The 105,585-nt window shown below is 40.0% G+C and overlaps 1 protein-coding gene across 5 annotated transcripts; it reads right to left on the reverse strand.

Moving 5' to 3' along the window:
* Positions 1–7,032: 7,032 nt before the first annotated feature.
* On the reverse strand, positions 7,033–84,645 carry DSE (dermatan sulfate epimerase). Of its 5 annotated transcripts, none has more exons than XM_028117072.2 (6): positions 84,469–84,645; positions 56,602–57,070; positions 19,166–19,419; positions 15,353–15,592; positions 11,763–11,970; positions 7,033–9,706 (listed from the first exon to the last, which is right to left on the reverse strand). In XM_028117072.2, the coding sequence occupies exons 2-6, from the start codon at positions 57,015–57,017 to the stop codon at positions 7,948–7,950; spliced, it is 2,877 nt and encodes a 958-aa protein (XP_027972873.1). In that variant the 5' UTR covers positions 57,018–57,070; positions 84,469–84,645; the 3' UTR covers positions 7,033–7,947. The 5 variants fall into 5 exon arrangements, with proteins under 5 accessions (XP_027972873.1, XP_087880007.1, XP_027972875.1 ...); XM_088023881.1 differs by lacking the exon at positions 84,469–84,645 and adding an exon at positions 60,407–60,478; XM_028117074.2 differs by lacking the exons at positions 56,602–57,070; positions 84,469–84,645 and adding an exon at positions 46,372–47,478.
* Between the last annotated feature and the right edge of the window lie 20,940 nt (positions 84,646–105,585).

A 105,585-nucleotide genomic window follows, 5' to 3' on the forward strand; every position in this document is an offset into this window, starting at 1 on the left:
GGGCTGAAAAGTGAAAAGCAGAGAAGACTGACAAGATGTTCCTTTCACAGAGAAAAGTAGTTCCTGTTATTATACTTTCTTTGAAAGAAAAGGAAGGTGCCTAAACCACTGGGAACTTCTTTTGTTCAGAAAATAATTCCTAAATACATACTAAAATCACTTCTCATTGTTTAATTTGGAAAATGCAAGCTAACTGAAATGTTTTTAGAAGCTCTTACCTTAAGAAAATCCCCCTTAAATCAAAGCCTCAAAGCCCCATCCCAAATCATTAACATTTCCTTTGGGACCCCCCCACTAAAATCATATGATCCTTCCACAACAAAGATTGCCCTATAACTAACTTCTGGAGGCAGCAGAAGGAGCAAGGAGCACCTTTACTTTTCCCATTTAGAAGGTACTTCAACTGCCTGAGTTAATCAAGATACCCATACCATTGGCACTAATTTTTTTTAATTAAATTAAAAAACTAAGGGGAAAAAGGGGGTGTCCCCTCTACCACACTGTCTACCTTTTAGTCTTGTTTTCCACCACCCTCCATTATATACCCTCTACTCCAGCCACAACAATCTATGTGGAGTCCCTGAAACAGGCAGGCTGAAAATAAAAATGGCAGGAAGACTTGGACAATTTCCAAAGTTTATTAAGGGACAGTCAGGGGGATTGGGGCTGCGGCGTGGCAAGCACCTGTGCTCTTCTACAGTAAATGAGATTCGGAGTCACATACATCCTGAGGGCCCCTTTTGATCTATATACTTCCTTTTGATCTATATACTTTTGATCTATATACTTCCACAAAATATACATCCCTTTGGTCACATGTTTGGCCTGTAAGCCGGGCCTTAAACATTCTCTCTCTAGATTTAGTTTTGGATCTGATTATCTCCTACCTATGGAAGGAGACAGACTATGGAAATAGCTTCCTATCTCTTCTCCATTGGGTCCATCCTCTATGTTGAAGCTGAAGTTGTTTTTTTAAAATGCAAATCTGGGGGCTCCTGGGTGGCTCAGTTGGTTAAGCATCTGCCTTTGGCTCAGGTCACGATCTCAGGGCCCTGGGATCGAGTCCCGCATCGGGCTCCCTGCTCAGTAGGGAGCCTGCTTCTCCCTCTCCTTCTGCTGCTCCCCCAGCTTGTGCTCTCTCACTCTCTCTCTGTCAAATAAGTAAATTTTAAGGAATAAAATAAGTAAAATGCAAATCTGATTATTTAAAAAGAAAATCCTTTAGTGGCTCTGCACTGCCTGCAGTGATTTCCAACTAGAGGGAAACCTCCCTCTAGAGTGAATGTATGGGAAATGGGGGGCATATCAACATCACCTCAAGGATTTTTCAAAACCTCACACACACACACAGGTGTGCAACATCATCACCTCCCCTCTTTCAAGTCCTTTTAGCCATCCCATCGACATACCCCACCTGGTGAAAATCACTGCCATGTTGGCTCAGCGAAGTGCTTTGCTTGTCTCCCTGTTATGCTGAAGCATGAAAAAGGCTGAGGAGCCCTCACTGCAGAATAAAGTCCAAATTCCTTAACATGTCATACAAAGTCCCCTTTAATATTCTCCTGGCTTTCCATTCCAGTCTCATCTTCAACTACTCCCCACTTCATGCCCTCTGAGCCAACCACACCAATCTGGGTGCATTCTTGAACGAGACTTGGTTTTTCATACTTCTGTTTCTTCCTGCCGTTCCATTTACCCAGAATACATGTCTCCCCTTACACAGCTAGGGATTTTCCATTTAACCTTTAAGAAGGCACCAACAACTATATCTTCAGCCAGAGCCCGTTCCTGGATTCTAGGACCAGTCGGGTGTTTAGAAAATATACAAGCTCCTGGACTCACCTCCCCCTACTTATTCCTCCTAATGCTGGCCACATCTCAGTTATCTGTAACTCCATTCTTGCGGCTGACTTCTCACCTCGAAATCCAAGTCTTTGCTACAACCTACGAGGGCATGTACCATCAGACCTCGCTTCCCACCATCCTCCCCTCTCCCGCTCTGCTCCAGCCACACTGGCCTCCGGATTCCTGAAACACACCAAACACATACTGAAAAAAGATGGATGAATGGTACCTAAAGAGGAGGCTGAAATCCAAGCCAGCAAGAGAATAGGGTTGGCATCAACAGAAACAAGCCGGTTTGCTCTACGGAACTGCAACAAGGCTCAGGAATTGGCGGCGGGGCGGCACACAGCTGGAAGTGGAAAGTGGGCTAACGGCAGGCAGAGCATTCTTGGACCCCAGCAGGAGATGAGGCTTTGACTCCCTGGAGAGACTGAGAAGAGGGACTCTGGACTAAAGACAGCACTGCTGAGAGTGGATGCTGTACTTAATCAGAGGATGAGGGAGACCTCTAGCTCCCTTCCTCTGCGACTCTGAGAACATGTGCAGTTAGGCCTTTTAAGTACCTCCCTCTGCAGCCTCCCTCCACTGACGTCACCAGGGAAGAGAATGAAGACTTTCTCCGTTACAATTGCTCTGTCCAGGAGAAAACGCAGTAACATTTGGGAAGTCATGGAGCCATGGCTTCACAATTCTGAGGAAAAGGTATCTCCAACCTACATTTGTTGGTTAAGTGATGGATCAAGTGAAAGAAGAAACAGTTTTCCCAGACATGCAAAGGGGTAAGATATTTACTGCTCATTCGTTCTTTCTCAGAAATCTCAGGGAGGGGGCGCCTGGGTGGCTCAGTCAGTTGGGCGTCTGCCTTCGGCTCAGGTCATGATCTCAGGGTCCTGGGATCAAGTCCTGCATCCAGCTCTCTGCTCAGCGGGGAGCCAGCTTCTCCCTCTCCCTCTGCCTGCCACTCCCCTGCTTGTTCTCTCTCTCTCTCTGTGTAGAAAGAAAGAAAGAAAGAAAGAGAAAGAAATGAAAGAAATTTTAGGGAGGATATGCTCCACCAAAATGAGATATCAATGAAGAAAAAGGAAGCATGGGGTTCAAGAAACAAGATTTAGCCAGCAAAAGGCATAGAAAATCCTCAGAATGTTGGAGAAAGGAAATCTGAGGGCTGGCCCCAAGAACAAAAAGAACCGCCTGATTACATAGTGGTGATTGAACAGAGTTAGCAGATTCCCACGCATAGGGGTGCCTGGGTGGCTCAGTCGTTAAGCGTCTGCCTTTGGCTCAGGTCATGATCCCAGGGTCCTGGGATCGAGTCCCACATCGGGCTCCCTGCTCAGTGGGGAGTCTGCTTCTCCCTCTCCCACTCCCCCTGCTTGTGTTCCCTCTCTTACTATCTCTCTGTCAATTAAATGAATAAAATCTTTTAAAAAAAAAAGATTCCCACGCATATTGGAAAAGTTTGGGGATACAATGAAATTGCTTGACAACCAAGCAAATGAACAAAAGAAATAGTCATTAGCTTTGGGGAAACCAAAGTTCTGCACGAAAGGAGGTAAGACAGTACTCTACACGGCTAACCCACGAGTCCTGTTTATCACAGTTATAGCATGTAAATACCAAATACTGACGTAACCAAAACTATGGTAGCTGTGTGTAGGAAGGTTAGGGGTAAATGAAACAGGTGTGAAGGGAGGGGAAATGGACAAGAGGGCTAAATGCTCTTCTTCCCTGGTAGGAAGTTTTAGACCTTACCATAAACAAGGACATCATGGACATAAGAGCTAAGGCAATCAAAAATTGGTTACTTCTGGAAAGCACGAATCTAGAGTGAGAAAGGAGCGGGCAGGAAATGTTTAAAAATACAAGACTTTTTTTAAAAAAAGATTTTATTTATTTATTTGACAGAGAGAGACAGCGAGAGAGGGAACATAGCAGGGGGAGTGAGAGAGGGAAAAGCAGGCCTCCTGCTGAGCAGGAGGTCAGACAAGGGGCTGGATCCCAGGACCCTGGAATCATGACTTGAGCCGAAGGCAGACGCTTAACTGAGCCACCCAGGTGCCCCCAAAATATAAGCCTTTTAGTACTATTTTTTCGATCATGTATGTTTATAATTTAGGGAAAAAATCCAAAACCAAAAAGGACTCCCTAAACAAAGAGAGGGAAACTATACAGCCAAGAGCAAGAAAGTCCTCATGCAACTTGGACCTTAATAGAATGACAAAAAATTAAATATTTAGACTATGTAGTGGATTGCATGATTTCTCAGTCATTTCCTGAGGAATGTCAGTAGCTGATTGGCGTTATAGCATAAAGCAGATATCTAGCCGAAACACTGCTGGGGAAGTATGTTATCTTTGCCAGTGAGCTAAATAAGCTGCAGAAACTGACCTCTTCTCAACATGGACCTAGAGACCGGAGAATCTCGCCGAGGGGCCTTGCCAACAGAAATGAAATGAGGGGCGCCTGGGTGGCTCAGTCGTTAAGCGTCTGCCTTCGGCTCAGGTCATGATCCCAGGGTCCTGGGATCGAGCCCCGCATTGGGCTCCCTGCTCGGCGGGAAGCCTCCTTCTCCCTCTCCCACTCCCCCTGCTTGTGTTCCCTCTCTCGCTGTCTCTCTCTCTGTCAAAAAATAAATTAAAAAAAAAATCTTAAAAAAAAAAAGAAATGAAATGAAACGAAATGAGCACAGGAATAAGCACGGACAGGAAGTGGGAGAGAGGAAAGTCCCCCCTTGCTGGAGCCTGTTTCCCCCCTTGCAGATTTTGGAAACTCCATCAGATCATCTCAAGTTCCTTTTTTAGCACTAAAGTTCAAGTTAGACCTTCACACGCACCACCCTAACCCCTTTTATTTACTGAATTAATAATCTATGGCATAGGGCGCTGGGTGGCTCAGCTGGTTGAGCATCTGCCTTCGGCTCAGGTCATGATCCCAGGGTCCTGGGATCGAGCCCCACAACGGGCTCCCTGCTGAGCAGGGAGCCTGCTTCTCCCTCTCCCTCTGCCCCTCCCCCTGCTTATTCTTTCTCTCTCTCTCAAATAAATAAAATCTTAAAAAAAAAAATCTATGGCATAGATGACCATATGTCCCAGTGTTTCCAGAACAGTCTTGGTTTATTTCTGTTGTTTGCTCCACCTTCAACTCTTAAAAGGGCCTAGTTTAGATGATAAATTATATGGCCCTTCTACCCATGATCATATCCATTTTAATCTTGTTTTATATTTCTAAGGAAAAACACAAATTTACTTTTTAACTTACAAATACAACATTTCACAACTTGCTTTCTCTGAAAAATTTGCGGCAAAATCTTGAACTCCTTTGTGGGTGGTTTATGAACCATCAACAATTTTTTTAAAACAGTAAATCATAATGTAAATTTTTCTTTTAAAAATCATTCAGTGGGCATAACATTCTAATAAAACTATTAAACTTAGAATATTTGCTACTTCTTTAAAATCATGACTAAAATATTTGTGGAAGAATTAATATCCTAGGCGATACAACAAATTTTAATTATTAAAACAGTCCCAGAATAAGGTCTTCCACCTGACTTTATCCACAGTTCTAACAATGATCTCAAAAGAGTGTTCACAGCAGATGATATGTCTCATCCATCATCATGGCTGGTTATAAGCTGATCAGTTACCAGCCAGGGAATACGCCCCTTCCACTGCACAGACAAGCTCTGTATGCTAATAACTCCCAAATTTTCTTTAAGGCTAGAACTAAGAGTCCTGCCAATCCCCTGAACAACAGCTTACGTATTATTCAGTGAACTTGAAACACTCCTTTCTTAGGCAGCAGTGCTGAAACAGATTCCATAATTGATTACGCAGTTTACAAGGGAGACTTAACATTGCTCGGTTTTCTGGGAGATACAAAGAGTTCCTTAGTTTTATTCAAATATGCACTAGCCCTGATATAAAACATGTCTCGTCATAAAGAGCTGTGATTCCTTTCAGCATTTTTTTTTTTTACTTAACCACTTAAGTCACTGCCTGTGGAAATTTCTTTTTAAGTGAAATATGAGGTCCAATTAGAAGGAAAAAAACCTATTTAATCAATTTTGTTTCAAAGATGCATGATTACCATATTTTTAAAAATTACTTAAAGAACGAACTAATGTCTTCAACTGGAGCACGCTATGATGACTAATTTACCATCTGCCCTGACCTAATGAAAACAAAAGGAAAGTTGGATTTGGCACTCGCCTGCACTTTTTATCCGTATTAGATAGTAGGCCTTGAGTTTTTGGATCTGAGATCAGGTTCGCTTGGTAGCCTCAGAGCAATTTTCCCTTTTCTTCAAAATTTGCTTTTGATCATTTCAGACAATTCATCCCTCGGAATGAGAAAGAGAAGAGAGGAATGTTGAATGAGGTTAAGTAAATGGAGAATCTGTCACATAAAGCAAGTTTAAATCCCAGTAACAGCATCCATGCAGGACAAACGGAAGCATTATTCTTTTGAAAACACTATTCTTTTAAACAGTGTGTAATGACATCCTCCCTAGAGACGTCCTCCATGAAAGAAGAAAAACTACTTCCTCAGAAGTCATCTTCTAGGTGCCAAGTGTAATGAGTGAAGTCAAAACTTGTGTTTTCTTTATGTAAGAAGGTTCAGAATTAGAACTGCAAAAAGGTGTTTCTCCATATCCCTGTTTTCTGTTCCACACTGGTATTTCCATGAGCGGAAAGGACAAGGAAAAAGAAAAGATTGCCATTATGACTTCAGACCTACAGATCAGTGAATGCGTCCTTACTGTAAACTCTGAGCCAAGTAGATTTTCTGTTTTCAAGGAAGAAATCTGCAAGACTCATCTATGTAGAATGTAAGGTAATTACTCTTAAGTTCCCTGTAAATAGATCACTTTCTTAGGCTGAAATCTAACCTGTGCGACATGTTCCCAGCACTCTCTGCTCCTGTTGTCACTAGAGAACTTGACAGTAACTATGGCGATTTTATGTTTTTAATTACTTAAATATTAGAAGTTGGGTTTTGTTTTTAATGTTTTAAAATATGTCTAGGTCACAAAAAGATAAATAAGGAGAGAAATTACTTCTTTTGATTCAAATACTACTTTATAAATTTAATTAATGCATGTCCAAATAAAGACTTCTCTTCAAAGATTTCAAAGTTGTTGCATACGTGTTTAATGTAATGGAACAAAGAAGGAAGACACTATAGATAAATCATAATTATAATGTTTATTTAGCAAAATAAACTTGAAGTTTTCTATTAAAAAACATAAGAATCATACCCAAATTTTAGTTTCCCCATCTTCTTTGGTATTGAAATCAACATTTGGGATATAAAGTATTTTATTTTGAAGTTGAGCCACTGGGTCTACAACAGTTTTCCATATAAAGAAAAGAGAAAATTAAGTTACTTGTAATTGTCTTATTGATTGAACAACCAATGGAGGCATTATGTGTGTGCAGAGACCAACATCGTCAAGGAAATACTCATTCACTGATACGTGTTTTTCTACTGAAAACATATTTTAAATTTTTAATGATCGTCTGCCATCATTTTCTTGTGCTGTCTGAACAGGAATCCAATATGGAGATCCTGCTTTCATTTAACTAATGAACTACTCTCCAAGGAAGTTAACACCACCATACCAGGACTTAATAATACTTATTTTTCAACATGACTATATGAAAAAAAATTTTCTGATTTTTCTCAGAATCACGTACTTCAGTCTTTTCCATAAAATAGTATCTGGAAATTGCTAATAGCATTAAATTAATATTAATAAAACCCAAATCTATCTAAATCTTTTTCTTAAAACCAGACTTGCTGTTTCTTCTAAGGGTAATATTATATGGACTGCTAAATTAGCCAAGCCAAATACTTCCAGAAACACCACGGGACAACCAAGCCACTCTTATTCCTCTGATAAATCTTTGCCTTTCCAATTCTGATTTCTCCATATCCCTGCCTTCTTGTGTGAAAATATGTTCCCCTTAATTTGTTAAAAGGAATCTTAGATAAAAAGACCAATAACAAACTGGGGCAAGTTTTGTTTTTGGTTTTTGTGGGGTTTTTTTGCATAGACTCTTGTGACCACAAAACGATCAAACAATGGATAGCTTTAATGCTAACACTGTGATTGGGAACAAGAAGAGTACAACCACAATAAAATACAGCTATCTACTAGAAGGACTGCATAAAGACATCTTTGGCCATGCAGGCTCTGGGCCCTCTGGAAATAAGTCAGTTGCATTGCCAACATGACAAAGAAAATAGCAATGTTCAGGATCAGGAACAGTCTGGTATAGGAGGACGACAGTGACGGGGCCCGGCTGCGAGTTGTTGTCATCATCCGGGCCTGTCCAAACCGGCCTTTCAGGGAGCCACCGTTTTTGTGTTTCTCATACGTCACATCTGCAAAATCTAAAAGGTCTTTCATTTCTTCATCTTCATCGATGGGCAGTTCTTTCTGTGCCAAAATCTGAGCCTTCTGTCGAATCTTTTTTTCATTGACTTCGATCTGTGCAAAAATATCGGGGACGGCGTCCACAAATTTATAGCGTTTGCCTACCCTCCGGTTTCTCTTTGACTTGCTTTGCTGTTGCTGCTGCTGTGATATGGCAAAAATCCTATCGATGGCCTCCTCCGTCTGCCTCTTGTCTGAAAATCTCAGCAGGCGCTCGGCGGTCTTCCTAAAGCTAGCTGTGTTCCGGACCCGGGACAGGATCTGCTTCTCCAGCTGCTGGAACACTGGCTTGAAACGCTGCAGGTTCTGGTCCACCACAGCGGCGTAGTCCTTCACCTCCGGCACCGAGGTGCTCTTGATGGCCGAGCTCCGGTCGAACAGGATCCTCCGCCGATCGGCAATGACCTGTGCAAAGGCTGGCTGCGCCGTGTTCTCTCCGCTCCAAAGGTAAGCGGCGTAGGCATGCTGGCTGGTGGCGATGAACACGCCCAGCTGCTGCGAGTCTCCGTGGATGCTGAAGCTCTGGACGTCGACAGACGGCCCTATGAAGAGGTAAGCTGTCCTGGTGATGGGGCTCCGCAGGTGCACAGTGACGTTCACGTAGTTCGTCCCGTTGTAGGGGTAGCCCCGAGGGTACGTCGCGGAAGCAAAGGTTGCTTTCTCACTGTAGCCGGTATCGTCCATCCAGTACATTTTGTAGAGACCGTCCCGCTGCCGGATGAAAGCCCCGTGGACCCCATCTACCACTGTTTCCTCGAAGGGAACGTCCACGTTGTGGAAGAAGCTTGCTGCGCTCTCCAGCGGGCTCTCCTCTCCCAGGTGGATCTGGTCCACGAGGAGCAGCAGCTGGGGGTGCAGGAGGATCAGATTCCTCTGAACGTTCTTGAGATCCAGCCGGGGGTTATAAGCTCCCACCCCTTCTCCTCGGATGAAAACCACTCCGTTTTTCTCCTCTGCTGCAACCACTCTCCCCTGACAGCTGGCTGCCAGGTCCTGCTTGTACTTAGACCATTTTGAAGAGCAGTCTTCCGTGACCTGACCCTCCCAGGGAGAAAAGCAGCTCTTGGACACAGCTGGCGAGAACATCAAAACGTTGTTGAAGAAGGTGTACTTTGGCCCATAGAGAGCCTCCGTAATGAAAGGCACACCATTGGGAGCAAAAGTAAATGAGTTTTGATCAGGATGTTCATGCCCTGCATTAAAATTCCTCCATCCTTTGATCCACTCTTTGTATTTGTTTCTGTGCACAATGTCATATATTGCACGGCCCCCGAGTTTTCCCGACTTGAAGGAAAGAAAAGATCTATTGATTTCTGCGGGCAGTGCACTTCCGTAAGTCACAACACCCCAGTCTTCAAAATAATGCAACGTGGGGGTGCCAAAATCTGGGGGAGGAACAGATTTCAAGCTGGCGTCATACCTGAAAGGATGAATTGTTCAAAATTAAATGGTTTTCTGGTGGAAGTTAAAATAACCCATCGGAACTGTGATGGGTTCTTTGTAATGTGGCTGCAGGAACCAGCACACATACTACCCAGAGTGCCGGCAGTGTGTTCCGGAGGAGGGGCACTTCTGGAAACACCCATGGATGAGTTTGCACAGGGGAACACCCTTAGTGAAGGGGAGACGAGTCTATCTTCATAACCTGTGATCCTTGGGTTTGAGCCTGCTTATCGCTACATGGACCTTCTTCATTGAATGATTTCAGAGCTGCCCTCCGAACCACCGGGGCTCACAGAATTACATTTGCAAACTTCTGGTCCAGGGGCTCCTATTCTAGAGAACCCCATGTTAGGATCTAGATTTCTTAACAAGCCTCCAGTTGTAAACAAGTATTGTTCTGCGACAACCAATATTATTGAAAGTTTGTTAGAGTACTTTTCACCCTCTAAAAAAATAAATTTAGTAAGAGTCAAACTTCACGTATTAGATAAAATTTACTGCCAATATCATATCTAAGAATATAAGTGGATGAAATTCAAGAAACTATTAATACTGGAATATTTATAACTGTGGCTACCACTGCCTACCAAGAGCCATGGGTTTTGTTTTGCTCTGCAGATGATATCATGGATTTTGGACAAAAAATGGCCTCTCATTTTCATTTATGACAAATGTTTATTATCAAATCGGTACAATAATTAACATTAAACTTCCACAGTGATTAGGAACACAGGTTTCTGAATCAGAGAGGGCCCCCGAAGTAATCATAAACATGATTATTTGCTTTTGATGATCTGAGATAACATTTCTGACAGGTTTAGATGATTTCCTGCTCAAGGGAAGTAAAGCAGGCCTATACTATTAGCTCTCTAAAACGAATCGATCACCTATGGTTAATCTTACTGGTGTTTGATTTTGGCTGTTTCGTCTGTTCTAGAGTTTCAGGCCATCAGAAACTGTGTCTCTACTTAGGTCTAGTTAATAATGTTGGCTTAATTACTGTGACTTAACAAATCCAGACACAAGATGAATTGGCCATACTTCTCTGATTTTGGTCTGCATATTCCTATAAGTGGCAGATTTTGAACCGAGTTAGACTTAGCATCAATCTGACTCCTACAGTCAGCTTTATAGAACCATCCTGGTTGTTTATTTAGGATAAGTGAAATCACTACTAAATAATTACTTCACACCCCTAAAACAGGAATGGTTACATATTAATATATCTACTTCATCTGTGACAACAGTTTTTTAAAATGCTGGTTAAATTACCACCAGTTATAACTTTATTAATATATTTTTCCCCTCTTACTTGTTTAAACTAAAAAAAAAAAAAATAATGAAGAGAAGAAAATCAAACCACAGAAGCTTATTTTGGAATTGAATACCCATTTCAATAGCTTGAAAAGACATCAAGGATTAATGATCAACCAGTTCCCTGTAATTTTTATTTTAATTTATTGGATGCCAACAATATTCTTGGCAGTACTTTAAAAAGGAGACCTGGCTTCTCTTTCTGGGCTTAAAAGATTAAGGCAGAAAAAATTACATGGTTCTTTTATTATCAAAGTGAAACTGTCAAATACTGTCAAACACTTCTAAACAGTTTTGGAAATTCAGTAACAGCTTTGCTATTAGAAGATTATAATGCTCCATTTACTAAAACAAAACATTTTCCTACCTTTCTTTCTTTCTTTGCTGTGATTGTCACAGTAACCCAGTCTAAATTTTGTGGTTTTCTCTTTATATGATTTCAAAAATGATATAAATCAAAACATGCCCATCTACTTAACAGTGTGAGCCCAGGACATCTCTAACACAAGAAAACCAAAAACTGCCAGCAGTAATGAGATCTTCCATGGAAGGAAATGTTTCTAGCAGAGCCTCCAACGCTGCAACAGGAACCGAAGCTGAGCTGGCATATGGAGAAGGGGTTACAAAGTGCTTTCTGTAGTTTTTCTGTTTAAATGCAGAAATCTAGCACACTTAGCCCTGGGTACAATTCCTTTTAAAGGCAGCCCAACATGTCCTACCAGAGAAATTCCGTGTGAAGAGTACACCAGCGCTGCCCTTTGGACGGTGTCCCCGGACCTTCAGTCACCCGGTTCCTCCTGATCTGGTCAGCGAGCCAGTTACCACTGCCGTTACGCATGACAAATTTATCCAGGAACACTAATTGGCTTTCTGGACCATAAAACCAGTTGTAATTTGAGTCTGCAATAGCCACGGTTCTTTGAAACCCTGGGGAAAGAAGTTTGACAGAATGAAGATACATTTAAAACGGCATGCTCCTATAAAGACCTAAACAACGATTTCCAATCCTGGTTGCAAATTAGAATCGATTGTGTACCCTGGATTAAAAAAAACCAAAAGCACGATGTCCACGCTTCACCCCAGACCAGTTAATGAGACCTCTGAAGGTCTTCCACAAGTGTGCAAGTTTGTATTTGTTATGTGGCAACCTATCACTGGTAATGGAAGTGCCACACTTCTTAATGCTCTTGAACACTGCCCACCTGCCGCATTTCCCAGCGCCCATGTTAGGTGTCATCCTATCTACAGAGACACACAGGCTCTCCTCCGGAACACGGGGAGCTCCCGAACTTGGACTGAGCACTAGATCTCTTACCAACTCGTCCCATATTCTACACCAACAGGAAGACATAAGGTGCTGCAATTTGGCATAATAAAGTGGAACTTCTAAGGCTTAAGGGAGACACTGCATTTCTATAGGAAGAAAATTTTTTTTTAAGATTTTATTTGTTTGACACAGAGCAAGCACAAGCAGGGGGAGCGGCAGGCAGAGGGGGAGGGAGAAGCAGGCTTCCCGCTGAGCAGAGAGCCCGATGCCGATGCCAGGGCTAGATCCCAGGACCCTGGGATCATGACCTGAGCTGAAGGCAGCTGTTTAACCGACTGAGCCACCCAGGCGCCCCCAAAACAGGAAGAAAACGTAATTCCCACAGAAGATCCTGCTAATACGTACTGCTGGAAGTTAAAGAGAGAAAATGCAAAGAGCATACTGGAATAGGTCAGCAGAACAAAAGCAGGTAAGACTGGATATGCTCCAGGTGTTCTTGAAAAAGAATGGGAGACAACTCTGAGCCAGACAGGAATAATCATTACTAGAACAGCCATTGTGGAGGGGGGGGAAAAAAAAGGTTGTCAAGAACAGATTGACTTTTAACACATAATCCCTTCTAAAATGATATCATGACCATATTTACATAATTTACAGCTAATGTTTTTGCTTCTACCAGTTTAGTAAATGCTATTCCAAGTAAATCTTATGATAAAATGTGATTTCCTGAATCTTCTATTAATCTGCGAATTCCCTGAAAGCTGATGTGTTTTATTTCTCTTTGAATACCCTGCCTGGTAGAGTGCCTGGCACATAGATGTTCAATAATGGTTTGCTGGATTAATTGACATAAATGCATGACTCCTCCTCTTAGAGATGTTCATCCTGTCTTTCCCAGTTTAGGATGCAGTCACAGACACAGCTCACAGCAGTGATGTGGCTGTCTGTTAGATCTCAGATCAAATTACAAAGCACTGAGTCCTCGTCAAGGTCCCTGGCCTCAGATGGCCTTTGTTTATCAAGGTAACTAAAAACAGGCCTCTCCTGCATATCTAAGAATAAGCAATAAAACAATAGGGTTCTGAAAGTTAATTCTCAACTAAACTTTTAGAATCTTATCATTCTTTTGCTCTGCTGTATTTTTTGGATAGCTAATCAAATAATGGAGATTCTATTCAGTCCATGTGTACACAACCAGAGCAAAAAGATTTAAAGACCGGATTCTTTACTGTAGGTCCAGAATCACCATCTAAAAATGACATTTCACTGGGGGAAAAAAATGCCCATCCTTTTTTTCCCCCAAGTTTTTATTTAAATTCTAGTTAACCTACAGTGCAATACTGATTTCAGGAGAATTCAGTGATTCATCACTTACATACAACACTCAGTGCTCATCACAGCAAGTGCCCTCCTTCATACCCATCACCTATCCCGCCCATCCCCCACCTCCCTCCCTCCATCAACCCTCAGTTTGTTCTCTATCTTTAAGAGTCTTTTATGGCTTGTTTCCCTCTCTTTTTTCTTCTCCTCCCCCCCCCACCCATATGTTCATTTGTTTTTGTTCTTTAAATTCCACATATGAGTGTAATATATGATATTTGTCTTTCTCTGACTTATTTCGCTTAGCATAATACGCTCTAGCTCCATCCATGTCGTTGCAAGTGGCAAGATTTCATTCTTTTGGATGGCTGAATAGTATTCCATTGTATATATAAACCACATCTTCTTTATCTGTTCATCAGTCAATGGACTTTGGGCTCTTTCCATACTTCGGCTATTGTTGATAATGCTGCTATAAACATCAGTATGCGTGCGCCCCTTAGAATCTGTATTTTTGTATCCTTTGGGTAACTACCTAGTAGTGCAGTTGCTGGGTCGTAGGGTAGCTCTCTTTTTAACTTTTTGAGGAACCTTCATACTGACCTCCAGAGTGGCTGCACCAGTTTGCATTCCTACCAACAGTACAAGAGGGTTCCCCTTTCTCTACATTCTTGCCAACACCTGTTGTTTCTTGTGTTGTTAATTTTAGCCATTCTGACAGGTATGAGGTGATATCTCATACTTTTGTGTTTTGTATTGTATTTTGTATTGAGTTATGTTTTCATGTGTCTATTAGCCATCTGAATGTCTTCTTTGGAAAAATGCCTATTCATTTCTTCTCCCCCATTTCTTAAGTGGATTATTTGTTTTTTGGGTGTTAAAAAAATCCCCATCCTGATGAAAATCTACCTCCTAAACTTTTTCTAACATCTTAGTCCTGTTTGGAAACAAGGAGAGTAATAAGGCTGTCCTAGAAATGAAAGTGTTCTTAAATCATATACATCTTTTTTTAGAGCTAGTTCTCTTAGAAGACCGAACTACATGGCAACAAGGAATTAGAAGTTTTGTAGCAATTCATTTTTTTTATCTTTCATATTTTACACTCTTTATTTCAGTAAACTATTCAAAGAAAATACTAAAGCTCCAGCATATATGTATGTATGTCTTTCATTTTGAATATCTATATAGTTTGGAAATAAAAACTAAAAAACAAAAGAGGACCAATTTGAGATTGCACGTAAAGGAAAATTAACATGTAACCAAAAATGTTTATATTCTGTTAAGATTTGTGAAAAGGAAATGTTATTTTTGCAGATGAATTAGAAACATATAAAGTTTTTTGTTTTGTGAGCTATTTCAAATATACAAAAAATAAACAGAATAATATTTTGAAAATTAAAAAAAAGATTCATGAAAAGGAATTTGCATACATACCCAAGTTTTACATCTACTAAAATAAAAGTACTTTGGGGGCTACAAATTATATTTGATCCATTATGCTCCAAGCTTTACAGTACATAAATCACAAATCCTCACAATAACTTCCCAAACGTTCTGGTTATATGCAACTCTTGAATTCTTCTTTGATTTTTTATTAAAAAAAAATCCCCTTAATTTCAATATGACTTGAACCCCACATTTCTTTTCCTAGTCTAGCCCATTTTCATAATCAGAAAAAACGATCATAGTTAATGTTTTCCCATTTCTGATTCCTCATTATACCTGGTAGGATGGTTCTATACATAAATGCAAAGTGTTGTTTAAGCCATGGGTGACCAAAGTGGTTGATGTCAAAGTGCCTCTGAACAAGAAACATATACTGGAAGAGGGACCTAGTGGTATAGCTTCCGTAGGCAACTCCTTCGTAGAGGGAACCGTCTGTCACCTCTCGGAGCAAGACCAGAGACTTCTCCATGATGGTCAGAACTTGTTTGGTCCATAGGTAGGCTTCTTGAAGATACCCTGAAGAATGAAAACACATAGAAACACTGACTAGGGCTATAATGAAGCATAAACAAAATTATGACCAAATAAAATCCCCTGAGTTATCTGACTACAGGTCAAATAGCATTCTGTAAAACTCTCACTTTACCAACACTATAAATAACATTCTGCTAATTCAGGTTTGTGTTGGGTCCATGATGTAAGTTACAAAGTTCTCGAATACAAGTCATTTATTAATTAAGTGAAGATAAACCGTGAAATGAGCATCAGTTTCCAATCTTTAATACATGTGAAACCGCATCACACCAAAATTACAAACTGCACATAACTTTAGGCTACAAGAAAAGATCTGTGTATTAAGACTTTAAATTCAATTTCTAAAAACTACTACTTGAAAATATTTTTAAAGCTCTTATCTTCATAAAACTTGCACCATTATTTCATATGATTTTTAATAAGCTGCTAATACTATAAAGGCTAAGCAGATAGTCTTCAATTTGTTCTGTCATTAAAAGACAATCTCTCATCCTTTATGTGCTTTTTGATGCCATAGGATTTCAAAAGGCAACACAGCGGGTCAGAAACACCACTGGAGTGACAATCTAATGGTGAAAAATATCAACTAGGAGTCCTGAATCTACCAAAAATGAGCTAAAATTTTGTTCAAGCACTTCAACCTGTCACATTTTTCTACTTCTGCGACTGAAAATTAAAGGCCTTAAAATTTTTATGAAATACTTTTGACTCAAAAATCCTAGCTTCCTATAATTCTTGCAAGACTAGCATTTAGGTAACAATCACAACTCACATTTCTAAAACATTTGTAATTTACACAGCACTGAACACAATCTTCCTTAATCCTTTTACCAATTCAATTAGGCATTATTACTCCAAAATTACAGAAAAGCTTGATTGTTCAAGACTTCTGACACATGACTAAAAATGAACAGAACTTTGATCTGAACCTAGGTCTTTAGATTTCAGTTTTGTTTTGTTTGCTTATATATTTAAAACATACAACCAGTGAGGATGAAAGTAAGCTCGTTGCCTCCTGATGTGGATAGAGTCTTGTTACTTCGCTCCTGCAGATGTGTGTGATCACCAGTGCTGAACACTACCATGGCCTACCACGTGTGCTGGGTGTGAGGGCTTCCAGGGGCCCTGGGACAAGATCCCAGCCTAAATCCAAGGTGCCAGGCTCTGTAAGACCTCACTCCCATCTCCTGAGGACACAGAGGTGACTGGATTATACCCTGTCTCCTCCTGTCCAGCTGTCCACCTGCCAGGCCAGTCTTTTGGAGAGTTTTTAGCTTCCATTCTGTAATCATTAGGGTTTCAAGTTCTAGTCATCTTCCTCTTTTTCTTCTCTGTATCCTCCATCTCTAACCAGACTCCAACGTGATACTTAAAATCAGGCCTGCTACTTACTGCTCCCTGATATCACATGACCTGGTTTTCCCTTCTTTTTTTCCCTACAACAATCCTGTTCGGGAGCTATGAGGCAAAGTCTGCCTTCCTAAACTTCAAATCTGTCAATACGAGGCACTGATACTGGTATTTTATTTAAGTTTTAGTTAACATACAGTGCAATCTTCGTTTCAGAAGTTGATACTGTTATTGATGCTATGCCCATACACCTTGTCTGGAATGTTCTTCATTATTTTCACTTATCCAGATCCTATCTATATTTCAAAGTTCTATGAACCTTTTCACACTGTTCTCCTGAATTCAAACTTAATACTCTCGATCGAGGTTTAACCATAGCTTCATGACCCCTCTTACTCCATTCTCTGGTGCTATGGTAACTACTGCATATTCATTTAAACATTTCCCATGTCTTCCTTCCAACTGATTTGTAAACGGCTAATGTGTGATCCTGTGGTCCCTGTGTACCGAGCCTTAGACAGAGTTAGCAGAACAGAGAGAACATTCTAATTCTCCCACTTCCGATGGGAACTACTGGTACACTAAGCTAGCCTAGTATCTGTGAGGCTGGTCTGGAGAACATGGGATTGTCGAAACAGCCTGTGAGGTGGCTCCTAAAGGTGGTGAGTGTGCCAAGAAAGCCAGGATGGTAAGCCTGATTATTAACTGAGATGCGCAGGGCCAGAGATTTCACCTCTTCTTCTGTCCACTGCCGACATGGGGGTTCTGGAACAGTATCTCCCTGAGCAACCCATTACTGTAATCAGAAAATAAATGCACACACAAATGCCTGCAAGAGGAGAACTACACGTTTTGGTCCAAACTGAACTGGTATTTTCGATGCCTGCAAGTATCTGGAGCAATCTTATCTCCCACGAAGAATGAAGAAATAAGCTCTATTCCTGCTACTAAAGAACTAAACATTTATGGAAAGAAATAAGACTCTACTAGGCTAAAATCCAAGGCCCCGGGCTGAGACCTAGCTTGTCTTGGGTTCCTTCCACCATTTCACGAGGATGTCTTTTCACAGGCCTTGGGATTTATTTATCAATAGTTTGAAGATTTGCATTTTGATCTTTTATTTAAAAAAAAATTTTTTTTTTTGCATTTTGATCTTTAAAATCTCATTTTTTTTCGGAGAGTAGGGGGCAAAGGGAGCCAAGATGAAACCTGGCCTCTTAAAGCCTTCCTTAAATTACTCTGAATCTCTATTCTAAGAGAGGCAACAAAATATAGTGGAAAGAGAATGAACTTTGAGTTTGGCCAGAACTGGATCCAAATCCCAGCTACATTATATGGCTGATGTGACAAATAAAATAGGGACAAGGATTAACACATGCCATATGCTCAGTTAATATTAGTTTCTTTTCCTCTAAGACTAATTAAAAGTGATAGCTGGTTGATAAGACAAGGGAGAAAGCTAGACTTGAGGAAATCTGATGGTGGATAATCTACAAAATGCATACTAATTCTTGTGGGGAAGTGATCAAGAGTTCTATTAGCTTTGCCAGCTCCAAGTATATGTTTAATATCGTAATAATTCACTGTGATCTTAGGGCTGCTTTTCTTAAATACAGTCTAATTTAATCATGTATAGACTTTCACAGGTGTTGTAATTAAGTCAGAATTACAAGAACAGAGAAAATGTAGTATCAGTAATTATGTAATACATTAAGGGAAAGTAGCTATGTGATTCACAAAAGTCACTTCCAAATATGACCTAAATCATCTAGATTGGTTTGAAGTCCTTAGAGAAAAAAAACAGAATATTGTAATGATAGACATCCGTGTGCAAAGAACATTCATTTCAAATAATAAACCACCCGTTTAGCTTTTAAAAACTCCATTTACCCAGGATGGCTGTCTTTACTGTCAAAATTCTCTGAGGAAATGAATATCCGCCACTGATGGAGTGCTGTAAGCATATGGCTTGGGACAATCAAAAGCCTTACTTAAATAACCTGCAGGCTAATATAAGTAACAGCAATGAGGAAGTGATGTCTCTCAACTGTCTAAGAGATGCCCTGAGGTATTACTTCATCTCATGAGCTCAGTTAGGATCTAAGTATGAACATGTATTAAGGCTAGGTATAAAAATGCTCTGCTCACAAGGCAACTATGACTGATGCTGGCTTCGGCGTTCCCTCGGCTGTGTCCACAACGCACCTTGATTCATCAGAACCAGGCTTCCTGTGAGCAAGGCCATGCAGTTGGTGGGCTGATGATTGTGCAGGTACTGAAATCCCCATCCTCTCCTGTAGGAAGTTTCATACATATATCCCGAGACATTGGCAATCACTTCAAGAAACTTCTCCTGTTGTGTCTTGCTCAAGTAGTTGTACAAGAAGTCGTAGGCAGTGGCAAAACCAACCAGGGAGTGAGCAAGCGGGACTTCATCCCAAGGAGCATCTTTCACCAGCCTGCAGAGGAAAATCAACCATGTGAATGAGTGCAACAGTCCCACAGCGTTCACCACACTTTTCGAGTGTCTGTTTCTCAGAAGGAAAGGGCACAACTGAAGATACAATCCAAGAAGCTGAATGCCTCAGAATTAGCTGCCTTCCACATTAGACACAAGCATAAAATTTGTCTCATGGGGAAATTACAGAATGAATGCTTTTCTCTCATTGAGAGTTTTTCCTTTTGACTTTTTACTCTTGATGAGAGGTAGAAGACTATGTTCAAATAGATCTAAAGCATATAACATGTAATGGCAGGGCGAGATTCTCAGGAGCATCCATCTAACTGGTACTCACCCTCCCCTTTTTACACATAGTAAGAGGGTCTCAGTTCTGTTCTTATGGCTGCCTTGGCAAACCAGTGGAACACATATATCCCACCTCACCTTATTTCCCACAGGCTGGTCAAGGTGCAGGTATCCTCGTCTAGAGTTTATGACCTCTCAATCTGGACAGACCCACTTGGTCAAGGGCATGATGAGGAAGGTGGCTAAAAATCTGGTGTGAGTGAAATGAGCTGATTCTAACTCAGATTTCTACATCTTGTTCTTTCTCATAAGATGAACTGCACTGCCTTTAAGGTCCTTTGAGTATCTTTCAGACAAGTGTAAAAGCTGACCTGTGAAGTATGAAACCATTTTCTAGGAAGCCAAGTTTCTGCTTGGCTGGCTACATTATTCTGCAAATGGTTTAACAGTGTGTGGCCTGCGTTATACAGGAAGCTTAGAAAGGATCTTTCACAATCACAATTCTATGGAACTATCCAGAAAACCCTCCCCATGTGCTGGAGAGATATTTGAGTAATCTCTAGGACAGGGACTCCAGTGAAAAGTGTGCTGTACAGATGGGGGGTATAAGAAAACACAATTAGGGATTAAATGAAAGCTTAGTATTTCTATGCCATGAACCTCTTGACCTCTGGGCAATCTGGTGAAGCCTCAGCCTCTTTCTCAATGCTTTAAAATTCATAAGATAGAATACGAAGGGTTATAAAGAAATCTGTTACTTTGACATGTAGCTATCAATACAGATTTTTTAAAAAAAAAATTGTGATCTCTATCCTTTATTACAGCACTAAAAAACGAGATTTAATAGCAGAGATAGTAACCACTATAATTTATAAGTAGTGATGAGCATAAACAATAGTATCTATTAACTATAATGGGATATGAAAATATCTGTGATACCTACCTATGACAAGGTTACAAGTTCTCCCAACATCACTATAGGGGTCACCTATGTTCATGATTTGGAAGAAAGGCTAAATTTCACTTAGAGTCAATGAAAATTAAGATGCAGTGTTTCTCCCATAAAACACCATAGATCCCAGGACAAGAGCACTCAAAAATGTTCTGAGAGACTACCTCCTCTAGATTATATTATTCTTTTAGGAGTTTTATAGGAAAGATGTGATCTTAGTGATGCCTTCTGTGGTCACTCTGCAGAATTTCAATATTACTCTCCAACTGACCGTATCTCATTTCCCTTTCTTTTTTGTCCTCTTAGTGTTTATGTGTGTATATGTATATGTATAGGCATGCTCTACTAGATTTTAAGTTCTGCAAGTGCACAGTTTTATTCTTTCCTCTATTTTATTCACTGTTGGATCCCTAATCCTACAACAGTGTCTGACACATAGTAGATGTTTAGTAAACATTTCTGGAAAGCAAGAAAAAAAATGAAGGAACAGGCCTATAAAACTAGGCCACACTATTAACAGTGAATATATGATCATCATGAACTCAGGAATTTGGAGGCATCTCTTGATACTTAATAATAATTCCAGTGTTTGGTTAGCTGTGGTGATATGGCCTGGTGCTAAAATAACTAAGGTTAATGAGTTTTTAGACTATCTGGTCACAAAGCCACCCTGCCAGTCAGCTTGCTAGTGTGGACTGGCTGGAAACAGACTAAGAAGAGTGTGAATTCATTCCCCACTTCTAGGGAAAAAAACAACTTCTCCTGCAAGCTCACTGCAGGGAATTAGGAACACAGTCTTCAGTGACTCCTGGTGGTTGGTGAGCCAAGCAGAGAATCTGAGTCATCTGCTTCCCAGCCTGTGTCTTTGTGCCATGTCACGATGCATCTATAAATGACGCATGTCCACCTAACCATGGCAGAGCTGACATCAATGAACTGCTACCATCTGCCCAACTCTGACACATCTGATTAACCCGTTAACTTGTTGCTTTTTTTAACAGTGAACTTATTTTTATAGATCAAAGAACATTTATTATAATTCTCATCCTTCGGGAAGTATTACTATGCAACTTCTGTGAAAACGCCAAGCTCCCCCAGTTTCCAATCCAATAAAATGCTAGTACACCAATTTAAAAAAAAAAAAGCTTATACCATCAGGCTCATCTCTGTATCATTATGAAATCTGACCTGTAATAATTACATTTCTAAAAGGTTATCTAAATCCTTTACCAATCCAATTGGACCCGGCCGTAGATATGGTCATGGAAACCAAAGGAAATTTGCTTCTAGCTCATGGATGGCAGCAAAGAAACTATCTGATTCAATGTGATCCTGACTACTGGTTAATAAATCTACTGGAAAAGCTGGTTGAGTGGGTTAATCATTAAAAAAAAGATACATATATTAATTTATGAATTTTATTTCAGCTTAAAATACCTATATGTATACACATTCACCAGTCTTTTGAAGTTGAACTAAAAGCCTTTTCTTTAAAAGTGGGTCTACAGATCAGTCATTGTTCTTTCCTGCAAAGAACACACATAACACATCATCACAATTTCAAGCCTTAGTTTCTCTAAAAGATACGAATTAAAGATACTTGTGAAGGAATGTAGAATCCTTCCAGATTTTTATGTTTTCCCCTAAACTTTTACAAATCTCATCCACACTAAATTATGATAGCAATCTTTTACAGTAAGTCATTCTAAAGCATTTAAGTTAGTTTTAGAAACCTACATTCTTTTTCTTTTTGAACTCACACTCTATTTACATATTATTAAAATTGTATAATTACACGTATTAATGAAATTGGCATAAACTTGTTTGAGAACAAATACAACTGATATTTGCAAAGCACATTATTCTACTACTGGGAACAGAGATGAATGGACATAGCAGAGGGCAGTCAACTGGCCTCAACATTGAGCATTCTATGGGAGTTGCTGCCAGATTACACAAGCAAGGGAGGTGAATTTCACTGGCAAGTCAGTTAAGAGGAGGGTTAGGTACATTTTTACTGTAGTCCTATTTTTACAACCTATACCTTCTCCCCTTAAGAGCCATTCTTAAAGTAAGGTCCATGGACCCCCAGGGTCTCTGAGATTCTCTGAAGGAATCCTCAAGTAAAAATTATTTTCCTAATAATATAAAGATGTTATATGTTGACAGTTGCACTGATGATGCCAAAGCACTAACAGGTTAAAAATGCTGGCACCTTAAGCAAGAATCCAGGCAGGGCACCAACTCTAGCAATCCTTGCATGATTCTGCATGCGGCCATGCACTCTAAGTTACACACACACACACACACACACACACACACACACACACACAGCCAGTTTCACTTAAGGATAGCCTCAGTAAAGTGGTAAAATGATAATTTTATAAAATCTCAACCCTCTGAGGGCGCCTGGGTGGCTCAGTTTTAAGCGTCTGCCTTCGGCTCAGGTCATGATCCCAGGGTCCTGGGATTGAGTCCCACATCGGGCTCCATGCTCAGCAGGGAGTCTGCTTCTCCCTGTCCCTCTGCTTGTGCTCTGTCAAATAAATAAATAAAATCTTTAAAAAAAAAAAATCTCAACCCTTTGAGTAGGTCTCTCTTCCATATTCTGTGTGATGAAATGGGAAGTATGTATAAAAAAGCACAGTGGATGCCAAAGTGTAGGAACTGCCACGATGAAAAGAAATTGTGCATTAAGAGCTGAACTAGCTTTTTTTTTCATGAAACATCATTTTTATATGCGAGAATGCTGAACTGACAAATTCTAGTTATTTAGAACTACATATTTAAGTGGAAGTTTTCTTGAAAATGAACAAGGAAGCCTGCCAGTTTAAAGAAAATCGAAAGACTTTGTTGCCCATGACAAAATTTGAGCTTTTCCAAGAGAAAATAAAAATTTTAGAAAACTTGTATCTGCTGCCATGTGTTTAAGAGTTTACCAATACTTACAAATTTTTCTGGTGAGGTCAGTGATAACAAATGTGATTTATTTTTATATTGTATTATTAAATATGTCAACACTTGGAAAACTCGAATAACTCAGCAAACAAACATTCAAAATAAAAAAGGCAAGATATTACAAAACCATACATAGATAAAAGATCCACTGTAAGTGCAAAATATACCAATGGATTTTTCTACCAATTGAAAGATAACATGGTTTCAGATTCCATAGTGAAACTAAATTTTATGATCCAGAGTCCATATAAAATTAACTTTTATGAAACTACCACTTGTCAAGTTCTAGTATAATATTAGATATTAATATAAATATATTAAATAATAAATAAATATTAATATTAATATTAAACAGTATCCAAGGGCACCTGGGTGGCTCAGTCGGTTGAGCGTCTGCCTTCGGCTCAGGTCATGACCCCAGGGCCCTGGGATTGAGCCCCCTGTTGGGCTCCCTGCTCAGTGGGGAGTCTGCTTCTCCCTCTGCCCCTCCTCTCCCCTCTGCTCCGCTCATGTTCTCTCTCAAATAAATACATAAAATCTTAAAAAAAAAAAAGAGTATCCACAATTATCTGAAAAGATTCTTAAAGCATTCCTTAGAATATCAGAATAGATCCTTAGAATCTAGTATTCTTCACATACTGATGTGAAGTAGCTGTATTTTCTTCATATAAGTCGACCAAAACACCACACTGCAACAGACCGAATATAGCAGAGAGGCAAAATGTAAAACAATGACCTCCTCCACACTAAGTACTTTGTTTTAAAAAATAGTTATTTCTTCCTAAAAACATGTTATTTAATATTACTATGAAATGGACTTTTCACCCTAAAGGGAAAAAAAAAAAAGGAAATGGACTTTTCCAATGAACACATACATATTTTAAATATTCCTGGCTTTAATTTTTAATAGGTAAATATTGATATTTAAATATTGATACAGTCCAGAGAAAGCCTTTTGATGTCTTCATTAATTTTTAAAAATGTAAAAGAGTTCTGACTCCAAAAAGTTTAAAAACTGCTGCCTATAATACTTTCAAAGATGAGTTTAAATGAATTTATGTGACACAGAATGATGTGAGCATGAAAACAAACTATTAATTGCCTAAGTTGAGGGCTATGGTGGTGGGGAAAGGCAGAGAGCTTATCAAGATGTGCTGCTTCCATGAATCGTGCTGTCAAAGGAAGAAAAGAGGCATAAAAATCTTTCCAAAATGTAATGACTTCATTGATTCAAATTTTTATGCCAGTTTTATATGAACAGACTGCCTCCATTATCATAAATGCCTTTTGAACTATCTATTATGTATAGAGTGCAACAGGCAATCTAAGTATTACTAAAAACTGGACAGCTTACTTGATTAAAAAAACTAATAAAAAGAAGTCTAATAATAATGTTGGCATCTATTTTTATTTGTATAGATTTAAAATGATCAAATGATTATTTAATTTTTTTCATATAGTTTTAATAGATATGTAGTCTTTAGAAAATAATCATCTGTGAAAAGATTAACATTTAGGATTACAAGAATCACAGAATACTCTTTACATAATCTTGTTTAACTTTTTATATATTAATTTCATTTACACAAATACTGTTAAAGTAAATATGTGGAGTAACAGAAGTTTGGTATTTAAAATCTAAGAGGGGTCTAGAAATCACCGATATTTATTTAAATGAATCAATAGTATACAAAAAATAAATACTAGAAACAATGGGGCAACTTGTAACGTCCTTTATAATGTTATTAATGGTTATTACTCCTGTTTCCTAGCACTTTTTACAGCCTAACAATTTTATGTCAGGCTTTTCCATATGTGACTATATTGTGAAGATCATGATGTGATGATCCATGGTATAGGCAAATTTATGTACTTTTATATTTAAATGAGGCTCTACTGTTTGTTTAACCTTTACAAAAAGCAGAACTCAAAACAATCCTTTTTCTCATTTTGAGACAACATAGTTTTATAAGCCCATAACATATTTACTCAGTAAATTCATAAAGCAGAAGATTCACGTTAAAAAATCTGGTTTATTTGAGACGACAGATATTTATATCAATACAAATGTAAGAGAAAATGAAAGAAGGCTAGAGCAGGGCAACTTCACTTTTGCCAGCTTCACTGCAACTGTGTCTACGTAAATAAGCCACACGTCTGCCTACAGGGTGCACTTGGTCACATGACTCAAATATGCCAAAATAAGGTCACTTCTATCGTAAAATGTAAATTAGTCTATCCATTCTAAAAGTGTCAGGAAGACAGTAATCTGATAGAAAGTCATTCGATTTTCAACCAAATGTCTTTGTGTGTTTGGAAAGAACTTCCAATAGTTAGGAGAGTTCTGTATTACTACTGTTTTTAAAAACATGACTAATGGCAGTTGTGATTCATCTTTTTCCCCTCTGTAAGTTAAACGTGAAAATTAACCATGAATGTTAAATGTCAGTAATATGGTAAATTTTGTAAGTCATTCCCGTAAAATTTATCCAAAGGAAGTGGATTGCTAAGCTGTGTGGCCTCGCCTGTGAAGCACATTGGGGCCTCAACTATGATTTGCCAAGAGCAGAGTAAGCCTGGAATTCAGAGAGACTTGATGCAGGGACCTCTGAGTGGGTGGCCAGGTATCCAAGGGGCATATTCAGCTCAATTCTGTCCTGGTTTGGTGTCCATATTCCAAATGTTTGATCAGGTGGCTAAGGGTGGCATTTGCATCATCAAGCAAAATTCACTATTTATAGCTGGGAGGAAAGAGAGAAGTTGTACTTCATATTAAGTAAGCACATAGTATGTGCCAAGCCCTTTATATACTTTATTTCATCTAATCTTCAAAACTCATATTATTACATGCCCATTTTATAAATTGTAAAACTGGTATTTAAAAAGGAAAATTCCATGTTTAAGATCACAAAGTTAAATTAAATGGTGAAGCCAACAATGGAATCCAAGACTATCTGAATCTAGAATTGTTTTTTACTTCTTGGTGAGGGAAAGCACAGTGCTTTCAAAGAAAGTCACCAAGTTTGCAATAGGAACCCATCCAGAAGAAATTGCTAGAGTTAGCAGACCTACCAAGAGCCAGGCAGAAATACAATCCGGGGTTCCAAGCCCTGACACATCCACGACACCAAGAGAGATAAAGGCAAGAAATGTGAGAAAAGAGGCAGATATTAGAAGAGATATCATGACTCCGTGTTTATATGGTTGCTCAAGACCCATTCAAGGAACATGAGATAACAATCATACAGAATGCATGGAACAACTCTTCCTCTCCCCACCGATGTCTGCTCAGCCTGGGGCTCCTAATGTACTGCTCCAAGTATAGTTGGTGCAGGGGCTAGTGGGCCTGAACTTGCATACTCAGAACCATCAGCTCCTTAAGCTGGACAGGGCTACAATTAACAGAAATGGACAATGAGCTTTCTTTTTTCAACATCTACTTTATTCCCTACTTGGTAAAAGTAGTGCTGGGAGGATAAGAGTATGATAGATTGGAAACTGACTGTATATTAAGAAATCAGGGCACCTGCGTGGCGTAGTCAGTTAAGGTCTGACTCTTGGTTTCGGCTCAGGTCGTGATCTCAGGGTCATGAGATTGAGCCCCCACATCAGGCTCTGTACTCAGAGCTTAAGATTCTCTCTCCCTCTCCCCCTACCTCCCATGCTTTTGCTTGTTCTCTCTCCAAAATAAATAAATCTTAAAAAAAAAAAAATCTTCAGGAAAAATAAATTATCAGCCCTAAAATATAAAAACACTTTCTCCCACTATCCATATTTCTATATTCATTAAATTACTAGATTCAGGATAGCAGAATACTATCACTTAATTTCATTTGAAAGCTTAGAATTCAATATCCCAAGTATTAAATTCTAAAATACAAAAATTTAGGTCAGGTTGGTTCCACTCAAGCACAATACTGAGGAATCAATTATGCAAAGGCAGAAACTAAAGAGAATATTCTTTTTTACTTAAAAAAGGTATTCTAAATAATGTGTAGAGAAAATGAATTAATTTGAATGGCAAAATATACCAAGCTAATGTGAATAAAATGTAGAGTAGTAGTGTTGTTAAATGGGAAAAGGCACTGCTATGTCATTATTCCAATGTGTAATTCACTGACACAAAGTCTTAACCAAATATCCAAGTATGCCATCCAAGCATAATATATTTAAATAGAATCAAACAGCATTTATAATTGTAATCCCTTTTCACTGACCAGTGGGCTAGTGTCCAGCCTGAAAAGAAGGAGAAACATGATAGGCAAGATGATTCAAATTTGGTAACAAGACCTCTGTGTCATTGCAATGACAGAGCTCAGAGGATTAGGGTTAGTCCTTACCTATCAAAATCTAGTGACAAATTATCAGAGAACCCATTATAATGGGAAAATCCTGAAACCTACAAAGAATAGGAGAGAATAACACAGATTTGCCCATATTGTTTACAAAGCTAAATCAAATGATTTTTGCCCATTTAAAAAAGTACCTTGGTATTTTTTAAGTTTAACATACTTTACATTTAGATGTGTACAATGTAAAATATGTTTCAAAGATTTTAGTAGGACACCTTATTGCTGTCATCGCTTTAGTCAAAGACTATGCAAGCATCCACCAACCATGTAAGAAACAATACCTGCGGGAAAAAAAGAAGAAACAACGCCTGGAAATAGTCCATTTGATTGTAAGAAAAAAATTAAGCATTAAAGAATAGCCAGGGAAGTCAGTTAAAAAGAACAATGATGGAGGGTGATTAGCTCTGCCAGAGAAGAAAACACGCTGTAAAATTTCACCAGTCAAAACCGAGTGGACTGACATATGAAGAGACAAACACACTAATGAAGCAAAAGAGAAAAAGGTGTAAAACACATGGAAATTTGGTACTGTGATAAAGGCAGCATCCAAAATAAACAGGGAAAAAGAAGTAACTTTAAACAAGTTATACTGGAACAACTGGATAGTCATTTGAAAAAAGATAAAGTTGAATCCACACCTCACAGAATACAACAAAATAAACTCTAAATAAATTAGGCATCTCAATGTAAAATATGAAATCATAGTACTATTAGAAGAAAACATGAATTCCTTTGTGACCTGGAGAAGTGAAAGACTTTCCAGCTATGATTCAAAAACAAACAATAGAAAAATAAAGTGATCATTTTGGACATAGAAAAATTTTAAAACAACTTTTGCATAAGAGGAAAAAAACACCAGAATCAAACACAAATAACAAATTGGTAAAAAATATTTGCATCATATATTCTGAATACAGTTACCCAAACATACAAAATGCTCTTAAAAGTTAAGGAAAAGATCAAAATCTCATTAGGAAAATGAACAAAAGACAAAGAAGACAGTTAACAAAAAAGAAAGGTAAATATCTCCCCTCCCAAATTCTCATCTCCACTTATAATAAAAGAAATGTAAATTAAATCAACAACAAGGTAACACCCAGATTAGTAAAACTATCAAAGTACGACAAACACTCTAGTAAAAGCTGTAGAGAAATAGGGACCCTCTTAAAATGCTGTTAGGGGTGCAAAATAGTACAATTCCCATAGGGTATAAAGTTTGGCAATAATTTAACACAATTTTATAAACATTTTATCTTTTGACCTGGTTATATCACTTACAGAAATTTACCCCAAAGATACACCTCCACAAATACAAAAGCACATATGCATAAGGTTGTTTATCATGGAATTATCTGTAATATTTGTAATATGATTCTGACATGGCACATTGTGAACTATGTAAATGTTTCAAATATTTAAAATTAAATATGTCAGAAATAAATACTGAAATGAAATGAATGTTTGGGATTTGATTCAAAATAAAATGAAGAAATAGGGCAAATGCTCCCAAAAAAGAACAAGATAAATCTCTAGGAAACAATCTTAATGAAATGAAAATGAACGATTACCTGACAGAGAGTTTAAAATAATCATCCTAAAGATGCTTGCCAAAGTCAGGAGAGCAATGTATGGAAAAAGTAAGCATTTCAACAAAAAGGGAGAAAATATTAAAAAGTACTAAATGGAAATCATAGAGCTAAAGAATATAACAATACAACTGGAAAATTCAAAGAGGGATTCATCAGCAGACTACATCAAGTGAAAAGAAGGACCAGTAAACTTAAAGACAGGGCAGTGGAATTCATCCAATCAGAGGAACAAAAAGAAAAAAGGATAAAAAAATAATAAAGATAGCTTAAGGGACTTATAGGGCAGTATCAAGAGAACCTATATAAACATTATAGGGGTCTCAGAAAGAAAAGAAAGAGAAAGGGCCAGAAGTTTATTCGAAGAAATAATGGCTAAAGTGGGGAGAAATAAACAGACATCCAGATACAGGTAGCCCAAAGAGTTACAAAAAGATGAATCTAAAGAGACTCACAAGATACATTTAAATTGTCCAAAATTAAAGAATCTCAAAAGTGGCAAAACAAAAGTGATTTGTTAACATACAAAGGAAACCTCATAAGACTATGGGCAGATTTCTCCACAGAAACATTTCAGGCCAGAAGGGAATGGGATGATATATTCAAAGTGTTGTAATAAAAAACTTCCAATCAAGAATACGCTACCCAGCAAAGTTGTCCTTCAGAAATGAAGGCGAGATAAAGAGTCTTCCAGACAAACAAAAGCTGGAGTTTGTCACCACTAACCAGACTTACGGGAAGTGTTAAAGGAACTTCTTCAAGCTGAAATGAAAGGATGCTAACTAGTAACATGTATAACTCACAGGTTAAAAAAATATATATACTTAAATTCAGAATACTCTAATATTGTAATGGTGGTAAGTAAATCACTTATAACTTTAGTATAAATTTTAAAAGAATATTAAAAATAACTATAATAATTTGTTAATGGATACACAATATTAAAAAACGTAAATTGTGACACTGAAAACATAAAATGTTGTGGAAAGGAGTGTAAAAATGTAGAGTTTTTATATGTGTTGCAAGTAAAGTTATCAACTTAAAACAGTCTGTTAAAACTATAAGATGTAAGCCTTATCCTGACCACAAAGCAGAAAACCTATAGCAGATAACCAAAGGAGAAAGGAATCACCAGAAAATCATTGAATCAGTAAGAGAGCAAGAGAGGAAGAAAGGAACAAAAGAACTAAAAAACAGCCAAAAAACAATTAACAACTAAGTCCATATCTATCAATAAAAAGTTTAAATTATAAATGGATTAAATTCTCCAATCAAAAAAACAGAGAAGCTAAATGGATTAAAAAAAAAGACCCATCTGTATGCTGCCTATAAGAGACTCACTTCAGCTTTAAGGACATATAGACTGAAAGTGAAGTTATGGGACAAGATATTCCATGCAAATGGAAAGCAAAAGAGAGGAGTAGCTATACTTAAATCACATAAAATAAACTTTACGCCAAATGGTAACAAGAGGCAAAGAAGGTCATTACATAATGATAAAGGGGTCAATTTATCAAGGGGATATAACATCTGTAAATATTTATGCACCCAAAATAGGAACACCTAAATATAAAAAGCAAATATTAACAGTTCTGAAGGAAGAAATAGAGCAATACAATAATAGTAGGAAGTTTCAATACCCCACTTTCAATAATGAATAAATCATCCAGACAAAAAAATCAATAAGGAAAATTGTACTTACACTACACATTAGACCAAAACAAAAACAAAAACTACACATTAGACCAGATATACATAAAGACATGTATACACATAGACCATATATATAGAAAACATTTCATCCAACAGTAGCAGAATACACACTCTTCTCAAGGCATGTGGAACATTCTCCAGCATAGATCATATGTTAAGTATAAAACAACTCTTAATAAATTTAAGAAAACTAAAATCGTAGTAAGCATATTTTCCAACCACAATGGTATGAAACTAGAAATCAATTATATGAAAACTCACAAATATGTGAACATTAAACAATATGCTCCTAAGTAACCAGTGAGTCAAAGATGAAACAAAAGGGAAATCAAAAACTATCTTGAGACAAATGAAAATGGAAACACAATATACGCAGCAAAAACTATTCTAAGAGGGAAGTTCATAAGAATAAAAGCCTACACTAAGAAAAAAGAAAGATCCCCAATAAACAAGCTAACTTCACATCTCAAGGAACTAGAAAAAGAACAAATTAAGCCCAAAGTTAGTAAAAGGAAGGAAATAATGAAAATGAGGTAGGAATAAATAAAACAGACTAAAAAGACAATAGAAAAGATCAATGAAACTAAGATAAAGCAATAAATGTGATAAATTCACATCAATAAAATGAAGGATAAAAATAATATGATCACCTCAACAGATGCAGAAAAAGCATTTGACAAAGTTCAACATCCTTTCATCATAAAAACTCAGCAAACTGGGTATAGAAGGAACATACCTCAACATAATAAGAGCCATATATGACAAGCTCACAGCTAACATCATACTCAACAGGAAAAGCAAAAAGCTTTTCCTCTAAGATCAGATACAAAAGAAGGATGCTCTCACCATTTTTATTCAGCACGATACCAGAAGTACTGGCCAGAGCAATTAAGCAAAAAAAAAAAAAGAAAGCGTATCCAAATCAGAAAGGAGGAAGTAAAACTGCCTCTACTTAAATATAACATGATATTATAAATAGAAAACCCTAAAGACTCCACCAACAAAACAAAACAAAACAAAACACCAAAAACTGTTAGAACTCATAAATGAATTCAGTAAAGCTGCAGGATACAAAGTCAATATACAAAAATTAGTTGTGGGGTGTCTGGGTGGCTCAGATGGTTAAGCATCTGCCTTTAGCTCAGGTCATGATCTCCAGGTCCTGGGATAGAGCGCCGCATCGGGCTCCCAGCTCAGCAGGGAGTCTGCTTCTCCCTCTCCCTCTGCCTCTCCCCCTGCTTGTGCTCTCTCTGTCTCTCTCTCAAATGAAGAAATAAAATAAAAAATAAAAATTAGTTGTGTTTCTATATACAACAATGAACTATCAGAAAGAGAAATTAAGAAAAAATTCCATTTATAATAGCATAAAAATACTTATGAATAAATTTAATCAAAGGAGTAAGTGATCTTGACACTGAAAATTATAAAACACTGATGAAAGAAATTGAAGAACATAAATACAAATGGGGAGATATCCCATGCTCATGAACTGAAAGAACTAATTTTTGGGTTTTTTTTAAGTTAGAAACCAAACCCTGCTTCACAAGGCTGAGTGGCCATCAGTGGCTTCTCCGCGGAGATATGAGGTACCAGCCAGTGAACCTTCCTCACCTTCTCCCCATTCCCACCATCCCTCCAGCCCTCCAGATACCCATCTCTGCAATTCAACCACTTCAAAAATACTTTGAGGAAGGGATCAGGGCTCAGGCTGGCTGGCCAGCCGGCCGGACAGTTTCCATGAGGTAGCTAACACCAGTGCTCCTGGGCAGGGGATAGTGGAGAGAGGCGAGTCATGGGCTCCCAGCAGCCAGAAGTGAGTCACCGGCTGACTGGGAGGTAGGGGAAGCAGAGTCCGGAAGTCTGCCCAGAGTACTTCATCAGAGCTAACATCTGGGTGGAGAGGCTGGGCTCTTTGCTGGTGTCCTCACTGTCCATACTACCCAAAGCCATCCATGGGTTCAATGCAATCCCTATCAAAATTCCAAAGGCCTTTCTCACAGAAAGAGAAAAAAAATATTAAAATTCATATGGAACCACAAAAGACTCTGAAAAGCCAAAGTAATCTTGAGAAAAGAAGAACAAAGCTGGAGGCGTCACACTTGCTGACAGCAAACAATATTACAAAGCCACAGTAATCAAACAGTATAGCACTGGCATAAGAACAGACATGTAAATCAATGAAGAACAGAGAGCCCAGAAATAAATTCATGCATATATGGCAAATTAATTTCTGACAGAAGAGCCAAGAATATACGATGGGAAAAGGATAGTGTCTTCATAAATGGTGTTGAGAAAATTGGATAGCCTCATGAGAAAGAACGAAACTGGACCACTATCTTATACTATACACAAAAATAACTAAAAATGGACCAAACTTGAACATAAGAACAAAACCATAAAACTTCTAGAAAAAAACACAGCAAAAAAACTCCTTGATTCTGGTCTTGGGAAGGATTTTTGGATCTGACCCCAAAAGCACAGGAAAGTAGGACATCAAAACTAAAATGCTTCAGCACGGGGAGGGAGGTAGTAAAGGAAACCATCAGCAAAATGAAAAGGCATCCTATGGAATTCAAGAAAATATTTGCAAAACATTTATCTGATAATGGGTTAGTATCCAAAATATACAAGGAACTCACACAACTCAATAGCAAAACAAACAAAAACAGAACAAAAAAACAATTAAAAAAATGGGCAAGGAACTGAACGTTTTTCCAAAATAATATATACATTTTTCCAAATAATATATATAACAAGTAAATAAAAAGGTACTCAAATCATTAATCACCAGGGAAATACAAATCAAAACCACAATGAGATGATCACCTCAAACCTATTAGAATGGGTAGTATCAAAAAGACAAGAGAAAAATACTGGTGAAGATGTAGAAAAAAGGGAACTCTCATACACTGTTGGTGGGAACATAACAGACACTGGAAACAGTGCTGGAACAGACACTATGGAAAATGGAATGGAGTTTCCTCAAAAAATTAAAAACAGAAATACCCAAGATCTACCAATCCCACTTCTGGATATACATGCCAAGGAAACGAAATCAGTATCTTGAAGAGATAATCTGTACTCCCATGTTCCCTGTAGCATTATTTACAATACCCAAGTGTGGAAACACCCCGAGTCTGTTAACAAATGAATGGATAAAGAAAATGTCACACACATGTGCATACACACACACACACAGAATATTATTCAGCCATAAAAGAGAAGGAAATCCTATTATTTGTGACAAGATGGATGAACCTGGAAGATATTAAGCTAAGTGAAATAATTCACACAGCAAAAGACAAATACTGCACAGTATATGTAAAATCTTTTTTAAAAAGTCAAACTCATAGAAACAGAGAGAATGACTGTTGCCAGGGTCTGTGGAGTAGGTGAAACAGGGAGAGGCTGAGGAACAGGTACAAACTTTCAGCTTTAAGATGAATAAGGTCTGATAATCTAAAATGTAACATAGTGACTATGGTTGATACAACCATGTCGCATAACTGAAATTTGCTAAGAGTGTAGAACTCAAGTGTTCTCATCTTAAAACGGTAAATATGTGAGGTGATGGGTGTGTTAATTAACGATGATGGGTATTCTTCCACAATGTATATGTATGTCAAATCATCATGTTATACACCTTAAATACATTACAATTTTACTTGTCAATTATACCTAAATAAAAGATGAAAAAAATGAGCGTGAAATAAAGCTTTAAGATAAATTAAAAGCTGAGAAACTTTGTTACCAGCAAACTTGTGCTACATGAAATGCAAAAGATTTCCTCCAGGCTGATGGAAATGATAACAAATGAAAACTGGACTCTATACAGAGGAATCAAGAACACCAAAAAGGATAATCATGTGGGCAAATATAAAAGACTTTTTCCTCTAATATTTATATTTCTATGTGTGTATGAATACTCACTCCTTCTAAACTTTTAAGAAAGATGAGTGTCTCTTTAAAGAGAATACAAGTAACAATGTATTGTGAGGTTTATAACAAATGTAGAAGTATAATGTAAGAGCATAAAGGGGGTAAGTAAATAGAATTACACTGCTGTAAGGTTTCTCCGTCTTTTCTGAAGAGGTATAATTTATATCTTGTAAATAATGTAATTCATAGCAACTAGCAGGGTAACTCAAAGTATAGCTAAAAGCTAACAGAAACAATAGAATGAAATACTAAAAAATACCTGACTAACATAAATGAGGGCAGGAGGGGAAAAATAGAGGAACAAAAAGAGAAGAGATAAATAGAAAACAAATACCAAGTTAGTACATTTGAACCCAGTCATCGCTAATTATAATAAATGTAAACAGACAAACCCACCATGTAAAGAGATTGCCAGGCTGTGTGTAAAAAAAGCAAAATGGAAATAAATTTACAAAGACATACTTTAAACATATAGACACAACAAAGAGGTTTTAAGTAAAAGATATCTGAAAAGATAAACATGAAAAAAACATGGGAATGGTTATATTAATATCAATGTAGGCTTTAAGATAGGAATATTACCAGAAACAGAAAGGTAAGTTTTATAATGAAAAAATGTTGATTCACCGTGAAAATATAACAATCCTAAATGTTTGTGCACCCTCCTAAGTGGCCTTCAGAAATATATAAAGCAAAAATTGGCAAAACTAAAGAAAGAGGGCACCTGGGTGGCTCAGCTGGTTAGGCGTCTGCCTTTGGCCCAGGTCACGATCCCAGGGTCCTGGGATCGAGTCTCGCATTGTCAGGCTCTCTGCTCAGCGGGGAGTCTCCTTCTCCCTCTCCCTCTGCCCCTCCCCTCTGTGTGCACTCTCTCATGTCCTCTCTCTCAAATAAATAAAATCTTAAAAAAGAAACTAAGAAAGAAAAAAACAGATCTGCAACTACGGTTGGAGATTTTAATACTCTTCACCTATAGACTGATAGAAAAAAAAATTAGTAAGGATATAAAAGATTTAACAGTACTATCAACCAACTCAACTCAATTGAGCTTTATAAAACACTATATCCAACAACTGTAGAAAGCACACACTTTTTTTTATTTTAATTCCACTATAGTTAATATTCAGTGTTACATCAGTGTCAGGTGTACAATATAGTGATTCAATAATTCTATACATTACTCAGTGCTCATCATAAGTGTAATCTTAATCCCCTTTACCTATTTCTCCCATCTTCCTTCCCACCATCCCTCTGGTAACCATCAGGTTGTTCTCTATAATTAAGAATCTGTTTCTTGGTTTCTCTTTTTTTTCCTCTTTGCTCATTTGTTTGGTTTCTTAAATTCCACATATGAGTGAAATCATACGGTATTTGTCTTTCTCCAACTTACTTCACTTAGCATTATACCCTCTAGCTCCATCCATGTTGTTGCAAATGGCAAGACCCCACTTCTTCATGGCTGAATAATATTCCATTGTATATACATATCACATCCTCCCCATCCACTCATCCATCAATGCACACTTAGGCTGCTTCCATAAATTGGCTATTGTAAATAATGCTTCAATAAAAAAACGGTGCATGAATTAGTGTTTTTAAATTTGGGGGGTAAATACCCAGTAGTGTGGTTATTGAGTCATAGGATAGTTCTTGAGTCATAGAAGAGTTCTATTTTTAACTTTTTGAGGAACCTCCACACTGTTTTCCACAGTGGCTGCATCGGGTTTGCATTCCCACAGTGCACAAGGGTTTGCATTCCCACAGTGCACAAGGGTTCCTTTTCCTCCACATCCTCCCCAACACTTGTTGTTTCTTGTGTTTTTGATTTTAGCCATTTCAACAGATGTGAGGTAATATCTCATTGTAGTTCTGATTTGCATTTCCCTAATGAAGAGCAGTGTTGAACATCTTTTAATGTGTCTGTTGGCTATCTGGAAGTCTTCTTTGGAGAAATGTTCATGTCTTCTGCCCATTTTTTAATTGGATTGTGTTTTTTGGTGTTGAGTTGTATCAGTTCTTCAGGTCTCACATATAGGTCCATGATCAATTTTGAGTTTATTTTTGTGTACAGTGAAAGAAAGTGGCCCAGTTTCACTCTTTTACATGTGGCTCTTCCAATACCATTTGTTGAAGAGACTATCTTTTTCCCATTGGATATTCATTACTCCTTTGTTGAAGATTAATTGGACATATAATTGTGGATTTCTGGGTTTTCTATTCTGTTCCACTGATCTATGTGTCTATTTTTGCCCCAGTACTATGCTGTTTCGATTACTACAGTTTTTTGTGTTTTTTTTTTTTGTTTTTTTTTTTTTAAGTAATCTCTACACCCAATGTGGGGCTGAACTCAGGATCCTGAGATCAAGAGTCACATGCTCCTCTGACTGAGCCAGCCGGGTGCCCCGATTACTACAGTTTTGCAGTATAACTTGGTAGTCCAGAATTGTTATGCCTCCAGCTTTGCTTTTCTTTCTCAAGATTGCTTTGTCTATTTAGGGTCTTTTGTGGTTCCATACGAATTTTAGGATTATTTGTTCTAGTTCTGTACAAAATGCTGCTGATATTTTGATAGGGATTGCATTAAATGTGTAGATTGCTTTGAGTAGTTTAGACATTTTAACAATACTTGTTCTTCCAATCCATGAGCATGGAATATCTTTCCATTTCTTTGTGCTGTCTTCAATTTCTTTCATTAACGTTTTATAATTTTCAGAGTACACGTCTTTCACCTCTTTGGTTAAGTCTATTCCTAGCTATTTTATTATTTTTGATGCAATTGTAAATGGGATTGTTTTCTTAGTTTCCCTTTCTACTGCTTCATTATTAGTGTATAGAAATGCAACAGATTTCTGAACATGGATTTTGTACCCTGTGACTTTACTGAGTTCATTTATCAGTTCTAGTAGTTTTTTAAGCCCACACATTATTTTAAGGGCACATGGGATATTCACCAAAGCCTACTTAATGCTGGGCTATAAAACAAATCTCAGTAAATATCAAAGGACTGAAATCATTTTAAGTATGCTTTTGTAGCAAAGGCATTAAAATAGTAATAAGGGGAAGATACCTAGAAAAGTTGAATATATACAAAAGCAACTCACTTCTAAATAACTCATGGGTCAAAGAACAAATTACAAACAAATACAAATTACTGCAAATGATAATGAGAATCTAACATGCCTGAATTTGTGGGATGCAGCTAATGCAGTCCTTAGAAGAAAGAAAAAGGAGGGGTGCCTGGGTGGCTCAGTCGGTTAAGTGTCCAACTCTTGATTTTGGCTCAGGTAATGATCTCAGGGTTGGGCTCTGCACCGGTCATGCAGCCTGCTTAAGATTTTCTTTCCTTCCCCCTCTATACCCTCCCTCCACCCTTGCGTGTGCATGCAGGTGCCTGCATGCGCGCTCTCTCTCTCTTTAAAAAAAGAAAAGTGGTGCCTGGGTGGCTCAGTCAGTTAAGTGTCTGCCTTCAGCTCAGGTTGTGATCTCGGGGGTCCTGGGCTCCCTACTCAACAGGGAGTCTGCTTCTCCCTCTCCCACTGCCCCTTCCCTCCCTGCCCCCTGCTTGTACACACTCTCTCTCAAATAACTAAATAAAATCTGTAAAAAAAAAAAAGAGAGAGAGAGAGAGAGTATGAGAAAGAAAGAGGAGCAAAGAAAAGAAAAAAGTATAAAAACAATGATCTAAGGGGCACCTGGTCAAGTGGTTGCACATCAACTCTTGGCTGGCTGTGGTCATAAAGAGATGTGACTACAGAGGAAAAATCAGAGAAATTCAATGTTACTGGTTTAGATGGTGTAGGAAGGGAGCCACGAGCAAAGGAATTTATGTGGCCTCTAGAAGCTAGATAAAGCTCTTACCAGAGCCTCTGAAAAGAAATGCAGTCCTACTAACAACATAATTTTATCTCAGTGAGATCCATGTTAAAGTTCTAACCTTACATCTTATCTTGTGTAAGATAAGCCTGTATGTATTGTTTTAGTCACTCTGTCTGTGGTAATTTGTTTCAGCCACAAGAGGAAACTAATATAAAATTCTACATTTATGAATAGGCAATTAATGACTACCAGAGATTTAAGGAAATCCCATAATAGGAAAGAAGAGGCCCAGATTAACAAAATGATAAATGCAGCTTGGGAAAAAAATTTGAAAACAAAAAGGAACTCTTGAAAATGAAAAATAACAGGAAGACAAGCTCCAGAGAAGGGCTAAATGAAAGTTGAAGAAATATCAAGGAAGAGAGATACGAGACAACGAAATAGAAAATGGAAAAGAAAATTAGAGGATTGGCCCCAGAGACTGACTATCTGAATAAGAAGAGAAGCAAAAATGAAAACAAAGAAAAACAAAGGGGAAGAAATCAAATATATCAAGAAAATCTCCTAGAACTACAATGCAGGAGTTCAAGAACTACAGAGTCCATCAGATGAATAGGATGTGGCTGAAAAGAGACCCATCTCAAACCAAGACCCAGAATTTCACCACACTGGTGACAGAAAAGACCCAAAAAAGCTTCAGAGAGAAAAATCATGTTTCATTCAAAGCATCAAGAATCAGAGTGGGATCAGACATCTCAACAGCACACTGGAAGCTGGAAGACAGCGGAACAACACCTTTAAAACACAGGGAGACAACTTCCAGACTATAATTCCATACCCAGCGAAGCTACATTCAAGCTCGAGGGCAGAATAAACACATGCAGACACCCAAGGTTTCAAAATTCACCTCTCACGGACACTTTCTCTGGAAACCAATGGAGAATTTCCCCACCAAATTAGGAAGAGAGAGGACAACATGATTCTCAGAGCACAGGGAATCCAACACAAGATAGAAAAGGAGAACGAGTCAAGAGCTGTACAGCAGATCTAGATCACAGCAAGTCAAAAGGCTCTGGCAGGGGCGCCTGGGTGGCTCAGTCGTTAAGCATCTGCCTGCAGCTCAGGTCATGATCCCAGGGTCCTGGGATTGAGCCCCGCATCGGGCTCCCTGCTCAGCGGGAAGCCTGCTTCTCCCTCTCCCACTCCCCCTGCTTGGGTTCCCTCTCTCGCTGTGTCTCTCTCTGTCAAATAAATAAATAAAATCTTAAAAAAAAAAAAGGCTCTGGCAGTTCCTTCTTCACAAAGATGAACTGTTAAGAATACAGGTGTCTCCCGCCTTCCCAAACTTTTAATTATACAACATCACTTTCATGAAAGACCTACATTAGTACGCATTTTTTGCTAACTGAAAGAAATCCGAAGAGGATTTTCCTTTTGACAAAAAAAAAGTAGAAAAGCAAAAATAGCATTCAGCATTTGTATTGTAGTAAGCAGTTGGGAGGCAGCAAACAGCCAAGCAGTGACAGTGACACCACCAGGCTCCTTCCCTGGGAACTACACTAGGTATCTCAGCATCAGGCTGCCAAAACTGTGTCTGAACATCTGCACTTTATTTGGATTTATTTTGTGCATCGTTAGCAAGATGTGTCCTAAGTTATCAGAACAGCCTAAGACAGGTTATTTTGAGGGTCTGGGCACACTAGAAAATATTTCCATATAAATTAATGGTAACTGGTTCTTTGCTTTATGCCGTTTCAGCTTACGTAGGTTTTTATAGGAAAGCTCTATTTTTGGATAGCGGGGGAAACCTAAAATGTCATTAAGAACGTCTTGTGTGAATTGACTGAGAGAAGATTTACGTAACTGAGTGAGAGTCTGGCTGATAATTAGTGATAAATATATAGGAAAATAACTAGATAAAACAAGAAAGCTGTTACTAATCCTAAAGAAAACAAAAGTTGTACACAAATTGAAAAGAGATCATAGTATACAATAGGGTTTAGGTGTCAATAACTTTTGCCTTGTTAAAATACGCAAACACTTAAAATTCATCTAACTAAAATTACAACATATCTATATAGGAAGGATGGAGGGATAAGAAGTAGACATGTGTGGGTGGTGGATGGTATGTGTGAGAGACAGAGGAGTGATGTATCTACAAGCCAAGAAATGCCAAGGGTTGCCTACAACCACCTGAAGCTAGGACAGTAGCATGGGCCAGTTCCTTCCTTGGAGCCACCCGAAGGAACCAACCCCACTGACAACTTGATTTCAGGCTCCTAGCCTCCATTTATTTGTTTCAAGCCACCCAGTCTGTGGTACTTTGTTATATAGCTGCCCCAGCAATCAATACGCTGACCTTAAAGAATCTGACCAGCCATCCCTGCCATCCTGTACCCATCTTCCCGCCACTACTTGAACGTGAGTTTACTCCCATTTATTTTTTTGAAAAGATTTTATTTATTTATTTGACACAGAGAGGAAGAGAGCACAAGCAGGGGGAGGGGCAAAGGGAGAGGGAGAAGCAGACTCCCCACTGAGCAGGGAGCCTGACGTGGGGCTCGATCCCAGGATCCCTGGATCATGACCTGAGCCGAAGGCAGACGCTTAACCAAATGAGCCACCCAGGCGCCTCACTCCCATTTATTTTAAAGAGCAATCCCCCAATATTCTTACAACACAACATGCAAAAAAGCAAAGAATTACCTGCAACAGAAAGTTTAAAAAGTGAAGGACACCTTAACAAAGCAAAAACTGTACTCAACTTGCTAAATCTTGCCACCCTAATGGTAGGAAAATATCAAAACCAAAATGAGGCAGACTTTAAAGTGCTAGGATACATGAAAAGATATTTTACTTTCTCTTATAATCTCTTCAGTAAGGTTAATATTTACTTAAGATCCCCACCTTTTAATGCTTTATCAAAATTTTTCTCTTTTACAAGATGCTTTCTAAGGGTTTTATTGAAATTGCCTTTTTGAAACAGTGAAATGAGTTGTGGCTGATTTTATTCTAGGCACCAAGAGGAAATAATGTGCTGCAGAATTTATTCCATTCAGCCCTGAAAACCTGAAATGCAATCATCAATCACAGACTTGCACTCTTTCCTAATGAAAAAAAGATGATTCCTAATATATTTTAGGAACAAGTACTCTAAAACACTCAAATTATGGAAGAAAGAGGCCACCTCAAAGAGTAAAGCAGTCCCTTCACTGGCAAGATTTAAGAGGGATATTAAGAACGGGTTCTCTGAAAAGGAATTGTGTTTATTAGAATGTTAGGCAGAGTTTTCAAATTTTAAATCACAAGCTATTAATAGATTGTGAAATAAATATAATGGGTTATGACTAGTGTATATATATATATTATTTTTTTTTAAAGATTTTATTTATTTGTCAGAGAGAGCAAGCAAGCACTAGCAGGGGGGAGTGGCAGGCAGAGGGAGAAGCAGGCTTCCTGCTGAGCAAGGAGCCTGATGTGGGAATCGATCCCAGGACCCTGGGATCATGACCTGAGCTGAAGGCAGACGCTTAACCCACTGAGCCACCCAGGCGTCCCTGACTAGTATATTTTTAGTGGAATTTAATGAAATGGAATAGAATAGAAAATTGTGGGGTGCAAAGCATGACTTATATGCAAGGGCTGGTTCATGCAACTTTCATTCATATATTTATCTTATATATTATGTATTTTTATATTATATATTATATTTATATATTATATACACACACGCGCGCACGCATAAAGTTACCCGTGTATTGAGTTGTGATGCAAACTTTGTTTCTTACTATGGGTCACATTCAAAAAGGTTTGAAAAGATCTTAGCGGGTAAACTGGACACCAAACAAGCAGCCAGCCAGATGCATCCTGCAGGCAGAGAAGACCTGGGCCCAAGGCCTGCTTTAGCAGGTGGAGCTTGGTTGAGACCCGGCTACCCAGAGCACTTTCCAGCACAGGGCCGAGCCAGTGCTGTGGGGAAATCCCACTGTGAGATCACCAGGAAGGAACCCAGAGGATGAGTTCAGTCTGGTTGAAAGTAGAGGGCAGAAGATACTGTATAATAAAGGCAGACAGAAAACACCAAATAGGCCCAGGCAGTTAATTCAAGAATGAAAAATAATTTATCACTATGCAGAAAAGCATCTCTCATCCTCCCCAAAGTGATTTTGTTTGGCTTTGAAGCCAATTACATTCAAGAGAGATAATAAAGTAATGCCTATGAACAGTGGTCTGTACCAATAATGTTTATTTCATGTCCTTGGGACATAGTTTCAGAGTACTTCTTAAAAAACAATTTGGCACTAAAGCGGAAAAGTCAGTTTAGGATTTTTCTTTGTGAATCATAAAAAAAATTGCAGGATGTGTTACCTCACATGTTGCCAGAAAACAAAATTAATGAATAAACTAAGTTTCAATTATGAGCCAACCTTGCAAGCTATCAACATGCCACGTGCATTAAACACGCCCAAGTTTTAATCGAGAGTTATATTGTTCTGAAAATAAAAGTTGACCCCCACCCCCAAAACTGAATGCAATCCCAGCCTCTGCATCTTTTCTGACCAATGACAGGCCATGGTAAAAAACCAAGAGGAAAAGATTCAAACTGGATTCAGTAATATTCAATATCTCTCCCATGTCAACAAGTTCTCCAAAGAAGGTAAAACAGCAAACTCCCCATTTGGTTTTTCAAAATCATGGCCAAAAGTATAGGGCAGGAAGATATTAAAGTTATTATAAAGTTTTCACAATTATCTGTGGATTTATTCTTATCTTCTCCTTTCCCCAGATTGTTTTCTTCTAAGGGTGAATTTCCTGTAAATGAATCACAGACATGAACTCAAAATTGCTCACTCCATTGTTACAAGCCCGAATGGTTATCCACGCTTCCTCAAGAATCTTTTTCTCTTTTTCTAACTATTTAGAGAAACAGGAGGATTCTCTCAAGCTGATGCTTTCCTCTTGGAGTGCTGCCTGCACGAAGTTTCATTTTGGCTTCAGTTCCACAAAGTAACATGAAGACACCCATGTGGCTATAATACTCTGTCAGGCCCTTGCCTTTTCTTTTCACTCCTGTGATTGCTATTCATTTATTTACTGTGGTAGGCCTACTTTACTTAAATCTGACCTTCTTTGAACTTTCCTTCTACATTTTTCTATCATCAACAGAAGTTATGTATACTGGACTTGAAAGCCTATTTTATATTTGATAAAATCTTTTTTGTGGTGACTTTTTTTTTTTTAAGTCACAATACACTCATGGCAAACAGGAAGTAGCTAAAAATAACACTTGAGAGTTGTGAACTCAGTATCTCCTCTTGGGTTCATAGGCATTTCATACTCAGTATATCCAAAACCAAACCCTTTATTAGCACTCCCCAACAGTTCCAAGTGTTGCCATCTCACTGAAAGGCCTCATCATTCTCTCAGCATCCCATGAAGAAATTCCTTCGTCCTCTCTGTCCTCCAATACAGTTGTCAAGTCTTATACACGCAAATTCTTAAGGCTTTCTGGAACCCAGCATTTCTTTCCATTCTCAGAGCCCCTATTCCGGGCTCTCATCTGGATAAACACAAAGGGCCTCACTGGTCTTTCTGGTTTGACTTCTGCAATCTACTCTCCACATGTGGTCAGAGACTTCCTAAAACACAAAGCTGTCACATGGAGAAAACACCAGCCATTTTGTCTCCTGATGAGAACACAGCTGCCGCCCACGCCTGTATCAGCGCGATCACAACAGTTGGCTAAGGCTTCTAAGCCTAAGTCAGTGTGCAGGGAACAGCAAGGGCCAAGGCGCCCCCAGAGCTACACCATGAGCTACAGTCAGCAACCTCCAGACCGTGGGGAGCTGTGCAGGCCAAAGGTCCCAGGTTCTTCCATAGATAAATTGTAACAAAAATAGATGGAGGAGACATAGCATATAAAAAACAAAAAGGCTTAGTTAACCTTTCAAAACGAGCAAGACTGAACTTGTGCCTAGGGATGCACACCTGAATGAACTATAAAGAAACACAAGAGCAGAATGACTGAAGCCAGGTTAGGCTCCGTGAGGACAGATGGAACTAGGGTTGCGATGGGAGCCCATGGAGGGGCTTCTCAGAATGGCAGGCAAAGTGCTATTTCTTGGTCTGTGCTGTGGTTACCAGGGAGTTTCCTTTAGTTGCTTTATTAAGCTACACGCTTGCCCATATGGTATTTTGTTTCATTTTGCATTGAAAAGGTTAGCGCGCACACACACACACAAACACACACACACACAAATTGGATCATGTCACTGCCCTGTTAAAAATGTTCAATGGTCTCACAGTGCTTGTAAAGAAAAGTAAAAGCTCCTTCCTTCACATGGTAGATAAGGCCTTGCGGCACCTGGCTCTCTACTCAAAGCCTCAACGATTGCTAGTCTCCTCCCTACATTAAATTTTCAGTTCCTCAAAAATACCGTGCTTTCTTATGTCAGGGCCTTTGAACATAAGTTACTTCTGCTTGGAACAATCAAATGCACTCTCTTTCCCCTTCAGTTGGCTGATTCCTATTTGCCCTTCAGGTGGCAGTGGGAAAGTCTTCCCCGATGCTTTAATGTTGGGTCAAGTACCCTTCCATCTACCCATTACACACTGTACTTTCCCAATCACAGCATTTATCATCTGCATTCATATTTATTAGTGGATATCTTCTGTAGGTCAAGGACAAGGCAAGATGTATAACTTGCCCTCAAATTTTCATATCGCCAGTTCCTAGCAAAATGCCTAGAACAGAATAAGTACACAATAAACATAAATAAAATGAATATGTACACCCATTTATTATAAATGAAAATTACCTTTGTTGGCATCAATTTATAACAAAATATAAGCGAATTAATAAAGATAACAGTAACACTATGCTATATACTCTTTCATTAACTCATTTAATGCTCTAAACAACACTACGAGGTCAGTATTATATTCATCACCAATTCATATGTGAGGAAACTGAGCCATGAAGAAGCCAACTAACACGCTCCAGGTCACAGAACCCATAAATGGGATTAGAACGCAGGCAGTCTGCCTCCACCGACCTTGCTCTAATTCCAATAAACCATCACCTCCCACTGCCCAACTAACATCACTACCATACATTTCAAAGATTGAAGCAGGTGGCTTTAATGGGAAAAAATAAAACAAAACAGAACAAAATTCTATTGAGGTTACTGACAGGGAATACCCATGAATATGATATACATATTAAGATGCTCAATGCCCAGATTTGAGGACCTGGGAAGGAGAGAATAGCAGGTGCAAGGGCACTTCAAAGAGCAGGTAATCTGACTCTCCCGGGAAACTCTGCACTGAGATGTCAAATCCTGACATACCTTTTACTGGCCTCCAACTGGGCAAAGGAACAATATCTCTGTGATTACAGGCTGACGACAGGCAGGTCTTCGGAGCAACAGTGAGGCAGACAAATATGAGTGTCCACGGTGCACAAGGTACCAATCTGATGCAAAGTTATGAAGAGATCCAGGACTTCAGCTCTTTCAATCAAAATAAATACATGCATTCATTCATTTATTAGCATCTTTGTAACCATATATGGCTCTCAGGACTCAAAAGTAAAACATGATGATGGTGCTACCCTCAATAAGCTTATGTGGGGTAGGCAAACAAATAGACCAAGAATTCTAGTACAGACAAAACATCCTATAAGAAGTCTGCATGGTTCCCTTGGCATATCTGAATCACACTGGACAAGGTATGGTTAGAAGCTACAGTCCACAATGTTTCTAGAAAAACATTTTTGGGGGGGCTCCATCTTGAAGATATGTACTCCTGATTAGAGAACCAAGTAGTAAATAACCCAGTTACTACTGCAAACTGACAAATCACATGAACAATAATTGTGGAAATTGAGAAGGGCAACAGGCTATAGAGGAAGGAGAAGTCAAACTGGATCCTAAAGTCTGGGTAGGATTGGAGGGAAAGGAGGAAAGAAAGGGACAGATACATCTGGGAGTCCTGCAAGCAGAAAGGCCAACTCAGCGCTGCTCTGTAAACTTACTGCCGCAAGACTCTGGGCAGAGTTGAAAATGCCAGACAATTTTTTAAATTTTTACCATTTATTTTAGTAAGCTCCATGCCCAATGTGATGCCCAAACTCGAGATTAGAGGAAAAAAGAAAATTTTTAACTTCCCCAGGCCAAAAAAGGACACCTAAAGAATTCTGATGAAAGAACCACACTGTGAGACAGTGTCTCAAATCCAATCAATCTCCGTGCAGATTCTCTGTCCTAAGTCATTCCTTTTTCTCTCCACCCTCACGGTCTTAACTATGGTCTTCACTTCCTTCCTGGACTAATATTCTAAGCTTCTACCTAGTTCCCCTCCTCCTGATTCCTCTCCTTCCAAGCCATCCCACACACAAAGCTTCTAAACCACTGGCTTATGTGGGATAAGCGATGATCTGGCGGCCCCTGACAATGTCTCCTCCTGCTGCCCTAATGCAGAGTATTGACACTGGAAAGGAAAAGGGGAGACGGATGAGAAAGTCTGTGGTAAGCATGGCTAAAACACGTTTCCTTAATGGAAACGGCAGAAGGACATGAAGAAATAAAAAGCCATTCTGAAGATAACTAAGGTAAAATGAACTACCAGGCTTATAAGAGACCCCATGGGCATACTCATGTCATTATCACTCTCTAGGAGTTATAAATATTTGCATAGCATATATTTGCATAGCATATATCTTCTTAGGAAGAATCTAATGTCAGCAAGACCCTACATCTTAGTAGTATTAGAACTCAACAGTTAGGGGCACCTGGGTGGCTCAGTCGTTAAGCGTCTGCCTTCGGCTCAGTCATGATCCCAAGGTCCTGGGATCGAGCCCTGCATCGGGCTCCGTGCTCCTCAGGCAGCCTGCTTCTCTCTCTCCCACTCCCCTGCTTGTGTTCCCTCTCTCGCTGTCTGTCTGTCAAATAAATAAATAAAATATAAAAAAAAAAAAGAAAAAGAACCCAACAGTTATTGGGCACCTGGGTGGCTCAGTTAAGCATTTGCCTTCAGCTCAGGTCATGATCTCAGGGTCCTGGGGTTGAGCCCCGTGTCATGTCGGGCTCCCTGCTCAGTGGGGAGTCTCCCTCTGCCCCTTTCCCCCAGCTTGTGCTCGCTCTCTCTTCTCTCAAATGAATAAATAAAATCTGGAAAAAAAAAGAACTGAATAGTTATTTTACCTAATAGATAAAGCCAACTTTAAAAAAAAATGAATTGGAAGAGAATAAAGATACACACAGAGCACCTGCCAATTAGTATCTTCCCTCAAGATAAGGGGCAAGAAATGCACAAAATTCAAACCTCATGCTTGGTAAGTTTTTCATATTAGAAACATTTAAAAGCCAGATTGTTAAGACTATGTGGAACATTTGTGTTACCCTTGTTTGTATATATGGGGTGAGGGACTCTGACTTAGAACCCTATCAAAAGAGGGACAAAGATTCCCCTGGCCTTAAGCACAGCTCTCTTTGGGCACTCTGAAAGCCCATGTTATACTTAAGAAGGCAAAATGACACTAAAAGGGCAGGAGGCAGGAGAGAGAGGGTCACTCATCGCCAATACTGACTCTCAGAGTCAAACAACAGATCCCACAAAGAAAATTTACTTTGGATTTCTGCTCACTTGTGTATGATTATAGCTGCTGTAAAATATCTTAAATTTGTTGTTAGAAAGCAGCATTGTTAAAACCACTTTATCTTCACTTGCGTTTGAAATAGATGGAGAACACTTTGCTTGTCATGTACTGAACAATCATACTCTAAAGGAGATGGTCAGCTAACCCACACACCTGATGTTGCCTCTCAATTAGCAACTCTTCACAAGCTTCCCCTGGCTATGGGTCACCTGACCTCAATTTTCACCCAATGGCTCCATTTATTATTATACAGCAACAATCTGCCTATTAAATAGCCTTCAAGAAGAGAATTCCCAGTGGCTAGGTTCCTAATATGTGTTTCCATAATGATCATCAGCCTGGCTAGCTCAATAGAGCATGAGACTCAGTCTTGGGGTTGTGAGTTTGAGCCCCACATTGGGGGTAGAGGTTACTAAAAAAAAATAAAATAAATGTAGGATCTCTTTAAAAAAAAAATCTGACCATCCTAAAAGCCTGTAGTCATCAGTTTTAGTCTTCTATTTCCAAGGTAAAAGGGGGTCACTTCTTTTAGATTACAGAATGAAAAGAAGAGAGAAAAAGGCAAAAAGAGAGGCAGGGGGAAGGGTAAAAGGAAGGAGAAACAAGAATGAGAAAAAGTTAGGGGAACTGGGGGCTGGGTTTTCTGAGAGCCCAGCATTTGTCTCCCCAGGTTCACTGGATGTGTTTCCTGGAATCCAATGGTTTCCAGGTGCATTCTGGGCTAAGCCTCCCAGTCTTCACCACTGTTAAGGTCATGAGAGGAAAACCTGATCTTTTCACTCACGGTGTTGGGGCTCCACATGTGGGGACCTAGCTACACCTCCCCCTTCGATTCCCAGCCTTAACGAACAATTCAGAAAAGTAAAAAGTCTGCGAAACAGCTGTAGGGAACTGTACTCGGAGCCCAGCAGGGGCATGCTGAGAAAGACAGGCACACACTTCATTTTGGAATGTACAGGAATGAAACGGATTGGTTCATTTCCATATGCCAGAGGCTTTTCTTTTCTTTTTTTGTCTTTTTCTCTCTTCTTCATTTTACCTTATTATTTTATTTTACTTTATTTTCCAAATACACTCTCAGATGTCACTGTCCAGAAGTCTGCAATCCACAGGCAAGGATTTAGTACTCAGTCAGCTGCAAATGAAAGTACAATTACTTCTCTGTCTGAAAGTTCAGCTTTCTTTGTTTCCCCCACCAGTGATTTCCTGTAGCTGAGACTGGCTCCAATGCGAGAGTGAAGTAATTTCTTTCCTCTGTGATTTATTTTCTGACAATCAGTAAGCAAAACTACTATAAAGAAAGGAGGAAAGCATGATTCAGAATGAATCCTTCTCAAAAACACAACTCCAGAGTGACAGAGCAGGTAAAACAGAGTACTGTGTATCAAGAAACTTGAGAATCAAGCTCCACGTTCATACCTATTTCTGTGTCATGCCAGGTACATAATGCTAAGAGCTTCACATGCATTATCTCACTGCACGGGAAGGATCATCCACATTTTACAGATGAAGACACTGACGTTTACAGAGGTTAAAAAATCTGCCAAAGGATGCATGGCTAATAAAATGGGAGAGTCAAGGCTCAAGCACTGCTCAGCCTCCAAAGACCATTATTCGAGGGCCGTTCCCCAGGGTTTACAATGCTTGGACAAAAGCCTGTTGCCTGGAAATGCACACAGGATAACTAGACGCTATCAACTAGAGCTGAATATATCCTTTTTGTTACAATCCTATCTTCAGTCTCTTGTAAATGCATTCATCTCTTCATATGATTAAGTAAAATAGACTCAACTGAGCCTTTCTTAAGTGCTTCGGGATCCGTAGTGTTTTCCAATAATCATTTGAGTTTTTTGCTTCTTTTGCTTGTTTTTAGTTCTAGATCACAGCAAGAACTTCCTGAGGAGTACAATGGCATCCATCACAAGCTTGAGTGAGATACACGAAGTACAGGGAGGCTTCCTGATACGTATGCAAGATTCTACTGAAAGATTAAGCTAGACTAGGGGGAAAAATGGCCTGTGGCTAAACCATAGATCCATCCCTTCCACCTCCACCAGTATTTCAATGAACTTCACTTTGGAGATGCCTTACCCAGGGATGCTACAGTGTTCATTCATTCACTCACTGGACAGAAGTCTACTTAATGCTGTGCTAAGAAGTGGAGGATCCACATGCGAGCTAAAGCCACAACCTTGCCTTTAGTCTGGTCTGGCACAAAAAACAGACTCACTGGGCACCTGGGTGCCTCAGTCAGTTAAGCATCTGCCTTCTGTTTTTAGGTAATGATTCCAGGGTCCTGGGATCAAGCCCCACATCAGGCTCCCTGCTCAGCGGGGAGTCTGCTTCTCCTTCTGCCTCCCCCCACCGCTTGTGCATGCGCACTCAAATAAATAAAATCTTAAAAGAAAAAAAAAACCGCCTCGTGCAACCCATCACATATGCGCTGTAGGGATGTTCATGAGACTTGTGAAGGTTCTTCACAAAAAAACCAGGAGATATTTCTGTTACTTAGGTCAAGAGTAGTAGTTCTATAGAATAACTGATCTGTTTTTGATCCCATGGACACTCTACACTTCAAAACTTACTGAGCCTACTCTTTTTTTTTTTTAAAGATTTTATTTATTTATTTGACAGAGACACAACGAGAGAGGGAACCCAAGCAGGGGGAGTGGGAGAGGGAGAAGCAGGCTCCCCGCTGAGCAGGGAGCCCGATGCGGGGCTCGATCCCAGGACCCTGGGATCATGACCTGAGCCAAAGGCAGATGCTTAACGACTGAGCCACCCAGGCGCCCCGAGCCTACTCTTTTTAGAGCTAAACAATGCAGGGCCCCCTTTGGCCCACTCATGGTCTGTGAGATGCAACATTTTAGCAACTGTCTCATTCCTAATTTAGCTGATGTCCCCAACCTTTTCCTTCCCTTTTCTTTTTCAGCTACTTTTAATTTGAATCTTATATTTTGTTTCCTTAATCTTCTGGGGGAAATGTATAGTAGAAATAAGTAAATAAAAATATACATATGAAATTTTTAGGGAAGTAGAGTAATATGCGCTGAGTCCCCAAACTCCAAAAATTGACTTTTTAGATATCTTTTAAATCTCTACTAAGAACTGCTTTTATTGTTTTCCTACCTTAAAGTTTAAGCTTTTGGGGGGGGGCTAATGGAGAACATTTATTTGGAGTCTAGCTGTGTTATTTTTTAACTATGTAAGGTCTGAAGGCAGAAATCAACCATTTACACATGAGAGTATCCCCATATGCCAACTGACATATGCAGACCTGCTCTAGTGACTAGGTGACATTATATAAAAAGTGAATTCACTTTAAGTGAATTAAAATGCATCTTCTATTTTTACCAGCTCTAGATGTATGGTCTCAGCTCATTAAGCTTTCTTCAAGTGGCTGCATATTAAGTTCTAATCAAGCCTTTATATAAAATAGCCAACTGCAGCCCAAATCCTAGTTCTCATTTGGAAGATGAGATCTAGAGGGGTCCAAAAAAAGGCTATTCATTCAAAGGTTAAAGACATTTTTGGTGGTGCTGAAAATGATTTGCCACTTTATATGTAAGTTAGAATGATTATCTTTTTAAATTTGATTTTTAGAACTAAGTTAAGAACAAACTTAAATTACTGTTAATTTTACTTTATGAAGAACATGTGAGCCTTAGCAGAAGTCAGAAGAACAAAGGAGTGTGTGAGCGAGGATGTGGCATCTCTGCAAAGGCACACAGACAGGACCCATCTTTCTGTGGTGCCCGATCATCGGGGTACCGGGAGATACACGCAAGTATAACGCTAAAAGAAGAAAGAAGTTTTGCATGCTATTGTTTTTCAATCACTACTATCCTCACAATCAATCTTCCAGATTCCCTTTCTACTTTGCAGTACATGTCACATAAAATGGACATATAACAGGATCAGTATATTAGACAACATTTTCCTTTAACTTTTTCTTTTACAATGGCTCAAGAGCCTTAAATAAGTGAATATATAGATGTTACCTTTTAGCTCTTTACTTACAAAATACTCAAACGAAAAATGAACCATATTAATACATGTGTATGCATGTCTATCTCAGAGGTACTTCTTCTTAATACCAGACAAAAGACACATCACTGTTACATTCCACTAAGCCTTCTCCATTGGCGTTACCATCAGATTCTTATATGCATTAAAAAAGGGCCCTAGGAAGCATCACTGAGCATTTTAATGGAACAAAGCCAAAAGGGAAATTCTGTGAGTTAAACAGATGTTCTAGTTTAGAGAGGCATTTGAACAAAGATGAGTAAAATCTCCAAATAAATCCCAAATACTATTTCCTTAGAGCCTACATATATTAAGTTATAAGACAAACAGGGTCTAAGTACTGAGTTAATACTAATAACAATACTTATCATTAATGTCATTATTCTTATGTACCGAAGGCTTACTAGGTGACAGGAACTGTGCTGAGTACTTTCCATCAACTTGTTTAATCCTCCTAACGAGGCTGTGAGGGAGATATTGCTGCTATTGCCACTTTACATATCAGGATGCTAAGGCACAGACAAATTAAGAATGTCTGTCTGACGTAACACAGCTGAAGAGTGGAAAGCTGAGATTCAAATCCAGGCAGTGAGACTCTGGAGTTAGTACTTTTCTACCGCATCAGGGTGCAGCAAAATAAAACAAACCTTTAAGTCATGAATGAAACTGAGGAAACCTCTCATTGAGTGATCCTTATACTCATTTCTGAGAAGACGGCACAGCCCTAGTTTAGGTTTCAAATACCCAAGGTTTGCACTCCTCACTCTGGGGGCGACTAGTACAATTTCTGGACTATCACTGCATCTATGAATCCCCGGTACCCAGCCTAGTTCATGACACACAATAGATACTCAGTAAAAGTTAGCTGATTGAATGAGTGAGTGAACACAATTTAGTCATTGGTTTTAAAAGGAGTAGAAATGCCCTTCAAGGACAATGGCAAATGTATTCCGTCTGATAAAGCCATTGTAGGAAGCTTTCTAAAAAACAAATCTATGATATTATTGATCTCTTTGGTAAATAAGAGCTACTTCTGTTTTTTCTCTGAAACCAATATAGGTGAACTATATCCTAACACAGTGACAACATCCACAATATACTTCTCTGTGCATTGTGGGAACATATGATTTAGTTGATTTAAACAGGGATAGCTGAATTATAAAAACATTTAAGTTGTCAAAATGTGATTACGTTCAACTACAAATCTAAATGAAAACACAAGAGTCTAGGGGTTGGGTGTGGTAGCTTTTTAAAAAGTTAAAATTTCCAAGGCCTGGGTGACTCAGTTAAGCGTCTGCTTCTGGCTCAGGTCACAATCCCAGGGTCCTGGAATCAAGTCCCACATCAGGCTCCCTGCTCAGCGGGGATTCTGCTTCTCCCTCTTCCTCTGCCCCTCCCCACCACTCGTGCTCTCTCTCTCTAATAAATAAAATCTTAAAAAAAAAAGTTAAAATTTCCATAAAATTATTTAAAAGTAGAACCTAGTAACAGTACTTGCCAAGACAAAATGTTCCAGTAGCTCCACTTTTTCTGCTAAGATCACTTCTGGCACTAGAAACCAGATGTAAAGGTAAATTTTCCATTTCTGACCTTCAGCTTCAAGGAGGTCAAGAGAAAGAAGTCAACTGTTCAGCTCTATTAAATCACAGACGGACTTTTCAGTGACCAGATAATAGCATAGAGTTATACCTATTTTTATCAATACTGCCATGAATATAAAGTACTAGTCTTCTGGCAAATTTATACATACCTCCAATAACCAGTAAACCTCAACTTGTAGAAACAATATGGAAACCACCATTTTTGTTTGAAGTTATTTAATTTTCCCTTCTTTTATCCTAGGAGTCTAATCCTCTCTAATAATAGCATTCATTCAAGTTGGTATTTATACTCCTGAATGATTTATAACGTTTGCACTGGTTTTGTGTAATTCTCTTAATGTTACTGTATTTGTGTTAAAAAAAAAATCTCCATGAAACAATGGTACTTCACAGTTAGCTATGAAGTGAAACAGATGGCTTTATACATTAACTATTCTCTGGAACATTTTCATCAGTATCTTAATCTGACAAATTTAACTTCTCTATCTAAAAAAGGACTTTAAAAGAAAAAGTAGCTTTATAGGCAACGGAGGTTTTTTCCCTCAAATATGTAATGGTTGCCATTTTTAACCAATTACACAATGTCAAGTAATTATAACATTCGATAATATAATCTTGTAGTTCAAATATCAAATAAATTCTCATACATCTTTTATTATCTTTCTTGGTGTCAGGAATAGAGTAAAATCAGTTAATTAGAATCAAAATCAGAAACTACTGCATACATGGCTCAGCTGTGAAACAAACCAAATAAAAAGGTTCTTTCAACCTAAAATATTATAAACTTCAAATTAGTATACATATCTAACAGCAAGTCTTTTTTTTTTAAGATTTTATTTATTTATTTGAGAAAGAGAGAGACAGAGCACAAGCAGGGGGAGAGGCAGAGGGAGAGGGAGAAGTAGACTCCCCGCTGAGCTGGGAGCCCAATGCGGTGCTCGATCCCAGGACCTGGAGATCATGACCTGAGCCAAAGGCAAATGCTTAACCATCTGAGTCACCCAGGCACCCCACAGTAAGTCTTAAAAATTGAGCTCTGATATGGATTTAATGCCAATTCTTCCATAATCTTCTTCACTAAGAAATTCCAGAAAATCCTTCAAACTCCACAAGCAAATAGCATTATCAGTTTGGCAGAAATTTAGGAAAAATTAAATTTCATTACCATATTGATAGAATTCAGGAAGGTTGCAAATTATCATTCTTCACTCCTATGACATGTGATATGTAACTCATCACAGCATTAAACGCATTCACTGATTTTTCTAAGCATTTAAAAATGAGCTGTCTATAGCCCTATAAAAAAGAAGCTTCTGTAATTTTAAAAGGATATTTCATAGAGTTTGTAATTTTTTTGGTGCAACTGTACCATGAATATGTATTAAAACATAATTTGGGTAAGAATACCTACAGAATCCCTAATCAACCCACCCCATATCTTTTTGGGAGTAAGTAGACATGTTCATTATAAACAAATAAAATAAATTTAAGCTAATCAAAAAGGGACAGCAAGCTTGTTTCCAAATCTTGGAACATCTGAAGATAAATTATTATATAGTTAGAATCCCTCACATTTTCCTACAGGTTTGGGCAGTTTGGTAGTTACTGGATAAGCTCTTGTTTATAAATTGGCAGTTAATCCTATCCCAATCCTTTTTAGCTCCTGATTGTCATAAAGTTTAAATAAATCTTAATTAGCTAAAATCTCTTGCTGGCAGAAGGTTTTAACCACTTGCGGGTCAGTAAGAACCTAAAGCCAGATGACCGTAATACATGCTTGTTAACCACGGAGGAAAGAATTCTCAACAATCGAGATAATAGTATTTACTCAACCCAGCAAATTCTGTTTTCTTTGGCGAGGTTGTATCTAAATATTCTCCTGCTAACTTTAAACACGGACATTACTGAGTCTTTTGAAACTATGAGCCATTCATAAGCTGCTAACCCCGCAGATAACAAGGAACCCCACCCCTTCACTCACACACGTATGTGAGAATCTGGCCTCTAAGATTTCAGTGTGTATAAATTCAGTTTCTTTAAATTGCAGAGTGGGGCGCCTGGGTGGCTCAGTTGGTTGAGTGGCTGCCTTCGGCTCAGGTGGTGATCCCAGGGTCCTGGGATCGAGCCCCGCATCGGGCTCCCTGCTCCGCGGGAAGCCTGCTTCTCCCTCTCCCACTCCCCCTGCATGGGTTCCCTCTCTCGCTGTGTCTCTGTCAGATAGATAAATAAAATCTAATAAATAAATAAATAAATTGCAGAGTTGATACAGTAAGAAGAAAAAGACAAAAATCTACCAACTAGGCTGAGCAGCCATCCGCTCCATGTAGTCTTTGGCCATGTCTCGGGCTTCCATGTTCTCAGGATACAGCACGCAAAACATGGCCAAGGCGCCCAAGTTGTTGCCGTAAATTTCATTCCAGCGGGCGCTGTAGTCCTTGGGGTCCCAGGGAGGGAGGTATTCCAAGGGGCTGGACAGCATGGCGTGCACGGCCTCGGTGAGCCGGGCGGCTATGTGCTCGTGGGAGCTGGCCGCCTGCAGCCGGAGCTCCGCCACCTCCGCCCCAGAGAAGTACAGCATCGGGTGGCTGTCGTAGTCGGCATTGGTGAAGGGAATCATGACTTCCGGGTTCTCGTCGGCGATGGAAGCTGACGCCAAGCAAAACAAACATATGAAAAACACACTGGGAGCCCCCCGTGTGTGAGTCCTCATCGTGGCATCAGATCTCCAAAGCTCCAAGGCAGCCAAACCATCTTCGAAAGATCCTATAGGAGGAAAAAGAAAAGAGGGTGTCAACCAGGGGGACATGACAAAGTAGGAAAGACAACCTTGCTTACTGGGAGAGGGTCTAAATATTAAAAACTAAAGCTTAGGAATTTAGATTTTTTAAAAAAAATATAATAAAAATTTGAGCTAGGAAGAGACTTAACTAAAACCTAATAATTTAGTCACAGGAATAAAACGCACAACATAAGGAATACGGTCAATGATATTATTATAATAGCATTGTACGGTGACAGACAGTAGCTGCACTTAAGGTGAACATAGCATAATGTACAAACTTGCCAAATCACTAAGTTGTACACCTGAAACTAATATAACATCGTATGTCAACTATACTCAAATAGGGGCACCTGGGTGGCTCAGTCGGTTAAGCGTCTGCCTTCAGCTCAGGTCATGATCTCAGGGTCCTAGGATCGAGCCCCACATGGGGCTCCTCGCTCAGTGAGGAGCCTGCTTCTCCCTCTCCCTCTCCCCCCACCCTTGCTCATGTTCTCTCTCTCTCTAATAAACAAAATCTTTAAAAAAAAACTATACTCAAAAAAATCTAATAATTTTATTAATTACTTAATCAAGTAAACATGATACTTCACACATGTATTCATTGAGGAAAACAGAACTCTGGACTTAGGGAAACCATATAATATTTGCTCAAGTAGGGAAGACAAACTCTCCTTGGCATTTTTCTCATATTTTAGAACTCAAAAAAGTTTAAATCTTATGTCATTTTTTTTAGACATTAACATGAAAACCACAATAACCAAAAGCTGGTGGTGAAATTTGTCTGAGAATCTGAATGGACATTAGGAAAAAAGAGAAAATCCTGTCTTTCTTAATTATAGGCTTCCATTACTCTGGCTTCTCCCGGCTTCCTAACATTCTACATTCTGAAGCAGGGATTAGGATCAATACATCTGTAAGAGTGTAAGCAGACAAAATATTATGAGTAGGGCTATATCCTCTTTGTGTCAGCAGAAGGTGGGGACAGAGAAGACAAAAGCAGGGTAACGGATGGCCAAGCCCATGCATTCCCTGGGCTGACATCAGCAGGTGTGTATTGAAAGGCCAGACAAGGGGCTGCCAGGACTAGAAACGGACAGGCCCTCATTCAGAAAATAAAATCCCAGAATCAAAAGGCTGAAATAACACGTGTGCATTTTCCCCTTATTATTTGAAACTGCTGCCTACTTTTTCATTTTGCATATGGGATTTTGGTGTCATTCAGTAAGTCAGACATTGAAACCAAGCTCATATTTTCTTGACTGCTTAACTTTCTTAAAAATCCTTTTTTTCAGTGGCACAGGTTAAAAGAACATCTTTCAAATACAAGAATATTTTTAAAAAAGAGAAAAGAAAAAAAACAAAAAACCTCAGCCTAGTCTGTGTCCCACATCTGGGATAAAGCAGGCATAAAATCCCCCAGAGGAAAGTCAGGGAATTCTTAAAATTCTTCAGAGGGGAAAGGTTATAGAAAGCAGACCAGAAAAAGACAGTTTTATGTAAATAATGAACAGTAGTTTTCAATTATTGAAGAGAGAAACTGATGGAGAAAAATCCACCTCCCCAGCTGAACACAAACTATTTTTCTAAGGAAAAGCTGCCTCGTCACATTCATAAGAAAGAAAACCAAAGATGTAACATACAGTGGAGATCAGTCCATATTCTCAACATGCTGTATCTCCAAGAGAAAGGCAATATGGCATCACTTATGGGTACTGCCATTAATTCTAGTATTCTTCATATTTCTGAACGTATTTTAGACTATATATATATATACACACACACATATATGAAACTCAACGGTAGCAAATTTTTGTATTTCAAGAGTCAAACTTGTGATTAATAAAAAAAACTGGTATAGCCACGCTAAAATATATGAAATAGAAATAACTCTTGGACTCTACTCATATTATGTCTAGCACCCAAAGCTTCAAGGCGGCTGGCTAGACCCTTCAAGGTCAGAGACCTGGCCAAAAGAAATAGTCCTCCGTGGCTATGTCTGAGGAGGGGTGTGGTCTCTGGCAACACAGAGACATGGCTGGGTCTAAAGTAATGCTGAGTCCCCACCACCCCCACCTCCACCCCGAAGTTTATTATTTTGCTCTTTTCATTGGACATTCATGCAAACAATTAAAAAAAAAAAGCCTGCCTATATTAAATCCCCCAAAGTCTAAGATTGGATGTTATCAATGGAATTAACACCGTGGAGGGTTTTTAGGCATCTAAAGGGAGGATGAATTGGAAGTTTCCTCTTTAATTGATCCCTACGTGGATAGTATTGAAGAACTTTTCTCAACTACTGGTTTTTGAATCTGTAGCTCACGTTCTAGGTATTTGTGGGAGGCTGGATTTTGGGGGGATGGGTGAGAACCCAGAGGGAGACTGGAATTTCTCTATCTCAGATCCTATACCAACATTCCCTAAAGGTAGCTAAAGCCTGATCAGTTTTACTCTCTCCCTCCTCCCGTACGCATCCTGTCCCATCCTGTACCCAGGTCCAGAGTCACTGAGGTACTGGGGGCTGCTGCAGAGAGGACTCATGCTGTGATCCCAGCCACTTCTGCCACATTGCTTCCTGTTACGTAGGTCATGCCTGAGTATGTTTAAACAGGAAGAGTTGCTCCTGAAGCACAGAACCTCATTAACATGTTGATTTGGGAATCATGCCACCTCAATATGCCAACTGTTATTGAAGGTTCCCTCGTTACTGCTTCAAATTCACGTGAGGGTGTCAGGGCAGCAAGGCTGTGAGCTACCACGCATTTAAAACATAAATTCTTATTGGGATACCATGTGGGCCAGTGCAGAACCCACAGAAATTCTACAGAACAATCAGGCACACAGGCCGCCTGGGAAGAAAGGGCCGGAGCATTCATCATGTTACAGAGTGTGTTGCCTTCCTATTATACTGCACTCAACTCACCCAGCCTCCACTGCTCTCCCGCGATTAAGGCCTTCGTTGATCTAGCCAAAGAGTTCATTTGTTCCGTATCTGGCACATACCAGTATCACATGGAACTGTTTGGGCTGTTTCTACGCTGTGCCTCACAATAGGACTTAGCACTGTGCTCAACAAGGAAAAGGCAGCTCACAGATGCTGGCTAAACTCAATTAACCCTTGGACTTAGGTGTTGGCAGAGTAGACATCATCACTAAAATGAGCAAGGAGAAACTTTATTCCCCCTTATTTGAAGCCAAAGCAAGTTCTGAATTTTTCAGAAAAATATTTCTGCTAGGAAACTAATAGAGGAAAATACTTACAAGGCCGAGAAACTTCTATAGCCTAAAAACAAATTTCAAAGAAAAAAAAAGAAGGGCACCTGGGTGGCTCAGTTGGTTAAGCAACTCCCTTCGGCTCAGGTCATGATCCTGGAGCCCTAGGATCGAGTCCTGCATCGGGCTCTCTGCTCAGGGGGGAGTCTGCTTCTCCCTCTAACCTTCCCCCATCTCATATACTCTCTCTGTCATTCTCGCTCTCTCAAATAAATAAACCTTTAAAAAAAAAGAAAAGAAAGAATTAACTTAATTAAAGTCTAACCCAAACTTTAGGCTGATAACCTAAAGGGAGACATCTACCATCTTAAATCTGTCCAGAAAATTACCCTGAAAAGCCCCCATTTCCAGTCTTTGGGTTTCCCCCTCGAAACTTCTACCGTCAGCCTTCTGCATACCACTCTAGAGCGAAGAGCTGAAATTACATGAAAGGAGTGTTTCTCACGATCATTTTAGGTGGACCATGGATGGACAGGTTTTATGCCAACTTATCTTAATGGGAAAATTATCACCAGTACATCTAACCGGAGATTTCAACAGAGACACAAAGTTCCTGTTCAAAACACATTTACATTTAAAAGTTAAAAAAAAAAATAAGTAAATGGATAGGGCAAAAACTGTTGAAAGTGGTAGCTGAATGACTAAAGTTTGGGAGATGCTGAAATGCTAAGTGAAACAACGACCACTGAGTTTACCAGAAGGGCCAACTCTGACTCTCCCACTGCCCCACCACACACACACACACACACACACACACACACACACACACACGTTGAACAAGTCTGTACTTTCAGATGTCTGTGGGTGATCTCTCAAGCCACTCTCCCCCTAGTTCATGTGTTACAGACAGAGCAGAGCACTGCCGACTCCCTTAAATCTTTAGGTTGCACTTGGCGCAGCTCAAGAGCATGGCATTTTCAATATGGCAACATCATGGGCAATCCCCGGCAGCTGCCACAAATATTTCAGTTTACCCACAAATCAATTCTCAGGATGTTTTTGAATGACTCTATGGAGCCTCATTTCCCCTAAAAGCCTTTCCTCTTCTCTTCCATTATAACACACTAACTTTCCTTATCTAGTTTTCCTTCCCATTTTTCTGTCTCACTCTACACAGCCCAGAAAGCAAAACGTTCCTAAATTTTCACCTCATCAATAAGTATAATATAGTCATTTAAGAATTACCTGTCCCTACCAGATAATTGAGATAGCAATTTGATCATCCCCCTGCCTGAATGCCCAGTCTGTATCGGCAGCAGTCCAAATCTGACAGTATGCTTAGGCCAAGCCAAATAATACAAAAAGCATTTAACAAGATGCCTGAATTCTAATTAAGTAGGTCCCCACAAAGCAACAATAAGCCTAAAATTATTTTGCTTTAATCCTGGTTCCAACAATCCACTGTAGCGATTATGACTGCTGACACAGAAATTTTGGTGAAATGCTTTTCACATATTTGATCTTTTACTTTATAATAACTTGATGTGACAAACAGTATTAAGAGTTAGTGTCTAGTGACACTCTAACAGTATCTTAGAGGCAGAACTAGAACCCGATCTCTTAAATCCTAAGCCAACATTCTTTCCTTTAACCAAGTTTTTAACAATATTCAGTAACATTAAAGTTCCCATTTTTGCCATCCTTACACAAAGAAAGCACAGAAAGAATATGCTCAGGAGGAAAAGAACTGAAAACTAGACTAGTAACATCAAGTTTCAAAAATGAAGTAGGTTTCCAAATGGTCACATGGTAGCACAAAAGTTCTTTCAATTTCCCTGGCTTTAGAAAATATAGAAAGTATAAGGATCGAAGAGTGACATTACCCTGTAGAAAGTAAAAGATGTCCCAAATGAAGATGGATTAAAAACACTCTTACAGCATGTGTCAAGTCTAAGGAGCACAGCATTATGATTAACACTGGGCATGGAGAGAAGAAAAAAATCCCTGCTCTGCTGTCTGCTAGTTTTGATCAACGACTCCTACTCTCAGAGTCTCCATTCTCTCATCCATAAAACGATCCCAACTTCACAGGGTGATTAAATATTATGTGATGCACTGAGCAGAGAACCTGACATGAAGAGCTCTATAAATATTTTTAATAAAAGGGAAGACGTTTCAGACATGCACAATTATATTAACTTATCCATAAAATATTTTTTTGAAAAAAACTAAATACTATAAGCAAAATAAGGAAATCACAGATGGTAAGTGACCAGGGAAGGTCATGCCACCTTTTAGAAACTCAGCTGAAACTCAAACACAATGCTCCTGACTCTTTTTTTTTTTTTTTTAAGATTTTATTTATTCATTTGACAGGGGCAAGAGAGGGAACACAAGCAGGGGGAGGGGGAGAGGGAGAAGCAGGCTTCCCGCCGAGCAGGGAGCCTGATGCGGGGCTCGATCCCAGGACCCTGGGATCATGACCCGAGCCAAAGGCAGACGCTTAACGACTGAGCCACCCAGGCCACCCCTGCTCTGACTGAGCCACCCAGGCCACCCCTGCTCCTGACTCTTTAACACATCATTCATTAGTAAGCTCAACACTCACTAGAAAAGAAAGCATATAACCACTGAGATTTTTCAAATATTTGTCAGGGGTTTTGCCCTCAAAGAAAAGAGTAATTATTAAATAAACGATATCTGAGTTTGATTGCCTCCCAAGGCCCATAATTCTTGGTGTGTAAAAGGTGGACCGCTTCTTGCTATATTCTTTCAAAAGTCCCAGTGATACAACAGGGCCTGGAAAATAAAATCTCTGGCTGGAGAGTGTTTCCTAGTAATAAATTTATATGACTGAAGGGGGACATGAGTACTTGGGAGATATCTGATGCCCTTGCCTGAACTGATAAGGTAACCTCAAGAGTCTGGAGTTAGCTCAGGCAATGTCATCAGTATCTCAGCTGATTATCCTGGATGTGCTATCTGATGTTAATAAAACCAAAATCCTCCTCCCTCAACATATATAAAACCAGAAATGTCACTGCATTCATTTACAAGAAATACAACTATCAAGCAGATTGGGAAATATTTCCTGGCTTCATCAGAAAACCACACAGGTAGTAAAATTATTTGATAATTGCCTGGTGAGGGGCCTTGGGCTTGGGGCAACTCAACCACTCAAGATCACCGCCATAACTCCCTTGAAAGGAAGCTGTGTTGTCAGCATCTGTCACAGATGCCCTTGGGATGTCATTAAAAACAAAAATTTTTAAATTGAATTGTAATGACATTTAGGAAAGAAGAGCAAAATGTACATACCCCACAGCTCCTGCCACCACCCCCACCAGGTTTAGCTCAAGAGTACCTGTTCCTGTTTGCCCAAGCCAATGGACAGACCCAGTAGTCAGTCACCTGATGACAACAGTTAAATATTTCCCACACTAGAACCAGATGTGCCCATATCCATGAAGGGCTAAAACATAAGAGTCCTGCAAACCAGACAACAGAATGCCCCTGACTTCAGATCCTCTTCCCTGGAAAATGGATAGGCGCTGTAGAAGTTAGCAACTACGACTCCATTGAAACCCAAGTTTCCTCATCTTTAGGCCTCCAATCAGGTTTCAGGCAAACTCTGATGCACTGAGAACACTAACATATCTTAACAGAACTGCACATTTCCTTCTCTGATCTATTTTAGGATTTAACTCTCAGAGAAATCTATTTCTAAGTATTTGAGAAACATCTTGCTGTGGTCTCACACATACTACTCCAAAATGTACACATTTTTAAAGTTCTCCTTACTTTACTATTTTAATTTTATTAAATGTATAATTAGGATACTTTTTTGAAAAATAATTTTACCTCAATATCAAAATAAAACCTTTTATGCCCTTGGTAAATTTCTATAGTGAAATAAATCTAACATTATTCTTACATACATCAAATCCTAAGAAAACATATGGTTTTGGTACTACACAATCATTTGCTAAAATTATACTCCCTGATGTGTAAAGCCTGTAGACTCAGCCAAAAAAGAATATTTTAAAAACCAAGCGCTCTTAATCAAAATGAAAGTTCCTTTTACTGAGGGTTTATTGTTTTCCTTATTTCGGGTGAAATGAAATATATCTCCCCAAAAAGTCATTTCCAAACAAAAATCCGTAATATGAAATTACAGCATATGGAACCCCCAAGAATTTCCACACACTACTGAGGGAGTCATTACAACCCTGAACCCACACAGCAAAACCACATTGTGTATAATAATGGTGTTCACCACCTTCACACTCAACATTGGAGAAACTTTAAGTTAGGTTTGTAAATTAAGTGCAGCTCTGTGCAGTCCAAGACCATTTCTATATTGTTTCTGGGAAAGTTTTTTATGAAGATAACACATCTTCTCACAGTGTAATCTGAAGCTCACTTCTTTCTTAGACCAACAATAGTAATTATATAACTTCCTTCTATAAGAACAGTTAACCTGGGCGCCTGGGTGGCTCAGTTGGTTAAGCAACTGCCTTTGGCTCAGATCATGATCCTGGAGTCCTGGGATTGAGTCCCGCGCATTGGGCTCTGCTTCTCCCTGACCCCACCCCCTCTTGGGCTCTCTCTCTCTCAAATAAATAAAATTAAAAAAAAAGAAAGAAAGAAAAAGAATGGTTAACCTAAATTCTGTTTAAAATGAAGGCTCCTGGGGCGTCTGGGTGGTTCAGTCATTATGCGTCTGCCTTCGGCTCAGGTCATGATCCCAGGGTCCTGGGACCGAGCCCCGCATCAGGCTCCCTGCTCAGCGGGAAGCCTGCTTCTCCCTCTCCCACTCCTCCTGCTTGTGTTCCCTCTCTCGCTGTGTCTCTCTCTTTCAAATAAATAAATAAAATCTTTAAAAAATAAGTAAATAAAAATAAAATGAAGGCTCCATCTCCCATTCACCAGAGGACTACTTGAGTAAGTAATTTAGTGGCTATCAAACTGAAGGCATCATTTAGTAGTAAAGTTCTGCCTGGTGCACATTACTACAAAACTAAGAACCATAGATCCAGCTTTTGGGGTGCCTGCCTGGCTTAGTAGGTAGAGCATGCAACTCTTGATCTTGGAGTCATGAGTTCAAACCCCACGCTGGGCATAGAGCTTACTTAAGAAATAAATAAATGAAGGAATTACCTAAAACAAATTAGACCCAGTTTTTGAGAGCAATGGCTGTCAGAAAATAGAAAGGAAGTAAAATCTATACTTTCATGGGGGCAAAGAGAAAGCAGGATAGAGGTATGGTGGAAGATTTACAAAGTCACTGAGGAGATCAATGAAGCAGCTAATTTTGCTTACAAAAAGTCTAAAAGAGGAAATGAAATGGTTATACTTTCTAAGCTCGAAATTCTAGTTTATCTAGCAGTCTAACAATTGGACACCTTCTAACTGGTACCTCTTTATTACAATTATAATTGATTTTATTAATGATGGTATGAGAATACAATATGCTGAAGTATTTTCAAAATTTTTTATTCTGGGGGCGCCTGGGTGGCTCAGTCAGTTAAGCATCTGCCTTCAGCTCAGGTCATGATCTCAGGGTCCTGGGATCGAGCCTGGCTTTGAGCTCCCTGCTCAGCAAGAAGCCTGCTTCTCCCTCTCCCTGTCAAATAAATAAATAAAATCTTAAAAATAAATAAATAGATAGATAAAATTGTTTAAAAATATTTTTTTTATTCTGATACTATTTTCAGATAATATAATGTTGAATATAATTAAGTGTATTTCTTTTTGGTATTCCAAAGTGTTTAAAAAGTAGTAATTTATGCACATTAAGTTTTCCAATGCATTGTTTTCCAGAACTGGAAGATCAATTTCCCATCCATGTCGGAAGTAAGAATTTCTTGTAAATATTAATTAATTAATTCAGCTACATATTGAGCAGCTATTAAATCCAGGAACTGTGCTCGGCACAGGGATAAAAAGTAAACAAGAAACATTATGCTCTGCCCTTAATAATTATAGGATAAAAATCTAAGAAAATGATGTTTCTGAGGTTTTGTTTTGTTTTTTTTTAAGATTTATTTATTTGAGAGATAGAGAGTGTGCCTGCATTGGAGCGCAAGCAGGGGGAGGAGCAGAGGGAGGGGAGCAGAGAGAATCTCAAGCAGACTCCCTGCCAAGAGTGGAGTGGAGCCCCACTCCAGGCTTGATCCCATAACCCTGAGATCACGACCTAAGCTGAAATCAAGAGTCAGTCTCTCAACTGACCGAGCCACCCCTGAATCAGTTTATTTTAAACTGCAGAACTTGTATTACTCTGACAATAAAAATAAATAGGAATTCTCCCTTAATCCAACATAATTTATTTAACAGACTATAGCTGGTCCCAAAAGAAAATTAACAATCATTTTTTTCTCGAAAATTTTTCTGAACAGTAAGTAACCAAAGATTCTCTGGAAAGTTCTACAAAACCAGCTATAGCTTTCTCAGCAATATCTTTAACCACGAAAACACTTTTCTGGCATTACTGGCTAAAAATATAAAGCATAGAAAAGAAGATAAAGAGAATGAAGCTAGTGGCTAAATATAACTTCATACAATTTCAAATGACAACAGTTAAACAAAACCATAAATAATCATTAAAAAGCTAAAGTACAATTTTTCTTCCTGCCATAGACTGACAAGGGCAGACTGGCGAGGTGGCTAAGAGCTCACAGGGGGACCAGAGTGGCTTTTGTTTACCACTCTGACTTTGGACAAGCAAACTATTGAAACTAGTCCCTTATTTCAAATGAAGATGAAAATATTATGTCTCATAACGGTTAGGAGAATAAATGAGATGACACCTGTAAAGCACTTAACACTTTCTGGTAAGAGTTCCCCCCAAATGCTAGTCATCATTGTTCACCTCAGAACATGATTAGTGGCTGTAACCATAAGCTGGAGCCAGACTTCTAAGTTTGAATCCCAGCACCACCACGGCCCTAGCTATGTCCCTGTTTTCCCCTCCAGAGACTGGATAAAATAATACCTTCCTCATGGGGTCTCTGTGTTCTTCAATTAGCTGATATACCTAAGTGCTAGCAGTCATCATCATCTTCTCAACGAGACCAAGGTCGGTCCAACGGAGAGGAAGTGTGCCATGACACCAGGAGGAAGCACTCACAAAACTATCACACACAGAATGTTATTTTTAAAATAGGTACAATGCATTGTGTGCTCAGAACCTTGCAGAGTCATCAGGAGCCTAAAAATATCAAATATTTTGACAAATATAAAGTAGGCCTTCAGGCTACATATTCCAAGTAACTTAACACGTCTGAGAAGAAAAGAAATCTTCAATCTAATACTATTTCTTCATCAACCAATATTTATATAGAGATAAAGCTTTCTGATATACCACAATGACACATGTGTTTATTGCCAGAAAAACATTCTACACATAGAAACACCAGCCTAGATGAAATTTAAAAGATGAAAAAATCACTTCTGAACCTAAGTTTGACTTCAAAAAATCTGATGTTTGATTTAAATACATTTTCTACTTCCCCTAAATGGCAATACATATTAACTTCCAGTTGGTAATGTAACTCCTTGAATTTGTAGATAAAACTATCTTTAATTCTATAACCAATTCTCCCCCTTGGATTTTTAGATATGTGACTTTCTTTCTTACCAGGTGTGGTGGTTAATTTTATGTGTCAACTTGACGGGCTATGGGTACCAGATATCTGGTTAAATAGTATTTCTGGATGTGTCTCCGAAGGGGTTTCAGCAAGAGGTTAGCATCTGAATCAGCAGACCAAGTAAAAGTAAAGATTGTTCTCTTTGATGTGGGTGAGCCATTTAATCCACTGAGGGTCTGAATAGAACAAAAGGCAGAAGGAGATTTCATTCTCATTCATGCATACTCACACTCTTGTGCGCTCTCTGCCTGTGTGCCTGCCTGCCTGAGCTGGGCCATCAGTCTTCTCCTGCCCTTGGATTGGGGTTATACCACCAGCTTTCCTGGGCTCCAGCCTGCAGACAGCAGATCATGGGACTTCTCAGCCTTCAGAGTCGAATGAACCAATTCCTCTGCCTCAATATCACCTTGAGGGCTCCCTTTCCTCCTTCCTACCTCTTTCCTGATTTCAGTCACCACCACAAGTCCCTGCAGGTCAGGTCCTCTGCTCCTCTAGCCCAGTATCGGCAAACCTCCGTGGAATGAGTCATGACATCAATTATAGATTCTCAGGCTAAGTACCACAAAACACACCTAACCTCTCATATGTAATCTATTCAGTTTCACTCATTTATGAATTTAGCTAAAACTGTGTATATTTGTGGTATGTCCTGATATCATTCTCCTCCAGGATCAGGTCCTATAGGTTTAGCCTCTGACAATGACTCTAAGAAACACTAATACCATCCTCAAGGCCCTACCATGCTAACCATGCTATGCAGTAAAGGGTTAACCCAGTAGGCCTACGGCTCAAACCCTGCAAAATTTCTAAGAAAGGTCTGTTTTCAGACTGGCTCAAGAGGAGCTCTGAGCCCTTGTAATATCTGCCAGATACACGTTTTTTTGTATACCTGAGGCCTCGGGCCATGTAGTACCAGCATGACCACATAGTTTATACTAACACTGTGATTCATGACAAACTCCTATCTTTGCTCTGAGGGGCAAGACTCTGAATAGCTAAAGTCAGTCATGCAGGTGCTGCGTGTCTACACGTGGGGACCCCAGTAAAAGCCCTGGACACCAAGGCTGGGATGAGCTTCCCTGGCTGGCAACGCTTGGCACCTGTTGCCGTATACTGTGGCCAGGAGTGCCACTCCACTGAGAGACGAGACCTGGAAATCTGTGCCTGCTTTCTCCCGAACTCTCCCCCATGCAACTTTTCCCTTTGCTGATTTTAACCTGTACCCTGGCTGTGTCAAACTATATTCATGATTAAAACACCTTTTTGTGAGTGGCTTCTAGTGGATCACTGGGTCTGATGGTGGTCTTGGGGAACCCCCTCCCCAATCTTCTTCTTAGTCCAATCATCTTAATCCCTGTTAGAAGTATGAGTCTTGCCATATAATTTGCCCCATTAGAAAGTATTGGCATACTATTCACCAAATCTTTTTCTTGTACTCAACTTTTGCTTTTTTTCTATGATTTATCCCCAGAAAAATGATTCTGTCCAAGGATATTGCTGTTGAAGCAGAAGACACAGCAGAATTTACAGTACTGGACTTAGAGACTGCCTAAAAGCTGAAGGTATTATCCAAAAAATGAAACACACAGATGTTAGGCAAAAGGCTTAAAAGAATTTCATGGGAAAGTAATTTGCTGGCATTAAACCTACAATTCCAGCTTATTCAATCAAAATAAAAAATTCATTTATTGGATGAGTATATACACTCATGAGTATGTAAACAGAGTATTTATTGGAGAGTGATGCTTTTCTCACTATACATGAGGCTTGTTTTTATTTCTTACTTATATTCAAGCATTCTTCCATTTTTCCAATCTTCAAATACTCACCAATGACAACACTGAACTTTTTTGCTGCCTTTCACATTCTCAAACATTTTTATATGCACTTTTTTCGATTCTCATTTTTGTCTCACAAATCATAGCCCTTTGGCACTGAAATCTCTTGAGTACTTTCCAAATGTCCCCTTATGAATCATAATCAAAACTCAGAATACCACAGCCTTGGTTTGTAAAACAATGATACATACGTGTAATTAACCGAAAGACACAGGCACTGTCTTCTCAGGACTTGCCCATCTCAGTTACTGGCAATCAATCCTGCCAGCAACTGAGGCCCAAACTCCCCCTCCTTCACTTACCCACTCTGTCTCCAGGTCTAAACCATCAGCCAATTCTGTTGACTCCATCCTCAAAATACATCCAGAATCCAGACACTTTCGCCACTGCCATTACGCCTAAGCCACAGCATGTCTTGCCAGAATTACTGCAAAGGTCCCAAACTAGTCCGCCTGCCTTCACCCTTACTTCCCCATGGCTGTTCTCAACACAACAGCCAGGCCTGTCCTTGTTCAATCACAATCCAGGTTATGTCACTGCTCTGTTTAAAATCCTTCAGTGGCTTCCCATTATTCAGAGTAAGAACCAAAGTGCTTACAATCATTCTCAAGGCACTACGTGGCCTTCCCCTGTTGCCTCTCTGTGTCCTTTCCCATTCTAGCCATGTGGCCCCCTTGCTCTCCTTGTACTCATGGGGCGTGCTCCTTCCTCAGCGCCTGTGTTCTTCCTGCCTAGAATACTTCCCCCCAGACATCTACACGGCTTGCTCCCTCACCTCCTTTAAGCTTTTGTTCAAATGTGACTTCCTTGGAGAGGCTGGCTGGGACCATGTTATTTAAATCAATCACCACCATTCCCTAACTCCCTTCCGGATTTTACTTTTCTTCAGAACACTTAAAACCTTCTAATCTACTATATAATTTACTTATTTCTTTTGTCTGCTTGGCTGCCCCCTCTAGAATGCAAGCTCCATGAGGGCACTTTGCCTTCTGCTATGTCACCAACACCTAGAAGAGTGCGCAGCACTTAATAAACATGCAGAGATTATTACTGGATTAACTAAGTGTCAAGATGTAAACCTTTAAAAACTCAGAGATAACTATAATTATATAACTACATAAAAAGAAGCAATAAAAATCTTTGTGTGCCAAGACAAACCATCTGGAGGTAAAATGGACTACAATGTTTGACCCTTTCAAGGTTACTCAGGGCGATTATTACAGTTTCCTGACAGCGGCCACCATACTCACTGCCCTCTCAATCCTCCCTGGGGCACAAAGCTCGCACTGCATCTGCCCCAGGCTGCAGGTGGCTTGCTGTGCCCCCAAGTCTTGTCACGCCCTTGTTAATGTGCCTGGCCCACCTCAGATCACACTCCATGCCCTGAGCATCCCATTTTGTTTCCCAACAGTCCACGGATGGTTTTCATGGGTTTTTCTCCAGGTCTTTCTCTAAATGCCACCGTAAAACTTTCAGCCCATTTCACATTGGATTAGACATCCCGCCACTTTTCCCATCTACTCCTGCCCAGACCAGCTAGGCCTCTCTTTCTGCTGGATGGTTGGTTGTCCGGTGCTAAGACTTTTATTAAAGTTGTTCTGTTTTGAAATTTAGAGTGATTCCCTTCATGTCCCCACTTTTAACTGTATCCCCAAGGATTATTATTATTATTTAATGGTTTGGTATAAGAGCTTTATTAGTGCTATTTGCAAATTAAAAAACAAACAAACCTTCCTCTACTGATAAAATTTCTTTTAGCTAGAGATTTCAAAAGAATCAGGATGCTTTCTAATGAATTATTTCTCGTACACCTATGCCACTCCTATTATTTTGTGCTAAATATCTTATTATGGCGAGTTTTTATAGATCTATAAAGTGTTACTAGCCAGGAAACAATCTAAGGAAAAGCTTTACTAGACTGCTGAAGACTATGATCACTGTGCAGAACAAAAGAATAACAAAAGAATAATGTTTGTGTATGTCCAAGGTCATACATGCGTAACTGGATGTCTTGGTGAATCAACTGTTTCTATGTCATACCGTCTTTAGCATCCTACTCTGGGAATGGTAGCTCTGTTCTCCACATCTCCTAATCTAGGCATATACTTCTCATCTCCATCCTACACACTTCACCCAACCTCTCTGCTCACAACCAGATTCCACCTAGCTATTTCTTTTGTCAAATCTGATGGCGTTCTCTTCATGGAGCTGGATGCTGGAGAAAACTCCCTTCGTACTAATCTTATTTTCTAAACTTTCTTCTCATGTATCGTCCTAAATGGATGTGGAGGTAAGAGGACCACCTGTCAGGCAATTCCTGAGTTAAATGGGGCAGGGCAGGGGGACCAGATGTCACTTAGGCTCCTTCCAAATTAAAGATTTTATAAAGAAACTTTGATTCTTTCAATGACACCCTATCCTCTGCTGTGCTCTCTGGGAGGTCTCACCTCATTCTTCCCAACCCACAAGGAAGGTGGAGCGAGCCTTTTCAATTCCTGGGGCCACCCCTTAGCTCTCTCAATGACTCTTCTAGTACCTTTGCCACTTGAAATCACCACTTGTGGATATACTCTTTTTAACCATCGCAGGCAATTTCTATTGTTTGGGGATATTTCTAACTTCCTCAGTGACTTACAAACCTCAATCGTATTTGCCCATTCCACCTCAATTCCAACAATAAACCCAAGAGCATCAACTTCTATCTGACCTCAGCATATTGACCTGCTTACTCATCTCCAATAGACTCTTTAGTAAAATCCTTACTGCTGATACTTCGGATTTTTGCCTCTTTCCAAAAGTATTCAATTCTTCCTTTCTCACCTATACTTTGGGACAGTGATATATCATCCAAATTTACAGAGAAGACTGAAATTATCCAGTGCAAGTATAATATCCCTAAACTTATCTGAACACTTTTATCTCCAATCCCCAAATGGAAAGAAGCAAGAGACTGCTATGCTGGAAAGAAGAAAGAAATGCAAAAGATCCCTTCAGGAGACAGGGAGATACCCTTATCTCAAGAGTCTCTGTGACATGTTCCTCATTACAGCCATTCAAGGGAATAGTGCAGGTCCGGGCAAGCAGGAGACAGAAAAGCCAAGGAGAGCTCACTGTCTCTCACAGACCTACCTCCCCTTTTCTGCAATCCTTCTGGCACATCATGGCCATAGTGTGATAGATTCAAAAGATCTGACTTGGAGTCTGTTACGGGTTGAACTGTGTCTGATAAAAGTTCATCACACAGAAGTCCGAATCACCCATATCTCAGAATGTGACCTTACTTAGAAACAGGGTTGTAAGATATAATTAATTAAGAAAAGCTCATATTGGAGTAGGATGGGTCCCTAATCCAATATGGTAGGTTTATAAAAAGAGGACATTTGGAGACAGACAGACACACAGGGAGAATGCCATGTGATGAGGAAGGTAGAGATCAGGGTGAGGTATTGCCAAGCCTAGGAATGCCAAAGACTGACAGACACCACCGGAAGCTAGCAGAGAGGCATGGAATAGAGTCTCCTTCATGGCCTTAGAAGGAACCAACCCCATCAACACCTTGATTCTGGACTTCTAACCTCTAGAACTGTGAGAGTAAATTTCTGTTGTTTAAGCCACACAGTTAGAGGCACTTTGTCACTGCAGCTCTAGCAAATGCAGTCCTAGCTCTACAATTTTCCCGTTTCTAAAGCAGAGATCGTAATTCTTATTGCTACAAACAATAAATATATATAGTGCTTACCAAGTGCCAGGAACTGTATGAAGTACTTCACATGGATTAACTCATTTAATCTTCACCACAGGCCCATAATGTAGATATCATCCCCTTTTTACAGATGAGGAAACTGAGGTACAGGTGGATTGAGTAAGTTACCCAAGGTCACATAGATAGTGAAGAGCCAAGAGAGAAACCCACGCAGTCTGACCATACTACCCATGAAACAACTATCTTTGTAAACCACAAAATTCCTCACAAATTAAACAATCACGATTATAATATCACTTTTCTACCCAAGAGCCCCTATTTCCCACAATAAAACGAACAAATTTCTCATCCAAGAGCTTCCACAATCTAGCACCTGCCTACCTTCATTTTATCACTCATTTCCTCCCTACACAAATTCTCCCTTCGCACTTACCTGCTCTTCTTTGCTTCAGCACAACTCACATTTTGTCCTTTATTCCCACTGTTACTCTTTCATGGGATTCCCCCGCCGTGCTGCTCCACACCCAAACTCTTATCTTTCTCAAAGAATACAACATTCTTTATGAAGCCTTCCCTGGCAGCTCCATCCATAAGTGGTCTCCCCGTGGCCTCGTATATGCATTGTTCAATATTCCCTGAGAATTCAGGAATAATGTCAGCCAAGAAGGTGCTTACACCACCTTGTAAGATGGCAAAAGAAATGAAATTTTTACACAAACCACTAAAATAAAAAGAAGGATGTTTGCATGAGAATGACAAATTACTATGGAGATTTACAGAAGTTACCACAAACCAGGATGGAGAAAGATGTACTGAGGAGGTGGTGCCTGGATTGGGCCTAAAAAGGGGTCAATAAAAATGTTTATAGCTTTATATGCATTTACTAATGTATGCATTTAGTACTAATTACATGCATACTGGGTTATTTGAAGGTATATGTTTTTTTTGTTTTTTTTTTAATCTGACAGAGACAGCGAGAGAGGGAACACAAGCAGGGGGAGTGGAAGAGGGAGAAGCAGGCTCCCCGCAGAGCAGGGAGCCCGACGTGGGGCTTGATCCCAGGACCCTGAGATCATGACCTGAGCCGAAGGCAGACGCCTAGCGACTGAGCCACCCAGGCGCCCCTTGAAGGTATGTTATCTTCCTTTCTCATATTTATGGTTTCAGTCTTCTCTAGATCCAAAAGGGATTGGAGGTGAATCTTACCCACTGGGGTGTAAGCCGTTGTGAGGCAGGGGTCTTGGTCTGGTCTTTCTTATAGTGTCATACACAGCTGATTACATGCAATCAGACCTTCAAGAAATACTTGAAGAACAGATGCATAATGAAGGGAAGCAAGGAAAGAGAATGTTACAGGAGAGAAGTGAATTCCCATGATTTTCCCAAGTTCTCCTCGACCTAGCAGCCACTCCCTTTCTCTGCTTCCTGTGCCTTGGCTCAGCAGCCCTGCTTGTGATGCTTTTTTCCTTCCCCTTTTTGGCATAAAGTCCTCTGAGGCCCAGTTCGTTCTCCCCTCCTAGCTGGGTATTCTCTGCAGGGGTAATCCTATGGATCTCCTCCTTCCTGCCATTCTGCTGCATGCCTTCGGCTCTGCTCAGCACTTGGATGTTCTCATAAAGTTTCATACTTGGTTATCCTTCTCCCACCAGATTTTATAGTTCCCCAAGGCTGGAAACCATGTCCTATTTATTTTGTATGCTTCCCCTCTTCGCCTCCACACAGACATCCCTTCAAACACAGAAGTACCTGGCAAATACTTGCGGAATGACTAAATCCTTTCAGTATTTCTATCGCTGAAGTATAATGTTCTTTCATCTAACTCTCCAGGTTCAAAAGTACAGTGGAAAAAGTTATATATCAAAGCATTCATTCCCAAGTAACACAGATTTATCTTTTCTAAAACTTGCAATCACTGAACCAAACTTCAGTGGCTTCACCAACGAGAAAAAAAGGTGTAAGCACACAAAGAAGGATCTGTTATATAACCGCCCTAACACTGCTAGCTCAATTCACCTTCTTAGGCACAGGATTTATCATTTTATGGCAACTTAGTAGTATAAATACTACACACATTTCTTCCCCAAGAAAGAGATACTGAATGTGGTCCAACTTAACCTGAAACTGGCAAGATGAAATACAACAACTAGAAATGAAATTGAATTTGTAAAGCTCCCAAGTTCCTGCAGCAGATACTCAAAATTAACTATTTGTTACTTTGAATTTAATATGGAATAATTCTTTTAAATTTTTTTTTTTTAGATTTTATTTATTTATTTGACAGATAGAGAGAGAGAGACAGCAGGAGAGGGAACACAAGCCAAGGGAGAAGCAGGCTTCCTGCAGAGCAGGGAGCCCGATGTGGGACTCCATCCCAGGACTCGGGGATCATGACCTGAGCCGAAGGCAGTCGCTTAACCAACTGAGCCACCCAGGCGCCCAATATGGAATAATTCTATGCAAGTAACAGTAAGTCTAAAAATTTTAATGGTGAGAACCTTAGAACCATAACATAGCACATGGTTAACGTGGTATCCAATCTGAACAATGCTCGGTTTCCTTAGAAGAAACGGTGGAGCTTAAGATTTTTATATGTTCATTTATTTAAGTAATCTCTATAACCCCATGTGGGCTGGAACTGGACTCCCGAGATCAAGAGTCACTGGTTCTTCCATCTGAGCCGGCCAGGCACCCTAACAGATTCTTATTTTGCTCTCTACTTCTACTGGGTTCTCCGTAGAACAGACAGCCTCTAACTTGTGGAAGACTTAAAGTAAAGATAAAGGAGGGAAAGAAGAAATTAAGCTTACCACCAAAGGGGCCAGCAAAAGACACTCTTACCTAAGATAAGTCTGCAGGTTTTTCAGTGCCTCCAAGAATCAGAATTTCCTTTGAGAAAGGTCATTTCAAAACTGCTTTAAAACCATGGACTGCAAAACTAAGTTGAAACACTGAATTCCAACTGCCTAAGACACTGACTTTGCTGGGGTCCACTTCTTGCCCATTGACACTGGCTGAGAATGCTTTTTCCAACACTTGGTGTTGCATCAAAATGAACCTGCTTTTAAGAGAATTACACCTCAAGTACTCTCTAATTTTAATATTGAGAAAAAACAGAACCACTGGCCTGAAACTCTCAATTCTCTTGGAGATCCTATTTTCCTAAACAAAAATGAAACAAAGTTCACTTTCCGTTTTTATAAATACCATAATTAATTTTAACCATAAATACTGCTATAAGAAGTTTGGTAAATGAGAGAAGTTTCCAGACTCTTTCTGACATAGGCAACCTCTGTATTTTGACCACATGACTGATGAATGCCCCATATGTTCCTGTGGCCACTACTGCCAGTCTAGTTATACTATAAAAAATGGAGCAGAAAAACATAAAAGATATTACTGAAAAGCCCAAACGGAATACTATAGTCTGGTGCCAAAACCTTTTTTAATGGTTTTCTTGAATAAAAAAGAAATGTGGAGAAAAGCGACCTGTTTGGGGGAGAAAACAGATTAAGTATAGAAAAGAGGAATTTTCAGACATTATAATGTGTACCTGAATGAAAGGTTATTAAAGGACTTTTACACATAATCAATATTTAGCCAGTGAGCAAATACTTTGTTCTAATAACAAAAATACTAAGTAGAAACCGTAGATAACTTGTGTTTCAAACACTAAAGCTGACCATTTCTTCTATCTTCATATAATTCAGTCCTTTTTAATTCCTAAGATTTTCATATCCAGATGAGCCAAAGTCATAAAATTAGCGCCCGAGAAGACCGATGCTAACATCCCTCCTGGACAGCCTCAGGTAAACCTTTTCAAACACAGAGGAACTCCAAGGCCTCCTTCAGAAAACCATTCTAAAGGTTAAAATATTCAGAAAAACTTCCCTGTATTTAGCATAAATCCCTCCTGATGCTTGCAGTAAGTCGATTTCCTCTTCTTTTTCTTCAGGGAAGATGGAAAACAGCTGTTCAACATTCCCTTTCAGGCTACTTTTTCCTTCCTGCCAGACCCATCCCCCCCAAGGGAGAAGTGTAAACACTGCAGGTGATTCCAAAATGCAGCTGGCCCAAGTCTTATTATCCACACTGTTGGTGAGTCTGGCCCCATTTGTACCTTCTAGAATGCTATCATTAAACGGCCAAGGCCCCAAGAAGAGCTCTTCACCAGAATTTGTAGAATTCTAGAAATCCATGATTTATAGTCTCTCCTCAGTAGGCTCAAACAATAAAAACAGTGCTGCTTCAAGAAGAAAGAATTACAGGCAGAGGTGTAAAGAAAGTAAGCAGGACCGTCCCACAGCCAGGCAGTCTTCCCCGCCCCTCTCCTGGGCCTGTCAGGCTGTTGAGCGTACCTTGGCATGGGAACACTTTTAAACTACTTGGTGATTTTCATCATGCAATTCTTGAGTTTCTTGTCAGTGACGCAACTTTCTGGATGCAAACGAACTTTAGCAATGCAATAACCCTTTCCATACTTCAATCTAAGGGAGTCTTCTAAATCTAAGTATCAATGTGTCGACTGTGACATCTGGAAATGAGTAATCCCTGCTAGCATCACAACATAATACGCAGATTACTACATCATACATTGAAAAGTATGTAACCAGCCTAACGTTGTTACCTCCCACTTCATGAATTGCTAACAAATATCCCCATTTTTCTTGCACTAGCCACTAGACTCCAATAGTAAAGCCAGTATATGGCCTGTGTACTTCATCAATAAAAACATTATAGACCCACAAGTTTGGTAAGCCCATTTCCTTTACAAATTCCTTTTAAGAGTTATGAAATGCTGATTCAACTTTGCTGTGGTATAACATCTGCATGCATCAAGTGCCTATTGCTTAGTAGCTAAGTTTGTTACAAGCGAGAAAATGCAGAGGCCCTGATTTCATCAACAAATACAAACTTACAACTCTAAGGCATCTTTGTATGCAATGAATATTTCAAAGGGAAAGATTTCAATGACAGCTCTTTAACTGATTGTGGACCTATTCGATTTCTACTAAAAGAGCAGTGTATACTAATTTAAACACACACCGGGAATTTTACTATGATTATCCTGCTATTTTTTCATATTAACTGGGGAGAAGAGAGGCAATATTAATTCCATAAATAATACCAAAAAATTTTTTTGGCATGTAGAAATATACACTCAGTCGCAAACTCTCTCTGACCCTGCCTAGGACAAAGCAGATGGGCACAAATAACCTACAATACATATGTCACATACAAGCCATTGAGAGTTAACTGCATATATGTCTCCTGTTATATTTTTAAAAACAGGACCGTACTTATCTAATGGCCATAACCATTCCCAAATATAAAATGTCAAAACAAACCATGCTTATTATCAGTATGTTTATAGCTTCTAGATATTACTGAAGAGGCAAATTCTGTTCTTTCAGGAATTGTTTACTAACATTTGATGACAACACTTACCACGTTCATGCTTATGGAATATCCCTAGGGAGTTGAAACAACTAGAAGGAAATCCAGTGGTAATCTTAACACACGTCAAAAACACACGCCCAAAAATTTTGGGCGCCTGGGTGGCTCAGTTGTTTAAGCGACCGCCTTCGGCTCAGGTCATGATCGTGGAGTCCCGGGATCGAGTCCCACATCGAGTCCCAGATCAGGCTCCCTGCTCAGCAGGGAGTCTGCTTCTCCCTCTGACTCTCCCCCCTCTCGTGCTCTCTCTCTATCATTATCTCTCTCAATAAATAAAAAAAAAAATCTTAAAAAAAAATTCATAGTGTTCTTCTGAATTAAGGACTGAACAAACTACCCCATTCAAGAAATAAAAAGATGGGGGGACGGCTGGGTGGTTCAGTCGGTTGGGCTTCTGCCTTGGGCTCAGGTCATGATCCTGGGATCAAGTCCCGCATCGGGCTCCTTGCTCGGCGGGGAGCCTGCTTCTCCCTCTGCCTGCCGCTCCCCCTGCTTGTGCCCTTTCTCTCTCTCTCCCTCTCTCTGACAAATAAATAAAATCTTAACAACAACAAAAAAAGGTTAAAAAAAAGAAATAAACAGATGGCCTCAACTGTCTTTTCTTCTCTTGCCAAATTAAAATCATTCCCTTTTCTTCTTTGTGATCTCCAACAGGCTCTGCAAACGCTCATTCTGCCTCCTGCAGGTTTATACTCTTCTGGGCATCTGAAAAAGGACCTGGATTCCACACCCCCAACAGGCTGGAGCTTGCCTGGATAAGCAGAAGCAAGCCACACAAGTGGTAAAGCACTCAAAGACCTGAAGGCAGCTAAGGAGAACTTAGCGATGAGCCTAGGACTCTGCAGGAATTCGGGAATTTGAAGAGGCCCCACAGTGGAATCCTTACAAGGCCCAGAGTGGAAGCAGAGGGAGCTGTGGGAAGGGGGTCTGTAAAGAGCCAGTTTACAGAAGTCTGGGAAGCACATAAGGACTTGACGGAGCTGACAGTCCTTGGACACTAGTGAGTAGTAAAAGGGATAATAAACTACATCTGTAGGGAAATGAAATTTACGCGTCTTTAATCACATGAACTTAGAGTCATGAAGGAGAAAAGTTGAATTAAATGTGCAATGTGGGTTCACCTCGTATTTAAGGTAGGCCACTATTTGTAAAAATGACAGACAAGTCTCTTACCTTCACAGTATTTCCATTTCCACACCCCTAAAATGAGGATAAGACACCTCCTCTGTATCACTCTCCATTTCCACTAGGCCAAAATATGAAAATACTAGATTTGAAAAAAACTTAGAAGTACTAGGTGATTTTAAAATGCAAGTATTCGTGTAGCCATATGATCTATCAGGGACTTTTCCTTTCCTTCAATTGTCTAAACATATGAATTTGTAAGCAAGAATTTATTACACCTAATGGCACCTCTTTATCCCACCCATAATACTTTTTACTAGTTTGAATCTTTTCTGTAACACTTCCCCAACGACAGCTAACAAAACCACTCTTCTATACGTGACTAGAAATTGTGAAACACTAAGTGCAGACGGATCAGAACATGGGACTAAGTTTATTCACTAACAGAAAGCTTTTCTTTAAAGAACAATTATTTCAATTAAAAATATCCACTTAATGCAGTTTATTTTTTATTTTATTTTTTTATTCTGTAAAATTTTTTATTGTTATGTTAATCACCATATATTACATCATTAGTTTTTGATGCAGTGTTCCATGATTCATTGTTTGTGCATAACACCCAGTGCTCCATACAGAACATGCCCTCTTTAATACCCATCACCAGGCTAACCCAGCCCCCCACCCCCCTTCCCTCTAGAACCCTCTGTTTTTCAGAGTCCATCGTCTCTCATGGTTCATCTCCCCCTCCGATTTACTCCCCTTCATTCTTCCCCTCCTGCTATCTTCTTTTTTTTTTTCTTAACATATATTGCATTATTTGTTTCAGAAGTACAGATCCGTGACTCAACAGTCTCGCACAATTCACAGCACTCACCACAGCACATACCCTCCCCAATGTCTATCACCCAGCCACCCCATCCCTCCCACCCCACCACTCCAGCAACCCTCAGTTTGTTTCCTGAGATTAAGAATTCCTCATATCAGTGAGGTCATAGGATACATGTCTTTCTCTGATTGACTTATTTCACTCAGCATAACACCCTCCAGTTCCATCCACGTCGTTGCCAATGGCAAGATCTCATTCCTTTTGATGGCTGCATAATATTCCATTGTGTATATATACCACATCTTCTTTACCCATTCATCTGTCGATGGACATCTTGGCTCTTTCCACAGTTTGGCTATTGTGGACATTGCTGCTATAAACATCGGGGTGCACATACCCCTTCAGATCCCTACATTTGTATCTTTAGGGTAAATACCCAGTAGTGCAATTGCTGGATCATATGGTAGCTCTATTTTCAACTTTTTGAGGAAAATCCATACTGTTTTTCAGAGTGGTTGCACCAGCTTGCATTCCCACCAACAGTGTAAGGAGGGTTGAGTTTAATTTTTTTAAAAGATTTTATTTATTTGACAGAGAGCACAAGGGGGAGCAGCAGAGGAAGAGAGAGCCCCATGTGGGGGCTCAATCCCAGGACCTTGGGATCATGACCTGAGCCAAAGGCAGATGCTTAACCAACTGAGCTACCCAGGCACCCCCAGAGTTTAATTTTTAAAAGGGAATTTCCTATTAGAATTGGGCATTAGAGTTGGCAAGATAATTAGAAATTCATCCATTTCTAATTATCACTGTCAGCAAATGGACACATGGATCAGTGCCTCAGGAATCTGGGATTTTAATCTCTAGTTCCTATTCTGCCACTAATTCACCAAATGAATTGCATGGGAAAACAGTTTCTCTTTTGGGTACTCTGGGCTTATACACTTGCCTAATTCCCATGTTGGGCACTGATTCTAGGTTTAGAGAATTTTATTGTGTCATCCAAACATCTGCTGGTAATTGGGTGACCCCCAACTAGAGGAAGACAGTGTAATTCCAAGATGAGGAAACCCTCAGGCATCAGTAACAAGAACTGTCCTGTCCTCTGCTTGGACACATTCTTTCAGAAGGCTGCAGCCCACTGAACCTCATCGAATGCCTTACCCACTCCTTCAGAATAGTAAAGGCCCAGCCCCCCTCAGTAAATGAAATACCAAAATCCACTATGATGTTGAAGTTCCCTCTACCACAGGCTCCTCACCTCCTCCAAGGCCTGTCACAAACACATCTCAGGCCAATAACACTATTTCTCTTTTTTGAGGGGGTGGGGGGCTGAAAAAACGATAAGAATACTTAACTATATTTTAGACTCAAACATGCTAATGGTTAAGTAATACATCATATACACTGCAATGACAAAATGCTGGTCTTTTACTAGTTTCTTTACCCCTTTTGAAAACTTAGATTACTGATACATTAAAACCCAAGTTTAAATATTTTATCCTTTATTCCTTTCCAATCATTTGCTGCAATCATAATACTGAATGGGAATAATGTAATTTCACACAACATTTTTGTACTGCCTGTGAATCCGAGGCAGTACAAAAAAATACCAAAATAATCTACCACAAAGAACATGAAAATATGTATAAGTACTTTACTGCAGAATGCATTTTCACCTATGATCATAAATGCTTTTTCAGAGATTAAATAATCTTTAAAAAGAAGCACTGGGGAAGGTAGGTTAGGACAGTATCTGGGAAGTTAAGAACTTTATGGATGACCATCAGGTCCCCTCGAGGCAGTACTGCAAGATAATTCGACCAGCCAGACCACAGATCTCATTTGAAAACCTGTATTAGCTTATTTGTGAACTAATTTTATAAATACTAAAGTTGATACTCACACAAAATGTTAGTCACTATAATAGTCCTGACCTCATGTGGCCAACCTAGCTGACTTCCTACCAGTGTCTTCCCACACTAGTTCCCTAACCTCAGAGATGACTGTACGATCCACAGTTATTAACCTGAATGTAAAAATGTACTTTGCAGGCCACTGTCTTTATTAACCAAAAATTGATGAAACTGACACTGACATGATATACCAATAAATGGAAAATGACACTTCTCAGGCTCAAACCCTCAGGTGCTTCGTCTTTATATTTTCTCCCTACGTTGACAACTCCAGGAGAACTAGGGCAGTTTCTTATATACCTCTGTATACCTCCTCAATTACCAGCACTGTTTTGCACTTTTTGCTGTACCCACACAGAGAGGTCAATAGATGATAGAGGCATTAAATTTCATCTTTTCTCATTTTTACTAAAATACATCTAACCTACACATTTCATAAAAGGACTTGTGGGCCTATATGGTGACCTTAAAAGAAAAAAATTAACACATGATAGACAAATACTCAGATAATCCTGTAGTCTATTCTTCCAAGGGCATTACATTTTTATGATCCCATTTTGGTGGTACTGTCTGAATACTCTACCAAAGAGTGCACATATATCATTTCAGAAGTTATCATTTATTGAGAAATTTTTTAAAAAGCTGAAGAAAAGGGAGTTCCTCAAAGATTAAATTGTCAAAAATGCTGAAAAGCCTGTTTTGAAACGATTTCTAAGTGAGAACGTCCATTCTCAAATTTAATGTCTCATTAATCACGACTAACGAAAAATATTTTAAAGAACTTTATTACACGAAGATCTCTAGAAACAAGAAGTGTCATCTCCCGACCTAAAGAATTTCAGGTAAACGAGGCTCCCCTCCTGCATTTAAGCAATGGAGTTGGTTTCAACCTTCAATGGCAGCCAGCCTAAGCGGAGGCTGCTGCCTCAAATGAGTGATGAAAACGAGAAAGTTCCCGGGTCATAGACTTAGCTCAGATTCCAGCCCCGACAGATCTCGAGCCCATGTGGCATTGCTTACAGAGCTTCCCAGCCTGTGAGTCAAGCGTCCCACCACCACCACCACCAGGAGCTGCCTGCGAGTGAGGTTTACCCACAATTTCTCCGAGTGTCGGCGGAGCCAAGCGACGATGGAATCCAGCATCTGGGGGAGGCTCGGGACGTGCTTGCCTGGCTTCCGCAGCCGCACGGAGGAGCTGCCAGCGCACAGAGGGGTCCGCACACACGACCATCACCACCCCCTCCCCAACTAGCGGGGCACGCAGGGAAAGAAGGGCGCGAGGCTGTGCCACCCGACCCGTCAGGGGGGAAGCGGGAGCCCCGCGAGCGGGCCGGGAAATCGCCGCGCGGCCGGCCAGAGCCGAGGCACCGAAAGCGATCTCCGGGACCTTACGGTGCGCCGACTCTGCGCCGGGCGCTCAAGGGGCGGGAAGGGGCTCGGAGCTGCCCCGGCAAGCCCACGGCTCGGGCTCCACGCCTCGCGCGCCCTCCAGCAGCCCAGCCGCGCCGAGCCCGGGCGACCAGCCCGCGGCGCTCCGCGTCTTGCAGGGGACGTGGCTCTCCGCCTCCGCCGGCGTCCAGAGACCCGCCCGAGACCCCGGAAGAAAGCTGCGCCGCGCGGGGCCCAGAACAGCGCCCGCCGCGCGCCCCTCCGCTTACCGCTCCCCGCCGCGGCTTCGTCCTCTCGGGCGTCGTCTCCCCAGCTTCGGCCCAGGCTCCGGAGCCTCCTCTCGGACCCCTCACTCCAGGGCGCCCGGGCCCCCGGCGCCCTCAGAGCCGAGCCCTCAGCGCGCCCGCCGCGCCTTGGGTGCGGGTGGGCGCCGCGCCACGGGATGCGCCGCTGCAGCCTCGGGCGGCGCTACTGCGAGCGGGGCGGGCGGGTGGGTGAGGGGTGTGGGCGAAGGGGGGAGGAGGGCGGGACGCGGCCGGCGCTGAGGCTCTGTGGAGGGAGGAGGAAACCGCAACGTCACCAGAGCCCGGGGAGGCGAGAATGGGGAGGGGGAAACGGGGGACCCCCCCGACGCCGGACCCCGACCTCCCGCCCGCCCCGCCCTCTCCGCCGCCTCCTCCCCGGGGGCTCCCCGGTTCAGCGCTGCGTTCGGCCTTCCTCTCCACTGGGGCCCCACGCACCCTTCCCCTCCACGAACCCCTGCCTTGCCAGGCCTCTCTGGCTCCGAGTTGCTTTGGTTTCTAAGTGACCCACACTCTTCGGGTTCGACTCTGAAAGATACTTTTGGAGGCCCAGGGGGGGAGGAGCTGATGCTTCCGTACAGCCTGGGGAAGGAAATCGAGGAAAACGCTGAGAACCTCGCTCCCGAGGCTGTTGCCCACTCCCCTCCCCTTCTCCACAATAGTTACTCCTTTTCTCCTGCGTTCGATTGTACTCTCAGAGAGGAGGGAGGAAATCACCTACTTAGAAGCAGTTCTCCCCTTAACTGCACTAAGGAGATCACTAAATCCAAAAGCCCTGAATCCTGCAAACTCAACGGATTTTAATCATCAAAGGTAAAGGGGCCAGGGACAGAGCATTTGGTGTATGCGGCTTTCAAGAGGAAATTTCATTTGTCTTGCCTAGGCCCGTGTAGGGAGAAGGGTGAGGGAGGAGAAGGGAGAGGAGACCTCTGATCCCTCAAGTTTTCCAGGTAGAGGATTTGCAACCTTAGTAGTCACAACCCCTTCGGAGAGATTTCCTCCCTTTTCTTAAAGCAGCCACTGCACGCAGCCTGGTCCATCCTGACTCCAGGGAGGTGTCCTATATGACCAGGCCATCACCTGAGGCCTGACTTCACCTCCCTCCCTGTTAGCGTGTAATAAAACCTACCAGAGCTAGAGGTACAAAAGTGACAGATGTTTACCCATTCATTAGAATTGGAGATGTTTTACCAGAGAGCAGAGTTTTTCTTCGTTTTGCTTCAAAGTGCTTTGTGGAGTTCTAAAGGGCCACCTCCATGCATTTCCCTTGTCTTCAGAGGTTCTCAAGACCTTCCACATTAGGCCACATTAGGAAAAAAATGTGGGTGTCTACTTTTTTGCTTCTCTTTTTCCAAAAAAATGCATTTGAAGAGAGAATTCCTTACAAACAGGTCAACAGGAAGTGGTTTTATTAAATTTTTTAAATGTTCACTCAGGTAAACCACTGACCTGTGGAGCAGAGGAGAAAGGGCTCTCTAATTTAGAACTGGCTTTAATCTGGTTTAAATCCCTATTTTGCAATTTATTTATTTATATATTTTTAAAAGATCTTATTTATTTGACAGAGAGAGCACAAGTAGGCAGAGCAGTAGGCAGAGAGAGAGAGGGAGAAGCAGGCTCTCCGCTGAGCAGGGATCCCGATGGGGGACTCGAGGGATCATGACCTGAGCCCAAGGCAGACGCTTAACAACTGAGCCACCCAGGCGCCCCCCTATTTTGCAATTTATTACTAGAGGCCTTGGGAAACTAACTGCAGAGTCTCAGTTCCCTCATTGGTAATGTAGAGATACAGTACCTCCATTGAATGGTTAGACAATAAAAATAGCTAATATTTGAGAGTTACTACATGCCAGACACTGTGCTAAGGGATTTACATGTATTAACTCAATTATTAGGATTAATTGTGAAAGTGCCTAGCTATAGAAGGTAATCCAGAAGTGTTAATTTCCATTGATCTTCTCGAATTTGGAAGACACCTTAGAAAAAGCATCTGGTTTGATTTAACTTTTCAACAAGTAGGCATCTAGGTCAGTGATTTTCCAACCTAGAACAGTAAATCAGCAGAGGGACTTTGATAAAATACTTTTTGATAAGGGCCCCACACCAGATCAATAAATCAGAATCTCTAGGGCTAGAGTCTAAGCATTACCATTTAAAGTCTCTTCCCAGGTGATCATAATGTGCAACAGGATTTAGAACTCTTCAAAGGTGACAGTACCCATTGTCATTTGCTGCCCTTCATCCCCAGTTTTGCCTTCAGTTGATCTAGAATCTGCTTTTGGATAACATCTACATCTTGAAAAAGCCCCGTATACAAAAGGCCTCAAAGATCAGCAACTTTGACCTCTGGAGTTTTCCAGGAAGCATCTGGCACCTTAATTCCACTGAAGAGTGCTTCAGTTTGTCTGGGTGCCTACCAACTCCATCAGCTTTTCTTCATCCTTTCTGAAAAGCTCTTAGAAGGCAGTTTCCTTTGCCATTGTCCCTCTTAGAATCTGACCCCAATAATAAACTCAAGGTTTTATCCAAATAACAGAGTAAAAAGATGTTTAATTGCTTTGTTCTAATTACTGTATTTCCTCAAGTAAATCCTGTGAGCTATTATGACAGCAGTATACCCTAATGACTCTTGGATTACAATCCCCTAAAACTCTGATGTAGTCAAGTCTTTTTCATAACTACTCCGAAACACACCTTCCCAGCCTACATTCATTCTAGTTGGGGTTCATCCCTTAACATGATTCTATTAAGTTTGATTGTGCTGTCACGCCTTTTCTTTTAGCTTGTTGACATGTTGAATATCACTGATATAATTAATTGAGTAATTCTACCTTCCAATTTTATGTCTTATGCAAATTTGGTCTGTATGCCATGTCATCATTTAAGTCCTCATTCTCAGGCACTTTCCACTGCCAACTGACACTGAATTAGCACACTGTTTTTTTTTTCTTTTTTTTTTTAAAGATTTTATTTATTTATTTGACACAGAGAGAGAGTTAGCGAGAGCAGAAACAAGCAGGGGGAATGGGAGAGGGAGAAGCAGGCTTCCCGCTGAGCGGGGAGCCCGATGTAGGGCTCGATTCCAGGACCCTGGGATCATGACCTGAGCCGAAGGCAGACCCTTAACCAACTGAGCCACCCAGGTGCCCCATGAATTAGCACACTGTTGATGAATATTCTCATCAACGAAGGACTCACGTGTTACTTAGTCATATTTTCTTTTCTTGTCCCAGAGTAGCAGCTAAAATGCATGCATACTTGGCATCTTTGTGGAAATTAGAAAAAGTTACGCACCCATACCCAGGCCAAGGGATTAGGAAAAAGCAACGTCTTCCTCCCAGATACAGCTTAAACAACAAATGTGTTGTCAATGAGATGTCCTTGCTCAAAAAAAGGAAATTATTTAGTGAATTCTTGTTAACCTCTGGATTTCTTCCTTTTCTAAGTACCCAGATATTACTGTAAGAATAGATTTATTGATTTTGCTCAGGATCTGTAAAAAGCCTTTTGTCTTGGTTTCAGGAGTCTAGGTGCTGCTTTTTTGAAAATTGGAACTCTACTTGTCCATCTCTGGTCTTTTAGTGTTCATCTCTCTCTATGCTGATTTGAGATATAGGTCCTTATTTGCAAACTCTCCTTGCTGAGATGTACGTTTTGTAGATAAGAGAAGTTAAGCTTTAGAGAGCTAGGTTATTTTCTTCCAAATTCTTCACCTAAGTTTGCAATTAGCTCTTGCAAATTTCATTTTACTCTTTCAGTTGAAGGGTTATTTTTCATGATAAGGAAGAAAAAAGGAATGAGTTCTGTTTTGTCATCTATTTATCTCAAATAGAAGCATCCCTTCTATGCTCTTTTGGTCTGAACAAAACGAAAAAATATGTATGTATATATAAATAAAACAAACTCTCTCTATATATAGTTGTCCTTCTGGTTTATTCTTGGCTCTAGCCTAATGGACCCCAATTTTATAGGGCTGTTAAAAGTGCATGGTTTCTGTTCTCTTGTTTAATTCATTAAACTCAAATTTGCCCTTTAGGTTTTACTAACCAGCCAGTTGGTCCATGACTGTACAACTGCCTCCATCTTTGAAATGCTTTTTTTCTTTCTCTCCCTCGGGCCAAATAGTCTATTTGTAAAACTGCTTTACCCTACACCTAAAAGATTCATCCTTGAATCACTGAAGAGGTATGATCATTTTGGTTTGCTCAAGCCTGATTTTGCTTGAGTTGTACTTACTCAGTGATAGTCTTCAGTTTCCCTTCCATTTCTGAGCATTCAGCCCTGCTCAGACATCCATCACAGGCTTCTCCAGCCCCCCTGACTCAGACCCACAGCCTCCCTGACTTGTCTAGCACCGACTGGCCCCTCTCCGTTGCCCAGACTGTTCTGTTGCTATTGCTTCATCTCCAGATGACTCAAGCTTTCTGAACTTAGTTTTCATCATTAAAACAAAAGAAAACATTTACCTATATTATTAATCATAATTGAATTGTAACCTCTCCATTCTCAGTCACAATTTAAGGCTTTTATATATAATTCTTTTTCAGGTACATATTTCCTGGCCTTACAGTCTTCTAACAGATCAAGTATGCCAGGCACTGATGTCAGCATTACTATGCTCATTTGACTGGAAACAGGCTCAGAAGGGTGAAGTGAATTTCCCAAGGTATAAGTGGCTCAGACCACATAGGATTACGTTTTCTGATATCAAATCCAGGCTCTTTCCACTAAATCACGTGGTCTATACTAACTTCATCTCTAAAACCCCCACTTTCAGTTTGAGTGTCCTCGGGTGGAAGTTATTCTCCATTCTCAATTGACTTTTGAAATAGATGCTTTTTATATCACTCACTGATTTATTTTTTTTTAAAGATTTTATTTATTTGACAGAGACAGAGTACAAGCAGGGGGAGGGGCAGAGGGAGAAGCAGGCTCCCCACTGAGCAGGGAGCCCAATGCGGGGCTCGATCCCAGGACCCTGGGCTCATGACCTGAGCCGAAGGCAGACGCTTAATGACTGAGCCACCCAGGCGCCCCAACTCACTGATTTATTTTAAAACTACCCAAGGTGGGGTTGCCTGGGTGGCTCATTGTGTTAAGCATCCGACTCTTGATTTTGGCTCAGGTCATGATCTCAGGGCCCTGAAGGTCGTGAGATGGAGCTCTGTGTCGGGCTCCGCACTGGGCGTGGAGCCTGCTTAAGATTCTCTCTCTCCCTCTTCCTCTGCCACTTCCCTCTGTCTCCCCCTCTCGAGAAAACAAAACAAAATAAAATAAACTATCCAAGGTGTCCCATACACCTACGAAGTGACAGCACTATTCTCTGAAATTAAACAAATGATTATTGATATTTCCAACCTGAATAACTGATACTGTTTGTTCTTTTGAGTCATGAAAGGAACCGAGAGTAGTTTAAGCATATTTAATATTAATATTAATATTTTTCTTAAATGTGGCTTTTGAGAACTGTAAAGAACTATCAACATCACTGAGGAGTTAAGAAATGGATGTTCATTGGGGTGCCTGGGTGGCTCAGTCGTTGGGCATCTGCCTTCGGCTCAAGGCATGATCCCGGGGTCCTGGGATCGAGCCCCACATCTGGCTCCCTGCTCAGCGGGAAGCCTGCTTCTCCCTCTCCCACTCCCCCTGCTTGTGTTCCCTCTCTCACTGTGACTCTCTCTGTCAAATGTATAAATAAAAACATCTTAAAAAAATAAAAATTAAATAAAAATTTAAAAAAAAGATGGATGTTCATTGAGGTGTGATTTAATTAAGTGATTCCTTATAACAGGCGCTTGGATAGTACTTAATCCTCGTCTTTTTACCAAATTCTGGCTTCTTCCAGAAAAGTGCAGTTAAGGAAGAATTGCCTTAAGAAGATTCTGAGGACAAGTTCATGGCCCAGGAATCTGATTGTCCAATGTCCATGTCCTATTACGGTGTGTTATTCCAAGAAATAGCCCAACTTCTGTCTTCATGCACCCCACTCACTCACAATGCTGCTAAAAGTAGTTGAGATTAGGCCAGGTTTGTATTAGTCTGGAAGCCAAGCCTTATGGGACTTTATGCTAATGTATTTAGGAGGATAAGGAGTTGCTTTGGCAATATTCTGTAGTAGTAATCCTAATCCCATATTAGCATCACCTGGGGGGAGTACCTAAAACACAGCAATGCTTAGGCTCACTCTCAGAAATTCTGATTTAATTATTTCTGGAATGAGTTTCGGCATCCCATATATTGTTAAAGATACCAGATGGTTCCAGTGTGCAGCCATAGTTAGAACCAATGGTCCATAGTATTAGAACAATCTAGGGAGCTTTCAGAGCTTCTGGTGGCCAGCTTCTGGCGGCCTATGCCAATCAAAGCATATGACTGGGGTGTTTAAAGCCCTGCAATTCCAATATACAGAAAGTTTGGGAACCAACATTCTGTAGGAGTGTTACTAAATGGGCACTTGAACCAAATGAAGCATTAGATTTAGGTAATATGTTAATTTATCATGTTTGTACTGGTTTAATAATTATATACAATATTGTGAAGATTGCTTTTCATTTACACCAGTTCACTAATATATTTATTTCTAAGTACTATTGTTGGATATGCAGTTTGGGGAAGTAATACTTGATTTTAGTATTAAGTGAACTAGTGAAGTTGTTTCAGTAGTTAAGTTTCACTTCAAATTTCTGCTGCACAAGTATTATAAATAATAAATTCCAACGAAACATTTAACAGCTAGGCTACTCAGGACTTTTTCTTCTGCCAATGAGATCAACTGTATTAAGCAAAGAAAATCTTGGCTGTTTTGCATTGATACTGTCTTTTAGATGATCTTTTGGAGGATAGGAATAACTGCTAGTTTGCTAATGTTAAACCTAAGTATGTAACCCAGTGACATTTTTCTAAACTAGCTCCAAAGAATACAGATTGCTTTTTCTGTGTTCTGGCTTTTATGATTTTTATAAATAATTCCATTTTGGGGTGGCCGTTTTTGCTCTTCGTGGCCAAATGGAAAACACTGGTGTTTTTAAAAATGCTAAAAAGGAAAAAAAAAAGAAATGCTAAAGCAGCAAAATATAAAAACTCAACTACAGTCTAACAGAAAAACAGGGTTTCTTAGAAGCACTTCTCATCTATGCAAGAAAGAAGAAAGAAGAAACCTTGGAATAATCATATGCCAACCCTTTCATTTTCCTATGAAACTGAGGTTAGCCTAGGTGGTGATTGCCAGTTCCTCCTGCTAATTACTGGTAGAGACAGGAAGACTGGGTCCTAGCTACATGTTCTTTTTCCCACTTCTCCATGCTGCATCATTGACCAAAAAAGTCTAACTAACTTCTCCTTTTGAAGGTCTCATATTTTACATGAACTGTGGTAATTTACTTAAAAATGTAAATCTGCATTCTTTCCATTAACAAAATATCAATGCGTAAGGAGAAGTAAGCTTTATTTTTGGAGGAAATCAAATGCCTACTCAAAATGTAAATTGATGGCACCCTTCATTTAGCATTGTTAAACTCCATAGTAAATGCTACATATAATTTTCCATGTGGGCAAAGTATGCTCATCACTACATATTTAACAATTGCCACCTAACCAAGTTCCTGTCCTTGAGGTGAAATCCTCAATAAACTTTTACCTTCCTTGAGTCATTTATCCTCATTATACCTGGGATTTTTAAGGCGTTCAAAAGTTTCAACAAATTTTTACATTTTTATTGCATGAATCAATTTTCTACGTTTCCTGCTACTTGCAAAAAGGATAATACTAGGGAACCTGGGTGGCTCAGTCGGTTAAGTGACTGCCTTCAGCTCAGGTCTTGATCCCAGAGTCTTGGGATCGAGTCCCACATCGGGCTCCCTGCTCAGCCGGGAGTCTGCTTCTCCCTCTCTTTCTGCCTCTGCCCCTCCTCCCCACTTGTGCTCTCTCAAATAAATAAATAATCTTTAAATAAAAAAAAAACGGATAATGCTAGATGGCAGTGTTTCTATTCATAGTGGGCATGATACTATTACAGTGTGAAGATCAGCCACACACATGCACATATATACATATAAATGTGTGTGTTTGTGTATAATCTCACTTCATGATCAGTCATTAAGCATGTGACAACAAATAGCAACAATTATGGAGCAGACCTAGAACACACAATACAATATTCTTGGATTGTACTACAGTGAAAAAGCCACTTAAAGTGAATCTACCTGAATCAAACAAATTAATGTTGTTTGGGGAGAAATGAATGGGTCAATCCTAGAAATGGAGAGTGCTGGGTTCTAGGACTAATCTTTCACATACTAGTGTGTGGCCCCAGCAGAATTTTTTTCTCCTCCTATAAATTTGGAAAATTCAGCAATAGCATACATGATAACTAGGGCAAACCACTTAACCTCCTTGAGTCTCAGTGTCCTTAGCTGTAAGTTGAAGCAATTGGCCTTGATCGGTGGTTCTCAGTCCTGGTTATACATCAACATCACCCCGGGAAACATTAAAAAATAATGATGCCCAGCATTTACCCTCAGACAAATTGAAACAGAATTCCTGGGGGATGTGGCTTAGGCTAGTGTACTCAGAATGCGGTCTATGGACCACCAGCATCAGCATTACTTGGCATATTAGTCAGCTTGGGCTGCCACAACAAAATACCATACACTGAGTGTCTTACACAACAGAAATTTATTTCTCACAATAGTGGAGGCTAGAAAGTCCAAGATCAAGGTGCTGGCAAATTCGATTTCTGGGGGCGCTCTCTTCCTGTTTTCTCACTGTGTCCTCACATAACCTCTCCATAGGCATGCATGTGTAGAAAGAGAAGGATCTTTCTTTCTTTCTTCTTATAAGGCCACCCGTCCTACAGGATTATGACCCCACCTTTATGACCTCAAGTAACTTTACCTCCTGAAAGCCCTACTTTAACATATGAATGGGGGGCGGGGTTCCGTTCAGTCCTTACAGTTTGGGATTTTGAAAACCTTCAGACTCAAACTCGGATGTATTGAATCAGATCCTCTGGAAGTAAAGACCAAGAATCCATGTTGTAACAAATTCTATAGGTGGTTCTTATGTACAAATTTGAGGATCACTGGCCTAGGCCACTTACTGTTACACTAGGCTGCCCACTGCAATATAGTGTACATAATCTAGATAATGTACATCAAAAGGAAAGTGATAGGATAGCTCTATTTTATAGTTTTAGATACAAACACATTTGTTAATCCCTTTGATTAATCGGGTGATGTAGTACATTAAATAGGGATTCTTTTTTTTTTAGAATTGCTATTTTGAGACTACATTTGCTAGATACATGGTTCTCTTTTCTTCACAAAAATTAATTTATTTGATGGTCCATGTCTTTCCACTGTATAAGACTAAATGAGGATTTGAATAGTAGCCAGATGCTTATGAGATATTTTAAAAGAATCTTACAGGGGTGCCTGGGTGGCTCAGTCAGTTGAGCATCTGACTTCGATTCAGGTCATGATCTCAGGGTCTGGGGATCGAGCCCCACGTAAAGGCTCTGCACTCAGTGTGGAGTCTGCTTGTCCCTTTCCCTCTGCCCCTCGCCCTGCTTGTGCTCTCTCTGTCTCTGTCTCAAATAAATAAATAAAATCTTTAAAAAAAAAGGAATCTTACAAATTTAGAGTCCAGGGGTAATTCTAAAAGACAAACATAATATGATTACTTTGTAAATCTCAAAAAGGTCATTCAACCATATAAATAAAAGAAGTATTTCTAGTATTACTTAGCATTAAAACTTATGTTCTGAGTTACATAATTTCAAAATCTCTTTCAATACCAGGATATAAATCACTCTAGGATAAAAACTGTAGATGCCACTTCACCCAAATATGTAACAGTTGTATATAAATGAAATTTTAAAACATCTCAAATTACCAAAGGTCTGACCAGTGAATTTAATTATAATACTGTCAGCACAAAAGTTAGCACATAAGAGTAGAAAACACAACCCCTTGATATTTTTTCTTTTCTCTCCCAGGCACATGAAACAGTTAAAAACTCAACAATTAAAAACTTTGAACTCATCAGAGAGGAACAAGTAACTAAGGAATCAAAACTAACAATCTGGGGCACCTGGGTGGCTCAGTCGTTAAGCATCTGCCTTCAGCTCAGGTCATGATCCTGGGGTCCTGGGATCGAGCCCCACATCGGGCTCCCTGCTTGGCAGGAAGCCTGCTTCTCCCTCTCCCACTCCCCCTGCTTGTGTTCCCTCTCTCGCTATGTCTTTCTCTGTCAAATAAATAAAATCTTTAAAAAAACAAAAACAAAAAAACTAACAATCTCCTTAATAGTCCTGGGGTTTAATAGAGTTATTAAGAATAGTATCTGAGCAGTTGGCTTAATTAGAATTCTGTTCTAATGAGGCCAAGGTGGCAATATTTTCAAATATACGAACATGTTAAATATCCATAATAGTGGTCACAAAGCAATGGGAGAATTAACATCAAATCGGTACATGTACCCAAAAATCCATACTCTGGGACACCCGGGTGGCTCAGTCAGTTGAGCGTCCGCCTTCAGCTCAGGTTGTGATCCTGGGGTCCTGGGATCAAATCCCACATGGGGCTCCCTGCTCAGCGGGGAGCCTGCTTCTCCCCCTGCCTGTGCTCCCTCTCTCTCTCTGACAAAAAAAATAAAATCATTTTTTTAAAAAAAGATGTGACTTTCTTTCCATATGCAGATATAGGATAATATTCCTTCTCTGTAAACAAGTTTATAAGTAAAACATAACTTGGTGGGGAACGTTTGAAAATGATGTTGCCATATGAATTTTGCTTCTATTGGATGCCACTAAGAATGACCATGGCCTAGCAATTTAACCTAAGAGATCTTGCTTCACAAGTCAACGATATCATTTTATTTTATTTATTTTATTTTTTTTAAAGATTTTATTTATTTGACAGAGAGAGACACAGCGGGAGAGGGAACACAAGCAGGGGGAGTGGGAGAGGGAGAAGCAGGCTTCCCGCTGAGCAGGGAGCCTGATGCGGGGCTCGATCCCGGGACCCTGGGACCATGACCTGAGCCGAAGGCAGATGCTTAATGACTGAGCCACCCAGGTGCCCCAACGATATCATTTTATGAGGAAAGCAAGCTATGTCAATACTTAGAACCACAGATGAACTGAGATTAACAAATGCTTGAAGGGAAAAGGAAATATTATAGAATTCTGATTTGTAATAATCCTGCAAAACTCCCAGCTGTTTCCACTTAACCACAACACCTGTTATATATACTGTATTGAAATGAAAGATTTGTATTAGAGTTTCTGAGTGAAAGAATAGCATTGAATTTCGTATGTCCCTGATCAATCAGATGTCATTCTCTGAAAGGTAAGAAGCTTCTGAATTCTTCTAATATGAAAACATTATTTACTACATATAGGAAACAAGACATATGACTATAATAGCTGAGCTAAAATTATAAATAGGAAGAAAGATATATTTAATTTAAATTTGATCATGATGGTTGATAATGACTACTGAAATCCATAAACAATGATAACAATGGTTATTTTTTAATTACATTTTACTACTAAGAAGCTGGACAAAATACACTGTTCACTTTCAGTCAGGAAATTGCTGAAATACCATTCTAAACATAAAATGTTGTTGTTGTTGCAAGAAGCATTGTCAGAACTAGAACTACCTATATTTTCTTAGTTCAGAAATATATAAGCAAGTCTTATTTGTCAGCTTTACCAGAAACTGAAGCAGAATATGTCCATGTCTTTCTTTCCCCAATAAGCAGAATAGGTGTAATGAAGGATAAATCAGAAAATGTAAATTATTTTTGGCCTCAATCTTTGCAGGTGACTTTTGTTGCTTTGACAATGAAATGGCAAATGGTGGCTCAATTATTCTGGATCAACAATTTAAAAAGTGCCACATTCTATATACTGGGTGACTGAAGTGTCAGAATTGTACAGGGAAGCAATATTTCTCATGATACCTTCTCCTTCAGAATTGTGTTCTGCTTTTATATATCACTATAAAGTTTTCACTTTAAATTTCAGTTACTGGTTTGGTAGTCCTACGTCTCAGAAGTATAAACAAGTCTCATTGGCTATGGACCTCCAAGTACATGCTTGAGGCATGACACATGAAAGACAGTGTCTGAACAGGTCCCCAAACTTTTCTACAACCTCCTTCATTTAATGCACCCTTGATAGTCCAGTCCCATCAAGGCAAGCCCTTTGAGGAGCTGACATTCCATCTGCCTCTTCTGCTGAATGGCATCAGTGAGGAGGAACATCAGCTAGGTCTGGTCCAGAGAGCTTGGAGCCATCCAAGCAAAGGCCTCTGATAATTTATCAAGATGTCCATAAGACTTAGTATCATACCCCTCCCCATTTTTTTATGTCTCTACCCACAGTTTTTATTTTATTTTTTTATTTTATTTTTTTATGTATATATTTTTTAAAGATTTTATTTATTTATTTGAGAGAGAATGAGAGATAGAGAGCACGAGAGGGAAGAGGGTCAGAGGGAGAAGCAGACTCCCTGCCGAGCAGGTAGCCCGATGTGGGGCTCGATCCCGGGACTCCAGGATCATGACCTGAGCCGAAGGCAGTCGCTTAAACCGACTGAGCCACCCAGGCGCCCTCTACCCACAGTTTTTAAAAGGCAAAAAAACAGCTTAACAATAACCCACAACCCTCGGACCAACTAAAAAGGCAAAAAAACAATATGGGAGTTGTGGGAAAAAGAAGTTGTGAAAGAAGGATGTCATCACATCTGTAAACTTAGAGGAAGTGTTCCCTATTCAGTCTCCCGAGAAATCATAAGAATTATGGGGTGCCAGGGTGCCTGGGTGGCTCAGATGGTTAAGCGTCTGCCTTCGGCTCAGGTCATGATCCCAGGGTCCTGGGATTGAGCCCCACATCGGGCTCCTGGCTCAGCAGGGAGCCTGCTTCTCCCTCTCCCTCTGCCTCTCCCCCTGCTCCTGCTCTCTCTCTCTCTCTGTATCTCTGTGTCTCAAATGAATAAATAAAAAAAAAAATCTTTAAAAAAAAAAAGAATTATGGGGTGCCTGGTGGGGCGTCTGGGTGGCTCAGTTGGTTAAGCAACTGCCTTCAGCTCAGGTCATGATCCTGGAGTACTGGGATCGAGTCCCGCATCGGGCTACCTGCCGCTCAGCGGGGATTCTGCTTCTCCCTCTGACCCTACCTCCTCTCATGTGCTCTCTCTCTATCTCATTCTCTCTCTCTCAAATAAATAAATAAAATCTTTGAAAAAAAAAAGGAATTGTGCGGTGCCTGGGTGGCTCAGTCGTTGAGCGTCTGCCTTCGGCTCGGGTCATGATCCCAGGCTCCTGGGATCAAGCCCCGCGTCGGGCTCCCTGCTCCAGGGAAAGCCTGCTTCTCCCTCTCCCACTCCCCCTGCTTGTGTTCCTGCTCTCGCTGTCTCTCTCTGTCAAATAAATAAATAAAATCTTAAAAAAAATGAAATCGTAAGAATTGTTACAAAGTCTAATGATCTGTTTCTGACAGTTCCCCTAAGGCAGATTTTCTTCAAACTTTTTTTTAAAGCTAAAAACTAACATGGGTATATAGTTGACAGACAACAGATAATGGATAGATGAGAAAGATACAAAAATAGATACATATAAGACAGTTTCAGAAACCAATATTTACATTTTCCATTTTAGTCTATTTCATTTAAAAAGACAGATTAAATCTATGGAATCCAGAAGGATATACATCACAATGCAAAGACATTGGCCTGATATTTCTCTGTGTCTTCACTGACTTTGACACACATAAATGGATTTTCATACCTTTTGGACATGTACATACATGGATCTTAACAGACTTGGAATCATCCAGGGAAGTAGGTTCCTGGAATGCACCATTTAAAGCAGCAAATATTCCTATGGAGGTAGGGAGAGGATTCTAGGAATATTTTGGATGCTACCGATAACATTATTTTCTTAAAATTCTCAAAGTTTGAGGCACCTGGGTGGCTCAGTCTGTTGAGTGTCCAACTCTTGATTTCCACTCAGGTCATGATCACAGGGTCCTGAGATTGAGCCTTGCATTGGCTCAAGCTCAGTGCTGAGTCTGCTTGGGATTCTCTCTCTCTTCCTCTCCCACTGCCCACCCCCTGCTCATGCACTCTCTAAATAAGTAAATGAATGAATGAATAGATAAATAAATAAATAAAATCTATAAAAATCTCAAATGGTTTATTGAAGGATGAGAGAGAAGGAAAAATATTTTTTGGTTTTTAAAAAAGCCTTATATAGGGCGCCTGGGTGGCTCAGTTGGTTGAGCGACTGCCTTCGGCTCAGGTCATGATCCTGGAGTCCCGGGATCGAGTCCCGCATCGGGCTCCCTGCTCAGCGGGGAGTCTGCTTCTCCCTCTGACCCTCTTCCCTCTCGTGCTCTCTCATTCTCTCTCTCTTAAATAAATAAAATCTTAAAAATAAATAAATAAATGAAACCAGACTGGTAGGTCAACATTTTAAAAAATAAAAAAAATTAAAAAAAAATAAAAAAGTCTTATATAAGCAAGTCTCGGCTGATGCCATGTAAAATAAATAAATAAATAAATAACTTGTTTTTTTATGGTTAAAGGACAGGAGCTAGGTAGTGGCTCCCTACCCATCATCACTTGATCCTTCTGAAGAGTGAGCTAGTACTCTGAAAAGGGGAGAGAAAGAACACTGTTTGGTAGATGCCAGAGAAAACCAGAATTTGTAGACATTGGGGGGAAGCGCATTATTAAGGAATTTCTAAGGTTCACACTTCTTAATTAGCTAGACAGTTTTTGTTTGTTAGTTTTTTGAGCCATGCTTTGGAAAAATACCAAGACTTCACTAAAACCACAGCTCTGTGCGGAGTCAAAGCTAGTAATTAATGTGAGATGGTGAAAAGGGGAGACAGCAGCTTAAGGTCCAAAGATGGCTCTTTAGTAATGAATTTTGGAAGCACCAGCTATGCAGACAGGAGCCTGTGAGCAGAAACTGCAGTAGGGGCTGTAGGTGGTGAAACTTTCTATGCCCCAGACTTGTAGGAACCCTGAACCACTCAGTATAGCTACTGCAGCCAAACACAGGCAGCATGCGCGAGAGAGGCTAGCACTGGATGGGGATCCAAGTATATGCGATTCAGGGACATCTCGGCCCTGCCATCAATTCCTGTGAAAATAAGTTACTTCACCCACCTGGGTGTCAGTATCCTCATATATGAAATGAAAGGGTTGTATCATCTACAAGATTCCTTGAACTTTAGAATTTTAAGACTCAAAATTCTTGACCCATGGGACAAATGCCTTCCAGATCAGAACTGTCCAGCTGAAATATAATGCAAGCTGCATATGTAATTTTAAATGTTTAATAGCTACATTAAAATATATAAAAGGGGGGGCACCTGGCTGGCTCAGTCAGTAGAGCATGTGACTCTTGATCTTAGGGTTGTAAGTTTGAGCCCCACATTGGGTACAGATCACTTAAAATCTTTAAAAAAAAGATCACAACACTTTTGTGATGTCATCATCTATATACAATAAATAAATATGTACAAGGAAACAGGTAAAATAAGGTTTTATAGGGGCGCCTGGGTGGCTCAGTCGTTAAGCATCTGCCTTCGGCTCAGGTCATGATCCCAGGGTCCTGGGATGGAGCCCCGCATCGGGCTCCCTCCTCTGCCGGAAGCCTGTTTCTCCCTCTCCCACTCCCCCTGCTTGTGTTCCTGCTCTCACTATCTCTCTCTCTGTCAAATAAATAAATAACATCTTTTTTAAAAATAAAATAAAATAAGGTTTTATAAAATTTCTGCATGACCCAATATTTTCAAAATACTGTGTGTCAAGATGTCTTTGAAATCTCAAGTAGCTACTCTCACTTCAAGCACTTGATGGCCATACACAGCTAGTGGCTACCATCTACCAAACTGGACAGCATTGCTCTAGTGTAAAGTTCAGAAGATAAAAGCAGGAGTTACATTTCTCTTTGATGCTCTAGGCTACGGTTACAAAGCCTGGCTATTCACCAAAATTACTGGAGGAACTTAAAAATACATCTATTTCTGAACACTCCACGTTCCTCGGGCATGGGTCATATCTTAGAAAAATCTCACCAGATAAATCTGATGAGCAGCCAGTTCATATCAATCTGCAGGGAAGTGTTTGAAAATCTTTTTACTGACCGAATTAGGCCTTCATGCTGTTCAAGAGGTGAGTGAAATAAAGGAAGCGGTGGTCATGTGGTTAGTCTCCCCCCCACCTGCCCCCCTCCAGATAGTTATCAAAGGACTATCTGCTGTCTACTCAGTGGGCTGGAAGATTTCAACACTAATCCTGAGAGCATAGGGTGCTTTCAGTTATTGATGACTAACTTTTTCAAGTTAAAAGGTATTAAAGAACAATTAGCTGATGTTGCAAAACAACAAAGGCCAGATTCTACTCTGCCGGGACACAGCCAGCTGGTGACTTGGAGCTGCAGCTGTTAACTATGAATCTATTTCTGAGCCTGTTTAACATTTCTGTGTGTACTAGTTGCCCTCAATCTAGGACTGATTCTCACCTTCAGATGTCCTTAGTTGAGCGGTGACAGAGCAGTTGAAAAAACTTTTAAAGGGAAGAGTCTCATAATACTTTCATTTTACTGACATGAAAAGAATGGGTAAATGTATTAGAAGTCTCCCTTCTAGACTTCCATAATCATCTAAGCATGGACAAAGGAGCCTACTAGGGAATTTTCAAAAAACAGATATGTTGAAATTAGGTTGATTAAGCTCTAGCCAATGTTATCCCAAAGGGAAAAGAAAGGAGTCTTAAATGTAGATGAGGGTATTTGTGGCTTAACTGGAGTAGAAGGCTGAAAAGTATCAGCCACAAAACAACAGATGAGCCCAAAATGGTGACAAAGGAGAATGCAGCCTCCTTCCCCCTACAACAAAGATCAACAATTAGACAGCTATTCACAAACAAAATGAGCTCCAGCAGAGTTCTGGCATCCACTTAAGAAACTTTAGCAATACAATGGAACAAAACACCTGAAATCTCACCAGAAGGGAGTGAAGACAGCTTCGTTTTCCTGTATCATCCCATCCCTAGCCGGCACTGTTCTAGCCAAGAGGGAACTTCACAGGTAGAAAGAGTTCCCTTTGTCAGGAAAAGAATAGTGGGGTGAGCAATCAACTTACCCAGCATTTTGGGACACAAAGGTCCTGCTTTGGTTTCACCCTACCCAGACCAGCCCAGCAGAGACAGAGGCAGCTGGGAATGCAGGTGCTACCAACAGCAGCCATGCAGCAGGGACGATCACAGTTCATAGGGGCCTGATCCCCAGACTAATTCAGCAGAGTGGTCAGCACAGATGCAACAGAACCCCTGCAGATTTCACCAACTTTCACACCACAGGTATTCTCATTTGGTGATGCCAGCCACCTGGGTCCCTCTGCCCACCCCCCACCCACCGCCCCCTGTCTTACCCCCCATCAGAGACTGGAACTTCACCAGCAACCAGCCCAGGCCTCTGCAGCTGCAAGAGTGCAAGACACCAGCACAAACCCCCACAGTTGACTCCCACTGCTGTGTGCGTATTCAAAGTTAGCCGCTCTGTGCACTTGCACCCAGTGGCCTGACAACTGTCCCTGACCTCAACTGCAGTGTGCATACCCAGGGAGAGACTGTGGAGCCACAGGAGGATAAATTGACAGCCAGGGTCTCCCCACCTGCTTGTGGGCCCAGATCAGGCCCTGTCCTTTGTCCTAGCCTGCACCACTGTGTTTACCTGCCACTAGTCCCTACAGCTATACACCTGTATGCCCCTGCATGCACAAGCCTACGGGGCAATTGTGCAGCCATGGAAGAACATGCCAATAGCCAGGGCCCCTGCAGATGCCCCAGCCAATGTTGCCTGTTCCTCCTCCCCACACCCCACCACCACTATGTATAGTGCAACCAGTTCCTGCCATTACACAGGCACCTGCAGCTGGCCCCAGTAGCACAGTACGTGCATATCACCAGCTCCAGCTGCCGCTGTTGCCTGCCCTGCTCCCTAGCCATTGGATCTGGAGGCCACTGAGAACCCCAACAGCCCTTGCAGCCACTATGGACCCCCACTGTGCTCACCAGGTACCACACAGTTGTCAATGCTATTCACCTCAGTAGCCTGAGCCAAAAAGATATCATGTCCTTCCCATCCCCAGCCTGGTGCTGCCACATGCCTTCACAGTCGGTGCCCAGTACCCCAGACCTGGGGTCATAGTATGCTCTAGTGTGTCCCACCCATAGGTAAAAGTCTTCATTAATGAAGTCAATCCATAAAATCTGGAAGAGGTGACTTTTTTCAAATGCACAGACACCTACACAAGGCTGCAGAGATCACAAAGAATCAGGGAAACATGACTCTACCAAAGGAATACAGTAAAACCCTTAGTGGGGCGCCTGGGTGGCTCAGTCGTTAAGTGGTCTGCCTTTGGCTCAGGTCATGATCCCAGGGTCCTGGGATCAAGCCCCGCATCACATCGGGTTCCCTGCTCAGCGGGAAGCCTGCTACTCCCTCTCCCACTCCCCCTGCTTATGTTCCCTCTACACTGTCTCTCTCTCTCTGTCAAAAAAAAAAAATATTAAAAAAACAAAACAAAACAAAAAACCTTAGTAACTGGCCCCAAAGAATTTCCCAACAAAGAATTTAAAATAATTGTCCTAAGGATGCTCAGAGAGCTACAAGAGAACACCAACAGAAAATTTAACAATATCAGGAGACAATACAAGAATAAAATGAGAAGTTCAAAAAAGATATAGAAAACATTAAAAACAAAAACAAAAACCCAAATTTTGGAGCTGAAGAATACATGACTGAGCTGAAGAACTGAACAGAGAGCTTTAACAGCAGAGTTAATCCAGAAGAGAGAATCAATGATCTAGAAAACAGATCAATCAAATGATTTAATCAGAGAATAAAAAAAGAAAGAAAGGAATGAAGAAATCCTATGGGCCTTATAGAGCACCATTCTAAGAAACAATGTTTGCATCACTGGAGTCCCAGAAGAAGAAAGGAAGCAAGGGGTAGAAAGTTTATTTAAAGGAATAATGGCTGAGAACATCCCAAACCTGGAAAGAGATTTGCACATCTAAGTTCATGAAGCTAATAGGTCACCCCAAAAATTTAAATCCAAACAGTCTTCTCCAAGGCACATTATAATAAAACTGTTCAGGGGTGCCTGGGTGGCTCTCAGTTAAACGTCTGACTCTTGTCTCAGCTCAGGTCTTGATCTCAGGGTCGTGAGTTCAAGCCCTGTGTTGGGCTTCACACTGGGCATGGAGACTACTTTAAAAAGAGAAAATAAATTAAATAAATAAATAAAACATAAAAAAAATTAAAAAGACATACAAAATCTGGATGGATTAAAAAAAAAAAAGACCCAATTATTTGCTGCCTTACAACAGACTCAGCAGCTTTAAGAATACATGTAGGTTCAAAGGGAAGGGATAGAGATATTTCATGCAAATGGAAACCAAAACAAAGCAGGGGTAGCTCAGCTACACTTATGCAAGACAAAAAAGATTTTAAGCCAAAAATAGTAACAAGAGACAAGATCATTATATACTGATAAAGGGGTTAATTCATCAAGTAGATATAACAATCATAAATATATATGCACTCAACACTGAAGCACTTAAATGTATTAAGGAAATACTAATAGATCTGAAGGGAGAAGTAAACAACAACACAGTAATAGTAGGGAACTTTAATACCCCACTTTCAACAATAGATAAAGATGGAAAATCAACAAGGAAACATTAGACTAGAACCATAATTCTGATCAAATGGACCTAATAACATATACAGAACATTCAATCCAATAGCATCAGAACACACATTCTTCCGAAGTGTACACAGGAGCTTCTTCAGGATAGATTATATGATAGGTCACAAGAGTCTTAGTGAATTTCAGAAACCTGAAATCATGCCAACTATCTTTTCCAATCATAATGGTTTTGAAATGAATAACAGGAGAAAAGCTGGAAAATTCACAAATTTGTGGAAATTAAATAACACACTCCTGAACAACCAATGGGTCAAAGAAGAAATCAAAAGAGAAAAAAAAATCTTGAAACAAACAAACATGGAAATACAATATATCAAAATCTATGGGATACTGCAAGAGTAGTTTCAACCTACATTAGGAAAAAAGAAAGATCTTAAATAAACAAGCGAACTTTATATCTCAAAGACTAGGAAAACAAACTAAGCCCAACATTAGTAGGAGGAAGGAAATAGCAAAGAGCAGAAATAAATGAAATAGAGATCAGAAAAACAATAGAAAAGATCAATGACACCGAATGGTTTTCTGAAAAGATAAAATTGACAAACTAAGAACTAGATTAAGAAACCAGTCCAACAGACTAGATTAACTAGAAAGAGGGAGGGAGGGGGTAAAGGAAAGAGAGAGAGAGAGAGAGATCAAGCTCAAATGAATAAAATCAGAAATGAAATAGGAGATATTACTACTGATACAACAGAAATAGAGAGGATCATAAGACAACTATGAACAATTACAGGCCAACAAATTAGATAACCTAGAAGAAATTGATAAATTCCTTCAAACTTACAACTTACCAAGACTAAATCATGAAGAAATAGAAAATCTGAATAAACCAATATGAGTAAGGAGTTTAAATCAGCAATCAAAAACCTCTCAACAAAGAAAAACTCAAAGCCAGTTTGTTTCATTGGTGAATGCTTCCAAACATTTAAAGAAAAATTAATGCCAGCAAAATATCATTCTTTCCTGGAGTAGAAAGAGTGATTTTCTGGAATCACTTCCCATTCTGACAAAGTTCTAACTGCAGTTCTTGTAAGGCTTTACTGTATACCAATACCATGAGTTTCTTGGTTCCCTTAATGTACAAACCCCCCATCTACCCTTAAAATAACTCACCACTTTTGAGACACCATGAAAGGAGGAACTCTGTTTCTTACAACCAAAAGAGCCTGACTTGAGAAGAAAGGCCAGTGCCTAGAGTGGTTGTTAAGATTTGCATCAGGTTTGTGTGATCCAAGACCTAAGCAGCACATAGCACACAACAGGCTTTCAACAGATAAAACTTTATT

This window comes from Eumetopias jubatus, unplaced genomic scaffold, assembly GCF_037043125.1.
Source record: "Eumetopias jubatus isolate StellerSeaLion01/CBP00866 unplaced genomic scaffold, mEumJub1_p1.0 scaffold_6, whole genome shotgun sequence".
NCBI classification, from domain to species: Eukaryota; Metazoa; Chordata; class Mammalia; order Carnivora; family Otariidae; genus Eumetopias; species Eumetopias jubatus.

What these genes read in the sequence shown, in the direction of transcription:
- DSE (XM_028117072.2), bottom strand. Translation starts at nt 57,017, where the DNA reads ATGAGGACTCACACACGGGGGGCTCCCAGTGTGTTTTTCATATGTTTG. An exon ending in CCTGGTTCTGATGAATCAAG is followed by an intron (nt 15,593 to 19,165) that starts GTGCGTTGTGGA and finishes TTCATTCTTCAG; the next exon opens with GGTATCTTCAAGAAGCCTAC. An exon ending in CTTCACACGGAATTTCTCTG is followed by an intron (nt 9,707 to 11,762) that starts GTAGGACATGTT and finishes TCATCCTTTCAG; the next exon opens with GTATGACGCCAGCTTGAAAT.